Source organism: Vicugna pacos, chromosome 18, assembly GCF_048564905.1.
Source record: "Vicugna pacos chromosome 18, VicPac4, whole genome shotgun sequence".
Lineage (NCBI taxonomy): Eukaryota > Metazoa > Chordata > Mammalia > Artiodactyla > Camelidae > Vicugna > Vicugna pacos.
This window is the reverse complement of record NC_133004.1, coordinates 19353656-19494946: the sequence shown is the minus strand read 5'-3', so window position 1 is coordinate 19494946 and position 141291 is coordinate 19353656. Positions and strand designations below refer to the sequence as shown.

The 141291-nt window shown below is 53.3% G+C and overlaps 2 protein-coding genes across 2 annotated transcripts; one reads left to right on the top strand and one right to left on the bottom strand.

The window, feature by feature from the left end:
• Positions 1-30327: 30327 nt before the first annotated feature.
• On the bottom strand, positions 30328-35389 carry SOX8 (SRY-box transcription factor 8). The gene is made up of 3 exons (XM_031687130.2): positions 34704-35389; positions 33294-33523; positions 30328-32588 (listed from the first exon to the last, which is right to left on the bottom strand). The coding sequence occupies exons 1-3, from the start codon at positions 35123-35125 to the stop codon at positions 31849-31851; spliced, it is 1392 nt and encodes a 463-aa protein (XP_031542990.2). The 5' UTR covers positions 35126-35389; the 3' UTR covers positions 30328-31848.
• Positions 35390-47056: 11667 nt separating this feature from the next.
• On the top strand, positions 47057-130264 carry LMF1 (lipase maturation factor 1). The gene is made up of 11 exons (XM_006204245.4): positions 47057-47249; positions 57641-57950; positions 66285-66295; positions 89117-89265; positions 102444-102509; positions 112182-112349; positions 127924-128107; positions 128464-128617; positions 128754-128937; positions 129671-129783; positions 130043-130264. The coding sequence occupies exons 1-11, from the start codon at positions 47057-47059 to the stop codon at positions 130215-130217; spliced, it is 1707 nt and encodes a 568-aa protein (XP_006204307.3). The 3' UTR covers positions 130218-130264.
• Positions 130265-141291: the final 11027 nt, after the last annotated feature.

Genomic DNA, 141291 nt, shown 5'->3' with positions numbered 1-141291 from the left:
CACACCCCTCCTCAGAGGGCACCTCCTGTGTCTTCCGCCATCTCCATGGCAACACCACCCTCACTGCTCAGGGAAGGTAACCTTCTCTGGGATGCCCCGGGACCTGGCTGGTGAGCTGCTCCTAGCGAGTCATTGCCCCACAGGATCACTTTACCTGCCAGTTGCCATCATGGCCTTCTGCTCCTTGCCTGGAAGTGAGGTTGGTTGGAGCCAATTCTCCACTGACAATGTCCCCCAGCACCTTGAGGTCTGCGTTGTTCAGCTGCATTGTCCGAATCACCACAATCCCCTCAACTGTGTCGGCCCCCAAGGAGGGTCAGCAAGGGCAGGGTTCCCTGCCGACATTCCCACTAACCTTCTGGATTGAACACGGCCTTGGGATCAGGTCAGTGCCCAACCCTGGTGACCAGGACAGGGCTGCCACCCAAACCCAGGTTTTCCAGCTCCAATCTTCTCTACCCACTAATTAATATTCATAGTGACCACTCCTCAAGCACAGAACCCTTTCTACACACAGCACAGAGCGAAGCACTCACAGCATCTTGTTCTGCCCTCAACAAGGGTGAAAGTAGGTGCAGCCATGTCACATATGTGAGGACTGAAGCTTTAAGAGAGCAGGGATCCTCTGAGTCACTAGCTGTGAGGAGGGTCCTCCCCACCACCCACCCGCCGGCCTCTAGGTTCAAGAGGATGGATTCCCTGCACTGTGGTGGGGCGGCCCTGCCAGGGAGGAAATGGAGGCCTGGGGAGGGCCCTGTAGCACTCAGCTGGCTGGTCTATCTCCTGCGTTTGCTTGAGCTGGTGCTCAGGACCATCCCCACAGCTTCTCCATCAGGCCAGGTGTCCAAAGCGGGGCCTCAACTTTGCCAGTCAACGTGTTGAGTCAGCGGCCTCCAGGCCCAGCTGCAGTCCCAGGGCTGAGGGACAAGAAAGAGTCTTATCTGAGCTGCTCCCTCAACCCAGATGCCCTGGGATGGGAGTCGGGGCACCCCAGCTGCATTGCCTTCCCCAGGAAGCAGAAACCAGTGTGTCTGGCCTGGCAGGTGTGACAATGGGTGCTCGCCCACCTGGAGAAGCTGCCTGGCCATCAGCTCTGCATCCCCACCCCCAGCCCCGCAGATAGGGGAGCTGCCCATCATTTTGGGAGCCGGATACCCCTTAGTCACCCCAGGGAATTCCACCCACATGTCCAGCAGGGTGGGGCCTCCAGGCCCCATTGCTCTCTGTGGAAGCAGAAGGAACGTCATGCAGAGGGGCCTTGGCCACTGGCCGAGTGGACTCCGGGGTGATTTCCAGGCTGATCAGGAAGTGAAATAGCTCTTCATCCAGCCCCTCGCGGGGTGGGAGGGGGAGGACTGCCGGCCCCCAGGGAGGGAGGGCAGACCCTTTACTGTCGGCTCACTTTCAGCAGGACCCCTGCCAGCTGCGACCCCTGGACCCCCACCCCATCTTCCTGCTGCCAGGCACCCTGTGCTGGGCAGTCAGGAAACCAGACACACCAGCTCCTGGGGGAGCAGGCAGGGGAGAAGAGGAAAGGATGCCTTCTAGGTGTGGCCTGTGCCTGCAGAGCAGAATGGGCGGGGTGGGAGTGAGTGATATGTCAGACTGCGAGCACTTGCAGAGGCCCCAGTTCTCGGGGCAGAAATCTGACCCACAAGCTCGTGCTGGAGTTGGAGCCACCTGATAGGATGTGGCTCAACACAACGCCCATTGCCTGGCCCCACAGCAGCCGGAAGGCCGCTCAGCGTGGCCTCTGTCAGCCCTGCCCTAGGCCACCAGACCCCTGTCTGAACCCTGAATTCCAGCCAGGAAAACCCCACTTCCCTCACTCTGCCAGGGATTCACCCAGAAGCAGAAGTGGGTTAGATCACCTGAAACCCTGGTGAAGGTCACCACAGGGTGAGGGACATGAAGCCTTCCCAGTCACACCCCTCACCCGGCCCCTGGGGGCATAAGTCACTAGTGGAAGTTTGGGGAACCCCCAACACCCCAGCTCAGAAGCAAAACCTAGGGGAGGGGTTGTCTCCATGGCATAGCCCAGTTTTCCTCCTGGGTGGAGAGAGTACCAGGTCACAGACGGCACGTATCAGCCAGTGATCGAGGCCTCCCATGCCCCTATTCCCACATTGGCCTGGCTGCAAATCCCAGCTAACTGGGTCTCCCTCTCAACTTGGGGGTAGCATCTGCTGGGTTCACCCTCCACCACCCCTGGCGCTGGGCCAGCCTGCTGGGGAGGGGCTGCTAGCTGCATTAATCTATCAGTTCCTGGTGTGCCCTGGCCCCAGCCGGTGGTGTCTGGCTCCAAACAGCAGAGGGACCAATAGATGCTCGCTTGGAGCCCCTAGGCATGCAGATAATGCAGCCCCTCCCAGGATGACCCCTCCAGCAAGCTGGAGCCCCGGCCAGAGTTCAAACTCATTAGCACACACAAAATGGAAATCTAAGGCTTTCCTCCTACCCTGACCTCCCGACCTCTCACCAGCCCTCCCTCCTCACCCTGCTCTGGTCACTGAGACGTCATTTGGCCCTGGTCCCCTGCCACCAGGAGCACCATCCCCCACTAGCTTTGTGTGGCCCCCAGAGGTGAGGGGAGAAGCTGGCAACACAGGGTGTCCTAGTCCCCTCACCGCTCATCCCTCTTCCAGTGCCCCCAGCCCTCTGCCTCCAGCTGCCATGCCTGGAAACTGAGCCCCCTGCCCCCACCCCAGATGGTGCCCTCAGGCCCCAGAGACGGGAAGGAGACATCTGCACACAGATCTTCGGCCTGCTGACCCCCAACACAGCAGCTCACATATTCACACACTCACACATGCATGCACATGCAGGGGAGAGCAGAGCTGCAAACTGTCCTTGCAGGGGTGGGTGTAGCTCAGTGGCAGAGTCATGCTTAGCATGCACAAGGTCCTGGGTTCAATCCCCAGTACCGCCATTTTTTAAAAAAGGTTTTTGTTTTGTTCTTTTTAAAAAAAATGTCCTTGCACTCCGCCTCACGAACCCTAGTGCAGAGGCCGTTATTCTGACCAGGGGACACCCAGGACCTGTGTGAAGAGCCTGAGGGAACAGAGGAAATGTGGGTGGGCAGGCACTCGCCTAGAGGGAGAGTCTGCGCTTTCACAGAATTCCTGTCCCAGGTTGACAGGGTAAGCACACAGCTGCTAGGGGTTCTCATGTATGGAGAGGAATGAGTCCCACATATCTGGCCCCAGATCTGTGATGTGCCCAAACGCAGTGCAGGGCAGGTTCTGGCCAACCTTAGAGAGGGCCACTGTCTCCAAGGACTTCCAGGACACAGGGAACTGCAGCCACTGCTCCAGGAGGCCGATCCTGGACAGCTGCTCTGGCATCCCTTCGGCTGTGTCTGCACCTGGATGGCAGGAGACCTGAGGACCTGCCCCACACGCCCACGGAGGAGCACTGAGCTCTGTCACAGCCAAACCCCGGCCCCTCCAGACACCAGCCAAACAACCACAAGTATCTCAGTGGCCCAACAAAGAGTGACGGGGACCCCAAAAATGCAGTTTAAGAGAAAGCAAGAGGCCAGCCTGGGCAGGATTTACTAGAGCAAGGAGCCAGCGCAGGGGGCCTGCAGGGACCTCAGCCCCTCCTTCGCCTTCCACCTGGGACTTGAACGGCTTTGCCTCCTGTTGATATGGGTGCGAATGGCTGAGCCTTGCGGGCTGAGGCAGCGGGACAACCGAGGGGCCAGGCGGTGCCTGTGGGCACAGCCGTCGGCACGGCCGGGGGCCAGAGACCGGAGACGCTAGCCCGACCTGGACAGACCGTTGCTGGGTCTGTTGCCGGCCCTGATCGGCGGGCCTCACTGAGGTTCAGCTGCCCTCCGAGAGCAGTCCCCTGCTTGCTGATTTGTAGCCGACTTAATCCCGCACTAATTAGATTTCTGCGTTGGTGGTGAAAGGGCCCCATGCGTGCCAGCCCCCGGGCAGCCCAGCCTGCGGCTTGTTTTGCACAGAATTTTAATTGTTTCCAAATTAATCCTCAGACTGGAGTGAGCTCAGCACAGATAAGCCGGTCGCAGGGAGGGGAGCTGCTGCGTTCCCATCTTCCCGGCCCCAGGCTGGCCGCCCCTTCAGTGGGGTGGCGTGGGGAGGCCGAGCCTTGGACATGACGCGATCGCCCAGAAATGTCCAGGCCTTCTCCCGCCTCCTGCCTCAAGAGCACTGCTGGGCGGCCCAGCCCGGGGAGTTTTCCTTCTGTTTGCTCTTGGCTCAGCTTCTCTCCTAATCCTATTTTCACCAGTTTCTATCCAATTTAATACAGCTTCTGTAAGTCAAAATTAATTACCCTGTATGCTTCCAGCCCCGTGGTCTCCCATTCACCGTTCTGGGGCCAGGCTCAGAAAGAGGGGCGTGGAGGCAGGCAGGTGAAGGAGAGGAAAACAGTCCTACACATGGGGGAGGCTTTGGGGTCCTACTTCCACACAAAGGAACCCAGCCAGGCTGAAGGAGCAAGGTCCCACCCAGCAGCGTGAAGGACCAGCCTCTTCCACCAGGAAGCCTTCCCTGATTGCTTCCACCTCCCTGAGCTCCGCTGACAACTACAATGTGTGCCCAATGCCAAGCCTGCCCTCCCCACCACCCTCAGTAAAGGACCCACGAAGGACTCGGGCACCTTGCAAAATGTGTCCATTGCAGTTGAATAAAAAATGAATAAAGATACCAAAAGCATAGGCAACAGAATTAAAAATAGATTAATCTCACCAAAGTTAAAAACTTTTGTGCTTCAAAAGCACCATTAGGAAGGTGAAAAAACAGCCTTCTAATCGGGAGAAGATGTTTGCAAATCAAGTATCTGATAAAGGACTAGTGTCCAGATCGTACAGAAAACTCTTACAACTCAACAATACGAAGACAAATTACCAACTTTAAAAAATGGGTAAAGGAGTTGAACAGACAGTTCTCCAAAGGCCAATTAGCACATGAAAAGATTCTCAGCTGCCCCTCATCAAGGAAATGCAAAGTAAAACCCACAGTGAGATATCACCTCACACCCACTAGGGTGGCTAGAATCAAAAACCAAAACAAACAAACCAACCCCAGAAAATAATGAGTGTTGAGGAGGATGTGGGTTCTGGAAACTTGAGCATGGCTGGTGGGAATGTAAAATGGTTCAGCCACTGAGGAAAACAGCATGGCAGTTCCTCCAAAGGTTAGACACAGAATCATCATGAGGTCCAGCAATTCCACTCCCAGGTAGACCCCCAACATAATTGAAAACATATGTCTGCACAAAAACTTGCACACCAGTGTGCATAGCATTGTTCACAACAGCCAGAAGTGGAAACAACCCAAATGTCCACCAACAAAGGAATGCATATGCATAATGTTGTCCATCCACACAATGGAATATGATTCAGCCATAAAAAGGAATGAAGCACTGATGCATGGATGAACCTCAAAAACATCACGCTCAGTGAAATAAGCCAGATACAGGAAGACAGAAACACTGTATGATTGCCTCTTCATGAAAAGTCCAGAACAGGAAAATCCACTGGGACAGAAGTATAATAGTGGTTGTCCGGGGACGAGGGATCAGGGAGTGATGGCCAAGGGGTATGGAGTTTCCTTTAGGGGGTGATGAAATGTTCCAAAACTGATTCTGATCATGGTTGCCCAGGTCCAGGATCTGTAGTGAGTATACTAAGAACCGCTGAGTTGTACAATTTAAAATGACAAACCTTATGATAGGTGAAGTCTATCTAAGAAAAGTGATTATTAAAAAAAAGAATCAAGAGTGAAGAAAGGAAGAAATACCAAAAAAAAAAAAAACACACACAAGAAGTTCAGAGAGCACTCAGAACCATTCGGTCATACCCTCTGCTTGGACCTTCCCAGTAGGCAGAGCAAAGATGGAAACATACACATAACAGTACTTTTGCTACATGATCCCATTCCAGACACTTCTCATGTGTCAGCCAAGTTTGTCCCCATCAGATGTGGGCCGGCAGCTGGCTTTATAGATGAGGAAACCGAGGCAGGCCCAAGATCACCAGCTGGTGAATGGTAGAACCCAGACAGGCTTCCTGCTCTTCTCACATACTGCCCCCTCCCCACTTGCCCATTTGTGTCCATGGAGATGTGAGCAGTCACCACCAGCAAAAGTGGCCATACATGGCCTTTCCAAAAGATGTTCTGGAAACTGTTCTTGAAAGCCAGGGGGTGGGGGATGGTGGGAGACTCCCCCACAGGGTGACTCTCACCAGGACCAGCTGGGTGTCCCCTGATTAGCAGGGTTGGGGGCAGCCCCAGGGAGCACGTCCAGAGCTCATCACAGAAGCATGCTGTCCAGAGAGGCCACTTCTGGCTGTCACCGTGACCAAAGTTTAAAGAGTGTTTGAAGACTTGAGGATTTTATGGAAGAAGCGTGCCTTCCCAAGGGCCTTGGGAGTGTCTTGGCCCCTGGATGGGGAGACCCTGGCTCCTGCGGTCATTGGCCTGGCCCTCCTGGGCATGCACACAGGAGCATGCATGCCATGGATTTGGGCAACTGTCCAGATGCGCCTGCCTCTCTGAAGCCCTAGGCCCCAAGGGCTCTGGACTGTGGTCTCTGCGGTGTCTTCCTCCTCACCACTATTCCCTGGGGTGAAGTCAAGGGGGAAGCAGGCGCCTTGAAGCCACATTTCCCATGGCTAGCGCCCCATCAGAGGCCTCCTCCCCACCAGCTGGGGCTCCACCAGAAGAGGAAGGCCCGAGGGTCCCTGTAGCCTACACCTTGCTTGCTGCCTTTCCTGGGAACCTCTGCAGTGGACTCTGCCCGATTATCAAACGCCAGCATCCGGTCATGCAGTCAATGTGCTTGCCTCAGGTCTCCTGTGGAGCGCGGCTCAGAGGCCAGGAGTCTGTACCCCTGCAAACCCTGAGGCCCTCTGCCAAAAGGATGCAAGGCTGCTTGCACCCCACTTCCCTCTACCGGACCTGGAGAGAAGGTGTTGCTTGGCCCTGCAGTGACCTAGCCAGAAGTGTCTCTCTCTTTTTTTTTTTTTTTTAATTAATGGAGATACTGGGGATTGAACTCAAGACCTCGTGCATGCTAAGCACACGCTCTACCACTGAGCTATCCACACCCCTCCTGCCTGGAGTTTAGACAACTGGTCAGGCCCAGGCCCAGATGACAGAGCTCCAGACAGACTCACCTCCTGGACAGGAGGCCCCTAGGGGAGATCGGAGTGCCGGGGACTCCCACGGGGCACCAGAGGATCTGTTCTGGCTACTGGTGGTTCCTAGGCCCCCTACAGTGAATCATCAGTCTTCAACGGTGGTCTCCCTAAGTGCGCTGTGTCCACAACCCCTCCTCCAAAGGACACCAGTCCCATTGGGATCGGGTCCACTCTACTCGAGCATGACCACATCTTACCTCTCCTGATTACAGCTGCAATGACCCTATTTCCAAATGAGGTCCCATTTGGAGGTACTGGGGGTCACTAAGTCAACACAGGAATTTTAAGGGGATGCAATTCAATCCTTAACACCCCCTACCGGAATTGCACAGCAACACAACTTGTGGAAGACAGAAATGCGTGCTGGGGAGGGAACCACACCCGACACCACTGTTGACCTGGGTGCAGATTCTGGGCATGAAGGCATCTCTCCAGGGCTTGGCTGGGGGAGGGGGGGCGGTTCCCAGGGGTGCCAAGGCCCAATGGGTAGTACTGGGAACAAAGAACACAGAGGACGGGGTCTCTGGGGTCCTGCCGTGTGGGGCCCAGGGCCGGGTTACATGCCACAACGTGGTAAAGGGAATTAAATTGCAGGTGGAACAGAGTTTGCCAATTGCTAACCTGAGATGGGATTCTCCTGGGTTATCCAGGTGGGTCTAGCAGCATCTCCAGGGGCCTCAGCAGTGGAAGAGGAGGCTGGAAAGATGCGATGCCATGAAAAGAGCTCGACCAGCCATTTCAGGCTGTGAACATGGAGAGGGGGCCGCGAGCCGAGGATGCGGCGCCTCTGCCTCCAAAAGCTGAAAAAGGCAGGAAACAGATTCTGCCCAGAAGCCTCCAGAAGGAGCCAGCCCTGCAGACACCATGATCTCAGCCCATGAGATCTGTGTGGGACTCCTGACCTCCAGATTGTAAGAGAATTAAATGTCTGTGTTTTTAGGTCCTGAGTTTTTGGGGATTTGGTACAGCAGCCACAGGACACTAATATGCTACCCGCCCCACCCCCCAGAACATGGGGTCCCAGGAACCAGACCCAGAGTCCCACGCAGCCCATGTGGATCTAGCAAACTGGCCACAGAAACTTTTGACCAAGCTCGAGTCTAGTGCCACGGAGGGTTCCACAGAGGGGCAGGAAGGAACACAGCACAGTCACACCCATGACAGATGCCATACACCTGATGCCACGAAAGGCCACGCCCTGTGAGCTCCACCTCAGTGAAAGACAGCTTGCTCTGATGGGTGATGGGAACTCTGGGTGTTCCTGTCTACATGGCCCAGGGCCTGGGGCTCATGGAGGGCCCATGGGACCCCGACAGGGCTACATGCCTGCCTGTCCCATCCTGGGCCCTGGAGGCCTCTGTCCTCTGCCGACCCTGGCCTGAGTGGCCAGCCTGCCCAGCTGCTCTGAGCAGACTCAGCCACAGAGAGTGGGCCTGGCCCCAACACATACAGCCTAGAGCTCTGGCCGGGAGCAGCCTCCCAGGGGGAGCAGCTACCAGGCATCCAGGACACCATCTCTGTTGCTGAGGCTGATAGGATCATGACACCCCCCAATCGCTGTCCCTACACTTGGACAGCATGTATTGTGCCATCCCACTGCTCAGATGGGCAGACTGAGGCTCAGAAGGTCAGGGGCCACCAGCTCTGAAGCCCATGCCTGGACTACACTCAGGGACAATTTGCCTTTCCAGTTCTGTGGACAGACCCAGGGAGGGGCCTAGACACTCACCCAAGCTCAGGCTGCCATGGGGGTGGGGAGTCTGGACCCTGACCTCCATCTTCCCTACAGCTAGGAATGGCTGTCAGTGAAAACTGTCACTGCAGTGTCAGTCCTGGAAGAACCCCAGACTCCCAGCCCATCTCAGCCCTCAGGCCACTGCATCTCCCTCCCGGAAGCCCAGCCCTGGTGGGTCTCCAGGGCCCACACCTCATCAGGTGAGAACGTGCTCCCCTGGGGGCACTGCAGGGTGGGTGGGTCCCTCAAGCCAGCCGCTGCCCATCCCTGCAGCCCTTGCCTGTCTCTGTCACCCCAGAGTCCTTCCAGGTCACGGTGCCCAGGGCCTTACAGCTGCTCAGAGACAGAGCATGACCGCAGACCCAGGGCCCTGCCTCCCAGCACAGCTGCCTCAGAGCCCTGAGCACAGTGGGGCCCCTCTAAACACCTGTTGGATGCAGGTAGAGTAAGGGGTTCCTGGTCGGCTGCAGCAGCCCCTCCCCAGCTACTGGGACTTCAGTCAGAGCTGGACCACTGCCCTGGGCTGGGTTCCACCCCATCAGCCTCTGCTCCCCCAGCACTTGGACAGCTCTTCCTGCAGCTCCCTGTCCCCAGCGCCACCAGGACTGCACTGGAGCCACTGGAGGTCGGGATAGCTCTGGAGGAGCTACTTGGAGGCTGAGTGGGTTGAGAGGAGGTGGGGCACTTGGGCAGGAAGACCCTGGCATCAGCTTCACAGGCATATTAGTGGGAAAACAGGACATGTATGAACCAGGCATACATGCCTGCAACCTGCACGTGGGTATGAGAACCATACCTATCCAGTGCAAGTCCTTGTTGTGCGTGCACACATGTGTGTATGTGGGAGCATCGCAGTGTGTGCAGATGTGTGTGCATCTGTGGCCACGTGCACATGCATGTGTATGTGTATGCATCTAACTTGGGGGATGCTCCTGTGAGCTTTGGGAGCTGTGAATGGCCAAGCCATCTGTTCCCTTTGGGACACAGTTGATGCCTGGCCTTGGGCCTGGGGTGGCACTGAGCAGTCCCCTTGGCCTTCACCACCTCAGATGGCCCCCTCCTACTCTGTGACTGTAGATAAGGCATGTCAGGCAGGGCAACCTCACAAAGGCAGGGAAGTGGGGCCCAGCATAGCCTGTCCCCAGGACTGGGCAGCGTTGGCCAGATGCCCCAAGGCCGAACAGCCATGACCAGGATGGTGGCCTGAGCTCACGCGTCCTAGGACCCAGGGCGGCACCCTCCCAGCGCTCTGTGGTGACCCTGGGCTGCCTTTCTGAAAGTGTGGATTCCAGAGCAGCTGTTCGGCTATCGAATCACCTTGGGAAACACAGACAGACGCTGCCTGGCAGTGCCGGGGTAATCCTCGCCTTCCTGGGGACACAGTGGCCACCGGGGAGCACTGAAGACTGATTTTCCACCTGATTTAACCAGCTCAACTATTCCTCCCAGCATGGCCCCCGCTGTAGCCTCAGGTGCTGGGGTCTGGAATCACTCTGGGCCTCCTCCTCCCTGAGAACTGGCCCCACCTGCCTGTGAGGGTCTCCTGGGTATCAGTGAACTGAGGGGAAAAGTGAGTCTTCTCCATCGCCCCCAAATGAGCCCCACACTGAGGATTCGGTGCCTCAGGTAAGAACCCTTCCTGCTGGCAGGTCTGTGCTTCTTTCAGTGTGTATGGACTGGACAGAGAACACGCGCATCACAAACCCACCTTAGAAAGTCTTCTTTCAAACAGACTTGAAGCTCAAAGATGGATGGATTCTGAAGAAAAGTAGGTCACTAGTGGCACAGGTGGCCATGGGTCCAGCACGGCAAACAGTGTTGTCAGCGTCCCCCTTGATTGTCGGCATGTCCAAATAGGGGTCAGGGAGATAAATTAGGTCAGCAGGCATCTTTCAGCACCTACACTGCGCCTAGGTCTATGCTGCCAGGTGAGCAGCTTCAAGCAGAGAAGAGTGTGTCATCCCTGAAACCTGGAAGCTGTGATACCCTCAGGAGGTGAGCAGGGAAGGCAAGACAAGCCCCAGGGTTTCCCGAGTCAAGGGGAGAGGAAGTGAGGTCGCTGGCCCGAAAGGGAAGGAGTCATGCCCTTGGTCTCATGGACACCTGGTCAGGCGGGCAAGGAGGTGGTTTTCTCAGGCTCCCCCAGGGTCAGCTAAGTGCCTCGCTCCCACTATTTCCACCCTCCTTCTAACCTCTCCTCCCCAGGAGCCTACGGCCCTTGAGAGGCAAGACAGAGTCAACCCCTGGGAGCCTCCCCCACCACACAGGACAGACAAGGGGCCAGCAATGAAGGGGGAGGCCAGAGGGATGTGGCCACTAGCAGCTGCAGGAAACCAATGCAGATGAGGACCCAGGAACACAGGACCATAAATGAGGCTTAAAACAACAGGAACTTAATCTCTCGCAGTTCTAGGGGCCATAAATCAGAAATCAATATGTCAGCAGGGTTGAATTCTTCCTGAAGCTCCGGGGAGGATCCTTCCTATCTCGTCCAGCTCCTGAGGACCCTGGGTGGTCCTGAACTTGTGGCCTCAGCGGCCCAGCCTCTGCCTCCATCCAAACACAGCCATCCTCTTCCTGTGTCTCCTCAACGTCTCCCTCAGGCAGGACAACTCCAGGCTGTGCCCACTCCTCCCACAGGACGGATGGAGCCCAGTGCCCACGGCTCTAACCTGCTTGCTCCCCGGTGTTCCTGGGATCATATCCCTCCTGGAATCCTTGTCTTCAGAACCTGGCTTGGGATACGCTGGGCTCAGGCATCTTCCCCAATGCCCAGAGACCAAGGAGATGCTGGTTTGCCCTGATTGGTGACAGGCAGCATTTTAAATACAGGGTTAATGCCATGGTCTGGCACCCGGCACTGAGAGTTTATAGCGGAAAGCCCTCTGAGGTCCTTCCATGCCCAGCCTTTTTTTATGAAACGCCCACCCCACTCCCCCGGGAGGCTGGGGGAATAGCATCCTGGACATGCGCGCAGGATGGGGCAGTGGTCACCTGGAGAAGCATGACTCGGGCCAGGCCTTGCTGGCCAGTAGCTATCCCTGGAGCGGCTGCTGGCCAGGGAAGCCCAGACAAGGCTGGGACGGGCAGGGCCTCAACCTGTGTAGCCCCCACACACCCCCACATCTGCCCTACCCCTCACCACAGGCAGTGCTTCCTGATAGACCCGCCTGGTGGACGCTGTCCGACCTGTCCCTCCAAGAGCGCCCCACAGGCCGGGTTCTCAGCATCCCAGGTGTGGGCATGTGTCCTGTGGGTGTTTTAGGAGAATGGAGTCTTTGTGGCAGAGGCTACTGGAGCTACAAGTTTCCCTTTGCCAGCCTAGAAATGGACACTTCTGTCTTGTTTCCACAAAGCCTTTTCCGTAGACATTGTCTGAACACCTACTGTGTGTTCAGCCCGCAGACCAGCTGTGCACACTCTGCCCCAGGACTCTCTGTGCTGCCTGCCGGCCTCCCCCTCCCCCAGCAAGACCTGTGATCTCCTGCCCTCATCCCCGCGGGGGCTCTGCCCTCACTTGCCCCCTTCCTTTATTAAAAATCACAGCCCAAACCTCTGTTCAGAACAGGGCTCTGGGACTGCCTGGTCCATCTGGACCCCCTCAAGCTGCCCCACCTCCCAGACCCCACAGTCCCCCAGGAGGCAGGTCCCTGGGCATCCTCCTCCAACCAGCTCATTTCCTTCAGCACCTGGGGGTTCCCTCAACTGCTCGGGCTACAGGTAAGCACTGCACCGGTGGGATAGCATCCCCCAGATTCACCTCCATCGGAACTTCAGAATGAGACCCTCGAAATAGTCTTCACTCACTTAATTAAGTTAGAAGAGGTCGTCCTGGATTAGGGAGGGACTTAATCCACTGACACGTGTTCTCAGCGGAGAGAACAGACAGGCAGACAGGGCCAAACTGTGGTGAGGGGTCCTGACTTCAGGTTCTGGCCTACAGAACCAGATGGTAAATTGCTGCTCTTTCAAGCTGCCCAGTTTGTGGGGGTGGTTTCCACGGCCCCAGGACACTGACACAGGCACCTCATCACAGTCTTGTCCCCCATGAGGATCAAGAGTCCACCAGCCAGGGGCAGGGAGGGCTGGGTGCCAGCCACGTCGTCCAGCTATCGGTGGAGATGGGCGCCGTGGGTGATGGGGTCTGCGGGGGCCTGTCTGCAGGGAGACCCCTGGGGCTTTGACGACCTGCAGAGCACTGTGGATTCCAGGAGCCGCCTCACTCCAGGGCCCCAGGGGAAGGAGGCAATATGGAGTTCTGAGAAGTCTGGCCAAAGCTGGCCAGGTTCCCCTTCAGGGCCTGGCAGAGCCTGTAGGGGTAGGAGGAAGACATGGAGCCCCATGGGGAGGAGTGTAGACAGCCAACTGCCCCTACCCCCTGCTGTTTGTCCCTAGGCCAGAGGGGTGTCCCCGGGCCAGGCTCTGGTTACCTGGCCTGGCAGGGCTGCCCACGGCTCCCAGCACATCCATCCCGCTAGGCATCCATGCTCTCCTCCCAGTGCTAGACGCCTCTAGAGCTATTTCAGGCGCCTGGTGGAGACACTACCCGTCTGGCCAGGCCAGGGCATGGCCCCCGCCCACTGGGCCCTCCCTGCCAGGGCGCCCTGGCCCTGTGAGCCTCAGTGATTCATGCCCGCCATCGGGCCGCCAACTGTCTCAGTACAGGTGGCCCCCAGGGACTCTGCTCCCCCAGGACCCATGGCAGGGGTCCCCCGTGTTGGGGACCCCCATGTCGGGACCATCAGCTTCCCCTTCTAGGGTCCCAAGCCCAGCCCTCTGTCTCCGGACACCAAGCCGTGTCCCCACTCAGAAGAGGGAAGTGAGACTTGCACCACTATCCTCATGCTCTCTCAGGGTCCACACCACTCTGCTCTGGGCCAGATCTCAAAGCTCCCACGTTGCCAGGTGATTGAGCAAAGGGCCCACAGCCACCGTCCATGAGGCTGGGACAACCGTGGGTAACAGTCACTGCGGCACACGGGTACCCCGTTCCTGACAGGGACAGGGGTCAGCCCATGAGGCAGAGCTGACCACAGACCCCCGGGCCACCTCCACTCCCTCACCACACCGTTTTCCAAAAATTCAAATCTGCACAGAATTTATCGAATGAAATTGCTACAATTCCCGCTCTACCCCCCAATGTACTGGTTACTGGAAAGCAAGTTTCACAAACGGCTCTCTGTGAAAGACTTGTTTTTGGCGCGTTTATACAGCTACCTTTGTTCATATAAAAATCTGGAAGCTGCCTTCTGAAAGCCGGGCCCCTCCCCCTCGGACACGTAGGGAGGTATTTCTGTATGAAATATAGTCCACGCGCTGAGGCAAGAACGAGCGGGCGCAGTAAATTCTGAGGTGGAATTTGTTTAACCTATCACCCCACGGCAGTAAGTGTGACGCTGGGCGGCCTGGCGCACTGATGTATTTTTATAACACTTGGCAAGGCCGCCTGGGAGGCTGGAGAAACCCACCAATCGGAGCTGCTGCAGGGGTGGGCCCGCTCCCTGGCTGGCTCCTCAGAAAAAGTTCTGAAGCCTCATGGTCTCTGCAGCAAACTCATTCATTCATTCATACATTCATTCACTCATGTACTCATTCATTCACAGGCACACTTCTCTCTCTAGCCAGGCTGGCTGCTGCTGGACAGGACCTTGAAGACACTGCCTCCACCTGTCCCCCAGCCCCTGAATGTCCCAACTTGGTGAGACAGGCATAGGGAGCGGGGAGCCTTGTAACGTGTCCAGGAGGACCAGCTGAAGGAAGAAGCCATCAGAGAAGCTTTGCTGCGCTTCAAGCCATCCTACCAAGTGTGCCTGCCACCACAGAGGGTGAGCTCTCCAGCTCTGGTCGTAAGCAAGAAGATGGGGAGTCCCAGAGAGCAGGCTGGGTCAGGTGGACCCGAGGCCTCTCCAGGATGCCCCATGACATCCTGCTCCATGATAGTAACAGTGTGCTCCATGGGCCTGGGTCTGCAGCCACAGGGCCGGGCTGCTTCTTCCTGCCAACAGCAAGGATTTGGAAGGAGGCAGTGGGCAGGCCGAGAAGGGTAGAACTTGAACCCACACACATGTCCACACTGGAGACAGAGCGGTTCACTGAGAGTTCCCAGCTCACCGCCCCGCAGCCCTGGGTTTGTGAGACTGACTTTTCAGCTCCAAAACGCATTTGGGGTCAGGATGACCATCCCCTGGAGAGACCATCCTTCTGTGGCCAGGGGCTGCTGCAGGGTCTGGGACAAGCAGGGTGCTCGGGGAAATGGGGACAGTTTCACCAACCCAGATGCCCATCTGAAACTGACATTTTATAGACTGAGCCTTAACTGAAATAAGGTAGGGAAGTTCTCCCTCATTTGATTTTGCAAAGAAAAGGAATCAGCCTCTGTGAGACTAGGGGTGGTGCCCACGCAGGTGCTGCAGCCGCATCCCAGCCCACAGCCTCCATCTCTGCCACAACCTTCATCTCTGCCCAGAGCACCCCATCTCTGCCCATCTCTGGGATTCCGTCCAGCTCGGGGCCTGAGACCTCAGGCGGCAGCCCCACAGCTGCCTTGCAAGCTCCCTCCGCCGTGAAGTCCTGGCCAGGGCCCGCTTTAATTTGCATCAATATTGACCCAGCCCAAGAGTGGGGGGCCCAGTGGCCCACAGGGGGCTTGTGGAGTCGCCCATGCCTGCCATGCTTCACGGGCCCCTGAAATGTTTGTGCAGGGTTGGAAACCACCTGAGGCTCCACATGGGGCACCATCTTTACATTAGGAAAAATAACAGGGTTTTTGTCATGAAAAGTTCATTAATGGCTTCTGAGGGGGAAAGAAGCCTTGAAACCTTGGTATTAAACCTACCAGGAGTGTGAACCTCACCGTTGTGCCTGCCATGCAGCCCAGGCAGGCGTGGAGCCAGGGCGGAACATTCCGGGGCGGCTTCTCCTTGGGGTATTGATGCCAAGGTTTGGTTTGGGGGAGGGCCAGCGTGAGACCAGGCGCCGTGTGTGTCCGCGCTGTGCTTCTTGCAAAGGGGGGTCTGCACAGGTAGCGTGGAACCCTGATGGGTAGACGTCAAGATCACAGACGCTTCTGGAACCTCTCCCAGAATGTGGACGCAGCTGCCTTAAGTCACACTGCACTTGACATGCAAATCCTTCAGTGGCTTCTGTCTGCTTGTACTGCCAGAACCAAGTCCCACAGACGTGTGGCTTCAACAGCAGAAATGTGTTTCCCCTGGTCCCAGAGGCTGGACATCCAGATCAGGGTGTCGGCAGGGCAGGCTCCTCCTGAGCCTCTGTCCTTGGCAAGCAGACGGCTGCCTTTTCCATGTGTCCTCTGTGGTCTTCCCTGCATATCTGTGTCCTGATCTCCTAAGGACATCAGTCACGTTGATTAGGTCCCACCCTAAGGACCTCATTTTACCTTCGTCACCTCTCTAAAGATCCTCCTCTCCAAATACAGTCAGTCCTGACAAAGAGGGGCTCAGACTTCAACACAGGAATTTCAGGGACACACTCTGCCTGTGAGAGCTTATCTCTGACAATCATCTCAGGTGATGGCGAAAAAAAGAATCACCGACCAGGGGCTCAGAGCTTTGCAGGTCCGTCATCCCCCTTTGGCCCCATGGACAGGGCACTTACAATCTCCCTATTCCCAGGCCTGGGGCAGGGCATGCAGATGGGGACACACTCACTGTCCAGGGATCCCGGGCCTCTGCTCATGGGAACCCCAGGGGGCATGCAGGACGGCAGGGTGTGGGGAGAGGCTGGAGAAGAATTTTAACTTACTGTCTCACCCCCTGGGAGAGCTGGGGCCACACCTAGGCCAGGTGCATCCCCTCTCTGAGCCTCAGCATCCCTACCTATAAAGTGGGTACAACCAAGTCCCCACCTGAGGTCATGAGTGTAAGTGCTCTGGCTGGTGCTGGAGGAGAAGTTCTCCTTTCCACAGCAGCCATCACTACTACCAGCGATGTGATGGATCAGGAAACCACATTCAGGAGCAGAGGTAGGCAGAGGGTACACAGTTGCCCACCAGAGCCGCTCCCAGACGGGCCTGAGTGACCTGTGCCCAGGAAGTCTCTCCTCCCTCTCTGCCCCCAGGGGCCACCGCTGCCACTGTTGCAGGAGTGGCCCCTGTGCCCATCTCTGCCATGCAGGCTAGCCCCATCTGCCCACCCTGGCAAAACTGAGGCCTGGCCACAGAGGAGCCACTGCTCCCTGAGATGCCACAGCTTCTGGAGTACCAGGGGCCATTGCCCTGGGCCAGTACTCCCTGGAGACCAAGGCCTTCCTGCACCCCCTAGGGATCCACCAGCCTCCCACCTGACTGTTAGACTGTTAATGGGGCCTGACAGCCGACAACAGTGAAAAGACACGTTACATGGGCAAACTTTGGTTGGGAGGAAGTTAGCTCGTGCTGCTGTCTGGGTAGCAGGGCAAGTGGAACTCTAAGGGACCAGCAGCTACTCCAGTCCTTTCAGGGGCCGCATCTGGGCTTCCAGCCTAGCTGAGAGGTGTCAGGGGTCCCATCTCGGACTCCAGCCATCGGCAGCCCTTTCCATGAAGCCTGGAGAATTTCCTTGGGGTCTGCCCACTTCTCGGAGAGTGACTTGGGGAGGAGGACGAAGCCCCTGGGCCCCACAGGACTGGGTAGACAGGTGCAGGGTGTGTGTGTCTGTGGTGCTCACCAGGGGTGCACACAGCACGTGGGGCCAGACATGGGGGGATGGGTTGAGGAGGCTCTGGTTCCAGTATCATCTCCTCACTCTGAGTCCTCGGCTCTGAGCAGGGTCCTCTGGGTGCTCGCCAAGCCCCGTCCACGCCCCCAGGGAGGCCACATGCCCTCACACACCTCTGTAGCATCTTCTCCAGGCCAACTTCTCCCGAGAAGGCCAAGGCTGTCTAGGCTCCTGGCCCCACAACCCTGGCCAGGTCCAGGCCTCTGGTCGCACTTGGTGGGTCCAGCTCTGACAAGGACTTTCATTTCTCCAAGTGGAAAGCCACTCCCTCACCACTGCTTGGGGGACCTCCCTCCTTGGAGGGACCCCAACCACCTGGAGGAAGGGGTCCCTGCTTATCCATCATGCCTCTGCCCTCTCTCACCCGGGTGGCTTCACTTTGGTCTTTCAGTTTTGGGAAAAGGTCAGGTTTTTCTCTAAATGACCATAATGCAAATAATCTGGATGAGTCACTCCCAAATCTGAGTCATTTTGGCTGCTGTGAGTCTTTCTACTTTAATTTATTGAGGTGAGATTTGTATAACATAGAATTAATTATTTTCAGTGTACATTCAGAACGAGCTGGGACCACCACTTCTATCAAGTTCTCGAAGTTTTCCATTGCCCCAAAAGAAACCCTGTCCCCATCAGCAGCCGCTCCCCATGCCCCTTCCCCTCTGCACTCTGTCTCTGTGGATTTGCCTGTTCTAGATGCTTTGCACACATGGAATCCCACACTATGTGGCCTTCTGCGTTTAGCTTCTCTCACTGAGCATCGTGCTTTCGAGGTGCATCCGTGTTGTAGCCTGTGTCAGTGCTTCATTCTTTTTTGTGGCTGAGTAATATGCCAAGTGTGGATGGACCACATTTGGTCACCCATTAGTCTGACCCTTGTCACCTGTTCTCCCAGGACCAGGGGAGTGAGGGCTTCTGAGCCTCCAAGCTTGGCTCCAGCCCACATCTCCGGCCGTTGCACACCAGGCATCAGCTTTGAAGCGGTTTATTCTGGGGACGGGCTTTCCAGGGATGCTTTGGATTTCGCTAATTTTAACAGCCCAGGTGTGACATTGCAGGTCCTGGTGGCTGAACCAGCTGCCCCTCTGTGTGGAAACACTAATTCCCTGTTCTCGGAGGTCACTCCACGCCTACTGTCCCCACCGAGGGGCAGTCCCCATCATTCCAGAAGCAGACTTCGAGCCAGGCATAAAGGGACCACTGTGTCCTGTGGCCTGATCCCCATGGAGCCCCATCTGCAGGCGAGGAGCAGCGCCCAGACAGGCTGAGAGACATGTCCAAGACTGCCGAGCCCCCCAGCCCGCCCAGGATCCGGGCCTTCCCTCTCCACTGTCCTGAACTCAGTTTCCAGCTGATTTTCTCCTGGCATTCCAGGGGAAATCAAATCCTCTGGGGTGGAAACGGCATATGTCCAAATGAGTTTTCCGAGTCTAGTTTAAAACGCTCTGGGTAGCTCCAGGGAAGAAAATGTGGTTTTGATTTTCTGGAGCAGCCAGACCCCCAAACTCAGCCCACGTGGCCTGAGAGCCAGTCCTGCCGATTCTCAGCCAGACACGGCGTGTCCAGGAGCGGGAGCTTGCTGACAGGTGGCCTCTCTCCAGGGCCTGGGGCTCCCATCCGAGGGCGCTGCTCCCTCCGGCCTCGCCTTGGACAGAGCCAGCATCTGAGCTTGGATCGGCCACTTATCAAGGTCACTAAGAAACTTGGGCAGGGAAAGAATGGACCCCACGGAGCTTCTGGGAGATCTCGCCCCAGCCTGGTGTCACAGGTTCCCCCTTTTCCCTGGGACTGCGCAGCTAGGTAGTAAGCTCCCCTGCACAGGGAGGATCCCAGAGCAGCCAGGCTCGTGGACCGAGGTGAGGCCCTCCTGAGCACCTGGGCCCGTTTCTTGCTTTGTCTGAGGTTAGAGGTGTCAGTTGTGCCCACCTCTAGCTGGGGGGTTCCAAGCCCGTGGGCAGCAGGAAGTGTCTGGTCACCCAGAGTTCATGGCAGGAGTCCCCCAGGGGGCTCCTGCTGTCTCTCCCAGGCCAGACTCTCGGAAGTCTGCAAGACTACTTTGGGGGAGACCCACTGGTTTTCCAGGTCTGGAGTCACAAGGAAAAGGCTCTCCTGCTCCCTGGAGGTCTACACACTTCCCTGTACCCTACATCATCTGGACAGCAACCCAAGAGGACTTACCAGTCTCTGCCACCTTATACCTTATGACCTGGAGACCCCAGTCCTCCATCAGCCAAATGGGGAGACGCCTGTCTAGGCAGGGAATCTGAGAGATATCACAAGGGGTGAGGGGTGCCAGAACTCAGCCTGTGGGTGGGGCCAGGGATATGCCCAAGCACCTCTTACCCAGACTCTGCCCCCAGAGCCCCCATCCAGTGCTGATAAGCAGCTCCTGTGCCCAGCATGAGGTGCTGGGGTCAGCCACTGCACTCTCCGAGTTCACGGTGTGTGGGCAGGAGTCCCACCTGTTGTGACAACCGCTGATGGGGACCTGGGGAAATAATCAATTGGGCTTATTGTTAGAGGCAGTGTAGGAGGCATTTTGGAAGAGGAGGCGTGTGAGCCATCGGTGAGAGGGGCCAGCCAGGGAGAGGTGGGGTGGGCACATTCGGGGCCGAGGATACCACTCGCCCCTTCTCCCAGAATAGATGCCCTGTTAATGGTAGCAGCTTGTAGGATGATCTGGTTGAAGCGTCATCCCCTTCTTCCCCCACTCCGGAAACAGACAGGTAACCCACTCTGTCTGCATCAGGTCTCCTGGGAAGTGGCAAATGCCTGTGCCAGCCGCTCCAGCCAAGCCAACTGCTTCCTTCCTCTCCCATTTCTCTCCCTTTAAGTCTTGGGTGCAGGAACGTCTTGGGCTGGGCTCTCCGCATTGAATCCTCCCTCCCTGCCCATCTCGTCCACCCTCCTCCTCGTGGTCCCCACCCAGGGATGTCTCCTTGGAGCACCCACTGGGCCAGGCAATCTGTGTCGTGCTAAACTCCCACCCAGGAACCAGTCCCTACACCTTGTTCATTGTTTCCGGCACCTCCCCCAGGGTGCCCTCCCCTGCCTGCTCCAAGAGCTCCTGGGGCCTGTGTGCACCTCAAGGGCCCCAGGGTAGGGTCTCTGGGACCACTGGGCAGACAAGTCTTTGTTTCATAGGCATCCTCCCCCAGGGCCACCTAGCCTCAGATCATGGCCCCAGCATTCATGGCTCTTACTTCTCCACCCTATGGCTGCAGACAAATCTCACACTCAACATTTCAATCTTGTTGCTTAGACACCACCAGGATCGCCTGTCGCCGGTGGGGGAAGGCACTCTTCTTCCCCAGTGGTTCTCTCGCCCCTCAGGGCCCCAGGCAGACAGACTTGGGTGCCCATTTCCCAGACAGGTAAGCTGAGTCTGAGCCTTCCCTGATGTGCCTGGCCCTGGGGAACCAGGAGGCATTATGGAAGCGGCCTCTGGCTGGGGTCTCAGTATCCATCCGGGTGGCAGAGGTGGGGAGTCATTTTACAGATTAGAGCTTCAGGGGCTCAAAATCAAGAAGGATTTGGGTGGGAATTCTCTCCGGGGCTTCATGCAAATGAACCTCCGCTTGGGCTGTTTTGTAACGGCAGGGAGCGGCCGCGCCCACACTCCGGATCTGCCGCGCCTGCCGCCGCCCACGGACCCTGCGGAATTAGCTCGCAAATGGGAGGAACAGGTGACGGGCGCCCGCGTGAGGGGAATCAGCCCCGCCGAATGCACACCCGGCTGTGCGGAGAGGGAGGCGGGGGCGAGGGCTCCGTGACCCCATCACCCCATCACAATTGAGACGCGATTTGTCTCCTTTCCAAAGGCACCACGAGCTGGCTGTGTCTCTGCTTTGCAAGAAATCAACTTTCCTGCCAGATGGGAGGAGGTCGTCCACCTCCCCAAATCTCCATCTCTGTCTTCCTCCGCGACAGCGCCTGCTCCATCCCCGATACCGTAGGCATTCCCAAGGTGATGAAAACCCCCGCTCAGCCTGGCCTGTGACATCATTCTGCCCAGCCTGTAGGACTCGGGCTGGTGTTTCATGGAAGGAAATACTCCAGCTAGGGCTTCCTGCTCAGGGTGCCTGGTGTCCCTGCAGCTCCCACCTGGTGGTCATGGTGCAGAGCTGGGCCAGACTCTGCGTCCAGCAGCCCCCTGTGTGCACCCGACCCTCACCCACCAACCAAGCCAGCTCCCAAGGTTGCCTATGGGGCCTCCCTGGCCTCAGGGCCAGCCTGCGCATCCAAATGTGCCCACTGCCCTCCCCGGGGGCGTTCAGAGGGGTCCAGAACTTCTCTCAGCTTCAGGATTGTCCTCTAACTGAGACATTCAAGAATGCTTCCTCAGTGGGCAACTCCAGTGCATTCCGGTCCCCCTATAGGACAGCTCGGGGTTGATGGGGCATGACAGGGGGAGGTAGAGCCCAGGAGGAACATCTGGGCCCACAAGTCCCTTCTGTCCAGTTGACATGGCAAAGGCCAGTCACCCCCAACTGCTCAGAGGGCAGACAGGTGTGGGACGCCCTTCTTTACAGCAACAGAGCCTGGTTCGTCCTGCCGCTGGGTCTTTGTCCCACTTTGCTCCTCTCTCCAGGGCTTAACCTGGGGTCCTGGCCAGCAGGGTGACCGTGGGGAAATCACAGACCCTTCAGACCTTTGCTAAGATCATGCTGGCTGAGCACAGACCAGCTTGGGGCCCTGTGCACACTGCATGCGTGACTGCTGTCCTCAGGACCCCCACCTCCTTCTGTACTCCTGCCTGCTCCCCAGCCCCTTACTAAATGGGCATCTCCCAAGGTCCCCAGAGAGAGTGTAGGTTTCCCCTTTTAATAGGCCCACACTTCCCACCCCAATATCCTCTCTGGGGATTTGGAAAACTGCGAGGGGGCTCCTGCCCTCCTCACCCTCAGTGGAGGGAAAGTGCCCCCAGACACCTGAGAATTGACAAAAGGCTCTCATTGCAGCCACTTACCTGTCTTGGGGACACTTTCTTTCCATCTGCTGAATAGAAAAGAATGTTCCAGAATGTGGAGACTTCGGGACATGAGTCCCCAGACTCTGGGGAGAAAATTTCCAGAGACTCTGCTTTCCAGACAGCAATCAACAGAACTTTGAACTGATTTTGGAAGAAATCTCCCTAATTTTTTTTTCTCATTGCCCTGCCTTAAAAAACAAAACCAAAACAAGACACAGAAACTCTTGTCCTGGATATGGATGGCGTTTCATGGTGATCTCTGCCTCTGGGAGGTTCCTCAATGCCTGGCTCCTTCTCCTAGCTGCACTGGACCCTGAGTTGGAAAGATCATAATTTATTTTCTTACTTAAAGGGTATTTGCATCCTACAGAGAACCTAGTGCACCCCACATGTCAGCAGCAGGTGGAACTGGAGCAATTTTGAAGGATGAGGACCTGGTTCCCTACATCCTCTCCAGCACTTGAAGTTCTCTCTCCTTAATTTTGGCCTTTCTGGCAGGTGCTGCCCCTTCTGGAGAAGGGAGTTCAGCACATGCTTCAGCTATTTCTTGATAACTCAAGGTTACCATCACTAATGTTAGTCACTGTCCTAAATTACATAGCTCAGAGCAAGCCAGCCCTCCGCATATCATGCACTTAGCACCACCACCATCCCTATTTCACAATACACCATGCATGGACCACTAGACTGCAAACCAGAGATGCCCAGGGCTCCTGAGGCCTCCTCTGTGCCTCTGGCATTGTCAGCCACCCCTTTTCACTCCCTGCCACTCCTGTACAAATTGTTCTCACCACCTGGGAAATTTTGAAAGAGAAAGCAGTAAGGACCCTGGGTCTCCCTCCCTGCTGCTGCCTTGCCCTTCTGTGACCACTGGGCCTTCATCCGGCTTCACTCTTTGGAAGAGCTGAGACTGGCCTTATCTTGCTCTTTCATTAATTCACAGATTCACTCACTCAGCAGACACTCCCTGAGCATCTGGTCTCTGTCCAGGACAGCCGAGGTCATGGGTGAAGGTCAAGTACAGTCATGGCCCTGACCCTGTTGAGCTTGTAAGGCCACCCAGGGGCATGCCTCCCATATTGGGATGTGGTTGCCCCATCCCTGCCCCCACCCCCACTCCCACCCCAAAGTGTATGTTTTCACAGACAGTCCTGGGCAGTGTGGAACCTCCCATACCTGTTTAATGAGTGACCACTGTTCTCATTCTCTAGGGACAGAGGGCCTCCCAGGACACGATTGTCAGTGCTAAAACTGGAAATGTCTGGAGAAACTGGAGTGAATCAGGCATCTTACTAGTCACCAAGCCCCAGGACCCATAGCTGTGAGGGGCTGCTCCTGGGTCCCACCACTGCAGCTTGGCCTGCCTTTGGGCATGACTTAGGTCTCCTCAGTGCTACTGTGCAGTCAGGTCCAGCAAGCAAAGAGCCAGCCAAAGCTGACCAGGTGAGCTCTCCCAAGGGCTGAGTGAAAGAGCGAAAGATGATGTGGTTTACCAGGACTGGAACCAGGTGAGGGCTCAGCTCCTAGACCCCTGCTCAGAAGCAAGACTTGGTGGAAACATCTCAGGGAGAAGCAACTTTCTGAGGAAACCTCCCTAACAACCCACAGAGCAGGCTGCTCCCTGTATAGGTTCCTACAGTCCCCTGCACTTGTCCTGTGTGACTCTTTCCTGCCAGACTGAGAGAGGGCAGGGCCAGGTCAGTCTCCTTCTCCCTCAAAGCCCAGTGCCTGGTGTATGATGGTCACTGGATGGATGGAAGTAAGGATGTATGGCAAAATGGAAGGATGGAAGGGTGGGTGGGTAGACAGGAGGATGGAAAGAAGGACAAATGAATGGATGGAAGGAAGGATGGTTGGATGAGGGATGGAGAGCACATCAGCCCTGCCCAGCAGGCTGACTCCTTGCTGAGGTGTGTCCTATCACTTTATCTCAATGACAACTTTGGGTGATGTGTCTTTAGTGACTGCTTCTAACCAAATCGTGTGCTAAGCGCTGCCCACATGCATCTCCCACGCTCCTGAATACAGTTCCTGTGGAGTTGGGGAATATTTTTCCCATTTTACAGAGGGGCCAGAGAGGCCGTTAACTTGTCCAGGGCTGTGCACCCTGGGGGGCCCAAGCCCCCAGACATCAGGCACCATGACCCTGCCTTGAGAGCCCTCTCCCTGTCTGGGAAAAGGTAGAAGACTCAGGTTTCTAGAGCCAGGGTCACCCAGGCCCTCTGGCCACCTTCATCTATCCCTCCCTCCCTGACTAGTTAACAAGTCCCTTAGAGAACCCAAGTGGTCCCAGGAAGTGGGAAGAAGGGAGGGGAGGCTCCCCTTCCTCAGGGGTGATATCCAGGCTGTCAGGCCCACCTTAGTCTCACGCTCACGTGGGGAGGGAGAACACACAACCATAGGATGCATAGGATGGCAAGTTGCAAAAGCATCGACAGTGCTTCTCAGTGGTGTCCGGATGCCCTGACAACCAACAGGACACTTGTTATCTGGAAATAAGTGTGGCCTTTGCTCTCTGCAGCCCTGGCTTGGTGGAGTCCCCCCTATCCAGCACTCGCCCTTTTCATGAACAAGAGGCCGCCCTCTGGACAGAGGAGTCCCCATCCTTTGAGGGTCTCAGTAGCCCAGGAGCAGTGCCTGCGACCCAGCCCTGCCACCCAGCCTGGGCTTAAGTCCTGGGACAAGGGACACATCCTCGCAATCTCATCCTCTGTCAGCTGGGGCTGCCGTTGCCTCCTGCCAGGATCTCAGGCTGGTCAGAGGGTCCCAGCAGTGGGTTCACCTGTCCCTCCACATCCAGCCTGGGAAGGGGCGTCGTCTGACTAGCTGACACACCTTCCTCGTTCACCCACATTCCTATCACTCTGGGCAGGGGAGACCACCCCTCCCTCTCATCCCTAAGACTACACCGGGAGTTGGGGTGGGGCACTGGAGTTGCTATAAAGAAGCAGGAAACCAGGGAGCTGGGCAGTTTCCAAACCCAGCCCCCCGGGGGACCACAGGGAGGGGCAGGTCTCCCGCGGGCCCTGCGATGCAGGCCTAATTCACAGGCTCTCTTCTCCTGCCCTCCCGGAGGAGCTGGATTTTTCTGGGTGGGAGAGCCGGATCTGTGGGTGGCACTCTTCCCCTGGTGACGTCTAAATAACCATGACAGCAGCAGCTAAGGATGGCGGAGCCTGGCTCTGGGAAGAGTTTCTTCTGGGTCTTCAAGGTTCCCCTCCCCCATCATCTCCCCTCCCTCCTTCCCTCCCCTCCTGTTCCCCTCTCCTCTCTTTTTTTTCTCCCCTCCTCGCCTTACCTACCTCCTCCTCTTTCCTCTCCTCTCGTCTCCCTCCTTCTCCTACCCCCACCCGTGCCTTCTGCCTCTCACAGGGTGGGGAGCACCCCCACAGCCAGCCCTGTCCCCTGAGCTGAGAAGTCGAGTCCCAGGGCCAAAAGGCCCACCCCAGAGTCCCCTCTGCGTCCAAATATTTACGCTGTGTCTGCACACAAAAATTAATACATCGATTTCGTCGGCTGATCCCCACTGCCCGCTCGGCCTTTGGAGAGTCAGGCCCGCGCTGGCCCGCCCTGGCCGGCCACAATGGCAGCGCCCACAATGCGGCACAGAGGCCGGCTGGTCGCGCATACAAAGCACCCGCCTGGCCATTATCATTCCGGAGCCGAAATCCACCCCGGCGTGCATCTCATCGGTCATTCAGCAGCCCTTAATGACTTGTCAGTTCCTTGCCCTGCCATTTTCTGTCTAATTAATTCTTTTATTGTGCACCGGATAAAGCAAGACAAAGGCCTCCCCGGCAATAATGATTCATTAAAATGCAGCGCCTTCGCTGGAGCTCTTGGCCCTGCACCAGCCCGGCTGCTCTGCCTGCCCGCCCGGGACGCCCACACTCCCACCAGGCCTCCAGCACCTTAACCCTTTGCGGGGTCCTGGGGGAGGCCACTGGCTGCCCCCTGGCACGAGGAGCCGGCGAGCAAAGCTCCTGCCTGGGGAGATTCCCAGTCTGCCCAGGTTAAGGAGTCTCTGGAGCTTTGTGAGGGTTCCCACGCTTTTCCCATGGCAGCCTCAGTGGACCAAGCCCCACATTCTGGCCCCAGCCCCCTGGGGGAGGCAGGGGCTATGGAGAGCAGGGATTGGGGGGTGCAGAGAGAGGCATCTGTTTCACACAGGAACCCCTAGTCTGGGCAGGGGAGGCAGGAAAGCTGCCCAGGTCTCCACCGGACATTCTGGGGATGGGCTGAGGGAGTCACTGTGAGGCTGAAGTGAGATGAACAGAGAGAAGACCCCAGGGGTTTGGGGACAAGTCTGCCAGCAGGAAGGGTTCCTGCCTTTTGTGTCCGTGTGCTGATCCTCAGGGTGCCTCTGTGAGACCGTCACCATCACATGGTCATGGGGGAAACTGAGGCACAGGGAGGTCAACGGGCAAGTGCCAGAACTCCCAGCCCCCAGCCCAGCCTGCCTTCCTGAGGGGAAGCTTCGAGGACACATGGGTGCAGCAGGAGGGGTCCCAGAGGTGAGGCTGGGAGGAGGGCATCCCGCCCTTTGAATGCACGTTCTCTATCCATTTCACTTTTACTTGATTTTCTTACCAGCAGAACCAGCTTATTCTGCAGACAGCAAGAAGCAGCATCACGCGATTGGAGGTGCTAATAACAGCACCAAGAGTTACTCTCAGGCATCCGTGCAGATACTCTGCTAACCATTTTCTTTTTAATTTTTTTTTAATTTTTGAGGGGAGGTAATTAGGTTTATTTATTTATTTTTTTAACAGAGGTACTGGGGATTGAACCCAGGACCTTATGCTTGCTAAGCTACCGTGAGCCATACCCTCCCCTGCTGTGCAAATACTCGGTCATAGACAGGTCCTAATCCCACTGAGTACCCCCAACACCCCAGGGGGTTATTTCCATCTTACAGGTGGAGAAACTGAGGCTCCCAGAGGGAGGCCAGTTGCCTCAATGCCAGCCAGAAGAAGCAGAAGACGGGGCAGTGTTCAGAGCCCAGATGCCCAGGCACATGGCTGGGGCCAGGGAGGCAGCACCAGCCTCTCAGGGTCAGGCCTCGGACCCACTCTCCCCTCCAGGATGTTCCTCACTTGAAGGTGGGGCCCGAACCCTAGGTGCATCTCCCCATTTTGCTCCTCCCCTCTTTGACTTGTCCCCTTGGAAGCCTCCCACAGCCCCATCCTGAAAAGATGTCTGCAGATCTGCTCCCTCCAGGAGAAGCAGTGTCTGGGCCAGGGGGGCCACAGTGATTGTAGTTGAGGGCAGCATATGGTTACAAGTTTCCTTCTTTGAGAATGATTTCTTGTCTCAAGTGCCAGGCAAGGCAGCCCATCTCTCCTGTCTTGGGGTCTACACTGGCCCTAGGGTGAGAGTAGGGGATTTGGTACTGCTTGGCTCTGTGGCCTACAAACAGAGTCCTGGTCAGCATGGGTTCTCCATGAAGCCTGTTGGATTGTGCCCAAGGAGGCCATCCACACATGGTGTGAGGGCTTGCCTACTGTCCAGTGGCCATCAAGTCACCACCCAGAAACACATCCCCCAGGCTTGCCCAATGCCGGGGACCACAGCCCCTGCAAACCTGGTGGGTCAGAGATGGCATCCACAGAGACCCTCAGTCCTGGGTCAGGCTGGACTTAGGGGAGGAAAGATTGAGTTCCACACCAGGCCAGAACCCCAAGTCTGTGATGCCCAGCCTGGGTGCTGTCCCCATAAATACGGCCCATAGTCACAGCAAGGTTACGGGCCTTCCCCAGGCAGCTGCTCAGAGAACATAGGCCCTCTCTGGAGCCGACAGACACACCAGCCGTGAATGCACATCCAGACAGAAAATCCACTTCTGAAAGCTGATATCCCAGGAAGACTGATTGTGAACCGTGGGGCCTTTCCGATGCATCGGAGCAGGCCTGGATCTTGAATGCCATTTCCTTTCTCTCCGTGAACAGGAGAGATCAGAGGCAACGTGCTCTGTTCTGGGTGAGGAAGTGAAAAATGAGGAACTTTTCCTGCCAGCCTGTCCCTGGGATGGGCAGATAGAATGGTCTCAGTGAGAACGGGACTCTGAACAAGCTTGAGCAAATGCTCCCTTGGACTTGGGGCAAGGCGGGGCAAGGCCAATCCTGTGAGTAACGTTGTCAGCTGGGAGCTTGCTGGAAAAACCCTCGCCAACCTGAAGACCGGGGCAGCCCAGGGACCCATCCCAGCCGCCCTGACCCCTGGGGCGTCCACCCCTGGCTCCCTTCTCAAAGTGTAACCAGGGCATTCAGCATTTGGGGAGACAGAGACTCCACAACCCCCAGGGCCCTTGGCCATGGGGTCAGTCCACAATGCCCGAAATGCTCCCAAAGGAAAGGACACCAACACAACCTCCAGAGAGGGGAGGGCCCTGGAGGGGCAAAGTGTGGGGCATGGCATCTCTGTGCCCTTGGCCCAGGCATGGGTGTAGCCGTCCTCCCTCTCCCTTGGGGCTGCACAAGCTCAGATGTAAGAAACCCACGCAAATCTCACCCAGGACCCAGGGCCATAGGGGCTCTTACACAGGGTGTGTCAGTAGGAAGAAGACCGGGCCCCCGGGAGTTAACACGCAGGAGCCCCTCCAAGTCCAAACAACACTGGCAGAGCTGCCAGCCCTCGGGAACCTGGCAAGGCCTGAGAGATCCCAGAGCAGCAAAGGGAGGCCTTGCTCCCTCTGTCAGCAAACTAGACGCCGGGGGCTTTCCTTGGTTTGGGGTGTCAATGTGAGAATTCAGAGGGCCATATGGACCTGGACAGCCCTTGGCTGGATGCAGGACAGACTGGGCTGGTTCCACGCAGGCGGCGGGCTGCAAAGGCTGCGGGCATCCATGAGCCCAGCTTTCTGCAGCCCCCTCCCAGGCTCGCCTCACCCGGGATGCTTGGCACACACTGGCCTCACGAACCCTCATAAATCCGGGCAACTCTTTCCAAACACTGCTCTTGGCAGGCCCTGGTCGTGGCTCCCTAGCGCGGGACGAGGGACGCGCCCTGGACTGCAGCCACGCAGGCGGCTGGGCAGGCAAGGGGATGGGGTGCATGCCCCCCTACCGGGGCCACCCCATTAAGATTGCAGAGGCAGCTGCCTGGCATATCTGGGTTCTCATGAGAAGCATAATCTTCCTCTCACCCCCAGATGCATCTGCACAGCTCAGAGGTGGGCACCACCCTCCAGGCCCGTGAAGCCCCCGAACTGGCCACGTGTGCTGGGGAGGCCCAGCCGGGGAGCAAGGCTGCCCCTACTTGCTGTTGCTCCCACAACCGTTTCTCCCTAGAAACCCTTTCCACCAACCAGACAGCCCTGCCCGGTGCCTGCAGGGCGGCTTTTATCCAGCTCCCAGCCTGGCCCTGAGCCAGCGCCCGAAAAATGCCGTCAGCCACCCAGAAACCAGCTCTGGGATTCGCCTGGGAGGAAACCGCGGCCCCGAATCTGGCCCATCTGGACCCGTTTTGCCTACTGAGGAGGCCCAGGGGAAGGAAGACGCAGCGCCAGCTTCTGAGATCTGTCCTGTTCAAGTTCAGATACAGCACAGGAGAGGGAGGGTGGTCTGGCCGCATCCCCCCACCCCACACCCTCCCCGGGGAGCCTGGGGTTAACCCTCGAAGAGCCCACTCCTGCTTTGGCCAAGCCCCTTCAAAACAAAACCCCACAGTCTCAGAGACCCGCATTCCCCAGGCTTACAGAAAGCAACACATGCCACGCAGCCCATGTAGATAAAATGTATTTTTTAATTTTATCAAATTGATCTGTACAAAAGTTAGCGTTGCTTGGTCAGAAAGTAGCGAAACACAGCAGGTAAGTGACAGCGAAAGTCCAAACTCAACACTGAAAAATAGATTGCATAAAAATGAGTTTGCTGCAGTTCCCTGCCCCCACCCCCAGGAAGAGATACACCAAAAAAAAAATTTTTTTTCTAGAAAAAGGTAGGAAAAAGTAGAAAAAGTAAAAAGAAACAACTTCTGAGATGTACTTAAATTTACAAAGTTTTAAAGGCACAAGTTTCCAGAAAGTAGGCAGTTATCATTGCTCAGCAAACAGCGGAAGCAGGACAGGTAAATCAGGTATTATTCTTCTAAAACTAAGACTCTAAAATCGCTTAGTGGAGAAGGTTTTAGTTTCACAGCTTGTAGGTGGCGCCTGGTTCCTAAGAGCCGAGATTAATGCGTTTCTGAAGCCACCACGTCCCAGGAAATTCCCGCCTCCACCACTTGGCACAGTTGGTTGTGGGCAGGGATGAAATTCAATGGTGCCCTGCCTTCTAAGCCTTGACTTACTGCTGGGTGCCAGGGCACACCAACCTGATCAGAGACACCATAGGACAAATCCCTTCTTCTGCCTTGGGGTCCTGGCCACCTCCTGGGGGCCTGGAGCTAGGGCTCTCCCTGACATCTCCCAGCAGCCAGCCTCTAAAACACCCAGAGCCAGGGCCTCCACCCTCACTGGCCCCACACCGGCCCCAGCCCCCTCACCCTAGGCCCTCTGGCTTCCGTTTTGTCTTAAATTCTACTCTCTGCACAGATAACTTCATTAATTAAAGATAAAATAATACAGAACATAAATACATTTTAATGGCTTCCCAAACAAATCAAACACATTTAAGCTTCAAAAATAAAAATTAAAAAAATAAAATAAAGAGAGAAATGTTAATCACAGCCAAACCTTGCTCGGAAGAACCCTAACTATAAGGAACACCTCAGGTCTAACAGGCTGGTCCCAAGAGGTGCTCCTGCGGGCGCATCCCTGTATCCCCGCCGGGCTGTGGCTGCCGATTCGCCACGGGAATGCAGGTTGTTAGTCCTGGGGAGTTCTCAGTGCCAAGGCTGGCTGGGACCTCAGAACTCGGGCAACCTGGAGACCTCACGCCTCTTCACTCCTTTTGTCCTTTGTGCTGTGGCTGCCGGTTTGCATCCTCTGGGATGCAAAACCCAGAAGCTGGGTCTGCTCAGAGAAGGACCCAACGGCTGTCCTTCAGAGTTGCAGTTGCCACAAAGAGAGAGAAGGGAAAGAGGGCTTTGTCCGTGGATGAGAGTTTGGAAATCTGGAAGCGGAGGGGAGTCGTTTACAAAGCATGGCTTCCCGCAGACTCCAGCAGGCACTTGATGGAGCCGTGGCACACATAGGCACCACCTCTCCTCCCCTCGCCTCGCACACCTTCTGGAAGCCTTCAGAGGGAGGCTCTGTCCTTGCCGAGATAAAGGTTGTCCTCCCCAGACGCTGATCCCTCCACGCGGCTGTGTGCCCTCAGGGTCTGGTCAGGGTGGTGTACACGGGCTGGTCCCAGTTACTGGGGGGGCTGTGGGCAGGTGGCACGGACAGGCCACCCAGCAGGGGTGAGGCATAGGGCCGGCGGGGCGAGTGGAAGTAGGGGTACTGGTAGAGGCTAGACGGGTAGCTGGGGTATGGGCTGTAGTAGTTGGGGGTCTGCAGGTCAGTGTAGTCGCACTGCGAACTGGTAAAGGAGCTGGCAGCCGCAGCAGGCGTGGCCGTGGTGACGCTGGCCTGGGCACTGTAGGAGCCGTAGTCAGTGCGCCCTGGAGAGCCATGCGACTGGTCGCTGTAGTGGCTGGGGCTCAGCTGCTCCGTCTTGATGTGCGGTCTCGGGGGGCCCGCCTCAGTGGGTGACGCCGAGGCCGACGGGGCTCCCTTGTGGGCCCAAACGGGGGACGCCCCGACGCCAGCCGCCCCGGAGTGCGAATAGGAGGTACCTCCATAGGAACCAGTGGCCGCAGGCTGGCCTGGTTCTGAGGGCAGGGCTGAGTGGCCATTGAGGGGCAGGTACTGGTCAAACTCATGGACGTCAAAGGTGTCCATGTTTCCGATGACCTCACTGCTCAGCTCAGAGATGTCCACGTTGCTGAAGTCGATGTTCTGGCGTCCGCTGTCCGCCAGGCGGCGCCCTTCCAGCTTCAGCTCCTGCTTGCCCCCGTGGTGCAGGTCCGTCTTGGGGGTTGTGGGCGGGGTGGGCGGCCCGTGGGTCTGCCCTGGGGACAGAGCACATTTCAGGGATGAATGCCCCTTCTGTGGGGGGCGGCGGGGCTGGCAACATGCACACAGGAGGAAAACCAGCCCCGCTAACTGCCGCAGGTAGGAATCAACGGCTTTTTGTTCCCACATGTCTCCCAGAAATTCCAGCAAAGCCAGACCCAGACCTCACTCCTCGTCCAAGGAAATTCCGTTAAGCGCTGTTCTAGGGGAGGACCTGGGGCCCAGGAGGCCCGATTGTGAAGACCAAGGTAGGGGAAAGGAGAGGAAGCGCCAAGCCCTGCGTCTCCAGCAGCAACACTATCCACACAAAACCTGTCTCCCCAGGTCCATGGCTTTAGCCAGCTTGACTGAGACTACTCGGCTGGCCAGGACTCCACCCTGGTCAGTCTGACCCTGAAACTGCGCTGCTGACCACCTTGCTGGTGGCATGAGTGAGTCCTAGGTCAGAACCAGCAAAAAGGCCAGGAGAGCAGAAACATCTCCAAGAAGAAGGACAAAAACACCCAGGTCACAGGACTATGGACCAAGGCAAGCTATCAGACCCTCATTCTCAGAGGAGGCTAAAGAGGCCCCTGTGGGCGTCAGAAACGACTGCCTCTCAGGGTTATGGGGGCTTTGTCGGGGCACATGGGGAAGGTTTGGCTCTCTTGAGGGGATCTTCCCTGGGAGTGAGCCCTTGCTCCCCACCCACAGGAGCTCACCTGTGTGGTCACCGTGGTGGTGCGTGTCACCAAGGCCGGCATCAGTCTTATACACAGCACCGCTGGGGTGGTGGCCCAGCTCAGCGCCCGAGTCTGAGTCGCTCTGGCCAGTCTTCACACTCTTCCTCCGGCGCGGCTGGTACTTGTAATCTGGGTGGTCCTTCTTGTGCTGGACCCGCAGCCGCTCTGCCTCCTCCACAAATGGGCGCTTCTCACTCTCACTCAGCAAGCTGCAGGGGGAAGGGCAAAAGCAGGGTGGCAAGGGGGCCTGAGATGCCCCAGGGGGCTGGCCTGTGCACTAGTTGAGGTGTTGGGGAGGACCAGGGAGCCTCGACGGTCATCAGACAGGCGCTCCCCATCTCGAAGGACTGGAGGACTCAAGCCACGGGGGCCATTCAGTAAGGTCAGAGGAACAAACCAGAACAAGACCCAAACCTTCCCACTTTTTTCTTCCTCCTCTTACTTCCCTCCTTTGTGAGCCTGTGTTTGTCCTCTCCCTTTGGGACTTTCTAAGGCAGGCAGGGAAAGAGGCCAGGACTTAGCTGAGAATACCCTGTGGACAAAGTGAGGCTCCCAGGAACTAAGCTGGGACTCTGTGGGCAGCTGGGCTTCCCAGACCTCCAGAAACACTGGCAAAACCCAGCAGTCCTCACTGAGGCTCAAAACACACACTGGCCCCTCATAGCCTTCCAGAAGCTCACCTCTAACTGCTTGTGAGACAGGGTATAGGGGTACAGAGGCATGGGGCTGCCACGATCCGCAACACCCACTCTGGACAAAGACAGGAGCATTGAAGTCATTCACAGAAGCTCTGAGAGCCCACTCATGAGGTGAGGAGCAGGGAACAGGGACCAGGACCCTGAACTCAAGAGCTGTGCCTTTTAAATCCAAGTGTTTGGTAGGGACCAGCTGTCCAGAGCAGCAACCCTATCACTACTGCTGCCCTAGATTCTGCAAAATGGCCAGTCTCATCATGCCAAAGTGTCCACAAGTGCTGGACACTCCGCCATCCCCCTCCTTCCCTGCTGAGGGTGCAGGGGTGGCAGAGTAGAGGGAGAGCTGTGTCCTGCTTCCAAACAGAAGCCACCTCTCTGTGAAGACAGGCCTCCAAGCTCTGGGACCACTCACAGCTGGGGTCTCCAATTCTGCCTGCCAAGCTTGGTCTAGAGTAGGCTGTTCCTGGACTCGGGGGATGTGCTGGGGGCTGCACACCGTTCCTACTCCCCTCTGCCTGCCCAGACCGCCCAGTACCCCGCGATCGTCCCGCCTGGCCAGATCGGGTTTTTCCACTAGGACTCGCCCTAGGAACAGCCACTGGGAGCAGGGCCGAGGCCGGGCGCTGCGCCACGTCCCAGCACCGCGCACCCCAGGACCCACTCCCCGCCCCTGGCCTCGGGACAGTGCACTCACCGCCACAGCTTGCCCAGCGTCTTGCTGAGTTCGGCATTGTGCAGGTGCGGGTACTGATCCGCCAGCTTGCGGCGAGCCGCCTGCGCCCACACCATGAAGGCGTTCATGGGCCGCTTCACGTGCGGCTTGGCCTTGAGAGTGCCACCGCCGCCGCCGCGCACTGGCATGGGCACTAGGCTCCAGTCGTAGCCCTTGAGCACCTGCGACACGGCGTCGCGGATGCAGGCGGGGAAGCGCTCATCCGCCGCCTCCGCCGCGTCGCCCCGGCTGCCGCCCCCAGCGCCCGCCGCGCGGCCCAGACCCTCGGAGCCGGCGGGCGACGGCGGCGCGTCGGAGTCCGAGTCCTCCACGTGCGACATGGAGCTGGCAGTGCCAGACGGGCTGCAGGGCGGCTGGGCGCGGGCCTCGCTCATGTCCAGCATCGGGGCCGCGCGCTGGAAAGCGCGCACCAGGGACGCGTACCGGGTCCGATGCCCGGCTGCGCTGCAGCCGCTCTGGGACAAGACTGCGCAGCGCGGTGGCCCGACCTGCGTCCTGCCGCCGCTCGACCCAGGCCCTCTTCCCGCCGCTGCCGCCGTCGCCGCCGCTGCTGGAGCTCAGTCCCCGCGAGCCGACCCGCAACAAGTTTCTTTAAGCGGCGGCCGCAAGGCTCCGCCCCCCTCCCGGCTCCCAATTCGCCGGCGCGCACCTCGCTGCCCCCGGGGGCGGAGCTTGGTCGCCCCCGCCCTTCCCCCCACCTTAAAGAAAGCGCCGCGATTCCGCTGCGCCCCCGCCCGCCCCGCCCGGCGCCGCACCACGTGGGGCCGGCGCGCCCGGCAGCAGAGGACCCGAGTCCCGGCTGTGCATCAAGCCGAGGGCCCCTCTTCCAGGAGGGGCGGGAAGGAAAAACGGGGCAGGGACGGAGAACGGTGGGAGCTCCGGAGTGCCTTGTGCCTGCCGGGGTTCTCCGCTGCGCGCGCTCTCCTGTGCGTCCCGCCCCCGGTCCCATCACTCGGCCTCTGGCAGCCCGCTGCGTAGGGAGGCGGGTCCTCAAGAGCCTCCCCACCAGCCTGCCTTGAGCCCCGACGTCTTGCCCGCAGCCCAGAGGCGCCGGGGTCAGCTGCTGCCAGCCTGCGGCCCAGAGTGGGCCGGCTCGGCGCATAGTTTCATAAGTCCGGCTCCCCGCCCACAGGGCAGGCGCGACGTGCAGGAGCCTCCAGCGCGCCAGTCAGCACGCCGCGCACGTCCAGGTAACGCGCGCCCAGGGGCCACGGCTCAGAGCTGGGCGATCCCAGGACCCCGATCGGTCTCCGCACGAGCGTGGAAAGAGCAGCAGGGTCGCGGTTCCACGAGCCCGGGCAGTCAGAGGGGGCGGGAGCGCTGGGCGGGGCCTAGGCTGACCCTAGCTGTGGAGTACCCGGGGCGGCCCAGCGGATGGCGTGGCCGGACGCGGGGGCCCGAGGCTTTCCGGGCGTGACCCGGGGGGTGGGGGCACAGAGGCCGCCCGGCGGGGCGGTCCTGGGTGGTCTGGCGGAGGCGGAGGCGGAGGCCACTTCGGGCGCCTGGAGTGGAGGAGGTGGGTGCGCCCGCAGAGGAGGGAAGGGGGAGGGGTGTGCCGCTCTGGTGGGGGCGGTGGGGTCGGAGAGGGGACATTTCCCTGGAGGCAAGCGCCGGGACGAGGCTCCGAGTCCCCGCCCGAGGCCGCCCCCGCGAGTTGGCCGTGGGCCCGGCGGTCCCCGAGGGCAGCTCGAATTCTTTCTCCAAGCCCGCCGGGAGGCGAAGGACCGGCCGCCCAGAGCTTCGATAGACTTCCTTCTTTCGGCGGCCAACTCGAACACGCGCCAACTCCGAGCTTGTGTCCCACGTGACCCGGGGGAGCCTAGGCCAGGGCACTGAGCTCCCCAACTGCGCGCCTCCCGCAGAGTTATGGATACCCGGGCGAGTGGCCTCCCACAGCCTTAGTAAAAGGGGCCGGTGGTGCTGAAGGGCCTCCCCCTCTCGCCTTTACCAATCCAAGGGTTGCTACCAAGGCTCTGACCTCGCAGGAAGGGTCTCCTGCCCCCTCACCCCTCTCCACCTTCATGGGAGACAGTACCCCGTTGCTAGTTCCATCCCAGTACCCCAGAGCCTGGTCAGTGAACTCCTTAGAAATGAATACTCTGCAGACTAGGTCTTGGAGCCAGTTTCAGCTGGATGCTGAACTGGCTCTTGGGGCTGCCCAGGATGCTGCAGACCTGCATCTGGAACTGCTGGTACCCAGGCCTAAGAGGGAGGGGCCAGCTCCCAGGCTGCCCAGGTCCCTACCAACTTTGGATGATGGAAGGGCTCTCTTTGCCACTGGGCTAGTCCATTTGCCCCAAGTCTGAACCTGACCTCCAACCTTCCAGGAAAGCACCACCACGAGGAGCCTTACTCTTTAAGGTAAATAGTGCGCTGGGAGTCCCCCCAACTCCCTCCACGTCGGAGGAAGAGCTAGCCTCTAAGGAGTGGCCTGTTCTCTTGCCTCTCCTCCTGCTGCCTTGCCTGCCTTTGCTCCGTCACATGCCAGGAACACCCTTCCTGCTGGTCTTAAGTGGCTTTCCTTTGGAGGTCCTGCCCTCCTCTTGGGGTCCCGCACTGCAGTCTGAGGATGCTGAGGGAGGCCCAAGTAGGGGCTGCCCCGGGGGCAACCACTACCAAACTTATTGGCCTCTGGGAACCCATACAAGTAAAAGCAGGGTGGAAGTGGTGGAAGTAGGTATGAACAAAAAATACTGCAAGCTGTATCAGTAAACAAAGAATGCTGTGGCCATCAAATCATCAGCCATTACTGCCAACTCAGGATATAGACAAGCAAGCAGCTTGGCTTCTACTGCCACCCCCAGTGGTGCTCCCTGAAGGACGTCAAAGAACAAGACACTGGCCCTAGATAGCTACGGTGCATATCAAAGGAATGATTTCAATGAGCCTAGATGTTTGTGCTTTCCCACATATAGAAAAGTACTAAATTATTTAACTTGAGATGTCTGGTTTTCTTTAGTTAACAGTAATCTTTTAATGTTCTGACTACCTGGTCTTGGTTGTAAAGCTCCTATATATCCTGGCTCCTCCCCTGCCTCTGCAGACCAGTCCCTCAGCAATCTGAGAGGCTGTCACCCTGGGCTTGAAGGGGTTCAAGTCCTCAGAAGTGTCCACCAAATAAATGTAACTCTCAACTTTTAGGTTGTGCCTTTATTTCAGTCGACAGAGGCGGGGATGACAGACCTGGTCCAAACTGTCCTGCCCCCAACCCTGCCCTGGGGAGCAGATCCCACCACTCCCTGTGCTGGCATGCCATCAGGCACTGGGTCTGTGTTTCCACGAAGAGCTCTGCTTTGCTGAGGAAAACGGAGCACAGGCTGTGTTGGGTACCCCAGGTAGGGCAGCTTCTCCCTGCTTCCCACCAACCTGTACAGGGCCACTACACAGTTGTGTCCCTAGTCCCTAGGACACAGACAGATGACTGCTAGGACGCTTAGAGGAATAGAGGCCAAGCTCGGGGAGTCCAGTGCCAGACCTGGGTCACAGTGTGTGGCATCCGTGGTCCTGGGCCCCACTCTTGACTCCACCAGGCTGCAGTGATGACCCCAGGGACTGATGGGGGTGCTGGTGGGCAGCCTCATCATATGTGTGCAGGCTGCCACACCCACAGGATTGGGGAAGGCAGATTCCTGCCAGGGCTTGACTCAGGCTGGCTGCTGACATGGGAGGTGGTGCCCAGAAGTGCCTCAAAGCCCCCTGGCAGTCTTGAAGGTCTGTAAAATTCGCCAGTGTACTATCTGGCCCCATCCATTAGTGCTGACCTCGGTTCATATCCTCAGTCACTAGGGAGCCCCTGAGTGTACACTAGGACGTGGCCTTCAGAGGAGGAGGTGGCCATGGTTGGTTCGAGTGTTCACCCATATGGAAGTTCCTGCTGTGTGCTGGGGCTTTTTCAGGCAACACAGCACAGAACCACACAACACAGTGCCCAGGAGATGCTGGAGTTTGAGGAGGGGGCCAACAGTGAGCACACCAAGAGGCTGAGACATTTACCACAGGCTGAGGGTATGGTGGTCCAGGAAGGCAGCTTTGAGGACATGGCAAGCTGAGGCCTGAAGCTTCCAACCAGTTGAATAGAGAAGAAAGCATTCGGAAAGGGGAGGGAGCATGTGCAAAGGCCCCATGGCAGCAAAGAGCACAGGGTATCTGAGAACAGAGCAAGGCCACAGTGACTTTAAACTTGAGAGATGGCTCTTTAGACCACATCTCAGTGCACCTCCTGGCTCCCCTCTTCTCTTAGCTCTTCCTTCCTGTCATCTCGTTCCCCAGTCCACTGTGCCTGTCTTCATCCAGTGGACTCTGCAGTGTCAGGGAGATGATCTAATTGGCCAAGTTTGGACCAGGTCCCTGCTCCTGGACCATCAGCCTGGGGCTTGAGAAAGCTGATGTAAACAATGTTTCTCAACCCACACCCCTGGCAGAGGCTCCAAGGGTATCTTCAGAGGAGATGTGGGCTGGCAGGCACCCCCCCGTAACTATGAGATCTGACCAGTCTAGGGCTGGAGAGCTCCATGGAAACCTTTTCCAGGTGCAAAACCTCCCAGCCCTCCCACCCGTTGGCTGCTAGGCCAGCTCAAGAAGTCAGTGTGTGAAGGGGCTGCTGAGGGCTAGATGCCACCACAGAGGAGGGCACCCTGCCTTCACTCCTTGCCCTGTCCGTCCTCTGCCTGGCCCCCGCCTGGTCCTCCTCCTGGACAGTCAGGGAAGCCATGTCTGTAGTTACTACAGTCTCTAAGAGAAAGGCATTGAGGGCAGGTCACGTGAGCCCAGAAGCCCCAGGGCCGGTGTGTCCCCTGTGTGTCCACAGCCCTGGCCTGGGCCTCTTGGCAAGCTGGCCTGAGGCAGTTGGCATCACATCCTAGGAACCCCTGCTTGACCTCGGAGATTAATTGGTACTTTTAATTACCGGCCGGTCTTCAGAAACCCAACATCCAAGCCAGAGATGAGGGAGCAGCTCTGAGCAGCAGCTCCATAAAGACAGCCTCATTCGGGCCCATCAGGTCTCCAGAGAGAGAAGAGGGGTCTCCTGGGGTCTCCAGGGGTCCAGCTTCCCCGGGTAACAGATTCCTGGGGCTCTGGGCCAGGCCTTTTGCTGAAACTCCCCTCCCCGACATAGTTGCCAGCTGGTGTGGAAGTTCTAGTTTGAGCCGAAGCCGTCCCCTTGGTTGGGCTGATGTCCCTTCAGAAGCTGGCTGTGTGTCTGTTTCTTATCCTTCCATGCAGAGGATACTGGACATTCACTCCCAGATTCCTCCCCTCTCTGCCAGTCTGTGGCAGGTGCTGGCCCCGTGCAGCTTGTTCCAGAGCCCTGTCACTGCTTCCTGTGGGCCCATCCACAGGCTGCCTCCTGCCTTCAGGTAAGGGTGAACCTGCCCCAGGCTATCCCTTTGCACCTTCTTACCAGTTCTGAGGCCTCCTGATAAATAAACCCACCCTGCCTGAGGTCAGTCACTGACAGCTGGTCGGATCCCTGGCTGTGGACATTCTCCTTCGAAAGGATTCAGGGAGAGGGCAATGCTTAACCCAAGTGCACGTTGTCTGCCCAGGGAGATATGCCTGCACAGATGTGTTGGAACAGCTGTGGTCTCTGCTCTGGCCCCCACTCACCCCCTCTGGTAGCAGCCCCTGAGCCTCCGGCTGTGCCCATCCATCTCTCTCCAGCCAGTGGGCTTGGAGCTGACTCCACCAGCAGCCATTGTGGGCAGAGGATGACTCTGCAGCCAAAAACTTACCATCTTCAGGCAGAGTCCCAGGGGTAGAGGAAGCACCAAAAGGTCAGGGCCAGGCACATGCAGCATCTTCCACAAAGGAAACTTGAGTCCTAAAGTGTGAGTGGCCCAAGGCCAGGGCTGCAGACTCAGGCTATGCCTGCGGCATCAGGCTATCTCTCCCTCTGGACATCTCGACCCCACAGGCCAATAAATTCCATTCCTTGTCCATGCAGAAGGGCTCTAGGGGATACCAGACTCCTGGGGTCCCTGAACCTCAGCTCCATTCTGGGCCCACACTCCCCTAGGCCCTGGACTCCACTCTCATTTTGGGCACTCAGTCTCCTGAACCCCCAGGCGCCACTCGCCTCCTATACCCCAGCCTCAAGCTCTGAGAAGAAAAGGGGCCTGGAAAGACTTTCTTGGCCCACCTACAGGAGGGGACACAGGACATTGAAACTGACTCTCACGACAGAAAAGCAGCTTTCTGAGCCTAAACAGGCTGCTGAGACCTGTGCTGCTCCTTCCAAGCTCAACTCTCAGGTTTTATGAGGCCTCTTGTCCAAGTTGAACCCCTTGGCTCGAGCCCTGTGTTAAGGGTGACTGGGAGGGAACAACATGGCTGGAAATAGACGTATCACAGAGAAAATCCCCTTTCCAAGTAAGGAGCTCCAGCCGGCTGGGCCCTGGCCACCTCTGCCATGATGGGAGGTTCCAGAGACCCAGTGGTGTCGAAGGCAAATTAAAACACACTCTGTCAAAAGATTTCCGCCATCTCCTAGTTACTGATTTTCTGAACATGGTGAAGGACAATTTAATTAAGATGCTCTCAGGCAGGCACGTTAAGGGTCGTGGAATGGAGCTGGGTGGTTCTGCAGTGAGGTGAGAGCTAGCATGGTGGGTTCAGACATGGCTGGGGTGAAGCTTTGCCTCCAGAGGCACTAGGCTGGGGCAGAGATGCCGCAGGAAATTCTTTTCCTCCTTGGTTCCTCTGGGCCTGGTGTGGGAAGCTGGAGGGGCTGGAGACCCAGCCTCCTTGGCTACAAACCCTAAGGCCCTCTTCCTTGTGGGACATGGTATGTGTAAAACGGGACCATCAGCCACCTGCTCCTGTGCCCCAGAACCTGAGGACATCAAGATGTGGGCCAACTTTGCCATTCAAACTGGCGTTTCCCACCCCTTCACCTGGTGCCAGTTTGAGAAGAAATTGGCTCCCTGGCCCAGCACGAGCAGGAGCACCCATTGTCCAGGCTGTGTGCCCTGGCCAGTAGCAAAGGAGGTAGCTGGGACCTTGGGGGTAGTGGATTGGGAGCAATGGCTAAGAGTCCATTGCTCCCTCCACCATTCCCTGGGACAGAGGCGCTGAGTGGGCTGTGCAGAGGTGGGTGCAGAAGTGGCCTTGATGAGCCAGCTCTGGAAGCTCCTGATTACATGACCCCTGGGCATCAGTTAGAAGTCATGATTCAACAGGAGAGTATGCTCAGTGGTAGAACAAGTGCTTAGCATACACAGGGTCCTGGGTTCACTCTCCATTACCGCCATTAAAAAAAAAAAAAGCAATGATTCAACCCGAGGGGTTAGAAGCAATTTCTGGCAGCTTCCAACATTACCTATCACTATTATATGATGAAGAACCTCCCCACAGCCTCTGTGCAGGTCCATGAGACGGGATCCTAGAGCGTTCTGTATCCTCTGGCTCATTCCGCAAAAACTTCTGGGGTTTGAGGCCAAACCTGCATTGGTGCTGGAACAGCAGGTGAAGTTCCTGGGGACCCTGCCCTCCAGAAGCTTGTGCCAGCAAAGCATTCCAATAAAGTAAAACAAGGTGCCCTGGCTGCTTTGTGAACTGGGGCTGTGTGCTGGTCCTTGCCCCTGCCTCCTGCCCTTGGGGTGTGGAAAGTGTAGGAGGGGGTTGTGGGGCTTCTCAAAGAAGGAGTTCTGGAAAGGAAGGCATTTTGAGGTCACAGGTCCAGATGCTGTCCTCTGTGGCCTGTAGCTTTGGGCAAATTATGGGGTGACTCTGGGCAGCAGAGTCCAGAGTGCCTATCTGTTTTCGAGGGGTCCCACCAGACCCTCATGAGTTGACCTATGCAGGATGCTGGGTGTGTAGTAGCCAACGCCTGATGTGTCATGTATTTTGTCTGGGAGCTCACCACCACTTCAAGCTGAAAACTTTCAGAGCACATCTCCCACTTCAGGAGAGCCTGTAACAGCAATGCTGCCCACTTTTTAATGAATCGTCTGCTTTAATCACTGGGCAAGGGTCACAGGAAGGTAAGACCTAGTGATGGATGGCATTGGGCACTAGCTTCCCCAACCTAGCCCTCAGCACCTGCAGGTTTGGGCCAAATCCGGGGTCTTGGATGCGGCTACCTTCAGGAGCCAGGCAGGGAGAGGGTGTGGAAGCTGCTGTGGGAGAGGCTGTGAGGAATGGTGGGGCCTGCGGGGGGCTGGATAGAGGCCACAGTCATCCTAACGGCAACCCACGGCTCTGCTGCCACCCAGACCTCAGCTCACCACGGAGGCATTCCTGAGCCCAGCTGGATGGAAAGCACTGCCCACCAACACAACGACCTGTGGTTTGCGGGTTTGTTATGTGGCATCACTGTGGCAATTGGTAATTGATACAGCTCTTTGGGCCAAATGCACCTGCAGGCCTGTTTGTGACTCCTGGCCTAGGCAGTTTCCAAGACTTATTCCAGTTCAGAATATGATTCTATGAAAATAACTGAACTGTCTGTTCTTTACCCGCACTGGGATTTACAACCAGAGAATATAATTGCATGGGGATTTTTTTTCTTTTTCTTTTTTGCTTTCTTCTCTACCTTGTAGTCATGAGGGCCACACGGGGCAACATCTCCTTCTGGGGTGCAGGCTTGGGAGTGGTCATGGCCTGGAGCTGAGGTGCTAGGAGAGGAGATGGGCGAGCCAAGCAGAACAGCCGTCCATGAGTCACGGTTCCAGAACAACCAGCAAATGGCCTGCACCTGCTCGCCCACCCCTGCCCACACCTGCCAGCCTCACCAGGGGGTTTTGGCCACTGGGCCATAAGGGTAGGGCCAGCCCAAACTGACCACCTCTCCAAAAGAGAGTGACAGATGTTAACACCAGCAGGTCCTGCCCACCCCCAACAATCAACGATGTCAAGACATGAAAAATGAAGGTAAATGAAGGGTGCATGATTAGATTTAGGCCCAAGCTGGGTTCTGGTGGGTGCCAGAGACAGCTGCAGAGGCACGTTGGGGACAATCATCCTGATGCAGTGGGGGCTGCCAGGCCCGGGTGTCTAGGGACAGCTGGACGAGGTGCCGACATGGGGCTCCTTAGTAGTGAAGCCATCCCGCAGCTGCTGGGAGTGCCGCCAGCCAGAGCTTGTGCGCCTTGGCTCTGGGGCCACACTGGGAGTGGGAGGGCTGCACTGGGGGAGCTGCAGGCTAGCCCACTTAGGGGTTCCAAGGACACCAGCCCATGTTGAACTAGCGGCTCCTCTCAGGGAAACCCCCTTTTTTCCCTCCCCGCCTGTCTCCACCCTTTCTGGCTCTGTCCAGTTGGAGCTCAGCTCTGGGTCCTCCTGCAACCAGAGCCGAGGGCAGTCAGGCCCACTCTGGGCACCTCCGGCCTCTTCTGTATCTGCTTGACTTATTCTCATGTAGTTTTTGGCTTGAAAATCGAGGCTCAGGAGGCTCCCCCAGGCCCCTGGTGTTGGTGAAGGGCTGCTTGGTAGAGACCCTAGCGTGCCTGTGGCTGGCAGGCGCTGAGCTGTGGGGCGAGAGGAAAGCATTTCTGTCTCCCCACCCCTGCCCTGCAATCCCAGCACCAGGCCTCCAGCCCTGAGGCTCAGGGTTTGCAGAAAAGGTTTGTTTTTGAGTGGGGCACCTTCATGGAGCATAAGATGTACGCATATCTAAATATTATCTTAAAACTGCTGGATGCTCCCTGCTATAGATGAAGGTGTAAGTTATGTGTAAATAACGTGATCTATTCCAATAGGTAAAAGCAGTGCTTTCTTAGGAGATTCCAAAACAAGGACTAGGGCAGATTATTTTTTTAATTTTGGTGAAATACACATAGCATAAAATTAAGTATTTTTTAGTGTACAATTCAGTAGCATTTTGTACACTCACCATGTTGGGCAAGCATCACCTCTGTCTAATTCTACAATATTTTTGTCTCCCCACAAGGAAAGGTGGTCCCTGTTAGCAATCACCCCTCAACCCCCCATCCTCAGCTCCTGGGAACCACTGATCTAATTTCTGTCTCTGGATTTTCTTATCCTGGACGTTTCACATAAATGGAATCATACAATATACGGCTTTGTGTGTCTGGCTTCTCTTACTGAGCATGATGCTGTATCAATACTTTACTCCTTTTTATGGCTGAATAATACACCCAAGCTTGTTTGATTAAATTCAGGCTGAAACAGGCAAGAACTGAGCCACTGGCCAGTCTTTCTTCCGCCAAGCCCTGCTCCATGGGGTTCACTCTTATGATGGTTCTAGACCCTCAGATGGACTGGACCTCTGCAGTCAGCTCCCAGGAAAGAGGACCCCAGAGGAAACATGAGAACATGAGCTCCCAGCAGACCTCTCTGATGGCCTCGCCCACCCTGGGCAAACCCGGGGAGGGAGCCCAGAGCCCGGAGCCCAGTGAGCTGGAAGCTGGACAAGGGGCCCCTTTCTGCTCTACACAATGTCCCATTGTGCCCTTCTCTAGGGGGGGAACAATGCAGCCCCGGCCAGGGGAAGCTGAGAACAAAGGGCCCTTTGTAAGAACTGTCCCCACCTGAAAAGCAGCATCCAGGGTCACACCTGACAGCAGAGCTGTCCTTCCTTGCCTCCTGTCCATCCTCTGCGCAGCTCCCACATCCGGGCGGGGACCCAGGGAAGCTTGGGCAGGCATGGGCTGGGGGTGCTGGATTTTCCCCCACTTTCCCCAAATGGCTGTTTGGGCCCATCCCGAAAGCAGTGCCCAAACAGCATGGGGTGCAGGTTGTAGGTTCATGTGGAAGGACCTGGAAGCAGGGCATTGCCAAGGCTAAGTGTTAAGCCCTAGGGCACACACTTCCCTGCTGGGGGCTCACCAGGATGCAGAAGGTGTTTGCACCCTGCACTGAAAATATTTTGCAAGTCCCACTTCACAGACGAGGTCTAAAGGAAGGATGTTTCATAGAAAGAAAGGGGAGCTTTAAAAAAACAATCACACTAAGATGCACATAAATGCTATTACACCAACAATAAGGGTGGGAGCTGGAGGCTGAAGAGGGGTTCTAGAAGTTGCTGGTCCAGCCTAATTTGGGAGATCCTATGTCCAGAGCCAGTCTCTGACTTCATGGGGCTCCTATTATAGTGGTGAAGATGTAATTAAACAAGCAAGAAAGACCAACCATTTGACCACATAAATATTGATAATTTATATGTCAAACACTAGGAACAAGATGTAAAAACAAACAAAAAACGCAGGACAGATATTTGCAATATACATACAAGAATAGGATATTTAATATTTAAAGAGTTCTAAAAAATTAATAAGAAAACCCACACCTACCTCAATGATCTGCTTCCAGTGTCCCACAGTTTACCTAATAACTCTAATGCCTACTCTCTTATACACCTCCTCTTTCCTCTGAGGAATGCCTATGATTCCACCCACTTGGAGACACCTCTCCTGTATCTTCGAAATGTAGAGTTGCTGGTGTCCTCACTAGGGTTCTGCTTGGGTCATTAGTCAGTAAGTTCTTCCCTCCTCTGAATCCTCAGTGCATCGCTCTCCCCTGTGGCTGGATGCCCAGACTTGAGAGCCAGTAGGAATACTGTCTAAGGGAACTTTCTTGTCCTGTGAGGATACATTGTGAGGTCATGATGGGGAAGAGGGAAAAAAGCTGGAGGATCTGAATTTTAGAGCCCAGCTGCTGCCTGCACTGTCCTTCACTAGCTGTGTGACCATCACTCCGGCATCCTCCTCAGACAGCAGAGATGGGGAGTTGGTGAGGGGATACCTGTGAGGTACCTGGCCACACATCCCATGCAAGGGGTGACAGCCTAGAGCTCCGGGATGAAGCTGCTGCTCTGGCCTTTCCTCTGCAGGAACTCAAGTCCACACACAGCCAGGGCACGCAGAGGGAGTGCAGTACCCTCCAGGGTCCTTGGCTACCAAATCCCAGCTGCCCTGGACGCTGACCAGGCTTGTGGTCAGACATTCGCTTTCCAACATTCTCCTTTACATTGCATTTCTGCTTCTGAAGTACCTTCTGCCCCTCCCAAGAAGACAGGCACATGGTTAGGGGAGTGCATCGAGGGCCTCTGCAACCTTGGCTGATGTAGTGAGTGAACGAATGAGTGAATGAATGAATCAGTGAGTGAGTAAATGAACGAATGAATGAGTGAGTGAGTGGGTCAAACCCGCTTCAGGTAGGGCGCTGCGCGGTCCTCCAGGCACCCACCTCACGGGTGCAACGCCCCTCGAGGCCTGCCGGGGGCGCGCGAGGGATCGGGCCTGGTCTGCGCTCCCCCTGGCGTGGGCGTGGCCGGCGGAGTGGGAGTGACCTCCAGCTGCGGGAGGGGCCTCTCGGCGCGGGCGGGGCGTTCCGGCGCGAGGCTCTCCTCGCGCATGCGCCCTGACCGCCCGGCGATGGCGGCGCCCGAGGAGTCGCTGAGGAGGCGAAAGGCCGAGGCAGCGGGCCCAGTGCATGGGTCTCCGCCAGGGCCGGGGCGCGATCCCGCGGGCTGCCCGGCTCGCCTTCGTGCGGGCACCTTCTGGCTGACCAGGATCGTGCTCCTGAGGGCCCTCGCTTTCGTTTACTGTAAGTCTGCCAGGCTGGGCCCCCTGTGTGGCTTCTCTGCGCGCGCCCTGCCCCCGACCCACCCCCCTGCCGCCCCCGGGGCCGGTTCGCCGCCGAGCCGCGGCTTTGCGCGTTCCTCGCCCTGCCGGATCGGGAGGGTCCAGGCGGGGAGATGAAGGTAGCGCAGGGCCGGTGGGGCCCCCACGGCGACCCCGCGTTGACCAGGAGTCTATGCGGCCGCGACTCCGCTCTGCCGCCTGTAGGTTCCACGAGCTGCGGCCCCTGCGACTCCGGCTGAGAGGCTCAGGCGTCCTCCCCGCGTACGGCAGCTTTGAAGCTTGGTTAGCAGGTTCGTTCTCACCTGCGGGGTTTGGTGCTAGCCAGGCAGAGAATTGCGTGGCCTGCCCCGAGGCCCACCTCCCAGAACACCGCTGGACTCCCACCCAGCGCGGAGTGCATTCCCTGGTCTGGCCCACACGCCCGGAGTATTCAAACTCCCTGAGCCGAGCAGCGGTGCCTGAAGCCAAACTGGGCTGCTCAAAGGAACCTGGAAGTGCGGGGGCCAGTGGGGATGGGGGGCAGCCCCCGGCTGAGACCGCCTGGAGCGAGTGGGCAGCTCCCCTACTTGTGGGTTCCGGAGGGCTCTGGTCCCTGGCGCAGGGGCCGTGGTTGCGTGCCGCGGGGACCAAACGTGCCAGCTTTAAGTCTAAGTCCCTTCCCTCGCACGCGAAAGGAGGGATGAGGATGCAGCTCTTTGCACAGCGACCTTCAGCAAACACTGTGGGGTCACCGTGGTGGTGGAAGCCAGTGGTCACCGCGAGACTTTCGGAGGGCCTCTGCACCAAAATGGGGGATCTCCGGTACCGGCTTTCAGCTCTTCCTGTTGTGCTAAGTTACTGCAAAAAAATAGTTCTTGACAGTATTGCTTTATCCCCCGCAGGATTAAATAGTCATTCTAAACGTTTGAGCTGTTTCTTAGCAAAAGACCGAGTCAAGACAAAGTTAATCTGCGAGACTCTAATGGACCTTTAAACTGGCCCCGCAACAGTGGAAAGACCCTGGTGGCTTTGCTTGGAGAGAGCACAGTTTATAAAACCCAGCTCAGCTCTCCGATGAGTGGGGCAGCCTTTGATCTCCATAGGAATACTCTATTCAATTCAGGATGAAACCTGTTATGCACCACCGGGGCAAGCATATATTTTAAGCCTGGTGCTGAGAACAGAATGATTTACTTTGGTAGATGCATTTCGCCCCTATCTTTTCTCTCTATTTGGGGTAGAATCAGTGTTTTTCTGCAAAGGAACCAGTTTCCCATCTTCCAGTGATGAGATTCTGTGGCTGAGATGGCCCAGGCAGGTGGGCAGTCATCCTGCATTGATCTCTTTCTAGAGGATTCCGGATCTCATGGGGGCTGAGAGGTACCTCAGAGTCCTTTAAGTTCCAGGGATTTCCCACAATCCCCTCGGCTCTTCACACATTTCCCTTGATGTTGGAGGTTATCGTTGTTCTCATGGCCTGCTAACCAGGAAGCTGAATAATGGACCCTGTCCTGTACTTCCTATACCCTCTGCACATCTAACAGCGTCCTTACTGCTGTCAGCCTACCTATCTGTGCATCTCCCCGGAAGCTCCTTGCATTCAGGGACAGTGTTTAATACCTCCATCCTCTGTCTTCTGGAAGCTCCATACAATTTCCTGGACTTTTTGCAGTCTTTATCACTCTGTGTCACCACGGGATACCTTTCCAACTGTGCCCTCCTCCCTCTCCAGTCAGTGCCCCAGCTGATCACTCAGTTCACAGAGTGCCCACCCTTGAGGTCCCTGGTTCTCTCGGAGTTGTAGTCATGATTCCTCTGATCTCACATCTTATTTTTTTAGTTTGTTCTCTCTCTTGGCTGGTGTGTATCCCCAAACAGCTTTCCAAAAAAGGATGTGGAGAGGTGAACCTTCTGTGTCCTGTCCTTCCTTGCACACATGGGAAGTATCCATATGCCTGGGTCTGTGGTTCTTAGTCCGAGCAGTGTTCCTCGGAGTTTTGTGGTGCTGAGGAGTCTTTACCCAGTCTGACTCCTGCTCTTTTGCAGGTGATTAAAGGGAAACATTGTCATCTCTTCTGCTCACATGCTTTTGACACCAGATGTGGCTTCTGTCTCACACTGACTAATCTTCTCATTGTCCAGACACCACCTGTGTGTCCCACACATCACTTTGTTCTTACGCTAACTGCCAGGCATCAGTGCAGACCCCACAGGCTGAGGGCTTAGTCCCACAGACCCCTTACCTCAGACACCAGTCACAAGTCCAGGTCGTCACCTGTGCTTCTGACCCACCAGCTGTAAATTGGAGTGCCCATGACCTCAGGGTACCAGAATGGCTCACAGAACACAGGGAAACACTTTGCTTCTGTTTACTGGTTTACCATACAGGACACATGACTCAGGAACAGCCAGATGGAAGAGATGCTCAGAAAAGGGGTGTGGAGCCCTGATACCCCCTGTAGGAGCCACCCTCCCTGCACCTCTACATGTTCACAGCCAGAAGCTCCCTGAACCCCTTCATGTAGGGTTTGTAGGGAGGCTCCAGTACATAGGCATGACTGATTAAATCCCTGGTAGTTGGAGAGTAGTTTTCTCCAGCCCCTCCCCCTCTGGAGTTTGGAGGTCAGGAGTGGGGCTGAAAGTTCCCCTGGCAACCAGTCCTCATCCTCCGATCCCCCGAGAGCCTATTGGTATAAACCCGGGTGAGGTTGAATGGGGCTTGTTATGAATGACAGATGCTCCTCTCACCCCATCACTCAGGAAATCCCCAGGATTTTAGGAGCTCTGTGCCAGGAACCAGGACGAAGAGCAAATGAATATTTCTTATGATATTACAATACCATAGGGACTTGCTTTCCTTCTGGGAGCTTTTCGAGCCTGCTGCCTTGCCACCCTTGTCCCTGTCATGTAACAGCATGGCTCTGTGAGCTCCCTCCCTCATTCCTTCTCAGGGCCTCAGTGAGCTCACTTGGACTTAAAAGACTCCTGCCCTCATTCAGGACGAGCTCTTCTGGCTCTGCCCAGTCTGCTGACTTTAGGCTCATGTCTGTCCAGATACCCCAGTGGGTCCCAGCTGCACCCTATTTGGGGACCACCAGCCCACCAAGACTCCCAGCTCCGGCCAGAGCCTGAAGCTAAATGAGGATGTGATGGAAAAGGAGGTGAGCTCCTCCTGGGCCCTGGAGTTTTACTCCCAACGTGGACCCACCTCTGTGACTGCCGTGATCGTCAGAAGCCGCGTGAAGGTGACTGCCGCTGCAGGGCTCTCCAGAAGGAGCTGTGAGCACTGGAGCCAGCGGAAGATTTTTTTTGATGCATCAGTAAAATTATTTATCTCCCTGGTTCCAGACTGTCACTGTGGAGTCCCCGGGATAATGTTTCTTTAAAAATTCTACTTCAAAAGGATCTCAAGCTAGTTTCAGCCTAACTCTTAATTCCTGGATTTGCCAGCTCACGGTACTGTCCTTTTGGTTTGGATGCTTTGTGTGGTGTTATGCTTGTCATCTTTCCTTGCTAACATTACGTGTAGTGGAGTTTATTACGTCTTTCCCGCCAGCTAATGATCTCTTGGAGCGTCTGAGATGAACCCAGACTGCACCCTCTAAGGGTGGCACCTTGTCACACTCATGGTCAAGAGGAGTGTCACCTGGGGTCTGGTGGGGTCAGTGCCCAAGCCCAGGACTGAGGGGGCCCAGCAGACCCACCTACACCTACATTTGCTGCACTCTTAGCTGTTCTCTGGAAAATTTGAGGGAAAAAAATGGAACCAAGAGAATACTGGAATCTTGCGTAGTTTTCTGTTCTAAGTTTTCAGCGGTTCTGAGAGTTCATGGGAAGTTAGTTCTTGTTCTTTCCTCCAGGCCCCATGAATTCTAATGAAATGCTCTGCTTGGTTTTACAAGCTTCTCTGTAAAATGCTTCCAGTTTGTTTAAAAAACAAACACTGCCCTACTTCTGAGCTCTGTATAGTACACGCCTTTAAAGAAAAAGTATTGGTGGTTATTGTGCTAAGTCCCAGATTTTAACCACAGTCAATAAAACCACCCAGTGGAGAGTGACATTTCGCAGATGATTCTGTTTTAATTTTAATGCACTTTATCTGAAGGGGAGAGAAGACTAAATTTTTTCTTTTTGATTTTTAAAGAAAATATTTGCAGACATCTTTGATAATGCATAAGGTGACCTGGTCCCCTCTTCTAGATCAGTCTCTGAGTTACCCCTTCAAGGAGCAGCTGAGAAGCTTTCCTAGAGCTGGGGTGGGGGCTGACTCCTTCCTTCTTAGAGCTGGGTCTTGGGGGAGCTGTCTCCTTCCTTCCTAGAGTAGGGTGGGGGTGACTGAGCCTTTCTAAGTTTGGTTATTTGGTTTAGCTTTGAGATCCTGTGATATTTTTTTTTGAATTGTTTTTTCTTTCTACTTAGCCATTTCTGTAACAGGAGTGAAAAATAGGTTTTTTTCTTCTGAAATTTAAATCCCTTCTATATTCATTTTTTCCTGTAGGTAAGGTTGGAAGTTTCCTATGCTGCTCGCCTTCAATTTACTTTTTTAAACTATTTAATTGGCGAAGCCAAATCTCATTTTTCTTTCATGGCATTGAACTGTGAACTGTGGTTATGGGGAGGGAGGACATCTAGCTGTTCAGCCTTTGCTGACTAGGTCCCCCTGTGTGGAAGAGCCCGGAGTGGATTTTGGAGTGTGCAGGAGCAGTCTGAGTCAGGAGAGACAGGCTGCACCTGGATGCATGTGCGTGCATACACACATAGGGCCAGGGCTGGGTGGGCACCACGGTGGGGTGGCCTCGACGTTACCAGGAAAGTCAGTGGCACGTGGACTTGGGTAGTTTCTGCCCAGTGGTGGAGGCAGCAGGAGGGGTGTGGGAAGAAGGGGGCAGGGAGAAGACCAGGTGTCTAGCACTCTGTCTTTATTCATGACGTCCTGGATGTCTTCTCTCACGGGTGGGCTCAGGTCTCAGTTTTCTTCCTACAGGGCAGTGAGCTGCCCATAGTAGGCTTTCAAGAAACATTCACCCTTTTATTTTTAAAACTACTAACCAAACTCCAGACTGTCAAACTTCCACCAGTGCCCCTTCTGGTTCTGGGTCCCTCCCAGGAGCGCCTGGCGTTAGCCCTCACCACTCCTGAGCTCCCTCTGGTCATTTCTCTGTGTGTCCATTTAAATATATATTAGGGTAAACATGTGATGACACTCGCAGTCTCCAGACGTCCCTGGTTCTTGATGACCCTGACAGTTTTGAGCAGGTCTGGTCATATATTTGGTAGAATGTCCCTCGATTGGTTTGTCCAGTATTTTCTCATGACTGGACAGGTTGTGATTTGGGGAGAGTCCCACAGAGGTGAGGTGCCTTTCACATCATGGATTATGTTCACCTGGATCACCTGGTTGAGGTGTGTGCCAGGTGTTTCTCCCATCAGATTCTACTCTTCCCATCCATTCTCTGTCCTCTTGAAGCCAGTGATGGGGTCCAGCCTGCGCTCCAGGGGAGGGGTCATCGGTGCTGCCACCCCCTGCCCAAGGGGGCATCTTCATGTATTACTTAGATTTCCTCCGTAAGGAATTTATTTAGCAGTCGCCACGTTTGTTTACACTCTGGGTTATGGTCCCACACTATTACCGATGTGGTATCAAATTGTCTGGCTCTAGTCAGTGGTGGTTCTTCCCAATTGTCTCCCTTGTCCTTGTGCCATGCCTCTGTTCTTCATTCTGTGAGTGCTTCCTTACTTCCTGGTGCTGCAGGATGCTGCAGGCTCCTCTCTTATTTCTCAGCTCTAAAACCAGCCATTTCTCTGGGAGCCCTTGTTCCTTTGATTGGAGAGTGATGTTAAGAACCTAGATCTGGCTGCCAAGAGTGCCCATTGCATTGCATGTCACTACTTCCAGACTCTTAGCAGACAGAGCTAGGTTACATACATGTGTGTGCACAGTCACATGTGACCATTTCTCTGTGTGTCCATTTGACTATATATTAGGGTAAACACGATCGTACTCACATCTCCAATTCTAATCCAGTACTCAGGATGTGTGTTGTCCTTCCCTTCTTGCTTGTCTGGAACTTCCTTTCTCCACTAGCGAGAAATCTTGCCCCGCCATCTCCCATGGTTTGTTTATTTGCTCAACCCCAGTGCACATGCAAAGCAGTTACAAAATTGTTCACCCACCCCTGAGAGGAATATCAATTAGACTCCAGTGTTTGTATACAGTTCCTTTTGCCATTGTACTTACAATTTTCACTCAAACAATTTCTAAATTTACTTAGGCCAGCTCTCCCTCATGCCTTCCATTCAGTGTGGCCGTTCTATACATTTGCAGTGGCGTTGGATCATTTGTCACAGTCTGCGTTCCATCCTGGCATTCCCTGACCTCCTGGCTAGGTTGTTTTGAGTTTATATACATTAAAGTTCAGTTTTTGTGATGTACATTTTTATGAGTTTTGACAAATGCATAGTTATCCATCACCCAAGTACCGTACAGAATAGTTCCATCTTCTGAAAATTCTCCTGTGCCCGTAGTCAGCTGCCTCCGCCACCAGCTAGCCCCTGGCACACTCTGATCTGTGTTCTGCCCCATGTCAGGTGAATGGAATCCTACAGTATGTGTAGACTTTAGGTCTGGGTTCCTTTACTTAGTGAAATGCACTTGCGTGAATCAGCAGCTCCTGCATTTTTCTCTCTGAATATCATTTCATTGTATGAATGCACCATAGTTTATTTATCCATTCCAATGCTGAGGGGCGTCTATGTTGTTTCCAGCTTTTGCAATTATGAACAGAGCTCCTGTAAACATTTGCATGCAGGCTTTTGTGTAAGTGTAAGTTTTGGGTTCATTTGGGTGAATACCTAAGAGTATAATTGCTGGGTCATATGGTAAATCTATGTTTAACTTCATAAGGAACTTCCAAACTGTCTTCCAGAGTAGCCACACCAGTTTACATCCCACCAGCAACAAATGAGAGTTCCTGTTGTTCTGAATCCTCTGGAGCATTTGGTATTTTCATTTTTTGGACTTGGGCTGTTATGATAGGTGTGTGGTGATACTGCACTGTGGTTTTAATTGGCGTTTCCCCAGTAACAAATGATATTAAACATCTTTTCATGTGTTTATTTGGCATTTGTGTATCTTCTTTGTGCGCAGCAGATGACTTTCAGTGTCTGTTCAGATCTTTTGCCCATTTAAAGCTGGGTTGTTTGTTTTCTCATTGTTGAATTTTTTGTTTTCTTTTTCTTTTTCTTCATCATTCAGTTTTAACAGTACTTTAAGTATTCTGGATGCAAGTACTTTATCAGAAATGTGATTTGGAGATATTTTTCCCAATCTGTGACTTGTCTTTTCATTCTCTTAAAAATGTCTTTTACAGAGCTAAAGTTTTTCATTTGATAAAGTAGAATTTATCAGTTTCTTTCCTTTATGGATCGTGCCTTTGGTCTTGTATCTAAAAGTTCATTGCCAAACCCAAGTCACATAAATTTTCTTCTATATTTTCTTCTAGACGTTCTATACTTCCATGTTTTACAGTTAGATCTCTGGTCCGTTTTGAATAAATTTTTCTGTAAGTTGTGAAGTATGTCTCAAGGTTCATCTTTGTCCATGTGACGTCCAGTTGTTCCAGCACCGCTTGTTAAAAAGACTGTCTTTCTCCTTTAAACTGTCTTTGCACCCTTGTCAAAAATCAGTTGACTGTTTTTGTGTAGGTCTCTTTCTGGGCTCTCTGGTCTTTTCTGTTGACTTATGTGTCTGTCCTTTTGCCAGTACCACACTATATTTCTTACTGTAGCTTTGTAGTAAGTCTTAAAATTGAGTAATAAGAGTCCTCAAACTTTGTTCTTTATCTGAATTATTTTGGCTATTTTAGTTTCTTTGGTTTTCCATATACATTTTAGAATCAACTTGCCAGTATCTGTGAAAAGCTTATTGGATGTTTTGATTGAGATTGCATTGAATCTATAGATCAAATTGGGGAGGACTGACATCTAAATAATGCTGACTCTTCCAGTTCATGAACACAATGAATCTCTCCATTTATTTACATCTTTTTTTTATTTCTTTCATTATGTCTTGTAGTTTCCTACATATAGATTCTGTGTATATTTTGTTAGTTTTTTATCTAGGCACTTTGTGGGGTTGCTATTATAATTTAAAAAAAAAAGTTAGGTTACAGTTGTTCATTGCTGATACATAGGAATATAGCTGACTTGTATATTGATCTTGTATATTGTGACCTTGAAAAACTCACTTATTTGTGCCACAGGGTTTGTTTTTGTGAATTCTTTGGGATTTTCTACGTAGGCAATAATGCCATCTGTTAATCAAGATAGCTTTGAGGATTTTTCCATCTATGTTCATCAGTGATATTGGCCTGTAATTTTCTTTTTTAATAGTGTCTTTGGTTTTTGTATCCGGGTGATGGTGGCTTCATAGAATGAATGTCTTTTTTTTTTTTTGACTCCACGTGTGAGTGATATCATATCGTATTTTTCTTTCTCTTTCTGGCTTACTTCCCTTAGAATGACGATCTCTGGTTCCATCCATGTTGCTACAAATGGCATTATTTTATTCTTTTATGGCTGAGTAGTATTCCATTGTATAAATATACCACAACTTCTTTATCTAGTCATCTGTCTATGGACATTTCAGTTGCTTCCATGTCTTGGCTATTGTATACATAGTGCTGCTATGAACACTGGGATGCATGTATCTTTTAAAGGATATACACCCAAAAGTGGGATTGCTGGATCATATGGTAAGTTCAAGAAGAAATAGACCACTTCAACAGAACAATCACTAGAAACAAAATATAATTAGCAATGAAAAATCTCCCTGCAAAAAAAAGCCTAGGACTAGATGGCTTCACTGGGGAATTCTACCAAACATACAATGAAGAACTCATACTGGTCCTTCTCAAACTCTTCCACAAGATTGAAAAGGAGGGAGTACTCCCAAACTCATTCTATGAAGGCACCATCACCCTATAGTCAATATCTTATAATAACCTTTAATGAAAAAGAGTATGAAAACGAATATATGTATGTATATGCATGACTGGGACATTGTGCTGTACACTAAAAATTGACACATTGAAACTGACTGTACTCCAATTAAAAAAAACTTTTTTAAGATAGTTTTATGTCTTCCTTTCTAATCTGTATGTCTTTTAGTTCTTATACTTACCACACTACACTAGCTAGGATTTTCCATACAGTGCTGAATAAGAGTAATGAGAGAGTCTTGCTTTGTTCCAAATCTTAGGGGGAAAGTGTAGTCACTAATCTTTAAGTATGATCTTTGCTGTAGGTTTTTCATAGCTATCTTTTATAGATTGATGAAGTTCCCTCTGTTCTTAATTTGCTGAAAGTTATTTTTGAGGGGGTAGGTAATTAGGTTTATTTGTCTATTTATTTTTAGAGGAGGTACTGGGGGTTGAACCCAGGACCTCATGCATGCTAAGCATGCGCTCTACCACTTGAGCTATACCGTCCCCCCAAAAGTTTTTTTTTTAAATCATGAAGGGATGAATTCTTTCATGTACTTTTTTGTGTGTCTACTTATACTATCATATGATTTTCTTATTTCGTTTGTTAGTATGCTGAATTACACTGATGGTTTTTTGAAAAAAACCGTCAATGTTTTTGAGTTTGGTAGTCTTTCAAGTAATTCATCTATTTCATCTAAGTTGTCAGATATACAACCCTAGAGAGATTTGTGGTATTCCTTTATTATCTTTTTGTGTCTGTAGGATCCATAATGATGTTCCCTTTTTCACCTCTAATATTGATATCTTCTCTCCTTTTCTTAATAAGTCTGGCTAGAATTCTATCAATTATGTTGATCTTATCTAAGAATCAACCTGTGGTTTTGTTGATTTTCTCTTTTGTTTTGGTGTTCGCCTCCTTTAAAACATTTCTTTTCTGCTGCTTATTTTGTGTGTAATTTGTTCTTTCTTTCTGATTTCTTAAGGTGGAAGTTTATATTTGAGGCCTTCTTACTTTTCTGACATGAATGTTTTATTGTGAATTTTCTGTAAGCAGAGTTCATTCTGGGATAGTTAACTAACCATTTTATGTAAATAGGCACATGTTTTATTTAAATGTGTGTATTTTATATACATATATACATTGTGTATACGTAGATATAACACACATAGGTATGTGTACATATACATGTGCATTGTAGCTTCTAAGGCTGGATCTTCTAAGACTCTCAAGATTTTGTGAAATGCTCAGACACCTGGAGTCCAAACCATTGGTCAGATTGTTCCTCATCTTCTTGCCTGGCCCAGCCATCTACACATCTAAAAAGTGCCCATTGGTATCCACAGAGGACTGCGTTCCTGTTCATGTTACTTTTTTCTTCTTTTCTTCCAGGTGTGGCATTCCTGGTGGCCCTCCACCAGAACAAGCAGCTAATTGGAGACAGGGGCCTGCTGCCCTGCAGCACGTACCTGAGGAGTGTGCAGCGGCACTTCCGGGGGCAGGTCAGCTGGGATGCTGTGAGCTATGCCCCAACCATCCTCTGGTTGCTGGACTGGTCTCACATGGACTCCAACCTAGACGCCCTTGCGCTTCTTGGGCTGGGCATCTCCTCTTTCATCCTGGTCTTCGGCTGCGCCAATATGATTCTCATGGCTGCTCTCTGGGTCCTCTACATGTCCTTGGTCAACGTGGGGCAGATCTGGTAAGAGGGAAGATTGAGGCACGTATAGTCCAGATGTGTGATCACTCAGAGTCTTGGGATGTCACCCCCAGAGCACACCGAGGCCTCCTGGCAGGAGGAGAGATTGAACAAGCTTTCTTCTTATGTCAGTTCGGAAAATGTCACCATTTTAATTAGGCCATGGTAAATGCTACTGAACATAGTTAACCAAAATCCAGGAGCCTTTCTCTTTAGGAATAATTTCGATTCTGTTGGGCGTTTCATGGCCGCACCTGAGACCGCCTTGCCAGTGTCCTAAGCTGGGAGGCTATGAACTGGAGGGGGAGTGGCTGGGGGGCTGCTGAGAGCCCTCTGGTGGTGGGGCTTCATTTGGAGATCTACTTCTGCTACTACTCCCACCTCTCCTTCCTTGTTCCAAAGGAACCTTAAAATAATGAGTTGAATTAGATGGATTTTTGCAATGTATTGTGACATGCAAAGAGCAGGATTCAGAAAAGTTTACAAAACATTATGTCAATTTGCAAAATAAGCAATTACCAAGGTCACCTCCAGAGCATGGACCTTTGGTCATACTGCCAGCCTGTGTTTGAAGGAACCTTTGCCAAAGGTCAGAGGTCAGGCTGGCCCTCTGGGGAGAACAGGCTCCAGTACCGGCAGATCAGAGGTGGTGTTGGCTCCAGGAGGCCGGACAACCAAAAAAGTCATATGGGACTATAGACGGGGCGTCAGCACAGTATATGGCTTGGGATGGACCCAGATGAAAGTCGAGGGACCGTACGGTGCTCTGCTGCAGTCAGACCAGGATGGGTGGGCAATGCCACTCTTCTTTCAGGCTCTGGGCCAGCATTCAGGAAAGATCACCTACCAGAGGTCTCTGTAAGGAAAGTTCTGGGGTCGGGGACGGTGTCTCTGTAGACACATCAGGGTCTGTGTGGACATGGAGGGGGTAGTGTCTGGGTAGACAAGCAGGAAGCAGAGAAGAAGATGTCTGTGTAGATGAGCAGGAGGTTAAGCACCTCTGGGGCTCCTGCTGCAATAATGTTCCCGCTGGGGGCCTCTGCCCTTTGGGAGGAAATCTTCATTTGGTGGCCTGACAGGCTGGGGTGCAGGCTCAGGCCGTGGGGCTGGCAAGGTCCTGGACCACAACAGTGAGTAGGTTTTTACTTAGATGCCTGACTCCCTCAGTGCCACTTGCTGGTTTATTTAGAGTGGTCCCAGGGCTGTGCCTGTGGGCTGGGAGCCATCTGGCATCCCTCCCAGCTCCTGTTATCTGGGCCCTGGTCCCTGAGCAAGTCTGAGTGACACTTGGTGTGCAAGCAGAAGGCACCTCCCCCCAATCCAGTCTGCAGGTAGGAGGGCACATCAGTCACCCCAGCTGCCCTCTCTGCTTCCTGGGGCCCTGGTGTGGACATGTTACTGTTGCCCAGCAAACAACCTGGTGGTCAGAGCTCTAACTTATGCAAAGACTTTGGGAAACTTCAGTGTGATTGGCCACGTGGCATGAGCTGCATTTATCAGAAGAAACACCCACGGGTGTCAGGTGTCACTTACCAGGTTTCCACAGGGTGGCCGGCAACATAGTATCGTGTGTCAGCACCATGGGTTCAGTTCATACAGAAACTGTGCTGGGTTCCTGAAGGGAGGAGATTTACATTTGATTTATGATATTTTCTTTTCTAAGGCCCAGGTGGGAAGGGTAGAAATAGGGTTTGACACCCATGAGGTGGAGTGTGCCTCATGCCCATCCGGCAGCTGCGAGGCAGGTGAAGCTGCCCTCGCTCCCGTCTGCTCCTGCCCACCTGGGATTCACAGGGCACTGCCACCTCAAGGCGTCTGACCTCCACGGCGGCCACACGTGGTCACTGCCCCCTCTCCAGTCAGTGGGTGTTTACCAGCACAAGACGACTCTGGGTGGGTTTTTCTTGATGTCTAAGAGGCTACTGTCTCTTGGGACATGTGATTCTAAGTCATGTCAGAGGAGGGAGACTTCTAGGTGCATGTGTCCCGTTTGAACAGCTGGAGTTACCAAGAGTGGGAGTGCAGTGCCTGGTGCAGGGAGGCTGCTTCGGCTATCCGACGTGTGGTTCGGGGGTGCCGTCCTGCACCTAGCAACCAGGAAAGTCATATCCACTGTCAGTTTTACTTTAAACAGCGTTTCCTCATCACAGCTAGGATGTACTGGTCAGGGAAGAGTTTTGAAAACCTGTCGTGAGTACACGTGGCCGAAAATAGTCTTATATTTTTTCACTGGAAGAGATGTTCTGCTCCCCTTCACTTGGGTATATTAAAAAATGTGATTCAAATTAATTTAAGCTCACTAAAGCAAAATAAAATAAAACTATGTCTTCTCAGAAAGGATGCATGAGATGTTTTAGGTGAAAAATGTAAAAGAAAAAAATAATCTGTCAGTGGAGACCAGTGGATTATTTACCATGTTCCTGATGCCAAATGTCCATGTTCCTAGCTGAACTGCAGGCCGCTGGTTGTGGCCCAGGTATGGGGCCCCAGATTAGACTGTCAGCATGGTCAGGCCCCTCAGCCTGGAAGGCGAATTCAGGTCCCCCTTGACTCGGGTTTCCCTGACAGATGATAGTTTCTGGGTTGTCATAGTGACACTGGAAACTTACTATGAGAGTGATGACGCCTTAAATGAAGTCTGGCTTCCTTTTTGTGATACCCCAGCACGAAAGTTAGACACACTCTGTTCTTTCACATTCCATCTCTGTTTGGGATGAGATGCTCAGATAATGGACACCGTTGATGGGCTGTCTTTCAAATGTTGTCCAACTGGCATTCTGCGGTGAGGACAGGAAGCCCCCTTGGGGCACAGAGGCACCAGGCACATCTCTCCCTGCACCACAGCCCCTGCACTGGGGTCTCGTGGCCTCACGGCGCCTGCCCAGCCTTGCTCGTGTGTGCCGCTGCTTTGCTTGGGGCCCCCTCTCTCCTTTCTCTTAAGTGGGTGCTCTCTCTGCTCCTGCTGACCCATACCAGTGTCTTTGACAGCCTCAGTAGAAGTGGGCTCCTGTATTGCTGCAGAGAGACCAAGTGAGGCCCCATGTCAGTGTCTTGGGCGGAGTCAGACAGCTCTCCCCGACAGCCTGCATATTCTGGGACCATTACCGCCCTTCTCTGGCCTTCCCCACGTGGTCCCAATAAGTGTTTGCGAAGCAGGCGGAGCCTGACGAACCTTCACAGAGGTGCTGGTCGAAGACCTTCGTATCGGGGAGAGCGGCTTCTTCAGTCATGCACTCAGTGCTTCATAGGGTGATGACCCGGGTCCTCAGGTTCATGAAAGCGAGTGTTTTCAAAGGAGCCAGAAAAGACGGCTTTATTAGCTCCTTGTCTGGTGGTGGCAGGAGGTGCAGTGGGAGGGAGGGTGAGATCCCAGTGTTCCCACCTCTAGCAGGAGGAAGGGAACTGAGATGGGGCACGCCAGTGGTCTGCCCCCACCAGGGTTTCTGCTCTCCCAGGTCCTCTGCCACGCGGGCAGGCATGGGGCCGCCATGGCAGTGAGAGTGCTGCCCTGCTGCTCCCTCAGTCTGCTCCCAGGTCCCATGAGCCTGTGCAGCTTGCTCAGGCCCTGTCCCGGCCCTGTAAATGCCTGGGCTGTGTCATTGCTGTGGCTTTGTCCCCAGTTCCACAAGTCACTGCATCCACACGTTGCCTGTTTACCCCAGGTGGGACCCCGGGGAGACCTGGGACTCATTCATGTTTCTTCCCACTTCCCCCGTGTTTCACCAACCTCCATATCCTCTTGATTTTACCTGCAGAATGTTTCCAGAACCTTCTTTTGCTGCCAGCACCTTTGTGGCCCTGAGTCCCTGGTGGCCGTCAGCTCTCCTTCTCACATGCCCCTGTGCTTTGTCAAGGACACATGTGCCAGCATCCTTTGGGTTTCCGACATTCAAGGCATGGCAGCTAGAAGGTTGTGTTTCCATGCGTGGGCAGGTCTAAGGTGTGAGTTGTGGTTTCTTCATTTACCCCTGCCGCCCACCACCTGCCCTGCCACCTGCAGCCCTCCCCACCCCACCTGCCATCCCCCCAACCTGCTGCCCTCATGTTGAGGACCAGGGTGGGCACAGTCTTGGTTTTCAGGCCCTGTCTTCTCTCAAACCAGGGCTACTGTCAGGTTCCTTATAGGAGATGGGAGCAACCCCCATGCCCCAGAGGGGGCTCCGTTGGGCCCAGGTTCCATAGACTTACATAGTAGGCCCGGCAGGTCAGAGCTTCTTGATGGATGAGAAAATTCCTTGGACTTCACTGGGGCCTCACTGGCTCGTGGAAGGGAAAAGGAGGAGCAGACCCACTTCTTTCGAGGCATTTTCTTAGGCTGTGACTTTGTTCCGTCTTGGTTGGTCAAGCTCTCTACCCCTGAGGGAAGGAGGCAGCCAGCTGCTAGACAGAGCCTTTCTGATGCCTGTGGTGTCTTCTCAATGACACTGGACAGTATTCTGGAAGACCAGAAGCATGAGAGCCGCTTAGCTTAGGTGATGGGCCATTCCAAGAGCTTCCTCCTTGAGGAAAGTGTTAGCCACTGTGAACCATCAATGAGAAGCCCCCCGAGCCCCTGGGCCACGTGCAGGGAGACACAAGTGCAGCAGTGCCAAGCCAGTGCTTGGTGATCACACCCTGCCATCATTCGCAATCGAGCGTGGAGGAGCGGGTTTTAGTGGTACCTGAGGATGGGGTGGGGGTGGCAGTAGTCACAGTCGTCCCCGAGGGTGGGCAACTCTGAAGTATGTAGTTCCATCTGGTTCTATAGAGGAAACCTTGCTGGCTGGGGGCACAGCTCTGTCAGGCGGGCTGGGGTGGGAGGCAGCTGGGCACTGGGTTAGCAGCCAGGTGCCTCGCTGGGTTCCTCATTTTGGGGTGAGTTGTCTTGTTTTGGCCAGAACCTGACATTGCCAGAGCCCTGGGCGTTGCGCTCGCAGGAGGGACGCTGGGCTAGCCTCACGGTGACATCCGTGCTCTGTGTGTTTTGTTTGCGGAATTGGAGGCAGCTCTTCTGAGGCACAGGTTCCGTTGCTGCCCAGCTCCATCAATTTCTTTTTAATTTCACAAACTTCATTTTTAGGATAGTTTTAGATTTACTGAATCACTGCAGAAGCAGTGCTGAGTTCTTGTGTACCTGACTCCCGATCCTGCTACCATCCTCTATGTTAGACGGTGCACTTGTCACACTTAACAAGCCAGTACCGACACAGTTGTTTATTCACATCTGCTTGCTTCTTCCCTCCCTGGGAAGGAATCCTCTGGCGTCATGCCTCCTTGGGCTCCTCTGGACTGGGACAATCTCATCTCAGACACTCCTGTTTCTGGTGCCTTGATGGTGTTGAGGAAGACCAGACAGGGATTTTGTAGAATGTCCCTCCGGCAGGATTTGTCTGAGGTTTCCTCATTGTTGACAGGGTGATGGTGGGTTTGGGAGGAAAACCAGAGGTGTAGTGCTGTTGTCCACACATCTATCAGGGAGCTGGTTCTGCTGACAGTGACTCTGACCTCTGGCTGGAGTCATGCCTTCAGGTATCTCCACTGTCAAGGTCTTCTTTTTGTCTGAAGTCAACTCTGTGTTCTTGTTTGGAGGATGTCGCGTTTGGTGGGCACGCAGCCCACACACAGGGAGGGGAGTTGGCCCATCCTTGAAGGCAGAGCATGCACACGGTGACGTGGGTTCTTCCGCACAGGTCTGTCCCATGTCCCATATTTACTCAGCATTGGTCATATCGCTGTGGACTCATGCGTATTTACTCTGGTGCTCTGGGTGCTAGTCCTCTTGCTCTAGGAGTTTAAATATCTTGGAAATCAGTGACCCTGGAAGAGAGACAAGGCCAGAGTTCATTAATTATTATTGCATAAAATTGGAGTGGTCTCAGGAGAACCTGACAGGGCCTGGCACTGTCCTGCTAAAACAACATCAGAAGTCCTCATTGTCCCTTCTGCTCCAGTTTCTCTCGTTAACATCAACTTTTCCAGAAAGTTGGATTTCTGATTCTGTTATCTGTGCTCTGCCTGACGGTGATCCTAGAGGGCCTTTTTGTTGCTCTTAAGGATGGTTGTATAGCTGCCCTTTCCTCTTCCTACCTTCTCGGCCCCCCACAAAGAGGAAAGGATTATCTCCCTAAATTTGGACCAAGGTCGAGGGCTCCAGGGGTCCCTTCCTGCAAAGGAAGCCACCTTGGCACTTCAATCTGGCAGAAGGAACAGAGTATCGATTTCAAAGAGTGCCGAGAGCAGATGCCAGAAGCTGCAGAAACATGGAGGGAGCGCTCTGCCTGGCTGCTGCATTCAGACTGTTGAAAATGAAAACCTTATTTGGCTCTGGGCCTGAAACGCAGTGACATGCTCTGCTGCCCCTGCCTGCAGTCCAGTCACTCTTACAGGTGTGGATATGTTTGCTGCATAGAAATAAACCCCTGCTGGAATCTTACGAGCTCCTGGCAACAGGAAGGTGCCGTTCCCTCCATTGTTTGGCGATGCCAGGGCCCTGTCCCCTGGGGCAGGGAGGAGCTGAGGTGCGTTGTCGGGTGCAGTTCCCGCACTCTTAGGGGAGCCCCCGCATCCCCACGTCCTCGTCAGGGGAGTGCTCCACCTGCTGCCCAGAGCCACCTCAGCTGGGACACGGGAGGGGGCAGTGGTCGTCAGACACTGAGACAGGCTTCTCTGCCCTTGCATGTGGCTTGCCAGTGCCGTAGCGGGTCCCACGTCCAATGAGGGTGGTGTCCTGGCGGCCTTTCCATCTTGTATTGCTGCTGTTTCGCCATCGGCTCGTGACACTCATACACACATCAGGAATTGTGTGGCTTGTTAGAACACACTTCATTACAAATTCCTATCTCCCTGCTTCCTGAGCAGGCCTTCGGGAAGCTCTGCACTGGACAAGGAAGTGGGAGGATTCTGCAGTTTCACGACTAGCCGGTCCCAGCCAGGAGAGAGTAATTTAACAAATATTTATCTGTGATAACTTTTCACAAAATGAGAAGTCACTGGATCCTGGTGTCATTTTCCAATCAGAGGCCTGTGAAAATCAGAGCCTTGTGAAGGAGTTGCTTGGCTAGGACAAGGCAGAGGCGCTATGGACACTTGGCTTATGTGCGGGGCGGCACAGACCCCTTCTTGCTTCTCTGATTTCTGTCCTTCCCATGGACATGAGTTGTCGGTGAGCTGGGCCATCTCCGAGGCGGAGCGCCTGTCCTTAACAGACAGGTGGGGGTAAGGCGTTAACACACTGTTCGGGAGCAAAATCTAAGTCTCTCAGAGCAGGGAGGACTTGAGTTTCTTTAAAAAACAGAACAATAGACCATCCCCGCACCCTTTCATTCACACGTACTTCATCAGACAGCTATTTGTTTTTCTTAACGTCATCATTTATGTGCCATAAAATGTAACCATTTAACGCGTGCAAGACCCATCACGGTCTAGTCTGACACATTTCATACCCTCCCAGCTATGTCCCCTTCCAGCCCTGGCTGCACGTCTGCTTCCATTCTGTTCGGACATACCTGCTCAGATGTTTCATAGTTGTGTGGTCACAGCGCAAGGCCTCGCATCCGGCTTCTGTCATGGAGCAGACGCTCATGCGTGGTGTTGTGAGTGCCGGTGCCTCGCTCCTTTTTATTCCGCATAGTCAGTCACAGGGTCAGTTAAAGATGCTGATGGCAGTTCTACACTGGAGTGTGCTGGCGGACGTTGGTGTTAATGTGGGCTGCAGGCCAGAGGCTTCAGATAGGAGGAGTGGCTGTTTCAGGGCCAGTGCAGTCCCATCTGGGTCCCCTTCTCTTACGTTGGGGGTTACTTCCATGACTCAGGTCCATAAGCATTCTTGTGCTCAGTACATCTTCCCGCCCCAGGGTGCATCCTGGACCAGTCCCCCAACTCCCCTCAGATCCACAGACATGTCTGATAAGTCCTTCATTTAGAGTTGCTTCTCTTAAAAACTGTGCTTGGGATAATGGGGGGTCCTTTGAAATTGGAGATTCCAGAGTATGACGTTTTCATGGTGTTTGATGGAAATTATTCACTGCAGGAAAACCAAGTACAGTTAACCTTTGAACACACAGGTTAGAATTATGTGTCCACTTGTCCCCAGGTTTTTTCATTAAATCATACTCACCACTAACAACCCACCGCCAGTTGAATCACAGACAGAGGGTGGACCCTAAGCTTACATTCAACTGGGCAGATCTCCCCTCACTTCACCTCATGCCTCAGTAATGTCATAAGCTCTCTTGCCTGTCCCCACACTGTCCTGGAGTCACTGGGCTGCTTTGTATTTAATGAGGTAACATGATGCTTAAATTGGAAGTTTTTTGGTAAAACATGCCTAAATTGATACATTTTTCTTTTGTTTTTCAGGTATTCATTTGGTAAGTGACAGTCATTTAGGATCTCACATTCCGAGTTTAGCATTAACCTGGGGTATGTATCTTCCTGCATTTCCTGGCTTTTCTTGCTTGGCCCCCCTATTTGCTTTGAGTGCACAATCTGGTCTGACAGCATGTTTGCACTTGACCTGCCTCCCACCCAGGCTTCCTGTTGGGGTGAGGGCCTCATTTCATAATGGGACCTCAGGTATCAGGTCCTTCCTGCTAACAGTGGTCTCCATTCAGGAGATGGATCCTGTGTGGGAGGTCCCATTGCTTCCTCACAGGTCGTTCCCTTTGGGGAATGGAGCAGCTGGTGACGTGAGGCCCTCAGTGTCCCCTGGACCCACGCTCTCCTCCCAGACGGTCCTGCCTCCTCAGTGGACACACTGTGCAGAGGAGGTTTCCCAGGTACAAGCTAGCATTTGGTTTCGGGTGGGTAGACTTTAGGTCCTGGCTGTGCTTTGCGGGAAAGCTACAGGCAGAGCAGTCACGGAGCAATCGAGCACCGGGGCTCCCACTGGGGGTAGCGAGGACGGCCTCCGCTAGTCGGTCCCGGACAGACATGCTTAGTGCAGGGCTGGCCCAGGTTCTCAGGGAGCTTGGGGAGCAGAACAGAACTGCGAGTTCCAGGGCGAGGTTCTTGTGGCCCATTGGTCTGCGGTGCTGAGATCTGAGCAGGGCGGAAAGGGAGCTGGGTGGCCGTTCCACCCCTGATGCTCGTACACGGACTCTGCTTCCTGCAGATGCTCCCCTCACCGCAGCAGCCTCACCTCCATCTTCTTGCTTCATTCCTTCCACGTCAGTTGAGCACCAGCCATGCCAGCCATAGTGATAAGCCAGGCAGATGACCTGCTGCTGGTAGAATCGACTGGAGGGTGGAGATAGGACTCCTGTGCTGTCCTACCATTGTTCATGTCACGGGACAGACAGATCCGCATGTCACTTTTCCTTTAATTCTTCTTCGAGCTCCCTTTTGGTTTTGTGGACCAAGCTCCAGACAGGAGAAGGTTCTGTAGGAATGTGTGTGCCTCCCTGCCAGAGGCCCTGGGGAAGGACAGGCCAGGAAGGCGTTTTAGGGCTGAAGGCTCGCATGGGGCAGCCCGTCCTTTGCAGGGAGGCCCGCCTTCCTCTGGTCTGAGGGTCCAGGAGGAGAGAGCCAGGGAAGGGAACCACAGTTCTACACGCAGACTTGGGCCCAGTCTCATGACCCAGGACTGCATATGTGTGTACAGGGCAGACGTGAGGCCTCCCAGCCGGAGGTGAAGACAGCTGAGGGCCAAGGGCTGCTCAGCACAGGCCCTGCATGGCCTGTGTTTGGGGCTGAACAACTTTTCTGGCTAGACTGTCCAGCCCTGCCCCCTGCCCCGCCATGCATGCTTACTTCTGGGTAATTATGTGCACCTCAGTAGCTACTGGCTTCTACACACAGTGGTTGACATGACAAAAAACTACTAGACACATACATACGCCCCAAAAATGTACCCACTGCAGAGCAGACACAGCTGAGGGAAAAAAATCAGTGAACCTGAGATATCCAACACGGAAAAAAATGAAAAATACAGAATGAAGAACTTAACATGAAGGTAATGGAACCCAGAGCAGAAGAGAGAAAAGAAGGGCAGGAAAATATTTGAAGAAGTTAAGGCCAAGAATTTTCCAAAATGAATGAAAAGCAAAATGCCACTGATTTAGAATCTCGGAGACCACTAACATACAACGTGTCCTGGACACATTATAGCAAACTGCCAAAGGCAGAGCATGAAGATCTTAATTGCGACCCAAGTTAGGAGGGACATCCAGAGGGACAAAGATGATAATCCCCGCTCTTGTTAAGGCTCTGCCTACAGAGGACAGGGACCTGGAGCTTCAGATCCCAGGAAGGAGGCCCCACTGTCACCCAGCAGAGCCATTGTCCAACGACAGGCAGACTGGCCCCACAGCCCCCACGCAAAGCGAGTTCTTCAAGAGGATGGAGTCAGAGGGACAGCAGCGGAGTTCGGGTCCACTTGATGGAAGGAAGGTAGAGCGGTGGGATTTAAGATAACAGTAAATAAAAAGTTTTCTGACTTGTAATTGCCTTAGAAAAGCAGGTAACAAAGCAGTAGTTTTAATTTAACATGTGAAGCACAGTGATCAGGGTGTTGTGGGCCGGTGTCGCTTCTCACCTTCCGAATTAAACAATCAAGTGTTGAGCGTTGGCAAAATGGCCGGTCCTTGCACTGGAAGCTGCCTGGATCTCTGTCTCTGTGCTCGGGGTTTGGTGGTTTAACAAGAAGCAGTGGGACGACTTGGGAATGTTCTCTTGTCCTGAGTGCAAGTCCAGCCTGCATGGTTGGTCGCAGCCTGGCTGTGCGAGCTCCATGTCCAGCTTGTCTGAGGTCAGGCTTCCCTCAGGGAAGTGGCCTTGCCTGGCATTCAAATAAACCCTCTTTGCTTAGTAAAAGTTACTTGATTTTCCTTTCCAGTTGTTGTGATGAACAAAAGTATCAGAGCCTGACTTGTGGGAGCAGCCTCCGGGCTTGGGTCCTGGGTAGTTATAAAGTCCTGTGTTTTGCAGGGGGATGGGGGAGGGTGGGTACCATTCACTGAGTCTCGAGCTACGAGCCGTGAGGCCATGGCACGAAGGTTCCACAGCCCTGGGATCCCCGTGGAAGTGACATGTGAGCCTTTGTGGGAGCAGGGGTATCCCTGGCAGGAGGCGCAGCCATCAGCTCTGAATTAAACAGGCGGCTCTGTCTGCACTTCCATCGGTGTTGTGGGGTGTCTTTCACAAGTCTTCTCTGCCCCCGTGGTAACGGGCTGTGACTTCAGAGGTCATCCATACCTTTCCCTCATGAGGCCCCTGAGATATGACTGGATCAGTGTGGTGTCTACCCTGCAGCAGCTCGCTGGCCGTTTCCCACTGACCGTCCAGACCCCTGGTCCAGCCCCTCACCCTCACCTGCTGTGCTTCTGTCTGTGCCCTGCTCACTAAGCCTAGAGGAGAGAAGGCAACCGATGCTTCAGGCATGACCCCTGGGCCGGGCCTGGGGAGCCAGACCTAAGGGACTTTGGACCTTTGGGGCTTTTCCTCCCTCAGCTGCCTCAGGCCCCCAGCAAGAACTGGGTTTTCTCAGTGAGTCGATCGTCTTGTTTATACTTATTTTTCTATATCCATTTACATTCTGTTCCTTCTTTAACGGGTGTGAGGCCTCTGTGGATTGCCCACTGAGATGCAGGAAATACGGGGCCCTGGGGCTTGCTCCCTGGCTCCACAATCTCCCTGCCACGTCCAGGGCTCAGGCACCCCATGGCCACACAGATCTCAGACGGTGTCCACTGCTGTGGAGAAAGATTTCCATTGGCAGCACTGCTTGGAGGAGTCTCTGCAGTCATTTCTTCCGGGGCCTCCACCAGCCCATCTTCTCTGACCTTCCCTGGGTGTGGTGTGCAGGTGTGACCCCTCATCTGGACATGGGGCACAGTCCCTGCCCAGAGGGTCCACATAGCCAGCCCTCCTCCTGGTCACTCCCTCCATTCAGAACCAACACTTCCCAGGAGGTCCGAGCTTCTGTGAACAACCCACATCTCCACCATGGGGTCCCCAGCCACCGTCCACTTGTAGGTGGATGTGACGCTGGTTGAGGAGAGGCCACACGAATGCAGGAAACCGCAGCGTCCTGTGTGACTCACTTCTCTGCTGTGGCTGCATCTCTGCTGTGTACTTTGAAGGCCCCTGGCTTGGTAACTTTCACTTCAAAGAATGGGTCTAAAACGCCTTTTATTCTGCACCCTATAAGGGTGGCCCATTTTCTGCTCCCCTGCAGGAAGTGTGTTTTTTGATATTTGTGACCTTGGGGCTATGAACTTTTTTTGAACTTTATGCCAGCCTCTTTGCATTTGAAAACAGCGCAGGAACCCGGCAGGTGTGGCTCTGGGGCTTCCAGGAAGGGCTTTCTGGCCTTTTCCGCCAGGACGAGGCTGTTCTTGGCCCATGCCCTTCTGACCAGTGCTCCTGTGGGGCCCCGGGCCAAGCGACAGGGAGTCCACTCCAGGAAGGAGGCTCCCTCTGCCCGTGTGTGCTGAAGTCAGGGCGAGCAGAGGGTGACTGTGCCCAGAGGCAGGCCCCTCCCAGACCTGGGCAGGCAAGAGTGCCAGAGGGGCAGGCTGCAGGCCAGGGTGCTGTGTTGGCCGACTCTGCGGGACATCGAACAATCCACACTGGCCAAGCTGTGTTGAGGGTCCTTTCCGGCCCCAGGCCTTGGCCATTTCACAGTGTCCTCACACCCAGACAGACAGACATGAGGAAGCCTGTGCTTTCCTGAGGCTTCCCATCTTCTTTCAAGGCTTCCGAGGCCTTGGGAGGGTTTTGTAACTTCTTTGATTTAATTTTATCTTGAGGGACCTCAGTATATGCAGATGGTGCTCCCAGGCAGGTGACCCCTGGGCACCTTCCTCTCTGTCTCTATCTCCCAGCACTGATGCTCCTCTGTCAGGAGCCCAGGAGCCTTGCCTTCCCAAAAGACACAACGTAAGTGCATTTGATTTATTCCTTAGGAGTTTTCTCTCAAGGGACTTATTTCCCTATTTCTCATCCTTGCAGGGGAGGGAGAGGTGTGGAGGGAATTTTAGGGAAGGATTCTGAAAGGCTCCACCTGGGATATTCCTTTTCAGGGAAGGACTATTCATGTTTTACTGCAGGCCCATCAGGCTACGAATTGGACATTTTAGGGATCCTTGGTTTCAGTGAGAAGCTCAATGGACAAATTACTGTTTTATCCTGTTATTGTGAAAACGAAGTGTCTGCTGGTCCAGACTCTTCCTTAGGGCTGGGCGAATGTTGGAGTCTGGTCGTGAACCGCAGGGCCAGGGAACAGGCCCACAGCAGAGACATCCAAGGGGTTACCCAGAATATGCTGTGTGAGCTGGGAACACACTGGATCCCTGTAGGAGCCATCCTCATGGTGGGTACAGGGAGTGAACCACCGCGTTTAAACACACCAAGGCTGCAGTGGGAGGTCCATGCCAGGGAGGTGAGACAGGTGAACCGGTGTGGGGAGTGGGACAGGTGGCAGTGTCCTGGACAGATGGGTGTCTGGCAGGGAGTTGATGTGCAGGTGGCCACAGGTACGCAGGCATGGAGGGCCTGGGCTACGTGTAGGGACCTCAGTGGATGGGCTGAGTCTCAGCTGTGTCACCTGCCACTGTCCTTTGGTGCCCTACTCTGCTATTGCCGCCTCACTCCGCCAAACTCCACTTCCAGGCAGGTCAAGGGCCATGTCAGACTGGACACCTGAACCCTACGTTCCCTGTCACAGCAGCACCTCTTGCCAGCCGTTGTAAATTAAATGCTCCCTGTGACCCTTACCGCTCTTAAATTCATGCTTTAAAAACAGCTTAATGAGGGGTTTACTGACCCAATTGGGAGTTTTTATTAAAACCTGTTGGTGCCAGAGTGGAGCCTGCCTGCAGGAAGCGATTAGCCGGCCTCACAACCCTGAGCTGCCTCGGCCGCAGCAGGTCCATCAAACCATTTCCAGACCCTTGTCAGCCCCGGCACCAAGCTTCGCCTGGTTCTCATATCCTCTGCTTTCATTCATGGTTTGTCTGATTCTCCCCCTAGCCCAGTGTCCAGGAGAGCAGTTTCTTGTGATTAAATTATTCCCATAATCAGAGGCAGCCTTGCCAGCCCCATCCTGTGAGCTTGCCAGGCTGCAGACCCACCTGCTCGTCCCTGCACTTGGGTGATTCGATCCCTCCCCAGCCCTCCACCCAACTCCCTGGGACAGTGAGTTCTGCGTGACGGTTCCTCAGGATGGACAGAGAGCCTGAGTTGGGTGACTTTTAGGGCCACCACGTGATACATGGAGAGCGTGAACCACCTCAGCCAGCAGAGGTGGTTATTTCCAATGCGAGAGAAACAGTCACCGTGTTTGCCATGGTCTCACCGTCGGTGGCCCTGGTTGGCCTCAAACCCCCTCGCCCCCCGCTACTGCCCCCAGCGTGGGCCTCCTCCTTGGTGCTATGGCCTTCTCTCTCCTCTGTCCCCTCTCTTGCACACCAGTGCAGGAGTGTGCTGCCCAGCAGTCGCTGTTTGTTGCTGGAGGAGGAGGAGCAGCAGGTAAGGGGCTGGGGGAGACTGAAGGTACTGTCCCATCTTAACCGCCTCCCTGTCTGTACCTACTTTACTTAGGTGCCTGCTCAAATCTGCGCACAAGCAGATGCGTTAGATTGGGGTCAGTGTTTCCCAGATGAGCCTTTCTTCTCTTGGTAATAGCTGATGAAAATTACTTGGTGGAACCTGGGAAAAAAATATATTTAAGACCATTTTTTTTTATTCGTATGGTTAACACTTGGCTTGTTCTAATTTGTTCTATCACATCTAGTTACCCATTTCTGCTTCTAAAAACATGTTCACCTCTTTAATATGCAGAATTTTAGATACTGAAGAAGCATCTTGTTGCTGTAACTCATACTTCCAGTCCTGAACCCATTCGGGTGGGTTTTGTCTGAAATGCTTCTAAATTATCTTTTATTTTTATTAAGGTGAGTAGACGTTTGACGAGTGTTTCCTTTTTAGTTCATAGTATAATCAGTATTAGTATCGCAGTTGACTGTGGAGTTTCTTGGTGCTGGCTCTCTGGTGTTGAGGGCAGTTTCATCACCACCTGTTCTCTGGAGACTTGCTGCTGGTCCCACAGACTAGGCTCTGTCTGCCGCCCGCCGGCCCTCCCCCTCCAACCCCCTCCTCTCGGTGCCCCCAGACTCTCCTACATGATGCGTGTTTGTCTCCTTCCTTCTCCGGTGTCACGGCAGCCATGTGGGTCCTTTCAAAGAGCTGGTTTTATTTATCAGATTTTTTTTAAGTGTGTTCTGGCTCATTAATTCTTACTTTTTACAGGTTGCTTCCTCCTTCGTGGAGGAAGGGGTTTATTATTTTCTAAGATCTTGAGCTGATTGTTTAACTCATTAATCTTCCATTCTTCTTATCTACAAACAAAAGCATGGGGACAGGTGGTCACTCCCCTCTGACTGTGTCCCTGGCCCTGTCCGCTAAGACCTCAGTGTCCCCCTGACAGTGGCAGGTAGTATTATAACCCTCATATGCTGGTGCCTCTTTGGCCAAGTGCTGTTTAGAGACGAGCATCAAAAATCCCAAACACTTGAGGTTTTATAGGTTACTTTTTGTTGGTCAGTTTCTGATTTTATTACACTACACCTAGATAATATGGCCTGAAGATTGTTCTTTTAATTATTTTTTTGAAAAATTAGATATGTGAATGGATTATAAATTCCAGTTGTATTATACAGCTTATAACAGAAACAGCTTACCTTTGTTTACCTCTGCTCTCCCCGTCCTGTTCTCAGAGTGACTCCTTCGTGTCCTCCAGCACTTCTGAATTTACCTCACACTTCTAAGTTATATGTTTACACAAGTCGTTCTTAATGCATCACCTTTAGACGTTATCCATGTACTTCCTGTCATTACTTTCCCACATTTCTAACACTCTTCCCCTTACCATCTCAGTTGAACTATGTCACAAATACAATTTTTATGAAATTAGTATTTAGTCTTTACATTATTATAACTACATAAATATTATTGACTGCTGAGCCAATAATGAAGTATAATAATTTTTTCCTAGTAACTCTTTGTTTTTTCTGGAGTTGATAGTTGCCTCTCCTTTTTTGTTTTGCTTTGTTTTTCATCTCTGATCATGTTTCAGCAATTTGTTCCAAGTTCACCAGCACAACTGCTTGACCTCTCCCAATACTATTTTTTACTGAATCAGACACATCAGATAATCTATCAGTTCCTTCTCCCCTTTCATGGAGCTTTCTGTTTGGGCCAGGAGCACATGGTTTTGAGGCCTTGGATTTGGAGATGGTGGGCAGGTTAACCCTCTGCCAGATTAGGTTTCGTTTGTCTCCCCATCTGAAGGATCCTTGTGGTTTTCAGGGCAGGTGCCTCGTTGTGATGGAGGTGAGGCCAGAGGCCCAGCCACATCTCCACTGCATTCCTCCCTGTTGTGGTCTGGAGCAGTATTCTCAGAGAGGATCATTTTTAAACCCTTTTATTGATCATGTTTATATAAAACAGCTAAAAGCAGCTGGTAACATGGGTCTTTCTCTCTACTTCTTCAGCTTTAACACTTGCCTGTCTGAGGCAAGGCGGACAGGCTTCCCTGCCAGGTAAACCACCTGTGTGTCCTGAATCTCAGTGAGTGCTGAGGAGCCAGAGAAGGGCTCTTGGTCTCACTGGACACCATCTCGGCCACTGGCTGGCCTGGAACCTCCAGAGTCTGGTGTGTGTCCCTGGAGCTTCCTGGCTCCAATGCCCCATTGTTGGTGTGGGGGGAACAGCGTCGGCAAGCCTGACCTTTGCCAGCGCAGTAACAGGGAGCAGCATTGTTAGGTTAGCTCTGGAGCAGCAGCTGTGTGCCAGTTTCTTTTGTAAATGCTTTGATATTTTAAAACAGAAATTTTAAACGAGGAAGCCATGCTTTGTTGCTGTTACAATAGCAGCTCTTGTCTGTGTGGATTCGTTGAATGGAGACAGACACCGATGCAGTTTTAGTATCATTAATGGTTCCCAAGTGCGTATAACAAATCCCTTCTTAATGGCCGTGTCGTCCTCCTACCAAAAATGTTCTACCTCTTTTAAAGTAGGTTCCCCTGTATTTATCACCAGCGTGTTACTGGTCTCAGATTGATGTCCCTTTCACGAGGTTTTCCATTTGGTTTCAGCCTCAGTAACTGTCTTCTGGGCATTTAGAAGATGGACCTCCAACAGGATTCAGGGGTCGATTTTGCGTGACGTCCGTTGACACTTACTGGCCTCCGACGGGCTGCTTCTGCTGTGGGATGTGCCCCGGGGAGCCGTGTGCTCCCCCAATCTCCTTCCCCGCAGGCAGGCTTCCCCCAGCCCCAGTCCCAGTCCTGTTCTTCTCCAGCTTGTCACCTCTGCCCTGGATCTTCCATATGTGCTGTGTGCCCCTCCCCCACGGTCTGTCAGCCCCACGAGGACCGGGCTTTGCCCCGTTCACACTGTCCCTGCAGCTAATAGGACAGAGAAGCTTAATTACAGCTCGGCTGGCCCACGGGGAGCCTGTGTTTGAAATCGAGGACTCTAGGTCCTCTGAGCTGTCATGAGAAGGCAGATGGTCATCGCTCTGGAGAGAAGCCTCATGCCTATTCCAGGCCACCCTCAGCTTGGGAGGCCATGCTGGTAGTGGGTGCACATAGCATCAAGAAACCTGATTCCTTGTTTTCTTTGATTTTCAGTGCACATATCTCCAGACCCAGAACTGCTGGTGCAGTTGCGCGTGTGCGCCCGTGTTTCTGGGCGATCGTGTGCACTGACGCTCTAGTAGCTTTCCTTGGGCGTCAGCCCCCGAGCTGGGAATGGCACCCTGAGCCAACACAGGAGTTGCTGAGCAGAACGTTCACAGTCAGTTCCTGAACCCAAGTGAAGGCAGCACACAAAGTGGAAGGCAGCCACAGAGCAAGAGCCGCAGGGCCGTCTGGGGTCTGCTCTCCTCGACCTGAGCCCAGGGGGCTACTAGAGGGGCGGTGGCCTCAGCCAGGTCATCCGAGACAGAGCCCCGCGTCCCAGATTCTTTAGGCAGCTCATCCTGGTGAAATGAGTCAACAACACCTTAAAAAGATCTCAACGTTGGTTTGGAGTTACAGAGATGGTTCAGAGTCACCAGGGCACCTCATCCAGCCCCTTAGTCAACATCTTACCACAGCACCAGTCACTACAGCTGGACTAAGACGCTGTTGGATTCTGCCAGTGCCCCTTCCAGTCCAGGGGCCCTGCTCTGCATTAGCCGATATGGCTCCTTCGTCCCCTGTGGTCTCTGGACTTGCCTGGGTTTTCATGACCTTGATAGTTTTGAGCAGGTCTGGTCGTATATTTGGTAGGATGTTCCTCCAGTTGGGCTTATCTGGTGTTTTCTCATGACTGGACGGGTTGGGGGTTGGGGATTGGGGACAGGTGCCACTGGGGCAGATGAGTTGGTAGGGACCTCCCTGGAGGACGAGACATCAGCATGGTTGTGCATGTGCAGGCTGGTCACCATCTCCCTGGCAGGGCTGCTACAGCAGGGCCAGGTCCAGACCGAGGGCTACTTGTGCTGGGAGGAAAAGAGGAGTTTCAGAGGGTCAGCCACTGGCAACTAGTTCCATATACATGTGTCTCTTCTCTGTGGGTCCTTGTACAATATGATTTGGTGACCACAGTGCCGTTCAGTATATGAAGAAACACTTGTGATATTTTAACATTGGTTTTAAGCAACATGCACTGTATTCCATTTTGCTTCTTTAAAAATCTGTCAAATCTGTTTTGAAATCTGAGACCAAGGTATTAACCAGGTTTATCTCTGGGTGAGCAGACAACTTTATTCTTCTTTCTAGTTCTGATCTATCTTCACTGAATACTTCTGCCTTCAGTTAAGGGTCAATATGTTAGTTTTAACAAAATGAAATAAAAATGAACATATATGAGCAGGACTCAGACATGAGGAGCTTGTGTTCATGGCAGGCTTCTGAGAACCCTGGGCAGTTGGGTGGGGGGGGTCTTGAGGCCAAGGGACTTGCTGGCCAGGTGCTCAGGTGGGAGGAGTGCCTCTGCCCATGGAAAGGCTCTTCCTTCTCTGGGAGGGGTCTCAGTGAGCTGTAGGTGGAGGCAGAATGAATCTGGGTTGGGGGCTGTGGGGACCCAGTGTGCTGGGACTTGGGAGGGTGGAGGTCTGTGGTGGGTGGCAGGGTACTGAGCCACAGAGGAGGGACCAGTTTCTGCCCAGTCTCAAAGTTGACCTGCGCTCTGCACTGCTGCCTGGCAGGAGGCACTGGCCAGGGTTCCTGGACCCACAGATGGTCCTGGAGACAATGCTTCTTGGAGGGCGCATCCACACCGTAGAGCAGACAGGGAGGGGGCATGATGGCCTCATGGTCTGAGCTTTGCTGATGTGCTGCTGCGGGCGGTGGGCCAAACAGGAGAGCAGCGGAGGGGTGCGACAGAAAGCTGCTCAAGACTTTTCCTTTTCTGTGCCCAGTGCTCGGCAGGTCTACAGACATGGGGAGGGGGTGTCACTGGGATCCAGCCAGGTGCTTGGCACTTCCTCAGGACCTGGTGAGTTCAGTGTCCTTCTGCCCGTTGCATTTGTGCTGTGTCTTGGGTTTTCTATTTTTTGATGGCAAGAAATGTCCTTTCATCTGAGGAAGAGCTATTTGATCTGCCTCAAGAAAGGCAGCAGGGCTTGGAGGATGAAAGCAGTGACACAGGAAACAAGACCTGATTCTGGTCGCGCCAGCGGACTTCTCCAGGCCTCGTACTCCTCTGGACTCTCGGTGGCCCGGCCCCTTCTTCCTACGATTCAAGTCTGCGTGTGTGGTTTTGTTGAGAGGCTCACAAGAAGGTCTTGTCACATCGGTGTGTCTCAGGTTCTAATTTGGTGAGAAGTGCTGGCTGTTGCAGGATGGAGGGGGTGGTCTCACCCTAGTTCATTTGCACATGACAGCAGGACAAGTGTCAGCCTTGCAGCATAAACACTGGGACACCATTTTCAGTGTTGAAATTCTGGCCCCTGCCCCCCGACCATTTGGTTCAGGACCTGGGTTCAAGACAATTGATACCACTGGATGTTTGGGTGGGTGCACCCTCTTTTTTATGTGAACATTGAACTGGAGCAGAACATTCTCTTTGAGGATGTGGCCATCTGCACCTGGATCCTGGGTCCTGCTTTTCTTCCCTCCTGCCTTACAGAACGCCCACGCTCTGGGTCAGCTGCGCTGCGTCAGGCGTGCGGAGCCAGGGTCTCTGCCCACATCCTGCTTTACCTCAGGCTATGGTTGGAGGACCTCTGAGTCCAAACAGTCAGAGAAGCGTCTCAGCCCTATTTCAGCTTCCAGTTCTGAGCCTCCTCGGGAAACCAGTCACTCTGAAAAACACATCTCCTGTCTTGTCCTGGAAAAGAGTTGTAATTGTTTTTAGAGTTATGCCTGAGTGGTTTGATCAGACTCAACCACTGCAGGCGGGTCACCCCAGCTGCCAGGATGATGACTTACAGCTGTTCTGATGGCATCTCCTGTAGAACTCATGCTCATTCTTTTGAATTTTTTTTTTAATTTATCTTCTGTGTCCCTCCAAAATGTTTAATGATTTTCTCCAGAAAGCTTTTAAATACGTATTTTAAAGACTTTTTCCCACATACACTGTAAGTTTGGCTTCTAGAACAAATGGCAGTGTAAAGAGCAGCATTTCACAATTTGCTTACGTTTTGTGAGAATGCCAGTGGTCAGTTTTAAACGTCCAGGCAGAAGATAAGGGAATCCTTTGCTTGTTTGTTTTTCTTTAACTTTTGGCTATGAAAAATTTCAAGCAAATGTGAAAGCAAAGAGAGTGACCTTATGTGCCCAGTGAGCCATCTAAGACGCCACCATCCTCAGGCACACGCTGGCCTTCCATTCACCGACTCCCCTTCCGCTCCTCTACTGAAGTAAACCCCGTGCATTGTGTCACTTTGTTTAGAAATTCTTCACTGAACACCTCTAAAGGGTGGGGCCTTTAAGAGCAATGTAACTACAGTACCATCATGGCGCCTAAAAACTTAGGACCAGTTCTATCAGGTATTTAGTCAGTGTTCCAATGTTGCCGGTTATCTCAAACAAATGCCCTGTCTATAGTCAGTCTATCCAGATGAGGATTCGACACATTTCACTGATGAGCTCTGACACGAGTGTGTTGCAGTCAGGGAGCGCCAGGCTCGTGCTGCACGGGGCTAACTCCCTCCCCGGGCCCCCCGCCGCCCAGGAGCTGGTTGGAGAGCACCAGACCACGTCAGAGACTTTCTTGTTGCAGCCCGTCAGGGGGGACAGCCTGCCTTTCCCCTCTGTGGTGGTAAGATTGCTGAGGGAAGGCCTTCCCAGCCTGCTCCATCCTTAGAAAGTCCCCACCAGCCACACCGCTGGGCCCCGGTAGCCTCGGTTGTTGCCTGAACTCACCCACTTGGGCCTGCAGGGTGCTGGTGTTCCAACTCTGTCGTTCTGCTTGCATTTGTTGTCTTGTTTTTTTTTTTTTTAATCTAAGTAATGTTTCCTCATCAACTCTTCAGCTGCTCTAAATGCAGTTTCTCTGGGGCAGTCAGAATAAACCTATCACCCTTTCCTTTACTTAATTTTCAGAAGGACTTGGTCCCAAGCATTCCAGAGGACTCCATTTAATGTCATTTCCAATCACTCTGTTAACACCTTAAATTCAGTAGCTGAGCTCATTTTCTGTAGATTCTCTTGTGGGTTTTTTTCCTATTATTTTTTAATTTCTATGTAGGCAGTCATATTTTTTTTCTCACTTCAAACCTTAAGCTTTTATTTCTTTTTCTCATTATTGCAGTAGCTAGGACCTCCACTACAGTGTTGAATAGGACTTTTAAAATCATTTATGAAAAATTTCAAGCATACAGAGAAAGTTTAAAGAATTATATAGTAAAAAAACCTATCTCTGGACCCACCTAGATTCTACAGTTTATATTTTACTAGTTTGTTATTTAGCTAATTTATTTAACTCTCTACCCATCAGTCCATCATATATTTTGATGCATTTCAAAGTAAATGCCAGATATCAGTGCCTCTGCCCCTAAAAAGACTCAGTGTGCAGGCCGTTAACAAGATCTCAGCGTATGTTCAGATATTTGCCTTGACAAAGAATTCATCCACAATGAAATGTGCAGATCATAAATAGATGTTAGTTTTGACAGATGCATGTGCCTGGGTAATCCAAACCCTCATCAATGCACAGAGAATTACCATCACCTCAGGAAGTCCCCTTGTGCTCTCCCAACTAGTCACCACTCCCATTTAGGTAATGGGAAAAGGTAAGACTGAATCTGTTCTATTCTAAGGTTGAGTCCGGTAAGAACTCACAGGACTTTTGATCCCCACCTGATGCTCCCTGTGAAGAGGGAAGGTTTGCTTCGTGCCAAGCTCCTCCAATAACTTCCCAGAGGGCCTGCTCAGTTGATCCCTCTCCGCAGGACCCTTGTGTCCTGTCCTTTCCGCATGAGATCCTTGGTTTCAGTGGCTGGTGGGGAAGGACAGAGTTAATGGTGTGAATGGCAGCTAGAGGATTCTGGAAAATGAAATCAAAATGCCTGGAATAAAAGCAGATCTTACTTAATGTTAGAGAAGTTTCTCCTGCTTTCTCATCCATAGGCCACAAGGTTTTTTATAATGATGGGTAATATTTTTTCCATTCATTGTTGTTAGTATAAGGCACTTAGGTCAAAGTCTTACCTTTTTGATTTATGTCCAAAAGAAAATGGTCTGTTTTTATCGAGTGCCTTTTCAGCATGTTCTGTAATGACAGATAGCATTCTGCCTTTGCCTTGCTTAGACAAACAGCCTGATAGAGGCTGCTAATAGAGATTAGTGATTCTTCCCTTCACACCTGTACTGGGATCGCCAGAATGTTCTTGGATTATGCTCAACTTCCTCCTCATGCAGGCAGTTTAGGTCTCTTGTTGTCTAAAAAGCTTCTGGATTCCTGGCTCCCATCTCGGAGCAGACAGCCCATCAGGATTAAGACTGTGTTTGGTTCACTGACTTCTCACTTCCATTGTTTCTGATGAGGAGTCGGCTGCTATTCCTCTTGTCAGCTCTCTGAATGTAATGTCTTTTCTGGCACTGCTTTGGAGGTCCTGCCTTTGGTTTACAGCAGTTTGACTATGATGTGTCTCCATGTGGCATTTTGGAAGAATATTAACCTGCTTATGATTCCCTAAGGTTTTTGAATTTGTAATTTATGTCTTTTATCAAATTTGGATAATTTTTGCCAGTATTTTTTACAAAGTTTTTTTATGCCCCATTTCTTTCTCCTCTCCTCACATTCCAATTACACATATGTTTGAACTTTTGATGTTATTCCACCAGTTCCTGGAAGTCTGTTCTTTTGTTATTCAATTTTTGAGTCTCTTTTCTTTAGCTTGAATAACTTTGAACTCTCTTCGTATTTACCAACCTTTTTATTCTCTGTTCTCCAATCTGCTATTAAGCTCATCAAGTAGAATTTAAATTTCAGATATTTTTCACTTCTGGAATTTTTTTAAATTTTATTTTATTGAGTTATAGTTTCACTTCTAGAATTTTTTCTTTTTGTATAGTTCTGTTTCTCTTCCAAGTTCTCTTATCTGTTTATGTCTTATGATCATATTTTCATTTACATCCTTGAACATACTTATCATGGATGCTTTGCCTTGTCTGCTTGGAGCTTGTGTCCTGGGTGTAGAAGGAATGGAGAACAGGAAGAAGTGAAATAAGCAGTGTGTGAGCTTGGTGAGTGCTGTTGGCAGGCAGTGCTAGGGTGGACTGAAGCCTACCTAGTTGCAAACATTACATCTACGAAGGCCTTCCTGAGAAGGTGGTGTCTGAGCAGACACTTGACCCGAGGGCAGTCGGGACGGGCACTGGGGGCAGAGATCTATGGGGCCTGGGTTTGCCTGCGAGGGAGGAGACCCCAGGGCAGAGCAAGTGGGTGAGGCAGTCAGTGGGGCACTGGTCAGCTTCACCCTCTCTACTGTGGGTCACTTGTGGTATTTTCCTGTGATGATATGCATCAGCTGACTCAGCTGAAACCTGATCCTCTCCTGTACACCGATCCTTCTGGAAACTTCTGATGGCAACAAGGACATGGTGCCTGAGGTCATCACTACCCATCCCAGGGTCACTGAGCCACCACACAGACCCTGATTGAGACTGTGGCTGCCAGAAGTGCCTACTGGGTCCTGGTTCAGTGGCCAAGATGCCTGCCCCTCCCCTCCTCATCCTCGTGGGGTGTTCACACTGCCCATTGTAGGCCTGTGGGGTGGGGTGCCCATCACACTGACCTTCCTGGAGGGCCAGAGACAACCAGCTTCCCAGGGCTGTGAAGCTGTGATCAATTATTTTCAGGCATGGGGACAAACAGAGGTGTGGGGAGGGAAGGATGAACACTGGTGTTTCCCTGGCACTGACCCCCAGTCTAAGTGAGGCAGAGGCCTAAGGGCTGCCATGACCTCTGACCTGACCGCCTACTGGGTGGAGAAGTGTGCGTAATTCCCTCCTTTCCAGATGAGCTGACCCTCCCCATCATTTCTGACAGTCCGAGTGTTTGTGTAGTAACTAGACACGCCGGCCTCTCCATGTAAGCGAGGCCCACCCTCCTTTGTGTGATGGGCCTGCTGTGGGCAGTAGGGAGGACACTGGCACCGTGTTCACAAGTGTATGGAGACACTTTCGAGAAGCTGTGGGTAAAATGGGTCATCCTCCAAGGTTAAGAGGAGTGAGGGTGACCCCCACTCTCACAGCACAAGATTGTGGGGAGGGGGCAGGAGCTCACCCTTCTATGGTACTGGGATGGGCTGGCCACTCTGTGCAAGGCCTGTGGACAAACGTGCCTCCTGGGTTGACCAAGAGCAGGGTCCAGATCTGCCCTGACCATGTCCAGCTGTGTTTCAAGCTCAAGCGTCCCACATGGCCAGGGTCCTGGACAGCACAGGCAGAAGGCAAATCAGAACATCCCGTCATCACAGGCAGCCCTGGGACAGCACTGCCTGGCGTCTCATTAGGAGTCTGACAAGGCACCTTGCGACGAGCTTCAGCTAATTTTCATGCACAGAAAACAAAGACAAAGAAGTAGTAAGGCCCTGTGCCCTTCAGCCTGATATATGTTAAATATTTGGAATATATTAATCCTGAAAAACCTTTGTTGCCAAGTCCCATTTCCGTTGACAGGAAGCATTCTTGTGTTTATCCCAAACCAATAAAGCCAGCTAAGGTCATTACTATGGATTTTGTTTTCGGGCTAGCTAGTGACACCTGTGTGGATCTGAGCAGCAGGGGACACCTGGGGCTCTGAAGTCTAGTTGCCACAGCAACTGAGTATTAACCAGCACCGTGACCAAGTGCAGTGGGAGGAAGGCGCCTGTGTGGGTCACCAGGTCACTTCCTATTGCCTGCAGTGCCTAAGGACATCCTTAAGACATAGACTGGCAATTTTCTAAATGCTTCCTAATTGGTAGCATGCGATTTACAATGATTTTATTTAGAGCGTGAAGCCTTTAATGAACTCTTTCAGAAATACTTGCTCGAAAATGCGCTCCCGTTTACCATCTAATCTCTGATGTAAATCCTCACGTGCCTGAGAAGTGACCAGGAGACTGGGCAGATGGGGCTTGTGTCCTAAGAGACTTGCCCGCTTCATGCCGGTTCTGGAGGATTCCTAGGGGCAGGAGGCACAGGAGGCTCTAGACCAGGCCCGGCAGGAGATGAGCAGAAGCTCTCACGGGGAGGTGGCGACATCTCTGGAGCGGGGTTGGTGTTAGTATCTCCTGGGCCCTGAGGACAGTGGAGGACGGGCCCCAGTCTCTCCTTATAGCGAGGACAACTCTGCCAAGCAGTTCTGACAAGCGGAAGGGGTGTGTGGACTTGGGCAAGCTGATGCCCTCCCCTCCCCGTGCACATGCAGACTTCCTGGCTGTGGCTGGGGGCCTGGTGACTGTTAGGAGGGGGATGTAAGGCTGCAGGCCAGGTGGGCTTCCTGACCTTACGGTAGCCCAATGCCCCTTCCAGGTGAAGGACAGGTGGATTTTGTCTGAAGGAAAACCTCCCTTTTTTTTTTTTTTTTTTTATAAAACCTGATCTCATGTTGTGCTTTGTCTCAACCAAAGAGGGAAGTGTCTCAGCCAGTCTGGTGGAGTGTGCCCTTCTGGAGAGCAGTGTCTATAGCAGTCACCTGGCAGCTTGTGGCTCTCCCAGATCCTGTCTGGGTGACAGGTGGGCTGGCGGTTCAGGGACAGTATCTCCCTCCACTCCTGGCTGCTGTGCGGCCCCTCCCCACCCAGGCCCGGCTCTCAGGGAGACACAACACAGCAAGGCCTGTCCTTTTCTCCATAATCTGTGGCTCTGCACCAGTGGGAGTCAGGGCTCCAGCTGGCTTGAGGGAGTGAGCTCCAGGCTTGTCCAGTGCGGGGTCACCTCCACACACAGTTGACCGTCTGTGCTCTCGCAAGACAATTTTTCTCAAGTGGAATCTCCCTCATACACCGAGTGGCAATAGTAAGAACTCTCAGGCCCAACTCTGCGGAACAGGAGTGTCACGAGGGAACACAGTAGCAGAAGCAGGACTGGACTTGTCAGGGTTTGTGGAGGGCGCACCCTGGACCCCTGGACCTTCTGCCCAGAAGAGGGGCCCTTTCTCCACCTGCCACTTGAGCCCAGTCCAAGGTCGGCTGCTTCTGTGGAGCTGGGACTTCTCAGGTGTTGATCACTCACAGAAGTCACTTTACTGGACCTCGACGGCCGGAGATGTTCCAGTAACTTGGGCCTCACATGTTGAGTACAGACCCAAGCTTACCAGCCCAGAGTCTACACTCCTCTCCTGCTGCCTGAGGTCGGCGAGCGGCAGCGGGGAGTGGGTAAACAGCACCTGGTGGGTGTCACAGCAGAGGGAATTGGGGCTGCCTCCATGTCCCACCACTGCTGACCATGTTCTCTGCCTTGGCTTCCCTCCCAGCCCTCCCCCAGTGCTGCCACTGGCCCACTGATCCAAGCATGTGGCCACTGTGAGGTCCTGCGGATGCCTTGAGCAGGATGCAGAACTGTCCCTGCCAGGGCCAAATTCTAAGTCATCCCTCCAGACAGCACCCCTACTGCTGCCCCACACCTTGTGCTTTGGTCTCTGAGCCCCACCTGCCCATGGCTCTGGCTGCGCTTAAAGGTGGCATGCTGGCGACAGAGCAAGGTGTTGGCACCTGTGGGGACAGGGTGGCCCCAGAACTGCATCTGGGCGCTTTCTTGTCCCCAAGGTGTAAAACTGCCCTTTGCCACCAGTGACTGCAAAATGGGCTGGTGGGACAGAGATATACCCTTTACAGACAGAGTGACTTAGAGCTGCAAGTGCTCCCCAGGGCAGCTGGGGGCGGGGCTGGCTCAGGCGAGTGACAGCCCATCAGGAGGGAAGCGCTTTCTCCTTTTCCCATTTTTAACCATGAAGCTAATGGGTTTCCTGCTCATAACAGGGATGGTGCTGTCATCTTTGAAGAATCCACGCCTGCGACACTTAATTATTCTTTCTAAGTAACTGAGAGTTTCGAGGAGGTTGTGAGGCCTCAGTTGGTATCAGAGTGGCCATCAGGTGGTCTCCGCCATGGAAACCTTGTTTTAGTCCACATTTCTTCCCTGGTCAGCAGCAGCTTAGCCTGTGTGGCCTTGACTCTGGGTGACCACAGTGCCTGGCACCTGGAGAGCCTGCTCTGAGCCTCCTCGTCAGCCGGAGTGGGTGCACCGGCTTCCCCGTCCAGAGCAGATGGTCAGTGAGACTCCCCCACGAGGAGCAGCCAGGCCCATCCCACATCCATCTTGAGACGCAGCGCCCGCTTCCCGTTGACTGAGTGCTTCATGTCGCCAGGCCTCCTGGAGGGGGATTCTCTGATCTTCCTAGGCCCCCAAGGAGAGAGCCGAACGTCAGCACCAGGTGTAGGTGGGAGTAGTTGGGGAGCAAATGTCTGAGCTGCGTGGAGGAGCAAGGGAGTTGCGAGTCACAGATCAGACCCGGAGTCCAGATTCAGCACATTGTGGGCCTTCCTCAGACTTGGCATGCAGCTCTGGCAGACACGAGCCATGTGTCCTGGGCCGTGGGTTCAGAAACACAAGCCAGAAGGAGGAGAGCAACGAGTGTCCACCAGCTCCACCCGCTTGAGTCTGCTTGGCCGCGGCGGGTCTAGCCTGCAGGCTCCCAAGCTGCACATAGATAGCAAAGTAAAGGGCTGTGGCCACCCTCAAACCTGGAGGCCACCGACCACAGCCAGCCCCTAGCTCTGTTCAGGGTGGGGCTGGACGACCCTGCTCGTCCCCAACCCGCCCTGCTGCCTGTGGGGGGCAGTCCCTGGAGACAGCAGGCAAGCTGGAGGCCGCCCACACCTGCACCTCAGCCTAAGGCCATCCCTCTGTCCAGCATGGAGGGCAGGGCACTGGTCCTCAGCCCCTGGGGTGTCACTTCCATTCATGTCGTTGCTCCCCAAATAAGGCTGGTCCAGGCTGGTTTGCGTTACTGGAAAAAGAGCCAGTAGCCACAGAGGCAAGAGTTCCAGCAGCAGGCGAGTGTGGCTCCTGGGCTCTGGCTCACTGTCACCCCAAAGCCACTGGTGGAATGCCCTCTCCCATGGGTGGAACCTCCTGGGCCTCCACGAAGGGGCCAGACGCTATCCCTCCGGAGAGGTCCGTGCACAGGCGCAAGCACGCATCTTGGCGGAGGGCTCAGCATTTCCTCGGCACCACCCAGCAGCACCCGCATGTTTGTTTTTCTGGCCCGTAGAGAACAATGGTGCTCCTTGTGCTGGCAGCGCAGCTGCTGACACCCGCGGGACCCCAACAGAGGAAGCAGAGCAGGTGGGTGCAGGCCACCCTCTCCTCCCCAGTGGTGCCAGCGAGCGCTGGTGGCTGGAGGGGCAGCCAGTGAGGAGGCAGCCTCAGCTTTGGCCTGGAAAACAGCTCTGGTGAGCTGGGGGCGGGGTGGCGGGAGATACACCCAGCAGGGTAAGGATGGCTCCCCCAGTTCAGAAGGAGGCAGGAGGGCCAGGTGACATGTATGTCCCTTAGGTGACAGCAAGCCCAGCACCTGCTTCCCGGCATGTAGGCGGGTCTCTGGGCTCTGCCACTTGCATGTCACTTTGATTAGTGTCACTCACGCTGCACATTAAAATTCTGTGCACTACATCTGTGCAGAGTGAGGTGACAGTGAAGGCAGGCCCGTGCTCTGGGGGCCGCTCCGCATGCCCACGTGGGGCCTGCTAGCTCTTGAGGGATTTCCAGGGAGCACGAGGGAGGCGGGGTCCCCATGCCTGCGGCAGGCAATTGGGGTGTTCCAGCCTTGCTTTCTCCTTAGTCTGGCTCTGCCCGGGACACCCGTGTCCACCTGCCCTACTTGTGCAGCCGTGTGGGCCTCAGGCATGGGCCTTGTGGCCCCTGAGTTTTCTCACAGCCAAGTAGAGAAGGGGTCGGAACAAGTGACCTTTGAGGTACTTTCTCAAAAGGTGGAAGTTTGTGTACGGTCCGCTCAGAGCCGTGATCGTCACTCCATGTTCTGCTCTCATAAAATCACATATGTAGTAAAGTGTGCCCCACGTGAAAGGAGTCCAAATTTGATGAAAATGATCTCAGGATAAAACTAGAGAAGCTGTCACATGAGGAACTAAGTTCAGTTTTTCCTGTTGAGACAAGAAAGGTGAGTTTGAAGTATATTGTGACACAAAGGTTTCCCATCCCGTGAACAGGGAGGAAGGAGACGAAACAAGCGATGGGTGTGTTGTCTGAAGTCTCATAAACAAACCAGACGCCGACGTTTCCTGCTTTCTGCCCTCGTGGCGTCTAAGGGAGGTCGGGTGTGTGCCCAGTGTTGGGCAGGGGCGTCCCACACACCAGGTCCCCACAGAAGGGTGGCACCGACGCATACCAGTCTCGGCTCTGCACTTCCCTCTCCTATTGAGTGACAGCTGTGCTGGCAGGGCCCTCTCCCCAACCCTCAGTCGGGGCCTGGCCACAGCCTGGTGCTGCTGTGGGCTCTGGCCGCCGCCTCGCTTGGCTCCCTCTCCAGGGCACCCCTGTCCAGGCTTATGTCTGCTTCAGAAATCATCTTCAGATGGGTGCAGAGTACACTGTGGCGGCCCCAGAGCCCCCAGCACAGATGCATGTGGCTCAGCAAAGCAGCAAGTCCATGGAGACGCTAGCTGGGCAATGGTCCACCTGTTGATGTCACCTGTCAGCCCTGGTGTCACTGCTGCTCCCAGGCACTGCTTTGCTGCAGACTCACCTGTTTCTCTCCAAATGAAGAACTGATTTGGAACTGGGTTTCAGAAATCTACAGAGCATCCGAGAGTAAATGATATTTCTACCTCCACATTTTATTATGAAAAATTTCAAATACAGAAAAGTGTCAAATAGTTGTGCGTCCTGTGAGGCTGGTCCTTTGCCCTACCGGCCTCTCACGTGTCTGCTCATTCCCCATCTCAGCATTCGCTGCATCTCAGAGTAAGTTGCAGATTTCAAAATCTGTACATCCAGCCCTAAACACTGAAATGCACAGACCTGATGGTATCTTTGGTGAGTCCTGGCCAGTGCACCCCCACTGAGGGTGCAGACACCACCCCTCGCCTGCCCTAGGCAGCCATGTTCCAATTTCTTCCACCTGCATCGGTGCAGCTTGTTCTGGAACCTCCATCCATAGAACCGTAGTGTGTGCCATTTTCTGAAGTGTCTTTGACATACCAGAATGTTTTTAAGGTTCGTCAGTATGGGAGTAAGGGGAGGTTGTGCAGGCTCCTTCCAAGGCGGCTTGACACGGCCTGAGACCAGCTCCGTGTTCCAGGTGTTGCGGTGTGAGGGGCGTCTCCACGTGGGGGCGAGAGCTCAGTGTTCCTCACGTGCACTTCCCATCAAGAGGCATGACTGGCCCCCACGTCCAGCAGAGCCTGGGCGGGGCGGGCGGGGTGGCTTTACTTGGCTCCGCACCTGCGCCTGCTTCCCCTGCCCCCTGGGCCACAGCCTGCTCTGTGCTCAGAACCTCCCGTCCAGGTCGTCCAGCCTCCTCAGCGCCTGTGTCCATCCTGATGAATCCTCAGGGTTGGGCCAGGCTGCTTCTGAGGTGCTCTGCAAGAGCAGCTGTGGTCTGAGCTGCGGGGCTCACTGGGCGCTGTGGCTTGGTCGCTGACTGTCCTGTGTTAAGGGTTGTGGGTTAAGCTGAGTTTGGTGCTGTTGTGGAAGTGTCCGGCTGCTGCTCATGAGTCTGTCATGCTCTCTTCCTCGTTTTAGGATGGGAGTCCCAGCTTCTGGAAACAGGCTTCCTGGGAATCTTCCTGTGCCCTCTCTGGACTCTGTCCCCATTGCCCAGGGGGACCCCCACGTCCCGCATCGTCCTCTGGGGCTTTCGGTGGCTGATTTTCAGAATCATGCTCGGAGCGGTAAGTAGAACTTGTTTTTCATATTTGGAGGGAAATGTTCTAGAAACGAGTCACTGCCTTGCTGTCCTCCCGCCGGCCAGGCCAGTGGTGCCCTTTCTGCAGCTTCCGTGATGTCCGAGGCCTGTTTTTGAGCACTTGATGTTCCACTGGCCCCTCTGGCCCTTAGCCCAGACCTTTTCTGTGGGAAACAACCAGGACTCAAGTCATTTCATGAGGACACTGGCAGGAGGGCCCCCCAATTGCCCTGTCCCTGCCAGCCCTCCTCTGGTGTGTGGAGTGTCTGAAACATCGATATGCGTGTTAACAGGTCAGGAGATGACATCGTCTGTGACCCCACCCCAGAGTGGCCTCACGCCTTTCTGTCTGTTCCTCTGCTGGCTGAGTCTTTTCTCCCGGACCCCTCACCGTGTGGTCGGGGCGTCTCTCCTGAAGGCCAGGTGCTCAGCTGTCTGGGCTCCGGGCAGCTCGGCCTCTTTCCCTCACACCCTCCTCCTGGGCCCTGGGACCAGGCTTCGCAGCTCCCACATTCATGCAGCCTTGGAAGATGCACGTCTCACTTTTGACTGCACCTTCAAGTTTTCAGAAACATCACCTTGAAATCAGGAGTGAGACACTTCGCTAGGCAAAGGGCTCGGTGACTGTGCATGTTTTCTCCCACCTCTGCTCTTCTTTTGTAGGATCCTGACTTTTACACTAGGATCAGTATAAAATACTCATTTCTTTTATCTGTTGCTGTAAGTTGTTCTTGGGAAGAATAGCCCCAAGCCTGCGGAAGAGCAGGACACAGTGCAGTGGGTGAGCTCCTGACCGACTACCTGCTAGCATCCCCGTCCAGGGCCCACACTGGCGTCCGAGGTGTCCTGACCAGCAGGAGGCCCTTCTCACTCTCCCCCCGGAGGCAGCGTCCAACTGTCCTGTCACAATTCAGGCAGGCCCAGCTGGTCCTCCTGGGAAGTCGCTTTTTTTCACTGTGTGATTAATAAGGGCTACTTACTAAATTACAGGCTGTCCCTTCCTCATCAGACGTCCCATTTACTCCAGGCTTCTGTATGTGACATTGGATCCCTGTCCCCCCTGACACTGTCATATCCTCTGCTGCTGTCTGTATCTGATCCCCCATCTTTGCTTTGGCCCATGGAAGCTTGTCTTGCTGCCCCCGTCATGCCTGCTTCCTGACCGGTGCCAACTCTCAGCTTGCAGTTGATGGCCTCTTCCCCATGGAGGGGACACATCGGTCCTCAAGCAGGTCGGGCGTCCTCTAGGGGCCTCCCATTCCCATCAATGCTGCCAGCACCCATGCTCCTGGGCTTCCCTCCACCCAGGGCATTGGCCGTCATGCCGTGGTTTGGTTAACTGTTGCGTCTGTGCCATATGGCCAGGGCTCCAGGGACGCTGCAGACGGCTAGGGTGCAGAGGGACGAGCTCTGTGTAGGACAGCAGCAGCACCTGCAGGAGGGGTGGACAGGTGTGCATGGTGGTCGGAGAGCTCACCATCAGGGACTGGCCTAGTTGGCAAGGTTCCCAACCCAGTGGGGTGTGAGCAGCTGTACATACTTGGAAGTACCATGTCGGATGATCTGAGGTCCAGATTCCACAGTAAAGTGTGATGCTTTCTCTAAACTCACTTTTCCATTTAGTGAGGAAGATAGGAGTTGTTTTCATTTAATGAAACATTGAAACCGTGAGCTGTCTCGTCGCCGTACAGATCTTCTTAGCAGTGTACAGTTCCTCGTCTGTCTAGGACTTAATTTTGGATTCTCTGTCAGAGGGCTTTAAACAGCAGTGTTTCAGAGAACTTTCTCGGGGACCCCGCTGGAACAGCAGCATCGTTGGGTGGGACACAAGGTGAGGCCCCAGCAGCACACCGGCCCGCCGGGTGCAGAGCGCTGGGTGACAGAGCTGTCAGGCTGTGCGGAGCACAGACTCCCACATGCCTCCCAGAGGCGGCAAGTCATTAGCATGTTCTAAAGCACCTTTTATGGCGTTTTGATTGACTATTAGCGCCAGCTGGGTGAAAAATTATCAGGTGCACTAAAAGGTGTAATTACTCGATTCAGTCTGCATGTTGGATATTATTAATCTTCCTTCGTTGGAAAGCAGAGGAATAGAGGTGACTTGATAAAAAGGAGTGACAGCAGCAGGACGTCCATCCACAGATGGTGAGCAGGCCTGGCAAGTGTGACGCTGCCTGTGACACGCTGCCAGCCCTGACCTACTGCTCAGCCAGGCTGTCCTGGCTGTTTAGGCCTGCTGCTGATTTGTGGTCTGGGGTGGCTCACATGCCCTGAAGGACAGATGGGCTCTTTCAGAGCTCAGCCTCAAGCTTCAGAAGGGATCCCGGGCCATGCAGGTGGAGGTGTCGAGCAGAAAGAAAGGAAGCCACCCTCCTGGCCACTGTGCCCGTGGATGGCCTGGTCCTCCAGATGCCCAGGGTGGAGTCAGTGTGGCCTCCCCACACCATCTGTAGGGCCTCTGTGAGCTCAGCTCTTCTGAAGAGATGGCACCAGGTGACCCTTCTTTGGAAGCAGCTGGAAACTGGACACAGTGGTAATGCAGCTGTTTTCACACCAGACAACAGACAGGGTGGGATGGGGGTCCAGAGGGAAACACTTGAGCTGAGCCCTGGACTGTCTGGGGGCCAGGGGACCTTGCCAAGTGGAGTCAGTCAAGGTGATGGAAGGCTGGAGGACTTCCTGCTGGAGGCAGGGGGCAGAGTACAGAGAGGAAGGATTGGTGCAGAGAAAGATCTCCGGGAACACAGCATCACTTCTGTCACAAAAATGCATCCTCTGATCTAATTGTGAGAAAACATCAGTTGAGGGACATCCTTCAAACGTTCTGATGAGTGTTCTCAAGTGTCATAAAGTCAAGCATTTTGTTACCTCCTGAGGGGCTGTCAGCCAGGGAGCACGGCTGCTAAGTGTCATCACCCTGGGTTGTCACTGGTTCATAGAAAGGACGCTAATGGGAAGCTGGTGAAATCCAAATGGGATTGGTGGCTTAGTAGAACTGAAGTGATAAAAAGTTAAAGAGTGTGAGCAACTTTAAGCACGTGAAGGAGGCAATTAGAGGAACGTAGATGTAGATTGCCAACACTGACACAGAAGGGGCAGAAAAGCGGACTCATTTTATAAACCGAGTCATTAAAACAAACAGAAAGTACCTCCCACTGAGAAAACTCCAGGCCCAGATGATGTCACTGATGAGGGTTTATGAAATATTTAAGGAAAAAACGATGCAAATCCTACACATACTCATTGAGAACACGGGAGAGGGAACCACTCCCGCTTAGTTTTCAGAGGCCAGTGAAGACAAGGATATTTCAAGAAAGGATGATTACAGAGAAATATTTTTCAAGAGCACAACCAAAAAATTCTTAAGGAATTATTAGCAAATGAATCCGGAGTACATGAAAAGTACAATCAGTCAAGACCTTGTGGGATTTTTTTTTCCCAGAATACAAGATTGGTTGGATATAACTGAATAGATGTAATTCACCAAGTTACCAGATATAAGGAAAAAAGATATAAAATGATATGATCATTTCAATAGATGTAGAAAAAACATTAGACAAAATTAAATATTTATTCATAATTAACAAAGAAAATTCTCAGCAAACTCAGAACAGAAGGAAACTTCTTCAACCTGATGAAAGGTGACTATATAAACTACCTACAGCTAACGTCTCAGTAAATGGTGAAAGACTGAACATTTTTCCCTTAAGTCTGGGAACAGGGCTGTGATTTCTACCTTCCTCCTGCCTAGTTGACAGTGTGTTGAAGATCTTAGCTTATGCAGTAATGCAAGGAAAAGTTATAAAATCCCTGAAGATTGGAATGGAAGAAGTAAAGTCATCTGTGTTCACAGATGAAAAGATCATGTATGTGGAAGATCACAAGCGTCGGTAGATCTAGTGAGTGAAGTTAACTGGAGTGCACGACTCAAGGCCAGTGTGCAAAATAAGTATATTTCCATATGCTAGCAAAATGTGTCAGAAAATGAAATTTTAAAATGTAGCACCAAAAACACCCACAACCATGAAATACTTAGGGAAGTTTCACAGAAGTATGCCACGTGTGCTTTTGCTGGGAGGAGGTAGCGGGGACCTGTGCAGATGGATTGTCCATGTTCATGATCAGCATTCTCATTACTGCTTAGCGGCTAATTGTCCCCAGACTGATGTGTAGATTTCATGCAGCCCCAAACATAATCTAGAAGGGATTTCTTTTTAGAAATTGATGAACTGATTCTTAGGTGTACATGGAAATGCCCAGGACCTAGAAAAGTCAGAAAAGTCTTGAATGAGAGTAATGTTGTGGGTGTCACACAGCTGGATCCAGGACTTTCCAGAAGACACAGCCACCGAGGTGGCTGGGGAGGCATAAGGCTAAGAGCGGTGTCAGTGGAGTGAGTCAGAGTCTGGAAAAAGTCCCACACTGAAATCACAGACAAGACAGCAAGTCAGTTCAACTGAGAAGGAAAAGTCTTTCCACCAGCGGGTGCTGAGTGTCCACATGGGGCAGACGGACCCCAACCAACCACAGACCACCAGCAGGAGGGTGGGGTTAGCCCGTGCCAAGTTCCCCAGAAGCAAACCAGCCAGCAGGACAGGGACCCAGTGCTGATCCCTCAGGCATCGCTCTGAGTGAGAGGAGCCAGCCACAGAAGGGTGTCCCTATGAGTCCTTGTATGGGAGGTTCTGGAACCAGCAGAGCCAGCCTGTGGCCGCAGACCCAGAGAAACTGTCACCTCTGGGATATGGAGTATGGGTTGATTAGGGGAATTTGGAAATTCTCAGGGCAGTGGGGTGAGGGTCCCACAGAAGCCCCTCAGTCACGTGTTTCAGGGCAGGACGTAAGTTATTTCCTGAAACCTCACAAGAGGTCACAGCAGGGGGAGCCTCAGGAGATGGCCCATCAGCCCCACAAAGAGCAGAGACATGCAGACCCCACTAAGCTGGATTTTCCTCCACTGAGCACCAGACAAACACCATGTGCCTTCAAGCGCTGGAAAGACCATCAGCCCAGCCAGATGCTGCAGCTCAAGACAGGCCCTCAGGCGCAGCTGCCCGCCCGTGCTGACCGCCACCTGTGCTGAGTGATGGGATGTCTTGCTTCCTCTCGTTTAGTTATTTGTTCCCATTAATGTAGAGGGCCAGGGTGGTCACCCCACATTGGCATAATTGGAACTGGAACTGGAATTCAAGTGCTCCGTCTGTGTGGCTCCAGGCCTCAGTTGGGGCCTGAGGGACGTGCAGGTGGTTCTGTGCATTGGGTGTCCTGAGGCCAGGCTGCAAGCAGCGAGGAGTTGCCAGTTCTTTGTGGGAGAAAGCGGACCAGGCCCTGCTACCCCTTCTTCCTCGCATTGCATCGAGGGCTGGCATGGCCCAAGTGAGCCCTCCCTCTTCCATCCTTGGAGCAGAGGCGCAGGTCTGCACAGGGTCCTCACCTGTGCCTTCCTGCGGGCGTGGGGCAGAAGTGAATGGAGGGGAGGCAGCACAATAGGAGGGTCTGGAGAGTCAAGCATGAGGATGAGCTTGCGAGCCCCCTGAGGTGGCACGAAGGTATGTGTTCCTGTTCACACCTTGGTGAACCTCCATGTAACCTGCAAGCTACAGCGGCCTCAAGTCCCTTCTCCCTCATCAGCAGGGTTGCTGACCACCTGTGCTGCCCACAGCTCTGTGTGCTCACACCTCCTACACACCCCATGGGGCCCTGACACTCCTTGTGTGCAGCTGGAGGAAATACAGACCTACAGGACCTGCCTTGTTCAGGTCAGATTTCAGTAGGCCTGGGAGCCACAGCCAGGCTGTGTTGAAGGGCGCTGTGAGGAAACAGGGTCATCAGATAACTGAGATCCTGCTGCAAAGTCACCTGGAATATTAAGAAAGCTTTAGGCCAATAAATTTGACAGCTTAGGTGAAATGGACAAATTCCTTGACAAATGCAGCTTACCAAAACTGAGACAGAAGGAAACAGGAAATTAAAATGGCTCCATATCTGGTAAATAAATCGAATTTGTAATCAAAGACCATTCCAGAAAGAAAGTGTGGGCCCAGATGGCTTCACCAGTGAAATCTATTGAACATTTAAAGAGGAAATAACAGCAAACCTACACAAACTCTTTTGGAACATAGCAGAGGTGGGAACACTTTCCAGATTGTGTCGTGTGGCCAGTGTAAGAGTGATACCAAAACCTGACGAGGACAGTACAGAAAGGAAAGTGAACACTAGTGCTCCTCATGAGCAGAGGTATAGAAACCCTTAGCAAAATATTGGCCAATCAAACCTGGCAATCAAAAAAGACATCAGTTATCGCAGGAATGCAAGGTCGGTTTAATATTTGAAAATCAATGCATGCAGTTCACTACAGCAACAGAATAAAGATGAAAAACCAATTTATCATCTCAACAGATGCAAAAAGCAAATGGTACAGTGCAGCACCGAGTCAGACTTCTGTCAGAGACTTCCAGAATGGCGAGGGACTGAAAGCATTCGCATGCAATTAGAAACAGGCCCAGTGCGTTTTGCTGCTGTTCTTCAGCACTGTATTAGAAAGTCTTAGTGCAGTAGAACAAGAAAAAGAAATAAACGTGTAAAGATTGCAAAAGAAGAAATGAAACTTATTCACAGACTTGATTATGCATATAGAAAACCTAGTGGAATCTAAAAAGCAACTTCTAAAGTGAATACATGAATTTAGCAAGTTGCTGGATACAAGTTTAATGCAAAATGTGAATGGTACTTCATGTATTACTAAGAAGTCATTAGAAAATAAAATTTTCAAAATACTACCTGCCATTGCATCAAAACCCCTCAAATACCTCATAATAAATCTGATTAAGGATATATGAGACATACATTAAAACAGTAAAACATTGCTGATAATGAATTTAAAAGACCTACATGATAAACAGATGTATCATATTATGGTAAGATATTTCTTTCACCCATATTTTTATATAGAGATTCAAGATAACTCCTATCAAACTCCCAGTGAGCTTTTTTGGTGAAAATTGACATGCTGATTCCAAAATTTACATAGACAAGAGAAGAATCTTGAAAAAGAACAAAGTTAGAGGACTTATACTTCCTGATCTTACAGCTTAATTTAAAACTGAAGTCTGGTGTTGATCTGAACTACAAACATTGATCAGTAGAAAATAGAGACCAGAAATAGACCAAACCTCTACTGTCATTTGATATTCAACCAAGGTACCGAGTCAACTCAATGGAAAAAGACGAGTCATTTTTTACGAATAGTGCTGAAATAACTGGGTGTCTGTGTAGAAGAATAAAATGAGCTTTGGCTGCTATTTCATCTATACCAGACTCTAATTTAAGGTAGATCATGGACCTAAACATAAAAGCAAAACCAAAATTTCTTAGCAGAAAACATAAAAGAATCTCTCCCAGAAATAGACCCACATACGTAGTTGATTGATTTTCAATGAAGGGGCTTGGCTAAATCAGTGGGGCAAGAAAAGTTTTTTTGTTTATTGTTTTTTGTTTTTTTACAAACATAAAAGCCAGAGTCGTAAAGTTTTTCGAAGATACTGCAGGAAATTACCATGGGGTAGACAAAGATTTTTTGGACAGGGCACAAAAAAGCACTAACCATTAAGAAAAAGAATTAATAAATTATACTTCATTGATATTAAATTTTTCCATCATCAAAATACACCATTAAGAAAAGGAATAGGCTTACAATAGCCAAGACAGAGAAACAACCCAAATATCCATCAACAGATGACTGGATAAAGATGTGGTGTATACACACACACACACACACACACACACACACACACACAATGAAATACTACTCAGCCATAAAAAAGAATAAAATAATGCCATTTGCAGAAACATAGATGACTTGGAGATCGTCATTCTAAGTGAAGTGGGCCAGAAAAAGAAAGAAAAATGGCCGTATGATATCACTTACATGTGGAACCAAAAAAAAAAAAGACACAAATGAACTACTTATTATTTATAACTTAGATGATTAATTTCTTGAATATATGTAAGCACATTTGACTGTCCTTTATGATTGTATTACCACATTCTGTTGATTCTTACTTTGTGGTTGGCTTTATTCCTTTGATAACTATGTAAGTTTAAAAAGCTAAAGCCCTAATCTGTTCTTAGAAACAATTAGTACATATATGTAAACTAAAAAAAAGTGCAGTATATTATATATATGTATTTACATGCAATATATTGTATATGTGCAGTGAAATTGTTAACAATTTACCTAGTAAAACTGAAAAATGAAAAAAAAAAGAAGAAGAAAAGGAATAGGCAAACCACAGATTGGGAAACATTTGCAGTGCAGAGTTCGACCAAAAACTAACATTCAGAGCATGCACAACACAATAGGAAGGCAGGTGTGGGCCTTGGACAGATTCACCAGTGAAGGGACAGGAGCAATGATGAGGGCGGGAAAGCTGTGTTGATGCAAGAGGGGCTGAGTGTGAAACCCTGATGTCAGCATGCTGAGTCGGTGCCCCTGCGGGTGGCAAGATTCTTTGTAGGTATGTTCCTCGGCAGGGTGTAGGGTGCTGCAGCCACGCTGAACAGCCGCTGGCCAGTTTCCCACAAGGCGAGACCTGCACCTGCCTGTGAGCCCGTCTCCAACTCCTGGGAAGTGAAAACCCATGTCCACACGGAGGCCTGTCCGCACATGTCCCCGGCAGCCCTGCCTAAACAGAAGCCCTGGGAACCAACCCAGTGTCCATCTACAGGACAGGTAGCCTGTGGTGCATTCACTCAAGGGACAGCACTCTGCCAGGAGAGGGGTCCAGCCCCCAAGGCAGCAGCGCAGATGGACCCAAAGCCCACAGGGCACCGGCCCCTGTGTGTGATACCCCAGGGCAGCCAGATCCAGGGACAGAGTGGAGGTGGGGGCAGGCCTTGATGGCCTCCTGGCCAGCGGGTATGGAAGTGGCCATGGGGAATGTCCTGTGGGGCGTAAGCCTGTGTCCTGTTTTGGGTGGATTCCTGCTTGTGCACAACCATGAGAACACATGGAACTGAACATTTAAGACGGGAGTGTTTTGTTTCATGTGACTTGTAGCTCAGCCATCATGAGTTTGCTTTTTCACATGAGGATCGCTGTGAGATGCAGCCCATTGAACTCCACACACCTTAAGGATGAGGAGCAGATGGGTCGTAATTCACTGCAGCCCTTGGAGCCCCGCTGGAGAGCAGGCACCCCTCTTTTTGTCCAGACCTGTACCCATTTTTGCTGGGACCTTGGGCTGGGCCCATGGAGTCTCTCTGCTGGGAAGAATTCCTGACTGAATCAAGGCTGCCACCAGGAAGCCCATGGAGTCTGCGTTTGGGTCCTGTGCTTTCCCTCGGAGGCCTGGACTGCTCCGAGTGGGTGAACTCCTTTAAAGCAGTTTCCACACTGGCATGTCAGTCCTGGAGATGCTCCAGCCACTGGTGCTGAAAGGTGAGCAAAGGAGGCCAGACACCGTTAGCAAGGAGAAGGAGCTAAGTAAAAAGGAAAAGGAGGCTTCCAGTCAGGGGCTTTTTCTCAGAGTCAGTGCCTGTAGTAAAATCTAATTAACGTAATTAAATCAGTGTTGGAATGCGACATGCCCCACCAAGACCACAGTCAAGTGGGCGTCGCTGCCACTTCCTTGACGAGCCAGCCCAGTCCTGGGATGAGAGCGATTATTCTAATTTGCTTTATCGCATTAGCGTGGGCAGAACCAAAGAAAGGGACTTTCTTGCTGCGCTCTGTCATCCTTCCTCAGCCTGGCAGAGGCATCCGGGAACTTCTGGAGAGCGCCAACTGCAGTGCTCTGACCTCTGGCCCCAGCTGTGGCCCCCACCGGACCCCACCCCAACCCCTGCCTTGCGCACCCACTTTGTGGTTCTTTCTGGTTTTGAAACAGCCATGACATGAGGATGGTCATGCCTGAGGCCTGAAATAGCTGTGAGGAAGGACCTGCGACAGTCCCTTCCACCTGCTCAGCACAGCCCCTGCAGGGCTGTCACAGACAGATGTCATGGCAGCTGTCACAGGCTTTCCCGGATTTGGAGAGTGGGCACAGTGAAATTCCACACAAACAGTATCAGCGACTGCGTGTTTCAGCCCAGAGGATCCCCTGTAGCTGACGCATTGCCCACCACCTGCGTGGATAGGGGTGCTAAGTAGTGAGCCTCACACACAGTGGTCTCTGTGCCCAGAGACGTGGGATCCCCCTTCGCCTGCTCACAGAGCACGTGGGGTCCCATGGGCCCAGCTCAGCTCTCGGAGGAGAGATGCAGAGTGCTGCCGGATCAGACAGGACTGGGCGCGCCGGCCCCCACCCAGCGTGGCTGGTAGCGCATCCCAGACCAGCAAGCCTGCTTCGAGGTGGAACACCACTCCTCTCACACCTGCAAACCCTTTGTTAGTGCTCACCACCCCCAGGTCAAAGAGGCTTGTCCTTTGTGGAAAAGGAACGTGGGACTAGTCACTTGTGTTTGCATCAGGAAGAAAGGATCTCTAGATCACGCAGAGGCTGTGACAGTGAGAGAACGGGGTGTGGTGTCTACAAAATGGGGGTGCTGTGGAGGGAGCCCCTGTGCTGGTGCAGGACCCCATGGGCCACCCCCTCTTCCGCAGCTGTAGGTCTGGGAGCCCCCCCTACCCAGTTAGGTGTGATGGGACTGCTGCAGTGTTACAGAAATGGATGTTCTTCCTGTGGCGTGGGGCCTTGCTTTCTCTCATTTCCAAATGGGAGATACTAAGAATCGTGTTCTCGGACCTGTGAGCCTCAGAGAAGCCTCTCTGCATCCCATGGGCATCTGCCCCCCAAACACTGCCCATAAGGCCTGAGGTCTCCCCGGTCGCCCCAGAATGTTCCAGCATCCCAGCACTCTCCCTTCCCCAGGGAGAGCAGGGGTTGTGTGGACAGCTGTAGGTCACTCGTGTGTTGCTGGCCTGTCTGTGCCATTTTTTTGGAATTAATTTTGGGCTGAAAAAGGCTCAAAGAAGGCTTTGTTCCTTTGACACTTACTCTGGAAGAAAAAAAAATCCGTGGAAAATCTGACATCTGCATTGTAGGGAGAAATCAATAGATGGGGAGGAATGTAATTATCTTCCGCTCCCAAAAGAATGTTTCAGATTTTTAAGTGTCTCATATCAGCTTAGAATTTGAATGACATTTTAATTATTTTGTTTTTTTTCTCCTTTGCCTGGTTTGAGTCTCCAAAGAGTACCACTCTCGGATTCTGAAGGATGCAGGGAGCGGAGCCGCACCCACAGGGGAGCATCGTGTGACAGCAACTGAGTTTCCCTGCCTAACGGGCAGGTGCGTTTTCATCAGAAGCCAGCGGTTCATCCGCATCAGCAGGGCAGGGGCTTGGTCAGATCTAGGTCAGCAGGACACGTTTGATTGTCCAAAGCGCTGTTTTTTTCATACAGACGGGACTATATAGCAGAGTTCAAACTGGAAGTCACTTCTCTGGCACTTCTGTGGTCTAAGCAAACCCAGTTTCCAGGGAGACGTGACTTTCTGCTTCTCAAAGTGATTCATCCTGTGAGTCTCTAAACAGCAACCCTCAGGTCCTTGGAGCACAGGTCTGCCTCAGCACACGCGCTCCCGTGATGCTAGGGTTGGGCCCCACACCGCAGGATGTATGGGACCCCAGGGGGGTGGTGCTGAAATAGGCAGCAGGCCCCTCCAAAACCAGCTTTGAAACAGCCCCTGGGTCTTCACAGTGCCCAGAAGTGAATAGTGGAGTTTCTTTCGGATGTATTTGTAAACCCCCTGGGAGGCTGCATGATTACCTCGTGTCTGGCCTGCGTGCATGGCAGGGACACTGTCATTCAGTCTCACTGTAGAAGCTGCGTGGCTGCCACACTCCACTCCACCTTCTCTGTTGTTTCATAATCCCTGCTCCTTTTCGTGTTGCTGTGTCCATGAGCCCAGCAGGGCCCAGGCCTGAGGTCTTGGCTGCTCCCTCAGCCCATCCTGTGGGCTTCACATTCCAGACGAGTCCAGAGAGGGCCGTGACTCACATCCTGGACAGTCATCCTGTCTTGCTGGCTCCATGGCCACCACACTGTCCTGTCCTCGGTTTAGAGCCCTCAACCACCCTTAAGTCCTTCCCTTGCGGGAAGGTCAGTTGTACACACCAGCCCAGTGGGGCTGCCACCCCAGGTCTTCAACCGAACTCCGATCTTGGTGTTGCTATGAGGTGCTTTGTGCAGACGTGGTCACGGGCTGCGGTCAGCTGCGTCCAGTGAGGAGGCTCCCCGCAGACAGCCTGGTCGGGTGTGTGGGCTGAAGCCACGGGACCTGCCCTGGAGCAGCAGCAGTTGCAGAGACCAGCACCACAAGGCAGCCACTGCCATCCAGTCTTGCTTCGTTGTGGACGCAGCTTCTCCCCTTCCAGTCCAGCCGTCACGTGAGACACAGATGTTAAGAGCTGAGTCTCTGCGTCTCAAGCACCAGTCTGGTCCCGTCGGGGAGCAGTTTGCTTCTGACTCTGAAGGGATCGTGTGGAGCTGTGATTCCCAAGGGCAGGTGGGTGGGGGTGCGTGGCGGCACGTGAGCTGAGTGCCCCTGCGACTGCAGACCAGGCCACCTGTCCAGGCCACCCTGGACACTGCACAGCAGGGAGTCCGGCAGGGTCACCGAGAAGGTGGCCTGAGGGCCGTTCAGCAAGGCCGTGCTCTCCGCGGCAGCTTTCTCGGTGGGCTGGGCAGCACGGCAGCGCCCTGAGCCCCTCCCGGGCCTGAGCACCAGGATCTCCTGTGCCGTAGCTGGTGGGCTTTCTCTCCCAGGCCACCAGAGCTTCTGAACTGTCGTCACCCTAGCAGTTGGGACGCTGTCCCTTCCACATTTCAGGTGGCATCTCCAGACATGTGAGACAGGTTGAGTTCTTGTGCTTTTGCAAATTTGCGCATTTCCAAAGCCTCACGGTTGCACTACTGTGATGAAGGTCAGAGTCTAAAAACGGGGTTTTAAGGAAAACACAGGAGGAACTGACTCTACAGAAAGGAAGCAGTGCTTCTTTTGAGCTGCATTGGCTACTTTTAGTCTTCAGACACCCTGAAGGTGCCTTTCCTGAAGCATCATTCAAACTTTCCGTCTCATATCACGTCAGGTGTCAGGTGACATTGCATCTCTTACGTGTTGATTCTGAAGTGGCTCACGCGTCTCTCTGTCTCCTTGGCAGGGTCTGATCAAGATCCGTGGGGATCGGTGCTGGCGGGACCTCACCTGCATGGACTTCCACTATGAGGTGAGCGGCGTGGCCACCTACACTCCTGCCACAGCTCCCGGGCCTGTCTCCTGGGGCGGGCGGGCGTCAGGTCACAGATGGCTTGCAGAGGGTCCCGTTTGCTGGGCTGGCAAGACAGGGCGTCAGCCGCCGAGGTTGTGGGTCCCGTGGCATCTGGGTCAGGTGGGGTTGTCAGCCCGCAGAGGCCGTTTGGAGGGGTGGGCTCCTTCTAGCACCAAAAGCCTTTCCTCAGTGGAATCTTGTTTCCACAGCCACTTTGTAAACTGAACTGGAGTGAGGGCACTGGGTTGATGTCAGGAGTAGGGGCTGGAACCCTCTCGTGCTATTGGCTGATTGCAGAACTGCTTGATTTATCCCTTTGAGGTTGTCTGTGCCCCTGGGGCAAAGACAGTTGGGCCACGTGGTCTGTCCTAGGTGACCTGGACTCCAGTCTGTGGCCACCAGCAGCAGGGGCCACAGGAACCGCAGGGCCTGTGAGAAGAGAGAGGAGGCTGCACTGGCAGGACCAGGGGCCCTAAGTGAGCAGCAGGGAGGGGCCTCTGTGACAGGAGCATTCAGGCCCATCTCTCATCTTGCTGGTGTTTCTGTTTCACCTTGAACTTGTCTGTTGACCAAGGGGATGCCGTCCTTGAGGTATATTACTACGACCAGGCCCCAGGAGGTCACAGGAGCCGAGCCCCAGCACCCCGACCCTGAGAGGCAATGAGGAAGCAGACCCTGGGCCCATACTCACCCTGGACCCGGCAGCGCGTTGAGGGCGGCGGGAGGCAGGTCTGCTGTGAGGGGTGTGGGCAGCCCACAGCCTGTGCCGTCTTTTTCATCTTCACCAACTGGACCAAGGGTCGGGTGAGGCTGCACCGTGTCTGGGGGCATCGCACTGCCTCCTGTGTGGTGCCCAGGCACCTGGCAGAGTCTTGCAGCTGTCTCACAGAGGGCATCCCTGAGTCCCAGGCCTGAGAGCCACCTTAGGGGCTCTTCCCCATGGGCAATAACATCGTAACTGAAGGGCAGTTTTTGGTGAATTCAGTCTGTCCTATCAGAAGGAACATTGATCCTCAGGCACCACGAGAGAAGAGGTAGGCGGCCTCCATCGTTGTGGCTGAGACACACAGGCCACCCGAGCATGCACAGGTCGGAATCCCTTGGAGCAGTGCACCGATGGCTTCCGTCCTTGTCCGTTCTCTGCCTGCATGGATGTTCCCAGTCACGGCTGCTCAGTGAGGGCACCAGGAAGACCCCTGGGCACATGGCCACTGTCAGACGCTGCAGGAAGGAGGAAAAGTAAAAGCGGTTTACGTGCCAGCGGGTTTACATCTCGCCCACTTAGCTTCAAGATGTACAAAATGCTCTTAGCAGCAAACTCGTCTTCCCAGGTGCCTCTTCTCTGTGCAGACTGATCAAGACTGAACTTTTTCTCTTTGGAGTACTTTGATTCTGCAGGTTGATACCTTGAAACTCCTCTGTGCTGGACTTACCACTTGCATGAGAAAGCCCTGACCCCAAGCCTTGGCGACTCACTTGTAAGGGGGTGTGTTCTGGTCACTGGGTTGTGAAGACGGTCTGGCCGCTGGGTGGTCTCCGAGGGCCTGTCTGCCGTGTCCCTGGGAGCTGGTCTGGGCCTGGTCTTTCTCCCCCACCCCCAGTGCGTGAACGAGGTAAACAAGTGACGCTGTTGTTTTGCTCCGAAGTCCTGCACTCAGAGCTGACCTTTAACCCAGGACATAAATCACTTTCCACTCCTGTTACTTGTAAAGTCCCGCAGCATTTCGCCCACAGAGGCAGCCTTTGTATCCATTCACCGTGGGACCACTGACCTGCAGGGCATGTCGGGATCCACCCCAGAGCCTCGACCGTGGAGCAGGAGCTACGTGCCCAACTGTGACAGGGCCAGAAGTGGGCTCTGTGCTTGGACTCTGGTCATCTCTCTGAGAGCCCGCTCACCTTAGAGAGCTGGGATCGGGGGAGGGACGCAGCGCCCTTCAGCTCTCCTTCATAACGCTCTTGACCATCCACACTGCTGGCCACAGCAGACCTACAACTCGGTGGCCTTTGCTGCTAGGTGTCCCCATGCAGATGTGACCATGAGATCCAACTGTCCAGGCACTGTCCCTGCCCCACCTCGATCCGTGGAAGCACTCTGCCCCACACATCCACATAGCCTGGTGGCTGTGAGGGTAGGTGTCAGATGCTGGTCGGGGAATGCCCCCCACCCCTTCCCATGTGCTGGACCCTGCTTCTCCCTTCCACAAGGCCCTGTTTCTCTTGGTCCACAACAGCAGTTCGAGGGACGCGTGCTCAGAGCCTCTGCCCCTGACCACGTGTCTGGCCCTCTCCCATCTGTCCACTGTTGTGTGTATCCCATGTAGGGCAGGTGCTTGTGAAAACTCTGGGGAAGTGGCTTGCAAGGCAGTGATTTCAAGGACCTGGACTAGGCAGGCTTTGGCAGACCTCTCAAGGGCTTTGGCACATCACTAAGGAAGACGAGTTGACGAATCCCAGAATTCCCCTCCATTCTCTCAAACTGTCGTTTCTGAGAGTTGTAAAGACAGCACCGTGTGCTGTTTTTATGTGAAACATTTGAGATGCTTGTCTCACAGAAATAACATCCATGGAGAGCTTTTGAAGGTGGCATCAAGTCCTAGGTGCGGTCGTCATGGCATCCAAAAGGCAGGTACCACGAGGCGTGGTCCGCATGTGGCTGCATCGTGGGCTGCGTCTTGGGCACCTGTTATGTGCAGTTGAGAGTAACTTATAGCCCAGGGTTTGCTCGCAAGTTGCTGCTGAAACCTGGTTTCCTGCTGTTGTGACTTTATGTCTTTATATGGAAAATTTCAAAATTCAGCAGCATCATGGCGAACCCTCGAGGTCTGTGTGGAGACCCAGCATCGCGGCAAGTACGCAGCGCACTCTGTGCAGGTCCGGTCGGGTCGCACTTGCTGACCACATGCCCCATGGGATGTACCCGAGAGGCCCACACAGGGCAAGGACGGTGTCCGCAATGTGCTCCACGCCGCCTTCTGCCCCGTCTGCCACAGCCCCACAGGGAGAAGCCTTGAACGTGTGAGCTGTCTCCTGGTGCACGTGCAGCTGCAGAACACCCGCGGACGCAGCCCAGCTCCGGCAGCAGGGACGCCAGCTCTCGCTGGGAACACCTGCGTGGTGGGGCGCTCCATGTCCACGTAGGTTTTACAAGGTCCGTTATCAGGAAGGAGCCAGGCACAGGGTGTGCCTAAGGAAACATTCTCAGTTGGGTCTCAAGTAAATCAACTACAAACATTGCCAACAGTTTTATACATGCTTCTGGGGGCATCTAGCTCCATTGTGTTGCTGGAGATACAGGGAAATTTAACACTGACTTTCGGTTCCACAGCCTGAACTGGACCCTTGACCAGCCTCTGGGATCTGGGGAGCCGGCTTTCCACACTGGGCACAGGGAAGCAGGGTCCCCCATGCTTTCCTTCTGAGAGGTTCCACCTCAGGACCTGTAGCTGGGGGCTCCCTGAAAGGCTGACTGAGGTGGGCTCATCTGCAGAAATTGCATGCAGAGCAGTTATATCCACTGGCAAACAGCTCCCTGTGTGGTGTCTGGAACTCCTTCCCCAATGGTTGGTCAGCACCAGGACTGTCTGCTGGGAGCAGCCGAGCTCAGGGCTGCAGGCAGAGCCAGGTGGGCAGGAGACCCCCCAAGAACCAGCTCAGGAGGCACCCAGCATGGAATACAGAGCAGCAGGGGGCTGTCCTCGGGCAGGGGCGTCCCGGAGTTTGACTGGCACCCCTGGGAACACACGGGGCACCTGGCTTAAGGTTGTGTGTGGGTCTCCAGACACACCTACCTCCTGCGCTGAGCACCAGAGACGTTGGTGACCAGCTGCAGCCGGCCCCACCCACCTGTTCTCATTCTTAGCACACTGACCCCAGAGTCCTTCCACCTCCCAGGGGCCAGGCACCCTCCTGGGACAGGGCGTCATCCAGGGAAACACTGGCCATTGTGTCCTGATGCTCTAGATGAGCTGCCGTAACCTGAGTGTGAACACTGGCCCAGCCCAGCCCAGCCGCCTGTGACCTGCAGGTTTTGTGGCCCTTGAGCCCATCCAGCTGTCACTGAGTGCCCAGGCACAGCTGTACAAGCCAGAGAACTTCTGCCTCATCCAGACGTTCCTGGGAAAGCAGTGAATGTGAACTTGCAGACACCGTGACCAAGTTCCCTCTGAGAGGCTGGGGGTCCTAGCTTGCTGGCTGTGTCCAAGGGCAGTTCCTGAGTTTGTGAGAAGGTGTTTTGTGTGCGTGTTGCAGACAGAGGCAAGGAGCCTTCAGCCGACACCCAAAGGCCCTGCCCCTTCCAGTGCCCATGGGGGCCACTCTCCACCACACGTGAGAGCACACAGCGATGTGGCCTCTTCATCCCAAGAGGTGCAGTCTCCCCTCCCCAGCAACCTGAGGACACACACCGGCGTCCTGTGCCCAGTGAAGCCCCCTCCCACCCCTGCCACGGACCCTCACCTCGCAGCCCTGTGCATCAACAGAGAGGGTGTGCAGCCCAGGGATGTGTTAAACGGGCTTGGGGGACTTGAGAGTTTGAAGAAACTTGTTCTTCAGAGGAGAGTTACATGTGTGTCTTTTCTCATTCAAACCCAGACACGTTATATATAGTCCCTAAAATGGGAATCTGGCTGGAAAACATTTTTGTCCTTGGACTTGTCCTGAGGAGGGAACTGGCACCCTGACAGGAAGATCTCCCTGCAGATTTGTACCTGCTAGATCCCTACACAATTTTTATCACTCTCCACGCTTTCCTCACATTTTTCTTATTTTAAATCGTCTCTTTTTAGGGAAACCAATTGTAAAATGTTACAGGGGTCTGGTAGGGCAGCCCTGGACACAGGGCCTTATTCTCTAACGAGCTGCGGCCCCGTAGGTGAGAGCGGCGAGGATGCAGCACGGGCAGCACTGGCACTGCAGCCGAGCTTTACGGGGTGCGATGTTCCAGTCGCCACTTCCACAGTTTACAACCAGACTTCATGGCGTGGTGGTTTTTCCAGCTTCGGTGCAAACAAAAATGAAGCTGTACTGGGCTGGCTGGAGAAGGGAGGCTCGGGGACCCTGCTGACGTCAGGTCAGCACAGAACAGGCCCCACCCCCGCGAACACATCTCTCGGCAGATCGTAAACCTGCAGACGGGAACATGGCTCGACCAGCAGCACCAGCCTTCGGGAAATGAAACCTTGCAAGGAATTCTCTTTGCGGGAGATGCAGATACCACAGCCCCGCACCTCTTCTCATGTCTGTGGCACAGAGAGGCTCAGGGAAGCCCACCTTACCTGGAAGTGAAATCCTAGCCCATTAACTTGGTCATGTCCTTCCCCTGTTTAAGTCTGATGTGCACCCCCCCACCCCTCCCAGGCCGGCATCTGAGGGCCTTCACCGACCTGAGGCCGCGTTGGCTGGGGAGTCGCCATTAGTCTGCAGTCCCTTGCGGCCACGCCCTCCACGGAGGCTTGCCCCCTGAAGAACAGAGTCGTTCTAACAAGTCCAGGACGGGTCCCTCGTCCAGTGATGCCCGCCCCAACCACAGATGGAAATGCCAAAGCCCGCCTGGCTCCAAAGAAGAGCTCCTTACCCTGCTGCAGCCATGGGGAGCCCGCGCTCCTGCAGCCCCCCAGCAGGAGCTTACTTCCCTCCCAGCTCTGAACGAGCGTTGGGAGCCGTGTGTTTTCTTACTTTTACAGTAAGCGGTGCGAGAAGCGGGGGCTGCCCATTGGGAGGCACACACAGGATCCCGCACAGGTTCCTTGAGAAGCCCCGCAGGACGCGGCTCTGGAGAACGAGCAGGCTTGGTGCCCAGGAGACTCTGCCCTGCAGGCCCCCCGCACAGACACTTCTCTTTCATCTGTGTCCTGAATCGCCAGGAGCTGCGAGCGAGGCCAACAGGCTCCCTGAGTGGGTCTTCAGACAGGGCCCAGCAGAGGGAGCGTTTCTGCTCGACTGATGTGACCGTCCGGTCAGCTGGGGACAGTGAGCTGGAGACCGAGTCCTGGGACCTGCACTGGGCTTGCTCCCTGTGAGCAGGTGACCTGAGAGCCCTGCCCTCATGCCTGCCACTGTCCACTCGGGTGGAGGGCAGTAGCCACTCCTGGGTCCCAGGATTGGGGCTGAGGGCTTGGCCCTGAGAAACCCCAGGAGGGACAAAACAAAGGCCAAAGGCCTCATGGACGCATGTCCTCGGCAGTAGGCTGCACGTCCTCACTGGGGCCACCACAGTGGCCACCACCACCCCACCGCAGTTCCCACCCTCAGGGACCCCAGCCTGTGGGTACATGGCTCTCCTGGCCCCGGTGCCTCGAGGGCTGGGGACAGCAGGACTGTCTGCGTTTCCCTGCTGGCTGGCAGGTGCCAGGCCCTCTCAGCCCAAGGGACCCCCACCTCCAGGCCATCGGAGAAGCTGCCTCCCCATGGCCGGGACACCTCACTTGGGTCTGGGAAGGGGTGGGAATAGGAGAAGGAAGCCCACAGATCCACGTCAGCAGCACATCTCTCACCTGGAGTGGGCCCTGCCTGCCTTTGTTTACTGGGGTGGGGGTGCAGAGGGCCCTGGACTCCCTTTTCTTCTGAGTGGAGGTCCCAGCCTCTCCTCACCATGGATGGGGTGCAGCTGCCTCATCGAAGCTCACCCTTCCTTTCCCTGCTGCCCGTGGCTGTTGGTGAGGGTGAGGTCTTCAGCCCTGAGGAGCAAGCAGGGTCCACTGTCCTCTTCCCAGACGTGATGGAAGGGCTGCTCCTGACCCAGGGGGACCAGCTGGGCACCCTTCCAGGTGCTGCTAGGAGAGGGGTCTGCGCTCACATCCACCACACTCTCCTGTCCAGGGACCTTAGCACCTTCAGGCAGCCTTGCTTTCACTCTCACACACATGTGCACACGTGTACACGTGTACACACTGTATTCAGAAAGCACTGTGCTGTTTGCTGAAACATTTGGAACTGATTTGATGCTGTGTTTTCCTGTTGTTGAGTGAAATTGTTGCTAACCACCAGAATATCTCCAATTTTAGGACCACAGTGGTTTCACTCCAGTCAGGCGCTGAGTGGCGTGTGGTGAATCTGGCGTCAGGAAACACTTGCCTTTGAGCAGGACAGTCCTGCTCCCCCACCCCATTACCCTCGCAGCCCTGGACCCCCTCCCCAGAGGGGCTCCCCTCCATGTCTGATCCACCCTCTACATTCACACACTGGGAGCCTCTGCGGCCACGATGGGAGAGAAGGCGGGTGAATGCAAGTTTGCAGGCTGGGCTGGCACTCACGCGGGGCGGGTGAGACGCAGTTGCACATTCCTAGCTCTCCCCACCAAGGAGCCCAGAGACAGTGACACCCAGGCCGGGTTTCTAACGGCAGCCTCCCCGCACAGGGACCTGGTTCCTGGAGGAGTGGCTGCCCCCGAGCTGCAGCAGGGAGCAGGTGGGGGATCCTGAGCATCTTTAGAGCCAGAAAGTGGAAAAACGCCTGGAGTGGTAGTGAAGGTTACAGGCCAGCGAGTCCAGCAGCCATGCATCCACACCCACACAGGCCACAGAGTGCAGAGGAGAGACACCCTCCTCACAGGGGACGCAGCTACGAGATGCAGGACAGACAACGGGCCCAGAACCCACTGCTCAGAGGCCAGTGGAGCTGCCCAGTCTGCGGGCGTCCTCAGAGGAAGCTGAAACCGGGAATCTTGGGTTTGATGGGTGGTTTTCACAGCCTCCAACTGCAAAGGGGAGAAAGGCAGCTTTGAGGGGATTCCCTGGCTGATGCCCCTGAACCACCAGGCTGGGTGGGAACCCTGAGCTGAGACGCACTGCCACCCTGGGATCTTCCTGCCCCAAGTATGAGCCCCAGACCTGGCACGGGGAGTGCGAGGCTCCCCTACACCTGGGATGTCCTGCAGGGAGCTTGTGCCCCAGTGTCTGTCCCCGTGCCTAGCGGAGGAAGGTAGAGAGATGGGAGCTGAGGGCCCGGATTCAGGCTTCCTGTTCACAGGGGCATTGTTGGCAGTGGCAGGAGAGCCCCCTCGTGCCCCCGTCCCCAGTCCTGACTGGGTTGTTGTGCTTCTGGGAGGCTCACACTGAGGTCCCCACAGCTGCTCTCAAAAGGTGCAGAAAACACGCCTGTGGTAAGAGGAGACGGGCCTGGCAGGGCAGGGATGTTTGGGAGGTCAGGAGTCTGGGGTTTATTGTTAAGTCGGAGATCGTGTCCAAATGAGAAGCTGGCAGGGAAACTCTCCCAGGTGGGACAGCGGCCCTTCGCCAGCGGCAACTTCATGACTTCCTCCTGCTGCCTGTGTCCCTCCCCCGCCGCCCCAAGTGTGAAGCCAGAGGCCGCCCTCTCCAGGGCACCCAGGCCGAGGTGCTTTGACTAGTGCCTGGGTGGAGGGTGAGGGTCAGCTGCAGCCAGGCCCGGGGCCAGGTGCTGGGCGCCACATGCTCTGGGGCCGGTTGGTGCTCCAGCAGCAGCTGCAGGAGGGCACTTCTGCTAGGATATAAACAGCAAGTGTCAAGTGAAGTCACTTAAACATTATCAGAAACGTTCTAAGTTTGAAAGTTGGAACCGTGCTGGAACCACCGATATTACCATCTCTCTCTTTGGCCCTAGCCTTTCCCTCCGATGGTGGATGGCAGCCGTGGTGTCTGCGCACGTGTGTACGTGTGTGCATGCGTGTGTGTTGGAGAACATGAGGCCCCGGGAGGGAGAAGGGCAGCATGCAAGAGGCCTGTGTCAGACTGTGGTGGCAGCTAAGAAGTGAGGCCCGGGCTCCAGGCCTCAGGGGAAGGGGACCCTGTGGACCCTGGCGCCCTTCACGGGCTTGCACTCCCTGCAGACGGGAGCCAGCAGTTAGCATCAGGGTAGGCACCAAGGTCCACTGGGTCTGCGGCCGCTGCAGCCTGGTGTCCAGCCCCTAGCCAGCTCAACGTGGAGGGTCACCTGCACACAGTACCCTTCTCCAACATCGATGTCCACACTGAGGCCACCCCAACTCCATATGGTGTCACAGCTGGCCCCTCATGGACTGCCCCATGTGCGGGGAGGATAGAGCCTGTGGTCAGAGGTGCAGGGCCCATCAGCTGGGCTCTCAGTGGCCAGCATCACGGCTGAGTCAACATGCAGGCCTTGGGGACCTGCCTCGCCCGCCTACCCTACACACATGTGGAAGCTGTTCCCTGGAACACACACATGGGGCCAGGACCCCACTGCCCCAGCCTCCATTGTCTACCACATGTGAGCGTCCCATGATCCCACCTCCTCTTCCCGTGCTGTCCCTTCACCTCTCGGGCATGGGACCTCTCGGGCGCCCATGCTGCTCAGGGCTCTGACCACAGACTCTCAGCATCTGAGCTTCCATGTCACCAGGGCCCTTGGGGTCCCCTGAAGGGGTCAGTGCCAGAATGACAGGAAACCAAGCAGGTAGAGAAGGTGGGGAGATGTGGCCCCACCATCCCCATCCTGGTGGCTCATCTTAGCTGTGTGTGAGCTGCTGGAGGGCAGGTCGCCCCGCGCCTTTCCCAGCCAGGACACCGCCTCTCCCCAGAAGCCCGCCTCGCCCTCGGCAGCCGGTGGGCACGAGGCAGGGCCAGGGTGGGCAGGTCCCCTGGGGTGGTGCTCCACCCCAGGCACAGCTCACTTGGGCCTCCTTTTCTCCCACAGACACAGCCGGTGCCCAACCCCATGGCCTACTTCTTGCACCGCTCCCCGTGGTGGTTCCACCGCTTTGAGACCCTCAGCAACCACTTCCTGGAGCTTGTGGTGCCCTTCTTTGTCTTCCTCGGACGGCGCATGTGTGTCCTCCACGGGGCCTTACAGATCCTGTTCCAGGTGAGCATCCGCTGCGGTTCCCGAGGAAAACTCGGGTGGGATCTTAAGTTCCCATGTCCCACGCTCTGTGTTTGTCGGTTTGACCTACAGCGTTCCTTGTTGCCCCCCAGCGGTGCCCCATCTTTGTTCCTGGCTGTCCGGGAGTCCATGTGCTGTGCTGTCCCAGGCAGCGGGTACAGCAGCAGGACTGGGTGACCCTTGGTTCATGGCCCTGGCTGTCTCTTGGTTGGTTGGTTATTGTGGCCGCCTCTACAAGTTCTCTTCTGTTTCTAGTTTACTAGGAAGTTTTTTGTTTTCTTTTGTTTGGGATATTTTTATCCCAAATGAATGGGTGTTGAATTTTAGCAAATGGTTTTTTCTCCATCATTTGTGAGATCACTTTTTTCCCCTTAATTTGGTGAAGTGAATTACATTAATATTGCTAATGTTGAACCAGTTTTACATCCTAGGACAAATCAACTTGGTCTTGCTGTGTATGTTTGAATACGTTACTGGGTGTAAATTGCTACGATTTTGTTTTGGTTTTTCATGGTTATCAGTGAGATTCATCTGCAGTTTTCTGTCCCACACTGGCCTTTCCTGGTTTTGCTCCAGGTTTCGCTCTCACCCTCACAGACAGGACGGAGCTGGTGCTCCTGCCTCACCACCCAGCCTTGGTGGGTCTTTGTGGCCACTGACAAACTCCTGGCTGCCGGACATGCAGAGTCTCCATTTCTTTTGCAGTTTTAGTGACAAGTATTTTCCTGGGGATTTGTCCATTTCATCTGTTTTCAAATGCATTGACCAAAAAACAAGTCATAGTAATCTCCTGTTTTGCAGAGTCTGGATTTGTGTCCTTGTCTTCGGTGTTGCCTCTTGTGACGGCACAGAGCAGGATACTTTTTCCAGTGGGGTGGATACTGTATCTTAGTTCGTGCATTTGCATTTGTGTTTTCTTTTTGTTCTTTTAGCCTTCTTTTGAGGTTTTTCTCCTTCCACTTATTTTCTGTCTCCTAATTAGCAAGTTACACACCCTGTTTCTTTCAGGTGAGTACGTGCTCATTTAACTAACTAAAAGTTTAAGTTTAATCCCCTCCTTGCCACCAAGATGGCCCTGTGGCCTCAAGGTGCTTTGACTGTTTCCCCCTACCTACTTACCTGCTTTCACTGCCAGTATTTTAAGCCCTGTTTTGTTTAAAATTCATAGACTTTTTTAAGAACAATTTGGATTTACAGAAAGACTGAGCAGAGGGTATGGAAGGTTCCCATATCCTTCCTACTGCCACACACACAGTTTCCCCATCATGAACATCTTACATTAGTGTGATACATTTATTACAACTAAGGAGCCAATATCGCTTCTTTATTATTAACTAAAGGCCACAGTTTACATAAGGTTCACGCTGGTGTGGTTTATTCTGTGGGTTTGGACAAATGTATGACGGCATGTCCACCATAATCTCTTATGGACTTATTTCAGTGCCCTAAAAATCCTCCATGCTCCCCAGATTCATCCCTCCCTCTCCAACCCCTGGCAACCACTGATCCGTTCACTGTCTCCATAGTTTTGCCTTTTCTTGAATGTCATATAGTTGGAATCATCCAGAGTATAGTCTTCTCAGATTGGCTTCTTTACTTAGTGATATGCATTTGACGTTCCTCATGTTTTGCCTTTGGTTGAGAGCTCATTTCTTTTTATTGCTGAAAGTTGTTCCATTGTCTGGATGTGCCACAGTTTATCCATAAACTATCGGGATTTGGCTGGAATGCAGAACCCTGGCTGGCTGGAGACCCTTGCTCCCAACAGCCTCTGATGAGGGACACACCCAAGAGGCTGGGGCACTCTGCCTGCCCCCACCTGCACAGTTTACCCAGAGGCTACATTGTCCCAAGCTGGTGGGAGGAGGCTCCAGGAAGAGGCTTTAGCATCCTTGCATATGTCTACCACTGTGGGCACCTCATGCTGGCCCTCCCTTCACTGTCACAGGATGCCCAGCCCACTGGCTCTGCCCTCCTCTGCCAATGGAGAACTCGGGTCCGGTTCCTGAGGCTACTCTGAGAACCTGCCTGGCAGAGCCTCAGCAGGAATTCGGGTTTGCCCAGACTTCGTGGTCACCACGGTGACCAAGGGTCACTCTCAAGGCTGCGGGGAGTTAATTAGTTGCTGCTTCAGCTGCTTTTACAAGCCTTGCACCACGGGGACCCTCTCAGGGCTGTAAACTCAACTGAGCCTACAGGGACCCTCCAGGCACCCCCAGGCTGCTCTGACAGTTTCTGCCTACTGCTTTCTCTCCAAATAATCCGAAGCCTGGCTTTGGCAAGTGCCAAAAAAAAGCAAATTGTCAGATCACTTGAAAAAATAACTGAAGGAAGTTTGAGTTACTACTGCAAGTGGAAGGGTTCAGCTGCTTGAAAATAGGATTTGAGAAGAATTTATATTGACCTTTGACCCAGCAGCCTCGAAATGCCCTGCTTTGTTCCCAGTGCATTTGGCACAAGTCTCATGGTGCTTCAGAACGAGGACCAGCTAACGCGACCCAGCCCGGCTGAGTCTGTATCCCGCCCAGGGCTCCAGTGTAGATAGCGCCCAGCAGCTTAGGCCACATGGCTGGGTCTTGACCTGGTTCTGGATCTGCTGCCCAATGGACAGTGGTGGCACAGGAACACCCGGCAGGGAGGCCAGAGCTGGACCTCGGAAGGCCTTGTTGCCAACCTGCAGCCCCGTACATTATTCCCGAAGGCCGGCCACACACTCACCTTCTGTCCCCCAGCGCCTTGGGAGCCCCGGTCCAGGCGTGTCCCTGGCGCCACCCTCCCCCACCCACACCATGCCCAGGACAAGGCAGGACACAGCCTCGGGCTGCGGCTCTTATCTGAGGCCAGGTCTGATGCCCCCACGGGCCAGGTCTCAGCTGCCCAGAGCCGAGAGGGCCAGTGGCCCCTTGCAGGCAGCATGGGGGCACGTGGGTCTCCTCAGGACACCTCGCTGCGTGCCCGTCTCTGCATCCACGACCCCAAGGGTCCCTGGTTCTGTTTGTTCCCGCCCACTCTTCAGGAGAGGGCTGCGGATGTAAGCACACGCACCCCCTCCCACTCTCAGTTTGCACAGCTGTTCCGGAAGGTTCTGCACGGCCTCTGGAGGCAGCCATCGTCTACTTGGAGAGGCTCAGCGCCGCTGCCTGGACCCTCACTTTAACGCCGAGAAGGAACCCTAGGGGGGCAGTGGTCGGAGCTCGGCTGGACCTTGTCCCAGTGTGGACAGGGCACTCTCTAGGCCGTGCCTTTCAGTCGGTCCAGAGACGCAGCTCAAATCCCAGGCTCCCCTCCCTCGCCTCCCACCACGTCCTGATCTTTCTAGCTCTGTGACATCACAGAGTCCAGGAGTCATCACTGTGGGCGCCATCGCTACAGCTGCCTCCACCAGGCCCTAAGGGGCCTATCCGAAGTTGGGTCACAGGCTAACCGCCCCCAGGCTCCTGGCCGCAGAAAGTTGCCTGCGAGCATGCGTGTCCTTTGTGAGGCTGTGGGAGCTTAGAGCCCAGCCCTTCCCTCTGAGGCATCTGCAGCTGCCTCTCCAGGGCCTGGGGTGCCACCCTCACTGCACATCCTCCCACCGCCCTCCAGGGCCTCCCTCTGATGAAGACGCCAGCGTGATGGAAAAAAAAAGTCTCTCCTGATGCCTTTATGTGAGCAAAATCACGTTTTACAGATTTCCTTTAGCTTTATCACCTCCTAGGCTGGTAGTGCCTGATTATAACAGGATTACTGGGACAGGATCGAGTATAGGGAAACGACGCTGAGCCGGCGACAACCACTACTTCCAAACGGGTACAAGACAGTACGAGCAGTCCTGTCACTGAGGCTGCAGGAGACAGACACGCGCATGTTGATAGAGCGGAACTGAAGACGTTCCCGCAGCACGTGCTGTTACAGACGTGGCCTGAATATGGCAGAAGAACATGTATGTGTTTCGAGGCTACTTCCTTAGAGGATGGGGCCATGTGTGTGGGTATGAGGCCAGGACAGTGCACATGCCCGTGAGGTGAGGCTACAGGTTAGTCACGCGGCCTCCTTAGACAGGTAGGAGCCGAGTTTCAGAAAGTGTCTGTGTTGAGCAAGTGTGGTATTTAATGTGTGGTTGGGAAAATAGGGTCACATCACAGTGTCGTCCGTAGTGGTCACAGTATTCCGTACTTAGGGCTAGGTGCCCATCACACAACAGAAGGCTGACCAGGCTGCATCTCGCCCAGGCTGTGCTGCCCCCGCTGCAGTACTGGCTGGAGCATCGGGGCTGTGGGTTGAAGGGGTGGGGAGGGGGCGGCTGCTTGGCCAAGAAGCCCCTTCAGGAAAGCACAGAGTCCCAGCCCTACCTGTGTTGAGCCACCTGGCCCCTCCCCTGGGGCTCTGCCTCGGCCCCGCTAGGGCCCTGGCCGGGTGTGCCACCCCCTGTTTACCATGGCTAGATGGGGTTGTGGCCTGGGCATCTGTCCCTCCAGGAAGGCTCAGGTTACAGCCAGCAAGACAGCAGGGTCCTAACCAAAGCCAGGGGAGCCTGTGTGGCGTCATCACTGTAGGAGCCTTGCTTCCACACCCCAGGGTGTGGCCCTCATGGGTCCAGAGGTGCCAAGAGTCCCCCGATGGCATTTCTTGTTTTGAGTGGAAAATAACTGGTTTGGAACAGATACAAGAGAAGGAAAGGCCCCCGTGGGCCCCTGGGGTCCCACGTGGGGTCTTGCTGCCACAAGCTCATGTGCCTGTCTGCAACCACAGGTCCTCGCAGGCTGTTAAATCTTCACAGCCGTCACTCCAGCAGCTGCAGCCATGACACATGACTGCTCTTTACTTAAAGTCAGCTGTCTGTTTAACGCTCTCCATCCCCATGTTTACAGTTTCCAATGCCCTGCAGTTCTTTCTGTGCATCCAGTTCTTTCTGCTGGAAGAACATTTCATTTGTTTTTAACACTGCTTAGCAGGGGCTGCTGATGGATGCCTTCCCTTCAGCCGCCTGTGGTCGCTGCCCGGCAGCGGCTCTGCCGGGGACTCACAGGACCCTGACCCCCGCTCCTCTGTCTGCGACTTTCCCCCCTCTGGCCACTTCTACGATTTTCCTTTTTCACTGATTTTCAGCAGTCTAACGGGATGTGCCTTGGGTGTGGCTTTCTTTGCATTTATCCTATTCATGGTTTCTTGGGCTCTTTGATCTGTGAGTTTAGTTTTCATCAATGAGGAGAATTTTCTTCATGTTGTTTCTGCCACCCTTCCCTTCCTGGGGCTTAAACCGCACGTCTGTGAGACTGGTGCCGGCTCTCCCCCCGGCCCTGGGGGCACCCGGCTCTGCTCCGCACTGCCTCTCCCTGGGCTTCACTTTACAAAGTGCCTGTTGTTCTGGCCTCACATTTGCTGACTTTCCTCTATAGGGGCAGTAATTTTAGAAAGCCTGTCCACGTCGTGTGTTACCTTTTAACACTCCAGTTACTGCCTGGTTCTTCTTTGTAGTTTTCAGATTTCTCTTAATAATGACCACATTTGCTTTTAAATCCCTTAGTTTTTGACAGATTTAACGTCTTTATTTACTAGACATCCTGCTTTCTGAATTTTCCTGCCAGCCTGTTTTGTCTCTGCCTGTGTCTTGCAGGCTGTTTACTACCAGTTTCGTGTCTGTTAACTTTTGGTTGCGTGCTGGACTCTGACGGCAGCTAACTGACTTGCACAGACCCTCCTGGGCAGGTCTAAACGCACTGTCCCTACAGGGGTTGCCTTGCAGGTCTGGGCCTCACAGGCTCTGCTGCATGCCTGGCTCTCCACATGGGTTTGTGAAACTCGAAGGTCTTCCAGACCTGTGTGGAGACCTGGCCTCCAGTCATGTTCTCCCTGGCCTCTCGGAGGCCCAGGGGCTGCGAGCTCAGTGGCTACAGGGACCCACAGCTCCTAGTTTTGTGCACCGCCTTCTCTGTGCCCCTCAACTTCCCAGCTTCAGGCTCTGCCCCCTGCTCTCCCTCCTGGGGTCCCCCTCTGAGTCAGGCCCTGCAGTGCCCACAGCCGGGTCTCAGACACTTGCTTTGTCTGTTTGACGTCCGGTTCTTTGTGTGAAGGGTCCAGCCCCACTGTCTCCCTTTTGACCTAAAGCAGAAGTCACTGGTGAAGTTTCAGCCTAATGTCGGAGCAACCTGGGGCCACTGAGCAGTGCAGCAAGATGGCCATGGACCCGGGCCCTGAGTGCTAGTCCTGCTTCTCAAGGGTAAAGGAGGACGGCGGGGACAGGCCAGCCCCCTCTCTCAGTGCAGTCTTGGCGGAGCAGGAGGGAGTGTGCGTCTAGGGGGTCGAGATGCGGGAGCAAACGGCCCCGGGCGGTTGTCCCTGGCCTCGCTCTCGGTCCTTATGCTGGGTGGGGGCGGCCAGTGCTGGGGCCACACCAGCCCTCATGCTCAGCTCAGCTCTTGGTTGGAAGCCAGGCCAGTGGCTGCGTCCTTGTTGTCCTCATGCTTGCAGAGGTGAGTGGCGACCACTGTGGGGGTCTAGGAGCTCAGCAGGCAGGTGACCCCCCCACCAGGCGAGGCTCAGCGCTCCCTGGGCCATCTTCCCTCACTTCCCTTTTCTCATTTTTACATTTTTCAGTCTAAATGCTTATATTGTTTCACGTCTGATTCATCCTTAAAAACGAGAATCAGCCAGAACATGTGTGGACCTGGGTCTTGCTCTGGTGACCGGTCCTGCACCCCTTGTCCCTCAAGGCCCAGGCCTCCTTCTGCCCCGAGAGTATTGATTCTGTTTTTTACATCATCCCGGTCCTGGGAAGTCGACTGTGAAGCCATTGAATCTGCTGATCTGTATCATTTCCTCAAAGCTTCTCCTGTTTCTGCACCTCATTCTGAAAGGATTTCTCAAGTCAGTCTTCCAAATCACGAATTCAGACTTCAGCCTCGTCCATTCTGCTTTTCACCTGGTAGGGTTTTTATGTTGTACATGTTACATATGAGGGTATAGATGAATAGATGCTCTTTGCTGATCAAGGTCCTTCAAATTAGCAGCGTCTTCCCTGGGTTTCTCTGGATGCCTCTGGGATCTTCAGAGCCTGCGAGTGGCCGGAAGGGGGTGAAGGCTGCACTCGCTACACCTGGAGCAGTTGGCAAGCGGGCCATCTGGGGTGACCTCGGGCAGGTGGGCTCCCCTGGGAAGCCCCGGCTGCCTTGCTCTGCACCATGATGGTGGCTGTGTCTCCAGTGGTTAGTGTTGGTGGAGCGAGTATGCAGCCCAGACCAATCCTAGGGAGCAGGTGGGTGCTGGCGGCTACAGAGGACATGTCTTCACAGGCCAAGAGGGCGGCTCCTGGGTGCCCGTCAGCTGCCTGCAGGGCTTGAGTGCAGACCAGCCCTGAGGGGCCGTGTGATGGGCGACCAGGTGGGCTGGTCTCTGCACGCCGCCCCAAGCAAGGGCTGTGGACGCAGGTAAGGGCTGGGCGTCCTCCTCAACCACACTCCTGCTGTGTATTCACAGGAACCCCCAGGCCAGGGGTCTAGGTGTCTTCTCCTCTGCTTTGGCCACCATCTCAGCCAAGAGACGAGCACTTGAGGGCGGTGTTCTGGGCACCCTCGTGGCCCGACAGCTACACCAGGATGGCAGGCCCTCTGAGGAGCAGCCAGCTCTCACTCTTGATCTCAGTGGCCACAGCTGCACAACTGGGCCACAGAGAGAGGGGACCCCTTTCAGCTGACCAGCCCGCTCACCAAGCAAAAAGCAGTTGTCAAGAGGTGTCAAGAGGGGCACAAGGAGGCAGCCAAGCTTCAGTGACTGTCCCCCTCAAGCCACTTGCTGACACAGCTGAAGGAGCTAGTGGAGCATCAGAATCTTGGTCTGGGAGATGAGAATTGGAGGGTGGGGGCTCTGAGCTGCCCCCACTGGCGGCACCACACTCCCAGACTGTCGGGAGCCAGCAGCTCTCGGCAAACTTCAGGGCGAAGCCTGTCAGCCGCGAGCAGCCCAGTCAGCTCCAGACCAGAGGCCAGGGCCCAGCGGGCCGGTGGGGACTGTGGGAGAGACCGCCAGCCCAGCGATTTGTTAACATCATAGACAGTGAAGAATGAGAAATTATTTTGAGGCTCAGAAGCAGGAAAAGTAGTTTTCCAAGTTAATCCAGGGAGAGCCATGAATCCATAGCATCTCACATCACACATCATAAAACCCATCGTAATCCGTGAAACTGACACGACCCATCGAAAGCCCTGCTCCTCCCGCCAGACCCCCATTAGGTCGGTGTCTGTGACCTCACCTTCTCCCTGTCGCTGGGATCAAGACCCAGCTTTAATTGAAAACCAGAAATCAAGGGGCTGGGATGTCAGCTGTGTCTCGCCTCATGCCTTGATGCCCCGATGTGGCTCTGGTCGGTCATGAGCTCTCTGGGCCCTGCAGCTGTGCCAGCCGAGGGACCTGGGCAGTGAGACAGCTGCTCTGCTGCCAGGGCTGTTGGCTCCTTCCAGTCTTATTCTTTTTTTTTTATGTGTTTATTTCACAATATCATATTTTTAAATTATAGTTGATATACAGTATTATATGTTACAGGTATACAGTATAGTGATTCACAATTTTTAAAGGTTACACTCCATTTATAGTTACTATAAAATATTGGCCATATTCCCCATGGTGTACAATACATCCTTGTAGTTTATTTTATACCTGATAATTTGTACCTCTTACTCCTCCACCTCCATCTTGCCCCTCCCCCTCCCCTCTCCCCACTGGGGCCACTAGTTCCTTCTCTACATCTGTGAGTCTGCTTCTTTTTTCTTATATTCACTAGTTTGTTATATTTTTTTAGGTTCCACATGTAAGTGATACCTTACAGTATTTGTCTTTCTCTGACTTATTTCACTTAGCATAATGCCCTCTAAGTCCATCCGTGCCATACACTAGAAACGAGTACATTTCAAATCAACTGTACTTCAATGAAAAAGCAAACAACCAACCCTCTTAAAATATGGGCAGAAGAACTGAACAGACATTTTTCCAAAAGAGGAAATGCAAATGGCCAACAGGAACATGAAAAGTTGCTCAACATCACTAATATCAGGGAAATACAAATCAATCACAATGAGACACCATCTCACACCTGTCAGAATGGCCATCCTCAAAAAGAACGCAAAGAACAAATGTTGGCAAGGGTGTAGGGAAAAGGGAACCCTTGTACACTGTTGGTGGGATGTAAATTGGTGCAGCCACCATGGAAAACAATATGGAGGTTTCTCAAAAAACCCAAAACAGAACCACCATATGGCCCATCAATTCCACTCATGGGCATATAGCCGGGAACAAAATCATTAATTCAAAAAGATACATACACCCCACTATTAACAGCAGTATTATTTATAATTGCCAGGATATGGAAGCAGCCCAAGTGCACATCAATAGATGAATGGATAAAGAAAACGTAGCATATATATGCAATGGAATACAACTCACCCATAAAAAAGGATATTTTGCCATTTGTGGCCCTTCATTCACTTTTTTTTTTTTTTCACTTCAAAAGCCAGAATTTTATGGCCGGCATAAACATTTCCATTGCATCAAAAACAACAACATATCTAGAAATAAACTTAACCAAGGAGGTTACCCTATACTCTGAAAACTAAAACATTGATGAAGGAGATTGAAGATGATACAAAGAAATGGAAAGATATCTTACACTCTTGGATTAGAAGAATCAACATTATCAAAATGACCATATTACCCAAAGCAGTCTACAGATCCAATGCAACCTCTGTCAAAATACAACATTTTTCACAGAACTAGAACAAACAATTCCAAAATTTATATGGAACCATAAAAGACCCCAAATTGCCAAAGCAATCTTTTGTAGGCCTTTTTTTTTTTTCTCTTCATTTTGTTCTCTTCTCTTGTAGTTTGATGACTAGAGAAGTTCCTTTAACATTTGTTGTAAAGCTAGTTTGGTGGTGCTGAAATCTTTTAGCTTTAGTTTATCTGTGAAGTTTTTTATTTCTCCATCAAGTCTGAACGAGAGCCTTGCTGGACAGAATATTCTTGGTTGTAAGTTTTTCCCTTTCATCACTTCAGATAAATCATGCCACTCCCTTGTGGCCTGTAGAGTTTCTGCTGAAAATTCAGCTGATAATCTTATGGGAGTTCCCTTGTGTGTTATTTGTTGCTTTTCTCTTGCTAATTTTAATATTTTCTCCTTATTCTTAGTTTTTATCAGTTTGGTTCCTATGTGCCTTGGTGTGCTCCTCTTTGGATTGATCCTGTGTGGAACTCTCTGTGCTTCCTAGACGTGGGTGACTGTTTCCTCTCCCAAGTTAGGGAAGTTTTCAGTAATAATCTCTCCAAAAATTTTTTCAGGTCCTTTCTCTCTCTTCTCTTTCTGGGACCCCTATAATGTGAACATTAATGCGCTTCATGTTGTCCCAGAGCTCTCTTAAACTATCCTCATTTCTTTTCATTCTTTTTTCTGTTCTGCAGTAGTGATTTCCACTAATCGGTCTTCTAGCTCACTGATCCGTTCTTCTGCCTCATTTAGTCTCTTTATTCTTGCTTCCTTCTAGTGTGTTATTTATTTCAGTAATTTTATTCTTCAGCTCTGTTTGGGTATTCTTTATATTTTCCAACTCTTTGTTAAAAACTTTGCTCTGTGCATCTGTACTCGTCTTGAGTTTTCTGAACATCTTCACCATCATCACTCTAACCTCTTTATCAGATGAATTGCCTGTCTCCTCATCACTTATTTCTTCTGGGATTTTATCTTGTGCCTTAGCCTGGAAGATATTCCTCTGCCGCCTCATATTGTCTATATTTCTGTTTGTATTTTTAGGTAGGTTAGTTACATTTCTTGACCTTAGAGAGGTGGCCTTCTGTGGGAGATGCCCTATGCGTCCCAGCAGTACACTCCTCTCTTGTCACCCAAGGGCCAAGTCCAGCCAGTCCCAGTGTAGAGCCTGGCCTGTGTTGTGTGGATTCCTTCCACAGGCTTTGGGATTGTTGTTTTCTTATTTCTGGTATCTGCCCCCTGGTGGATGGGGCTGGACTAGAGGCTTATGCAGATTTTCTGGCAGGAGGAGCTCGTGCCTGCCCACTGCGGGGTGGAGCTTGGTCCTGGACCTCTGGCAGGCTGTGTTCCCACCCTGTATGGTGTTTGGCCTGAGGCTTCCATATTGGCTGTTGGGTGGGGCTGGGTCTTGGTGCTAATGACCCAATCAAGATGTCAACCTCCAGGAAAGCTCGTGTAGATGAACACTCCCGGAATGTCCACCACCAGCTTTTATGTCCCGAGTGAGCTGCAGCCACCCGCTACGTCCCCAGGAAACTCTCCAAAACCAGCAGGCAGGTCTGGCTCAGGTTCCTATGAATCACTGCCTCTGCCCTTAGACCTGCTGCACGTGAGATTCCGTGTACACTTCACAAGAGAATGAGGTCTCTGTTTCCCAGTCCCATGGGGCTTCTGGAGTTAAGCCCTGCTGGCCTTCAAAACCAGATGTCCTGGGGTCTCCTCCTCCCACTGCCGGAACCCTGGGCTGGGGAGCCTGACATGGGGCTCAGAGCTCTCACTGCTGTGGGAGGGCCTCTGCGACTCAGTTATTTTTCAGCTTGTGGGTCACTCCCCCTGAGGGGTATGGGGCCCGATTATATTGCGAGCACACCCCTCCTACCGTCCCACTGTGGTTCCCTCTATATTTCCAGTTGAAGATCTTTTTTGCTAGGTTCTAGTCTCCGATGGTTGTTTAGCAGTCAGTTGTGGTTTTGCTGTAGTCTTGAGGAGAGGCGAGCTCGTGGTCCTGCTACTCCGCCATCTTGATCAGAAAAACCTGGGTCTTATTCTTTTCTAGGAATGTGTCCATTTGGTTGGACGGTTGAACTTCATGAAATTCTCTTCATTCCCCTTGTTGCTAAGGCTATTATACCATTTCCATTGTGGGTTTTATTTATTTGCTCAAGTCCGTCTGGGCCACCTTTTTGCGGGACCAGTGGCAGGGTGTTCTCCACTTCCCTTCGACTTTCCTGAGATGTGTGCTTGACGCAGCTTGTCTCCCCCTGAACACTTCCCCACGCCCGCCATGGACCCGTGTGCTCTCACCTCCCAGCACTGAGAGCCTGTGGTTCCCCCGGTGGCCCCAGGTCATCCCAGAGGCCCCACTCCCTTGAGAGTCTTTTACCTCCGCCTCCCCCTCCCAGAGGCGGTACCTGGACCAGAGCGGGGAGCCAGCTGGTGTGATCCCTGCCACGTGCCTTTTGTAAAACTAGTTTGAAATGGATCAGAGAACTAAACCATAATATTAGACCTGTAAAAGTTTTAGAAGACCTTTATATCCTTGGAGTAGGAAAACGTTGCTTAGATGGGACGCAAAATGCACAAATTGTAAAGGTTTTAAAAATTGATAACTTGGACTTCCTGAAAAAGTAAAACTTCACCTCTTCTAAAACTACCCAACAAACAGGGAAAGGCCGCCAGCTGGCAGCTCATGCATCTGGCAGAGGACTGGATCCGGGCTCGTCAGGGCTCCAGCTGTTCTGTACATGGGAAGGGATGAGAGCACACTAAGTGGCCTCAACATCTCTGCCTCAACTCAGGTCCCAGATGGCCTTTCCACCACCACCACCTCCCCAATCCAGTCAGCAGCTACACCTCAGCTTCCACAGAAGCCAGACCCCTGAGAGCCACGCCCAGGGGTGGCCAGTGCACAAGGAGGACAGGAGATGCCCACGGCACGTCCCCGCCTCTCAGAGCCTCGAGCTCAGCCAGGGGAGCCCACGCTGGTGGTTCCAGCACCCCCAGGCAGAATTGCGGGGTGACAGAAGTCGGTTCAGAGTGCAAGTGGGGGGCGGGGATTGAAGCAAATCAGTCTTTATGTGGTGTGATATTCTGGGTTTTGTGTGATTTGTCAAAAAGCACTGAACCACACACTTAAAATGGGTGCATTTTATCTTTTGTACCAATAACTCAGAAGGAAGACGTCTTATATCCATGTTGCCACCAACTCCTCTAGGCCTCCTGTTCCAGCTTCATTTCCAACACTTGTGGTATCACTTTATAGAACCTTCAGCAGTCTTGTCACACCCCCACCCCCATATTCATCCCCAGTGAGCTCATGCTGGGGGCATCAGCCTCACCGGGGGTGTCCCGGTATGTGCCCTTACACAGCGGCCATGGGGCCCAAGGTCTCCTGCCTCAAGCTCACCCTCCCACTGTGGTCACCGGGAGTTGCCTCACCTGGGTCTGTCGGCTCTTCTGGGGGCCCAGAGCCTCCAGAAGCTTTGTACACTGCTGGCGCTGGGGTCCCTGGGCTCCAAGATTAGAGGCGTTGGCCTGGGGCTCAGGCACGGCTGCGTTCAGCCACGTCCACCTCTGCTTTAGGAGAGCCTGGCACCTGGCGGGGAGGTGGCGCATGAACCCAGCAGCCTCTCCTCCCCTCAAGTGAAGACCCCTCCCACTCCGCTTTCCCACCTACACCCTTGACAGTAGGGTCAAAATCAGGCTGAAGGTGCCATTTTCAAGTTATTAAAACAACTTAAAAAATATGCAGTGGCCAGAAGGAACCTTCCAGAAGTTCTGGCTGGGAGGCGGCTCCAGGACGCAGTCCGACGACATGCTGGCACAGAAACCCCTGCAGCCATGCACTCTGTAACCTTAGTTCCTGCAGGTCATCTGGTTAGTGCCAAGTCCATAGGAGTGTGCCCGGCAGGTCCAGGCACATCTGTGCTTCCTGGACCATGTCATCCGGGGTCACCCCAGACCCTCCACAGAACCAGCAGGGCCAATGAGGTCTCTGAGGAGGGTCAGTGACTGGCCTCTCAGGCAGCCGCCCAGCAGGTGGCCCTGGGCCTGTCCCATCCTTGTGGTAGCTGTGGCTGTAAGAGCTCAGGACAACGAGCTCCACCTGAGCTGCATCCAAGGGAAAGCAGACTGATCTATTCAACTATTGATGTGCACTTACGATGCTTCCATACCTTGGCAATTATAAATGTTGCTGTTAATAGCAGGGTATATATCTTTTTTAGTTAATTCTTATTTTGTGCTTGGCTTTAAGCCTTTGATAACTATGTAAGTTTAAAAAGCTAAAGCTCTAAACGTTCTTAGAAACAATGAACAGTACATATATGTAAATTATAAAATATATGTGCAGTAAAAAAAATGATCAAGCCATGAAGGACACAGAAGAAACTTAAAAAGACATAGTACTAAATGAAAGAAGCCAGTCTGAAAAGGCTACAAACTATACGAGTCCAACCAAATGACATTCTGGAAAAGGCACAGCTACAGAAACAATAAAAAGATCATGGTTTCCAGGGGTTTGGGGAGAGGGAGGGAGGAATAAATAGATGGAGCACAAAGGATTTTGAGGGCAATGAAATTATTCTGAATGATACTATAGTGTTGGCTTCATGTCAATATGCATTTGTCAAAGCCCATAGAATGTACAACATCAAGAGTGAACCCTAATGTAAACTATGGACTTTGGTTGATAATAACGTGTCCATGTTGGTTCATCGATATACCAAATATGCCACACTGATGAGGGATGTTGAGGGTAGGGGAGTGTGTATGTGTGGGTGGGGAGGGCTGTGTGGGAACTCTGTATTTTCTGCTCAGTCCTGTTGTGAACCTGAAACTGCTCTAAAAGAATAAAGTCTATTTAAAAAAAAAAGACATGATAAATCTTAGCTAGAAGGCAAAAAACAAATGTTATAGTTTCTGTGTTACATTACTGGCCAAAAGTAATGTATTTTAATACTGTGATGTGATGAACTTCTCTGTAGTCTTTTTGGTCACATCTAAGACTCACCCCCACAAAAAAATGATGAACAAAATTATAATAATATTCCAGTAATTTTTCCTAAATAAAAGAGGGGGTTTTAAGCTTTAAGAAAAAAAGGGAAAGTGGGCTGCACAGGCCTCCAGGAACCCTCCATCCCCAGACCTGGGGGCCAGCCTCCAGCATGGTCACTCAGGCGTGGAACACAGGGCAGCAGACAGTCACGTCCACCGATGACTTCCCCATCCTAGTCCAGGAGAGTAACGGGAGCCCTGTCCACCTCCCATGGGACCCGGGCACCGGCCTTGATGTCCAGGGGCTGTGGAGTGGGCCAGAGTGACACCAGCCAGGCCACGGGACCCCAGACACCCTCACCTTCACCTGTCCTGAACCCCTCCCAGTGAGGGACACACACTGCAGGATCCGTAGGTCTGGCCCTTGTCCAGACACTTGGGAGGACAGCTGACCCAGCCGGCTGGAGTTCTGGGCTCGTGGGTGAGGCTGCCCTGGGTCTGTGTTGAGTAACAGTCACTGTAACAACTGCCACAAACAGACCTGTCATCTCACAGTTGCGTGGCTCAGACTCCGCCAGTGTTGGCAAGAGGGGTCCTCACCAGGCTCTGGGGAGAATCCATCTCCAGGATCATCTGGGACAAGGACGTCTCTGGGACTGGCTGGAGTGAGGCTGGGCCAGTGGCCCATGGAGGGAAACAGGCCTAGGCCACAGCCACCTGGGCACCTCAGGGATCAGCACAGGCTTCTAGGAGGGACCCTCTGCCCCCGCGTGACTGTGGCGTGTGTGCAGTACCGGCGCTGGAGGGTCCCTCTCTCCATCCCCCCAGGTGGTCCTCATCATCAGCGGGAACCTGAGCTTCCTGAACTGGCTGACCATCGTGCCCAGCCTCACCTGCTTCGATGACGCCACTCTGGGCTTCCTGTTTCCCGCGGGGCCTGGCGGTCTCAAGGACCGAGTCCTGAAGATGCAGGAGGAGGAAACCCGGGGGCCCCAGGCCCCACTGACATGTGGTGGGTGGTCTTCGTGTCCAGTGCCTGTCAACTCTCCAGTCAATGGCACCCAGCCCTCCCTCCACCCAGAGGCCCGGGAGACAGGGCAGCAACTTCTCACCGGGCAGCTCTCCTGTCTGCTTCGTGTGGACCGTGTGCCCTGGTCCCTGGGAAAGGAAGAAGCCTCAGGTGCTGCTTCTCTGTCCCGGGACCCAGGACAGCCAGGAGAGCCCGAGAGGGGACTGTCATGACTCAGTTTCTACGTCAGCCTTGGAAAGTCTTTTGGGCTCAGGGAGAAGGGGGCTGAGGTGGGGGTGTCTTCCCAGAGGCCAGGCCTAGGGCAGGAGCTTACCCGGCTCTCTCCCTCCTCCCGGCAGGCCGCATGGCACGGCGCGCTGCCAACCTGGCACTGGGTGTCCTGATCACGTGGCTCAGCATCCCTGTGGTCGTCAACTTGCTAAGCCCCCAGCAGGTCATGAACAGCTCCTTCAACCCTCTGCGGATTGTCAACACGTATGGGGCCTTCGGCAGGTACCTCGGGGCCACAGTGACCCTGGCAGGGGATATGCGGGGGAGGCCAGCCCGCACCTGCAGCCTTACCCTGATCTGCTCAGGACGACAGCCAGGGTGGGCAGGCGTGGCCCTGACTGGTCCCCCCACCCACCAGCATCACCAAGGAGCGCACAGAGGTCATCCTGCAGGGCACGGCCAGCTCCAACGCCAGCTCGCCTGATGCCGAGTGGGAGGACTATGAGTTCAAGTGCAAGCCAGGCAACCTGAGGCGGCGGCCGTGCCTTATCTCCCCATACCACTACCGCCTCGACTGGCTCATGTGGTTCGCCGCCTTCCAGGTAAGGACTTGGTGGGGACACAGGCAGTGGGGGGCCCCCAGTGACACAGGACGAGGAGCGTGAGGAATCTTCATAGACTCCCGGGATGGGCCTCTTGCCAGGGTCTGTGGGTACCAAGGTCCGGGCCTCACAGCGGCTTTCAGAGCACTTCCCCAGAGGTGGAGGGGCAGCCAGCATCACCGGAGTGTTTGCTCAGGTCAGAGCAAGGCTGGAGGCTCCTGGTCTTCGTGCTAAAACCTGCAGGACAGTTGCCATCCCATCTTGCCCAGGAGGACAGCCTCAGGAAAGCTCAGTCACTTGCCTGAGGTCCCTGGGCTGGCAGGTGGCGAAGCCGACAGGTGTGCTGGGACAGCCAGGCCCAGCCCTGCCCCATCTAGGTCTCAAGGACAGGACAGTGGCTGGGGGTGCCCAGGCACATGAGCAGGACCAGGCACACACATGAACGATCCACAGATGTCCGGCTGACCAGCAAGAGCAGGAAGCAGGTGGCCCCTGTGGAGTCGACCCCAGACCAAAGAAACTGGGCACAGGCCCCCAGGGCTGCCCCCATCCAGGAACCACACTTGAGTCAGATGCGCCCGGGACAGCAGACTCATGGCCAGCGCCAGGGTGGGGCTGAAGGGAAAGAGGGAGCAGAAAGCACCGTCCAGAGGGCTCTCCAAGGGCCCAGGTGGTGGCTACCAATGTCCAGCTGTCTCCGCCCTGCGTGCCTCATCCTCTTCCCACCCCCCAGACCTACGAGCACAACGAGTGGATCATCCACCTGGCCGGCAAGCTCCTGACTAATGACGCCCAGGCCCTGTCCCTGCTGGCCTTCAACCCTTTTGCGGGCAGGGCCCCCCCCAGGTAAGGCTCCCCCCCACAGCTCAGCTGCCTCTAGGGCTTCTGCCCCAGATCCAGGGGTCTGCTCCAGGACTGGGCCTGCCCAACCCCTGGAAACATGCCTGGGCACCACTCCCCTGAGGCCTGAGAAGGTTGAGAACTCACCCTGCCCGCCCCCCATCATCTGGCCGGGGGCCCCTCTGGCTTCCCCTGGGCAGCCTTTCCCTCCGAGGGCTCCTGGCCAGCAGGGGGACAGCTGACCTGTGCTGCCCTCACCTTGCAGGTGGGTCCGGGCAGAGCACTACAGGTACAAGTTCAGCCGCCCAGGGGGCCAGCATGCAGCCGAGGGCAAGTGGTGGATTCGGAAGAGGCTCGGCCCCTACTTCCCACCGCTCAGCCTCCAGGACCTGAAGGGCTACTTCAGGTCACGGGAGTGGCCATACCCAGAGCCCAGCTAGAGGCGGCCCAGGACTTGTGCCCCAAGAAATAAAATGGCAAGACCGTGGGCCGCTGCTGAGTGGGGTCTTCACAAGGACGTCCGGGGAAGCAGACTCAGGAAGAAGGCGTCTGTGCTTCCTGTCTCGCCACAGTCAGTCCCCGTGGTTCCCAAGTCCCTTCACTCTGGGTTCATCAGCGAGAACCACAGAAAGCCCCCAGCTCTTCCCCATCCTAGGTGCCTGCCCTTGTCACCAGGCCCCCTAGACAGCAGTGTCCTGATGTTGCTCCCAGCCCTGGTCTGTCCCAGGACCACCTGCCCGCGTGGTCCCCCCTCCATGGCTGTGCCCACCAGCACCCACCTGGGATCCTGGGCATCTATGGGGCAGGTCCATGGCTGAGCCCCATTGTGTACCTGGTGTAGCCAAGAGGAAACCCTGTCTGCCTCTCTTCTGCTCTCCTGGGGGCCCCACAACATCCAGGAGGGGCCTGTGTGACGGAAAAGCCAGTGTTCTCTGCCTCCCTCCTCAGAACCCATGACCAGAAGCATGGACAGAAGTTCTCTGTCCTCCTTGGGCAGCCGCCTCCATGGGCCCTGAGCAAGGCACGTCCTCCTCTCCTTTGTGACCACATCCCCCAGTCTCAAACCTGGAGCCTCCTGCTTCCTGATGTGCATTAGAGGGGATGGGACAGCAGAGCCCTCAGCTCCAGCTTGGACCATGGGGGCCCAGGAGTCCCCAGGGCAGCGGTTCTGAGCCCAGTTGCCACAGGTTGAACTGGATTTATGTTTTGCTGGGTGGCCCTTCTGGGCCTGCTGCAGGAAGAACTGGGGTGCAGCCCGAACCTGTACGACCTGGCAGCAGCTGCAAGGAGACAGACTCTCACCCACCCCTGGCCGTCTGGGGCGCCTGCTGCACTGCAGAGGGTCCCGGTGAGAACAAGGTGGTTCAGGCCAGGAGGCCAGCCCGAGGTGGGCACAAGTGTAGGTCTGTGTGGAGCACCCCCACCTGCCTGGGGGGCCGGTCGGCCCAGGTGCCAACAGAGAGGCCGTGTTCCTGCTCCACAGGCAAACAGGCGCCCTGTGTCTGTCACAGGACAAACGGGGCCTCACATGAGGAGCCTGGAGCCAGCAAGTCTGCCCACGGCAGCCGAGTGGAGCTGCTGTGCCTGGGCAGCCCTTCCCAGGGGGCTGTCCTGGGGGCCCTGCCAATGGTGGGAGCACCACGGGTGCCCCTGTGGGGCCCAGGGTGGGCAGGAGACCTGAGGAGATGCTGCGCCTTGGCTTGGGTGGCCCTCCAACCCCAGAACCACAGGTGGCTCCCTGCCAGGATCCATGGTGGGTCCCCTTTCTGCCATGTTCTGGGCTCACTGCCACCCAGGGCTTGGGAGGAGAGGCCCCCAGGACTCAGCACCCCCTGGTGTGGGCTCCTCTCTGAGCCTCTGTCCAACTGTCCCCTCCCAAGGCTCCTGGGACCCACTCCACCACAAGACACACAGGCAGTGCTTACCGCTTTGGGTTCAGCAGGGGCAAGGCTGGAGCCTGTGGCCTGAGTGACACAGGAGTCCCTGAGCCCATTCACGGGCTCCCTTGGCTCAGAGGCATCCCAGGAACCAGGCAGTCCCACCCCTCCTGGGAACTAGACAGTATCTTCTCACCCAGGGGGACATCCTAGGTGACTCTAGGCCTGGGTGGGCATGTGGCCCTCTGACAAACCAGGACCCCATCAGATCTGTTCCTCTTGCAGCCCCTCACCCCTGCAGAGGCTTGGGACCCCAGGGTCCATCCATCTGTCAGAAACAGCACTGGCCCCACTCTTGGGACCTGTCCTGAGACGACACCCTCCTGCTGAGGACAACCAGGCAGCATCCCTCCACCCAAAGCCTCCGTGGCCCCCGTCTCACTGAGTGTGAGCCTGGGGTCCCTGCCCATCACCCAGCCCGCTCCCCAGCATCCTCCCCATCCCACACACTCACCAGCTGAGTCGGGCTCCAGAGCCTCTGCACTGGTAGCTCCTGGTGCTGACACCTGCACAACCCACGTCCCTCGGGGCCGCCTCTCCTGCCTCTGTGGGACTCCATGCTGGTGGGGGCCTCGGCCTGGTTCCTCAGGGCTGGACAAACTGTGGACCTGGTGAAAGAAAGGCCCGGACATGGTCTTGTCTGCTCCACCGGACACTTCCTCCATCCCATCTCACGCAAGTCTGCTGTTTCTTTGTCAACCCAAGAGAAATGGGGAGCAGGGCCCTCAGCGACACAAGGTGAGGCCTGGGCTCCCATTCCCAGAAGCTTTACCCAGGCGAGTCATCCACCTGGCACTGGGGGGTGCTGTGGGCAAGGGTCCTCCTTGCTTCTCAACAAGAAGCACAGGCTCATGTTGAAAACCGCATTTCTGTCTGGCTCAGGTGCTGCCTTCACCTTCTAAAACTCAGTCAGTCGAAGCTTCCTGGGGGGCAGCAGAGGTCTCCTCTGACCACAGGATGGACAGCCCACTGGCAGGGGGCACCAGACCCTGGGTAGGCTTTCCAGAGGGGTAAGCAGTGGGTGGCCGGGGCCTTCTGACCTGCCCAAGGGGCTGGGATTTAAGATCTGGTCTGTTCTTCCCACCCACTCTTTCTCAAGCCAACACCCCCTGGAAGCCGCTGCTTGACATGCCGGCCCTCCTGAGACCTCGACCCTACCTAGGGGCTTCTCCCCTGCAGAGTGTTCTGCCCCTGCGGCTGTCACACATCTGGATGGGGAGGCTGCCTGGTGATGGCAGTGATGCCCAGACTTGGCTGGGGCCCTGTCTGCTGCAGAAGGTGCCCCATCTCTCCTGAGCTTGGCCTGCAGAGCCAGGGCTGGGAGGTCCCACCCACCTTGAGGGGGTGAGGGACTTGGGCACAGGTCCTGTCCCCAGGAGGAGGGTGTGTGTGAGCCTCCCTCCATCTCAGGGGCTCTGGGTGTCTTCTCCTTTGCCTTGAGGTTTTCACTCAGAGATGATTTTGATGCATCTTCAGCATCTGCTGAGGCCAAGTCTGCCCTCCTCATAGCCCTGGTCAGATCAGAACCTTCTTCCCTGAGGGGGCAGAATTTATGAGCCCTCAGCTCCCTGGGCCTCTGCGTCCACATGGGGATGGCCTGACACTTTGTGCTTTTAGGCATCCCAGCCCTGGCAGGACGGGGTCAGGCCCCTTCCCCCACCCACCCGGCCAGGTGGCCTTTCAGGAGCGGGAAGATCTCCAAATCAGTTCATGTTGAGTCCAAGAATGTCACCAGTTATTGCAACTGTCCTGTGAAGACTCGGAAAACCTGAGCACAGCACTGAACACCAGGGCAGTTGTTGAGTGCTTGGTCCATGGTGCCCCCACAACTTCCAGACCCCTGCTGCGGCGGAGGGCCTCCACTCCCGATGTTCATCCAGGGCCTTTGTCTCAGCCCCTCACCAGTCTCCTTGAAGCTCCAGCCATGGGTTCTTCAGTCAACTGCCCTCTTTTGCTATTTCATGCACATACATGCGTTTATTTCCTTTCGCCTTTTTCAGGTTTGCATCCTGTCTTCTCAGGTTGCAGACTTGCTTTATTTCTTTCTGTTCCTCCCGATTTCTCAGACGCAGCTAAGGACCCCACCCCCAAACCTGCAGGCTCTGTTTGGCTCTTGTGGGCCTTCTGGAGGTTGTGATCTCCTCTTAACACATCATGTGATAGAGGTGGGGATTTAAATGTCAAGATAATTGGGTTTGGGAGGCAACCTTTTTCTTTAATTTTATCGCTGTGTTGGCCTCTCCCAGCACCCCTCACCCCCATGCCTCTAGCACCCACAGGATCAATAAACACCCCTTTCAGAAGTGAATAGATTCTGGTGGAAAGGACACCTTCCCCAGTTCTGAGACAGCTGCTTGCATCCCTCTGCTGAGGGGTTCCCTTGACAACATGACAACCGTTCTCCTGGCCCCGAATCCACCCCTTCCCTGTATCCCACAGCCCAAGGATACCATGACCTTCCTTCCTTTGTCCTCAGGGATTCAGTGCCAAAGCCACTAAGTAAGGTAGAACTCATATACCAACAAACTGACCTTTAAAGTTCCTAATCAACAAAATTGACAAAATCCTAGCTTGACTGATGAAGAAAAAAAAATATGTAAATATCAAGTCAAAAAAGTTATGTGGGGACATTACTACCAACATTAAGACAAAAAGGATTACAAGAGAACAGTATGAACAATTGTAGCCAACAAATTAGGTAGCCTAGACATATTAGATACATTTCTAAAGACGCATCAACTGTTAAAAGTAGCTCAGAAAGTCGAGAGTCTTGGATCACCCAGCTCACTTCCCACCTGCGTTCTTGCTCCCCGGGGTCATGGGGGCAACAGCGTGTCCATCTGCAGGCTGTTCTTGCCAGGTGGCGCCTCAGAGCAGGCCAGGGACCCAGTTCGTGCTTGGCGCCCAGGACCCGGTGTGTTGGGGGCAGCACCCCACTAGAGCGGGAGAGCTCACTGGTGAGGGTCGGGGGCAAGGGGCAGCCAGCTGGGTAGTGTGAGTCAGAAGTGGCCAGCATGGACCTGGCGGAGACGATTCGCCTATAAATACCGAGACCCCATCAACATGGAGGGGTTGCTACCATCAAAAATAAGGATTAGGAGGGGAGGGTATAGCTCAACTGGTAGGGTACATGCTTAGCACACACAAGGTCCTGGGTTCAATCCCCAGTACCTCCTCTGAAAATAAATAACTAAGTATACCTAATTACCTCTCCCCTACAAAAAAAAAAAAAAGAAGGGGAGGGTATAGCTCAGTGGTAGAGTGCTTGCTTAGCAAGCACAAGGTCCTAGGTACAATCCTCAGTGCCTCCATTTAAAAAGTAAGTAAGTTAATAACATTTAACTACCTCCCCTCCCCCGCCAAAAAAGCATACAGTGCTGTATGTCAATCACATCTCAATAAAACTGGAAGGACAAAAATTTAATAAAATTGTTTTTAAAAATAAGGATTAATTTAATTAATTAATTAATTAATTAATTAAATAATGTACAATATGTGTCCATGAGAAGTTAAGTTGATTTCTAAATAGGTTTTATAGGTTTTGTAGTTTGAATTTCATCTGATTTAAATGGTTTACTTTAAACGTACGTGTGTTGAGTAACTTAAATAAAATGTATTATTTGTTAAAAAAAAAAAGTGACTCAGGTCAGGCAGAAAGATCTATAATAAGAAGACTGAATCAGTAATCAGAGACCTCCCAAGAGAGAAAAATACTGTGTCAGATGGCTTTGTTAACACATTCTCCTAAGGATTCGAAGAAAAATTAACACCAAACCTACCCAAACTCCAAAAATTTAGAAGAGGAGAGAACACTTCCTGCCTCATCCTATGAGGCCAGTATTACCCTGGTAACAAAGCCAGACAAAGATGCTAGTCTTCTTTATGAATATAAATACAAAAATCTTCAACAAGATACTAGCAAAAGAAATCTAACAGCATATTAATAGGATTGTATATACACCATGATCAAGTGGGATTTATCCCAGGAATGCGGTTCATCAGTCAGTGTGATTCATCAGTCAGTCAGAATCCACAGCTAATTTAATGGTGCAAGACAAAACTTTCTCCTTATGATCAGGATCAAGACAAGGATGCCCATTTTCACCACTGCCATTCAACACTCCTGGAGGTCCAGCCAGAGCAATCAGTCAAGGAAAATACCTAAAGCCTTTGGAGTTGGAAAGGAAGAAGTAGAACTATATTCACAGACGACACAATCACAAATAACAGAGAATGCCAGTTAGCCACCCAAAACTACTGGAGCTAATAAGCCAGTTCAGCAAAGCTGCAGGGCACAAGACCAACACACAAAACTCAGGTGTGTTTCTATACACCAGCAATAAGCAATCTGAAAAAGAAACTAAGGAAACTATACCACTTATAATAGCATCCAAAAGAATAAAATACCTAGAGATAAATTTAACCAAGGAGGTGAATGATGGTACAAAACATTGCTGAAGGAGATCAAAGAAGACCTAAATAAATTGAAAGGCATCTTTGTCCCTGGATTTGATGACTTAATATTGTTAAGATGACAGTATTAACAAAGTATCTGCAGAGTTGATGAGATCTCTGTGGAAAGGGCAATCCTCAGATCCATATGGAATTGCAAGGGGCCCCAAATAATGAAAGTGAAATTGAAAAGAAGGTTGAGGGGGAGGGTATAGCTCAGTGGTAGAGCACGTGCTCAGCATGAATGAGGTCCTGAGTTCAATCCTCAGTGCCTCCACTTAATTAATTAATTAATTAATTCCTGATTACCTCTCCCCTCAAAAAAAAACAAATAAAAAAAAAGTTGAAGTACTTGCTTTCCTGATTTAAAAACTTAGTACGAAGCTACAGTAGTTAGAACTGTGGTAGTGGCACAAGGACATAAAGACCAAGAAAACACAATGGAGAGCCCAGAGATAGACCCTTGCATATATGGTCAAATGATTTTTGGCAAGGATGCCGAGACCACTCAATGGGAAAAGGACAGTCTTTTCAAATGGTGCTGGGAAAAACAGGCCTAAAAGCTAAAGAATGAGGTTGGGCCTTTACCTCACACCATATTTAAAAATTAACTCAAAAGGGATGAAAAACCTAAACATAAAAGCTAATGCTATTACAACTCTTCGAAGAAAACATAGGTTAATCTTCATGACCTTGGATTTGGCAGTAGATTCTCAAATACGCCTCCAAAAGCAAGAGCAACAACACAAAAAATAGGTAAACTGGACTTCATCAAATTTAGAACTTTTGTGCATCTAAAGACTGTGAAGAAAGTAAAAGGACAACCCACAGAACAAGAGAAAACATTCAAAAGGCATGTATCTCATAAGACTCTAGTATCCAGAATATTGAAAGAACTCTTACAACTAAGCAACAAAAAGACAAACACCCCAATTCAAAAGGACTTGAATGGACATTTCTCCGAGGAAGACATACAAATGGCCAACAAGCTCACGAGAAGATGCTCAAAATCCTTAATGAGAGAAATGTACATGAAAACCACAATGAGATACCACTTCACACCCATCAGGATGGCTCTAATTTATTTTAACAGAAAAAAACAAGTGTTGGCGAGAAGATAGAGAAATTGGAACCTTCGTACACTGCAGTTGGGAATGCAGAATGGTGCAGCTGCTATGGAAAAGTCTAGCAGTTCTCAAAAAGTTAAACACTGAATCAATCACCATATGACCCAGCAATTCCTCCTCTGGATGTACATCCAAAAGAACTGAAATCAGGGACTCAAACAAATACTTGTATGCCAATGTTCACAGCATCATTACTCACCATAGACAAAAGATAGAAACAACACAAATGTCCACTAACAGGTGAATGGATAAACAAAACATAAAAGGGAACATTATGCAGGACACAAAAAGGAATCACAATGTGAATAAACCTTGAAGACATTATGCTCAGTAAAATAAATCAGACACAAAAGGTCACCTATTTTGTGCTTCCATTTATAAGAATATTTAGAACAGGCAAATCTATAAAGACAGAAAGTGGACTTGTGGTTGCCAGAGGCTGGGGGAGCGGAGAATGGGGAATGACTATTTTGTTGTTGTTTTGTTTGAGGAGGGGAAGGTGATTAGGTTTATTAATTTATTTTAATGGAGGTACTTTGGACTGAACCCAGGATCTCGTGCACGCTAAGCACATGCTCTACCACTAAGCTATACCCTCCTCACCAACAGTGACTGTTAATGGGTACAGGGTTTCCTTTTGAGGTGATAAAATATTTTGGAACTAGACAGAGGTGATGATTGTACAACACTGTGATGTACTAAATGACACTATTGTTCACTGTGAAATGACTGATGTTATGCTAAGCCCATTTCACCTCAATTTTTAAAAATAAAACAAAACCGAAAAAGTTTCCTAAGTGTCCTGAGACCCTGGACCTCCCTGCCCCAGGGACTGGGAGACTTCCCACTACCAAGATCTAGTGGGAACAGTGGGCGTGGGGGCAGGTAAAGTGTTTCATCCCTTTTTTGATGAGTACATAGGTCTGGATTCACGTGAGGCAGCAATTAGCCAGTGGGATGGAAAGTGGGCGTCCATGCACGTGACTCCGGTGAGTACTCTTAACTGATGGTCAGGGAGCAACAGTCACACGTGCAACTACCAGTCAGCCAAAGAAAAGGCAAGCGAGTTAACTGGCGGCCGTGGCTGCATCAGGTTGGCAAGTCCACTTCCCCACCCTTACCCAGATAGGCTTCTCAGCAAAGCCTTGGGGCACAGCTAGGGTCATGCCCCCTCCCCTTCAGGTGCTCAGTGGCCTTGCTCCACTTTGATGTTATATATTCTTTCCTTAAACCTCATGAGCCAACCTCTCTCTGCTGGGTGCCAACTATCCACTGGGACCGACCTGACTGGGCGGGTGCAGCCAAACCCTGCCTCTGGGCTGGGTGGCTCATTGTTCTAGGGTCATATCTGCACAAGTGGTCCACACAGTGCACAAGATTACAGCTTCATAATCAATCCTGGCACCTGGTGGTCTCGGCGCCCACCACTCAAAACTGCCTTGACTGTCATTGGTCTTGCTGAAAACAAGGTGAGGTTTCTTGTTCTAATACAGGCAGACTTCATTTCATTGCACTCCACAGATACCATGTTTTTCACAAATTGAACATTTATGGCGACCCTGCGTCCACCAAGTCTATTGGCGCCATTTTCCAAAAGCATTTGCTCACTTCAGGTCTCTGTGTCACATTTTAGTAATTCTCATAATAATGAAAAAGTTTGAAATATTGCATTTGTTACGGTGATGTGTGATCAGTGATCTTCGATGTCACTAGTGTAACTGTTTTGGGTGCCACAAACTAAGACCATGAACTTAATGGATAAATGTTGTGTATGTCCCGACTGCTCCACGGACCAGCTGTCCCCCATTTCTCCCTCCTCAGGCCTCCCTGTTCCCTAAGACACAACAATATTAGGCCAATCAGTAACCCCTACAATGGCCTCCAAGTGTTCAAATGAAAGGAAGAGTCACACATCTCTCACTTTAAATCAAAAACCTGAAATGACTGAGCTTAGTGAGGACGGCATGCCAAAAGCTGAGACAGGCCAAAAGCTAGGTCTCTTGGACCAGTCAGCCAAGTTGCAAATGCGAAAGAAAAGTTCCTAAGGGAAATTAAAAACGCTACTCCAGTGAACACATGGATGATAAATGAAACAGCCTTACTGCTGATGTGGAGAAAGCTTGCGTGTTCTGGAGAGAAGATCAGAACAGCCACAACATTCCCTTCAGCCAAAGCCTCATCCAGAGCAAGGCCCTAGCTCCCTTCAATCCTGTGAAGGCTAAGAGAGGTAAGGAAGCTGCAGAAGAAATTTGGAAGCCAGCAGAGGTTGGCTCATGAGGTTTAAGGAAAGAGGCCATCTCTGTAACATCAAAGTGCAAGAAGCAGCAGGTGCTGATGTAGGAGCCACTGCAAGTTATCCAGAAGGTCTAGCTCAGATCATTCATGAAGGTGGCTACACTGAGCAACAGATTTTCAATGCAGATGAAACAGCCTTCTATTGGAAGAAGATGCCACCTTAGACTTTCATGGCTAGAAATGAGAAGTCAATGCCTGGCTTCAAAGCTTCAAAGGACAGGCTGACTCTCCTGTTAGGGGCTAAAGCAGCTGGTGGCTTTAAGTTGAAGCCAGTGCTCATTTACCATTCTGAAAATCCTAGGGCCCTTAAGAACTATGCCCAGTCTGCTCTGCCTATGTTCTGTAACTGGATCAACAAAGCCTGGATGACAGCACATCTGTTTACAACACTGTTTACTGAATTATTTTAAGCCCACTATTGAGACCTACTGCTTAGGGGGGAAAAAAGTCCTTTCAGAATATTACTGCTCATTGACAATACACCTGGCCCCCCAACAGCTCTGATGCAGACGTACAGCAAGATTCCATTTTCTCGCCCGCTGACACGTCCCCCAGGCTGCAGCCCATGGATCAAGGAGTCATTCTGACTTCAAAGTCTTATTATTTAAGAAATACATTTTGTATGTCTATAGCTACCATAGACGTGATTCTTCTAATGGATATGAGCAAACTAAATTGAAAACCTGGAGAGGATTCCCCATCCTAGATGCTATTAAGAACATTTGTGATCCATGGGAAGAGGTCAAATTATCAACATATTTAGGTGTTTGGAAGAAGCTGATTCCAACCCCCATGGATGACTTTGAGGGGCTCAAGACTGCAGTGGAAGAAGTCACTGCAGGTGTGGTGGAAGTACCAAGAGAACTAGAATTAGACGTGGAGCCTGAAATTGTGACTGAACTGCTCTAATCTCATGATAAACCTTCAAGGGACGAGGAGCTTCTTATGGATGAGCAAAGAAAGTGGTTTCTTAAGATGGAATCAACTCCAGTTAAGATGCTGTGAAGATTGTTGATATGGCACAAAAGATTTAGAATATTATATAAACTTAGTTGATTAAGTAGCAGCAGGGTTTCAGAGGACTGATGGCAGCTTTGAAAGAAGTTCTACTATGGGTACAATGCTGTCAAACAGCACTGCAGGCTACAGAGAATCATTTATGAGAGGAAGTCAGTCACTGTGGTAAATATTGTCTTATTTTAAGAAATTGCCACAGTCCCCTCAACCGTCAGCAACCAGCAGCCTGGTGAGTCAGCAGCCATCAACATCAAGACCCTCCACCAGAGAAAAGATTACAACTTGCTGAAGCCTCAGGTAATATTAGCATTTTTTAGCAATAAAGCATTTTTAATTAGGGTTGTACATTTTTTGGACATACTGCTATTGCACGCTCAGCAGACTACAGCGTAGTGTAACCATAACTTCTAAATGCACTGGGAAACCGAAACCTTAGTGTGACTCACTTTATGCAATGTTCTGTTTATTGTGGTGGTCTGGAACTGAACCCACAGTATCTCTGAGTTGTGCCTGTAGTTTATGTGCAGATAGTGGACAGTGTTGTTTCTTTTCTTCCTGCCCACGGCTCTTGTTTCTTGTGCTGGCTTCCAGGTTAAGGCCCCCTATTTCTCTTATGACCTCTTCTCTTTTCTCTAATCTAGAAGTTGTCTCTTTAAAAACTCTCATCATAGTAAAGCTGGTCTACT

Coding starts and splice junctions, on each gene's coding strand:
- LMF1 (XM_006204245.4), top strand. CDS start 47,057: ATGCGCCCTGACCGCCCGGCGATGGCGGCGCCCGAGGAGTCGCTGAGG. Junction 128,618..128,753: donor ACGTATGGGGCCTTCGGCAG/GTACCTCGGGGC, acceptor CCCACCCACCAG/CATCACCAAGGAGCGCACAG. Junction 129,784..130,042: donor GCGGGCAGGGCCCCCCCCAG/GTAAGGCTCCCC, acceptor CTCACCTTGCAG/GTGGGTCCGGGCAGAGCACT.
- SOX8 (XM_031687130.2), bottom strand. CDS start 35,125: ATGCTGGACATGAGCGAGGCCCGCGCCCAGCCGCCCTGCAGCCCGTCT. Junction 33,524..34,703: donor ACGCTGGGCAAGCTGTGGCG/GTGAGTGCACTG, acceptor TTCCCCCTGCAG/CTTGCTGAGTGAGAGTGAGA. Junction 32,589..33,293: donor CCACCACGGTGACCACACAG/GTGAGCTCCTGT, acceptor CTCTGTCCCCAG/GGCAGACCCACGGGCCGCCC.